The sequence below is a fragment of the Blennius ocellaris genome (genome assembly GCF_963422515.1).
Source record: "Blennius ocellaris genome assembly, chromosome: 4".
NCBI classification, from domain to species: Eukaryota; Metazoa; Chordata; class Actinopteri; order Blenniiformes; family Blenniidae; genus Blennius; species Blennius ocellaris.
This window is the reverse complement of record NC_137653.1, coordinates 19,398,871-19,520,927: the sequence shown is the minus strand read 5'-3', so window position 1 is coordinate 19,520,927 and position 122,057 is coordinate 19,398,871. Positions and strand designations below refer to the sequence as shown.

The window sequence follows — 122,057 nt, the reverse complement described above, 5'->3', positions numbered from 1 at the left end:
AATGCAACATATTTTGACATGTATATAGTCTGTGTGTATGTGTAACAGTTCAGAGGCCAGGCCTGGAGGCCCACGGGACACCTATAGAATCTGGATGTAATGCCAATATATTTTGTGATGGTAGGACACATAGGTTAGATGTAAATCAAACATGGATCATATATCTGCTTTCATCTCCCAGTTTGTATTCATAAGTTGGTTGTAGCTGTGTACAGTATAAATAAATATATGTGTATATATATATATATATATATATATATATATATATATATATATATATATAGAGAGAGAGAGAGAGAGAGAGAGAGAGAGAGAGAGAGAACATCTACCAGTATGATGAATAACTGAAACACAAACTTGGGGCTGGCTGAGGGGGTATGAGCAATTAAATATTCTTTCATCCTCTGGCCCCCTCTAATGACCCAACATATCATTTGGGACCATATAAATAATTGCTCTCAGGATAATGTTGTATTACTTGCCCAAATAACATTTATATAGGATTTTTCACTCTTGATTTAAGTCATATATTCAAGTCAAACTTGCATGTGGTAGGCTGGATAGTTTGGAAGTGTGGTCGGGAAAATACCGGTATACCTCATTAATTATAAAAAAATAATTTTGGAATTAAACATGACCCTCACTTGACCCCAAAATCTCTAACCTTGAATATTAGTTTACAATTGTGCCAAACTGTTAAGTGAGTCTTTGCAGGTTAACATTTTTATTTTTCTCATAACAATAGTAATACATCTTAAACAAACACAGTACAGTACTTTGAACCCAAGACCCACTTTGAATGTATAGTAATTCAAACTGTAAAATTTACATCCTTTTTGGAATTATTATATTCCTTTGTAATTGTATTCTTTATCATTTAAGCTTAACCAAGATCATAATAATAGTACTATGAAATCAAATATATTAACTAGATCTGGTGGTTTTTCTTTAATTGTTTGATCCATAGATCATAATTATCAGAAACAGTTTAGTTTATATGTAATGAGTTTAGAAATAATCTTAAATTCTGCAGTGATTTTGAGACCTGTACTAGATCTAAAAAAAAAAGCGTCCTTTTACAAGATCCACAATAAAACACTAATGCATTTTTAAAAAACAAAACATTGTTTTGCATAAACGATCGTCTCTGAGGTGACTCATCAGATTCAGTGTCCAGCAGCCAGGCCTGGTGTGGACACGAGGACTGAGCCTGTGGGTGTGAATTTACAATATGGTGAATTTAACAGACCATTTCATCCTGACTTATACACGTGTAAGAAAAGTCCTTTACAAGGGGGGGCGAGGTCTGGCTGGGAGGAGGTGGTCAGATGACACCGCAGCCTTCTGTGAGCTGCTTTTCATTTAAAGAATAACTTCCAGAGAGCAGCAGTCGATAGAAACAGATGGTTGGTTGATGTTCGAGGAGGTGAACCTCCCGCACCGAAACCGTGTGGGAGTGAGAGCTCGCCGCTCTGCGCCGCTCTCTGCGGTGGAACCGGATCCGTTGTGGAGCGGAGGGGCGAGACCCACGGAGGGGGGGGGGGGGGGACGAACCAGAGGCTTGTTTGCCTCCAAACGAGCCAATCAACGCGGCGTCACGTCGGACTGACAGCCGGTCTCAGCGAGCCCGGGGACGCGGCTCCCGATCGACGACGTCCAAGGGCAGCCAATGCCGATCCACGGCGGGCAGGAACGGAGGGAAACGACGAAATACGAATTTTCTTCGAGCCAGGACGTTACCTGGCGGCTGAGGTGTGACAGGTCCCAGCCAGCCATGGCGCTGTCCCAGTGTCTGGACGACTCTCCGCTCAGGTCCGCTCCCAGACGCGCCGAGGCCAACGAGCCGAACCCGCAGGAGGTGTACAACGAGGGGCACCGGCTGGCCCTGGAGGAGCTGCTCTCCGGGGGGGTGGACGACTTTCTGGGCTTCCTCGGGAGAGAGAGGATCCCCAACTTCCTGTCGGACGATGAGATCCAGCAGATGCGGAGCGCCGCCGTGCCGGCGCGCCGCGCGTCCCTGCCCGGGGACCAGGACCCGGGGCTGGAGGGGACGATCAGCGGCTCCGCGGACTGCTCCTCCGTCACTTACTTCCCCGAGGTGTCGGACGTGGAGCCGCCGCTGCTGGAGATCGGGTGGCCCGCCTTCACGGCCGGCTCGTACCGGGGAGTGACCCGGGCCGTGGCGCACTTCCAGCCCGGCTACGGGGAGTGTATCTACGGCTGCAAGGAGGCTGCCAGGCGCATGATCAAGAATGCCAAAGAGGTATACAGGAGGACGACAACTAATCTTAGATTTTATAGCATGGAATTAACCAACTGTATATATATATTTTTTTGCATCTAATTAAAACCCAGGTTCAGTTTAGGGTACGCAACTAATCATCATTGTGTGGTAGTCATGGAGCTCCTGTGACGTTTAACCCTGGGTAGGTTCGTCTCATCCCGAAGCAAAACCTTAATGAATCTTGGCCAGCAAGGCCTCTCCCACCCCTTCCACAAAAACAAATCTGTATTTTGTCACTTTTCTGAAGAGGAAGTTTCAAATGTTCACACACAGCCATCCTAAAAATACACGTCATATCGTCCCAGTGGGGGGTTTCTTTGATCAATCTGACTTTCAGAAGATCACATTTTTGAAATCATGGCTAAATAAAAAAAGAGACTGACCAAAGCTATTTTAAAGATGGAAGAAGAAAAAAAATAGATAAAAAAAGAAAACAACAACAACAAAACGAACAAACAAATCATGAATATTCATTGAGAGGTGCCTGCTGGGAGCTGTCAGTCCAGCCTCTGGTTTGTGGAAAGAGACATTCCAGGATGAGGAACATACAGCACCTCAGGCCCGCGTATAACCTGCGTACCAGATGTGCCTCTACTTGCTTTTGCTCCCCCTCCATTACAGTTTGCATTCGCTCTTTCATTAGATGTCTATCCAGAATGGATTTCCTCTCAGGTTTTCTGCAAATACTTGGTGCTGTATACGTGCAAAAAAAAAATTAAAAAATGAGCTGGCAGCCTGTTGAAACCTTAAAAATATTCTATTACAAGGCTCGCTCTAAGATCATTTGTTCTTTTGTCATGTTACACCGCTCAGTGCACACAGTCTCCATTGTACAAAGGAGCCATTGACTGTCGCGGCACACTGTGTACAGAAAACTGTCGCTGGTCAGCCTAACGGAACTGTCTGCTCCTGCATTTCTGTCAATTCTCAATTCAGGGTTTTTTTGGGTTTTTTTTACACACTCCCTTCAAAATAGGCATTCACACTTACAATCATCCCCCCCCCCCCCAAAAAAAAGGCGTGGTGAGTCTGACAAAGCCGCATGTGGATAACACCAGTTTGAAGCAATAAATCTAAGATATGTAAACATCCGTGTCTAATCCTCCACATGCAGCCTTTATGCGCAGCATGCGAAATTCCACTCCTGCCTGCGAGAAAAAAGAAATTTGCGTGCAAAACAAAGCTCAAGAAAATGGAAGCAAAACCCTTAGTGCACCTACTTGTCTCCTGTATAAAAGTCATTTGTTTGCTGACCAAGCGTTACAGACAATTGCCATGGTAACAGACCACAGTCAATAGAAAGCTCATCAGCACACACATTACAGGGAGTGCGTCTGACAGAGATTCGCCGCTCAGTTTGAATGAGGCCTTGTATTTGACAATAATGAAAACACAATCATGTGGTACATGTGGGAGAGCACGGTTTCAAGCCCCGAAAAGAAATTCTGTTATATTACCTCTGTAATTTTCCACTGCAGGTGATTGCCATAGTTACAGACTCCCTGACAGACCTGGATGTCTTTAAGGATCTTCAGGAGGCGTGCTCCCTCCGCAGAGTCCCCGTCTACATCTTGCTTGACCAATCATGCGCACCCGCTTTCCTCAAGATGTGCAGAAATGTTGGCGTTCGCCTGGACGACCTGCGGGTGTGTGGTTGGTTCTGGACGGCTGGGTGTGGCTCTGTGGGCACAACATGACAGAAATGTGTGGGGGCACGACAATAATTATGGTCCTCGATCTTTACAGCAAATGAGAGTGCGAACCATCACCGGGACAACTTATTACATGAGATCAGGAGCCAGGATTACTGGCAACGTCCATGAGAGATTCATGCTGATCGATGGCAACAGAGTCGCAACTGGTTCCTACAGGTAAGAGAGTCTGTTGAACCTTTTTTTTAATTTTTTTTTTATGAAATGACTCGCATCTGAGTTATGTGTGGATGGATTTCAGTTGATCCTCTCATGCAAATGATCAAACCACTAAATGTATTTCCTTGTTGTGGTGTCTGGGTCATTTTACCTGCTTACATTGAGCCACGTGCACTGTTGAATCTCGTTCCTCAGGTTCAACTGGAGCGACGGCAGACTGAACAGCAGCAACTTGATTGAGCTGTCGGGTCAGATAACAGAAAAATTTGACGAGGAGTTCCGCATCCTCTATGCCCAGTCGCTACCCGTGAACACCCGTGGGCCTCCAAGTGTCCGCAACAGTGGCGTCTATGAACACCTCCTCCTCAAACACTCGGCGACCTTCTCCCCTCAGGTGACCAGAGACAGGCCCCTGGAGCAGGAGTGCCTGACGAGCACTCCCAGCCGGAAAGCCCAAATAGTAGAGGGGCAGCCTCTGTGTGAACTGTCCTCCCCCGTTTGTCACAAATCCCACCCGGTGTCAGACGTGTCCACTGTGAATGAGGACTGGATGGAGCAGAAGGACATGCAGGTGGAGATCCTGGCGGGGGGCGCGGCTCGGCCTTTTCCCGCGGAGAGTCGGCCAGAGACCCGCGGCACGGTCCGCCGCCACGCCTCCACGCAGACCAGCCCATCTGTGATGGACTGCGACACCCAGACCGACTTCGAGCTCACGCCGCATCTCGTGGCTGTCGCGGTGGCAGACGCCGGACCGAACTCTCCGTCCCCGGCGTCCCCCCGGCGGCGCTCGCCCACCCGGCGGGCTCCGGACGCTGCATTGAAAGACTGCTGCCACAAGCTGACCAAAGAGCGCCAGCACCACTACCACAACATCCGCACCAAACTGGAACACATGGTGACGGCGCTGTCGGAGAGGCGGGAGCTGGTGGACATCACCAACCTGACTCGGGGGCTTAGTGCTGGCGGCGGACCGGGGACACGGGAAGTTTGTGAGCAGGAAGCAAATCCCCGGCTGCCCGTGGAAGGCGTGGGCACGTGGCCAAGAGCCAGAGGTCCACAGTAGATTATCAACAGTGTTGTTGGTAACTGAAGGTGACGGGGGGGGGGTTTACCGGTGGAGAGAGGTTGGCTGCTTTAAATAGTTCGAGCTTTGGTAGTAGAGTATGCGCTTTATTTTCTTTGTCAAATTTTGGTGAAGCACGCATTTTGTCTTTTTCATTCTGTGTCCTGTCCATGACGAAGCGATTTTTGAGCAAGCGGTAACAGAATTAAAATTGACATTAACATCTTGCAGAAATTCTTCACAAAGACACGGTGCCCTAATCATTTTTTGACCATGTCAGTACAATGAATATGATTACCTGAGGCGATTCAGACTGGATAATATCTGCCGAAAAGGAGCGAAAAATGCATTGAGGTGCTCTTTTGGCAATTTGAATCAAATTTGGCTGCCGTGCCTACGTTGGAGCATAATTTTGGAGAGCAGCTGGTTCTCACTGTGCCTTTCGAATAATTAAAAGAATATTTTACCACCTTACTGCTGTGTTTTCACATTGCCTATTTACACACCCATTGTTTTTTCTTTTTATCCCCATTGTCCTTTAAATGACAGTCAAATTCTATGAAGGAAAGCTCCGAAAATATTTGCGCAGAAGTTCCAACCCGCGCCAAAGTGACTTAACAAAGACAGTGAGCACCTGCGCCTTATGCACTGCAGCGCCTTCCCGCAATTAGTCGAGAGACGGCATCTGTGATACTGGCACCTTCGCTGATTACGCCGGGCAATCACAGTTTCTGTCCAGGGTGAATTTGACGACGGAGCTCTGTCACAGATTACAAATAGAGATTAGGATGGATGCTAAATACGAGCTTTTTACAAACACAGATGGGATTTTTTTTATTATCGCAGACTCCTCACGGTTAAATCACATTTCATTTTCTTTTACAACAGATTCCTTTTCACGAGTGTTAAAACAAAAAACAACACAAACACATTTTTAGCGCTTCAGTCAAATAGGGGGCAGGCATCCATCTACATCCAATTAAATTGAATCATGGTGCTACAGTGAGAATAAATACATTTTTACGACTGAGGTCAACGGGGTAGAACAATTATAAAAGAACAAACTAATCATGAACATTACATTTGACCATAGAAACACTTGCGTTATAAAAAAAAATGATGTTGATAATTTTGCAGCAAAATTAAATGAGAGAATGTGTGCTGCTGTGTCCTTGTGCACTAATGTGACCTCACGCATGTTTTTTGGGGGCTTTGGGAGGAAACCGGAGCACTCAGAGAAAACCCAGGAGAACACGCATGCTGTGTACTGGAAAAATAAAACCGAGGACACTCTTATGTTTAGCCTATGAGCACGTGAAATGCTTTCATACAGAAAATCCAGAGATTTCAATGGAAAAAAAAACAAAACCCCACAACTCATAAATACAAAGATGACAAATGCATTTCTGTTCCCATATCTCAAACCCAAGGACAAAGATCCGATTATCAAACCACATCAGAGTCTGGGCTGCGGACTGAAGTGTGCTCAGAATACCATTGAGTTATAAATGTATCACTCATATTTGGCTTCATCAGGCTGATGTTTAACTACACTCAGGAGATGAGGTGCAACTGTCCCTTAACTAAGTGAGATGATAGTTTTATTAATTTAAAAAAAGGGGTTTTTGTTTGATTCCAGATGAAGATTTTGTGAAAAAGTTGGAAATCTTCAATACAAATGTTTTGTTTTTTTTGTTTTGTTTTTTCCCACTGCAGGGACTGAGGTAACGATGTATGAGCAGAGTTTAACATTAAACAAAAAAAGTGCTTCCAATGACAACCTGTTCTAACGTCCTCAGCTAGACTATGTTTAACTTGGAACTCTTCTATTATTTTAGTAGCAGAGTATTTGAACACACCCACGAAGGCTGGAGCATATTCAAGTGTTTGCGACCGACTCTGATCCTAAATGATCTCCTAAAGGAGAGTCAGTCCCCCTCAAGGACCAGCCAGTAGTGTACCTGACATGTTCCACCCACCGACTTGCCGGTAACTTGGCCCTGCACCACCTGGAGGCTCGTGTCGGCCATCATAGGAGCTGCAGTGAGCAGACACACTGATCAATACTCCAGCAGTGCCCAGGAAGGAATTGGTCGGAACACCAGAGATGCAAAGGACCAGCTGCTGGCAGATAGAGCAGTCAGTCACGACTGTGAGAGCAGACAGACCAGTCTGTGCAGTGCCCGGGTTGATTAGAAGCCAACAACTCAATGCCTCACACTTGAAATGCTCAGAATTGTTGAACTTTCAACAGCACTCCAAAATGGAGATCTCAGCGGCGTTGTGAATTTTTCTCGGGGCCCAACTTAAAGCTGAGTTCATATTTTAGAACAGCATGTACCGAGGAGATATTTCCCACACGGTGTATGACATATGTGTGAAACCCCCTCGGTCAGTCATTACACAGGGTGGTTACAGACACCAGCTGTGGGATCAGTCACCTCTTTCCTCTACATGGATAACGTTAATCTGAATGCCAAGAGCAGAAGCTGACCGACCTACACCAAGATGATTTACAACAAGTGTCATTCGAACGTGACGCGATCATATGGTATCCAAGGGAGGGGAGATGGTCAGACCTGAGGGGATTAGACTATCAGATGGCAATATAGTTCTGAGAAGTTAGCTGAATGTGAAGACCATGATATATCTCACCAGCCCCCCCCATGTACACGAAGCGAAGCTGCCGAAAAGAGACGGCTGAAGGCGGCACAGACGCACTAATTGTGGCTGCATGAGACCAAAATAACTTTAAAAAAAAAGAAACTTTTACAGATCCATTCAATTCACGATCATGTTTGAAACAATTTAAATATTTTTATGAAACCTCAAGTTGACTAATGAAAGCCCTGTTCACGATCCATTTTCAGCTACTTTCAGTCCTCACAAAGGTCTCTCTTCAGAAAAGCTGCCATCTTCTTACCAAAGTTCATTTGAAATGGACTGAGGCAAAATGAAAAGCTGTTGTGTGGTCAGATGAGACAAATTTGAAATTATTTTTAGAAACCGTGGATGCCATGTCCTGCAGAGTGAAGGAGCGAGGGACCTCCGGTTATCAGCCACAATTCAAAAAGAAGCATCGCTTATAATCGCGGGTTGCATGAGTGTCAATCGCGTGGGCTGCTTATGCATCTAAGCAAGGCACATTCCGCACTGAAAAGTACACAGAGGTTGTAGAGCAACATGAGCTCCCATTCAAATGATGTGTCTTTGAGGGAAGGCCTTGCATATTTCAGCAAGACCACCGCCTGTTGCATCTTTCACAAAAGAATCGCTTTAGAGTAGAAGAGTAAATGTGCAAAACAGACGTGCCTTCAATCCTGACCTTTCGCCCAAAGAAAATATTTGGGGGTCAAAGGAGAAAACTTTGTAAAGAAAAACAAGATTAGTGAGCAGCTATAATCTTGCACCAGGCAGGAATGAGACATCGTTTCTTTCTTCAAACTCAAACAAGTCGTCTCCATGACTTCCAAATATGTACGGACTGGTAGAAGAAGAAGGCATGTTACAGAATGGTAACCTTCTTTTTTTTAAAGGGATGCCACTGTCATCCAATTTAAAATTAATGTGTCTCATTAAATTGTCCAACGTTGTCAAATGGAAGCTTGTAAAAGAAAATGTAATCACTGATTTATCATTTTAAAATGATTGATTAGCATCATTTATGTTCATGACCAGATGGAAAATGATTTAACTGAAAATGTGCACTCTGCACAACAACTATTATGTCTTATTATATCTCAATGTATGTGAAATTTAAATGGTTTAGTAAGCAACAGTAGATATAAACTAGAATCGCTTTTGATAAGATAATTTACTTTGTATCTAAAAAAAATATACTGATCAAAAAGTTTGGATTTTAAATCTAATTGCGGGTGGATGTAAAGCGACATTTTGTAAATGCAGTCAAGTAGATTGAATTGTATGAAATTTACAATGAAGGTGTCAGTAAAATTACATTAGTGGAAAAAATTTAGGAACATCAGTATCTAAAAGTACAACTCAATTGTCGTAATATGTCTTTTTTTTTATTTGTTACTTTCAAATCCTGCCAAATACCAGTTGATCAATGTTATCGACAAGTCCTCTGTCTGATTATCAGTCCGTCCCAGTTCACACACACAGAGAGACAGACATCCACACACACATACTAAGATTCTCAGTACACTTCCACAGGCCACACTGCAAGGCAGGGGGAAGAAACCAGAGGAAACCAGAGGAAAACAAGCAATCTCCACACAGGGGACCCAGGCTGAACCTGGATCCTATGTGATAACCACAAAGCACAATATTCACCCCACCAGCATCACCTTTAGGCTTCATTTAAAAAGAAAATGTCCACAAATGAGTTTGAGTTGCATGTAAACTCATGAAATATAAAAAACAAAACAGACATTATTGCTGTATAATAACTTCCATTTACAACACGCCACACTATTATCATTCAGACTCAATGCAGTCGACTCTACAGCCTATTACACGGCAATAAGGTAAGAACAGCAGGCCCTCCAGCGGCTCCTCCTGCGGAGCGCACGTCTCCTACCAGGCAAACACATCAAAGCCTCTGCATTCATTATGCAAAATGGTGCAGCTGAAGGGAATTGATCTACAAGTAAATACAATGGTGGTAATATGTGAGAGAATGGTATTTGATTTTAATTGGCTGCTCCAAAGCAACCACTGGCTGTAATCAAGGAAGCAGTGGGGGATCCACAACACAACGGTCTGCACCCTCGGTAACAGTGCTCAGCTCACTGGTAAACAGAGGAGCTCACATATCCCTCCTCACATGGGACAATTAAAAAACTATAACTATGATTTACTTTTTAATTGTTCTTTGCCCTTAATCGAAAGTGCCCATTTTAACACATTTGCCAAGATTCCCCCCCTTTGTGAGGCACATTAGCTGCAACACTGGCAGGCTGCAGCCACCAGAGAGAGCCCTGCCCTCAGCTAAAACACAATGAACTCACTGGCTCATTGTGTGTCCTGCTCTATTCTTCTCTGTGTGAAGTGTTGGGACCCTTGTAAATACCAAGTGTTTATTTCCAAGAAAACAAAATCCATAGAGCAACTGTAATCCAAATGAAAAACAAAAAAAATAATCACGAACTCGTGACGCTACATTTGCACGATTAATATCTCAGGCTTGTTTGTCGGTTGCTGCCGCAGACACCATTCTGAAGAGTAGAGTTTTCTCAACGTGAGGTGGACATGGCTCGCAACGAACAAACAACCACCGGCTGATGTCCTCTCGTCAGGTCACCTGCACTCCCTGGAGGACTGCAGTGGCAGAACCTCTCCCGCTGCATGCTGGGTAAAATCCTTGAGGATGTCAGCATGTCTGACAGAAGGCGTAACATTATATCCTACCAAATATAGTGTTAAGCACTAATCCAGTCGGTCAGCATGCGCACGCTGCAGCGCATCATCACAAAGCCAGTCCTCCAGATGTAAAGGCGAGCTCAAACTGCACAATGGTGATCGTTTTTATTGAGCTGCAATTCATGATGAACCAATTGTGAATGTCTACATAAATGAGTTCAGCGTCGTGAGTGTTTTTGGGTTGTTTTTTTTCAGACGTAGAAAAACCCTTCGATACGAAGGCCGAGGGTTGGATACGACCCTTCTCCTTATCTTTGTCGTAGGCCATGCAGACAGGACAGAATTGATCCGGATAATGTAGACAGACAAGGACTCGTCACAGCATTGATTATTGGATTGATACTCATCATTGTGTACATTCGCGTCGCCTCCCCTCAGTGTCCGTGCACAACTGCCACCGCTCCACTGCAGCGCAGGGCATCTATAATCACACGCTGTTGTTATTATATAACCTAAATAAGGACGGTCACACTCATTTTAATCCAGGGGCCACATACAGCCCAATTCATTCTTGTGTAATCTCAAGCACAACAACATTTAAAATACACTTAAATGTACAAACTGCCGAGAGGTCACGTTTAATTTAACATTTTACAAAATCTGAAGAGAAATAATTGGAATCTTAACATTGCGATGTTTCTAATAATGTTCCGAGCACAAATGAGAACAAATACCAAGTCTTTAGCGTTCTTCTCTTTCTTACATGCGTCTGCTTGTACACTCTGTGTTTTGTTATTTCTGGTGCAGCAGTTACTTCGACCGAAAACTTCCAGTCAGTTTCTCCCTTCTAATTTCTACTCCGTGCAATGGATTGGACCCTCCGGCAAGCCTGTTTTGGCCCACGGGCCGCATGTTTGACACCCCTGACCTAAATGAACAATTAAAGCGGCAGAAAGTGTGTGTTATGCTCATATTCTGGCTCCGCCGCTTGGAAGTAACTAACATCAGATCTGGCTCCTGACACTGACTGACGGTGTCAAACGGCCCTCCTGATGCTGAACATAAACCTTTTAATTACTGCAAACATGGTTGATGAGTTTGAAGCTTGATTACTTGGCCTTCATTACTCAGATTGTGAGCTATAGTGACTCCCAGAGGTGCAATTTGGCATCTCTAAACACTGCCAGCTTCGGCGTTAAGCAATTACATTGACCCTACAGTGCACCCAAACAGGTGTGTGCACTCGGATACACACAAACAACCTCATGTACGTGCACTCCCTCTCTTTTATCAGCTCAAACAGGCTGAATGCAGGAATTTCAGTCTGTTCTCTAATTCAGGGAACAGACCTGAGTTAAAAAAAAAACAAAAAAAAACCCCACTGATAAAATGTGCTTACATTGCTGAGTCCTACTTCGTTAAACACTGCCTGTCATAATGATTTCATGTTTGCTGTGCCGTCCTGGCATTGTTTGGCATGAGGGCGGCCGATGGTTGTCACTACAGCGAGGAGGGAGCGCTCTACCCTCAGGCCACGACACACTGATAACGAATGTTCAGCTCATTGGAAAATAAAGTGTTTCTGAATTTATGTGGTCAGGATCTGGCCGTTGTTTGTGTCTGTGAGTCAGATGGGGGGGGGGGGCGACACGCACGGACGCTCAGTTTTGCACAACACTCACAGTCACTTCCTGTGTTGTAACGCTGATGCGAAGCCGCACTCACTCAGACTAATGCAGGTACAAGGTATTGTGGATGAGCTCTTTGTGCCAAAACTGCGTGTTGAGTTTTCGCATGCCGTCCGGCAGCAGCGGTCCCTCTGCTATTTTTAAACGGGTACAGCTGCTCCTTCGTACCCACTCTTAAACCAGCCATTCACCGGAGATTTATGACGCAGGCCCATGAAAAACAGCTGTAGTGTCTTGCCACCAGGTCAACCGAGAACTGGCGCGGTCTATCCAAACTGTTTTTCTTTTTCCAGCTTGCTTTGTTGCCTTTTTTACCACAATAGCTGACATCGGTGTTACGCAGAGTTATCAGTGAGAGGGATGCCTCACGGTATTGGACGTTCAAACCGCAAGTCTGGAGCGTCCGGGGACTGCAGCAGTGAGTCACACTGTAGTCACTGTGCCACCTGAGTCCGACACAAGCTCCACACTTGTGGTGTTCAGCTACTCCCCCCCCCCCCCCCCCCCACGCCATGTGTCCAAGCACATTCAGCTCAGCATACCAGCGTACATCTGCAAAATAACCAGAGCTGGCTTATCAGAAGAAAATACTTCTTGTTCCGAATGACAGCGGTTTGGTGTTTGCTCATGTGTTCCCCGTACGAGGCGAGAAAGGATTCCTGGGACTTTGTGTTTTGTACAAAAGACCGTAATATGTGTGTTTGTTAGTTTCACATGCCACACTGTTCCTCTTTACACAACGTGTGGGACTGTCACACACCACTATAGGCATGTAAACTGTGACTGTGTGTGTGTGTGTGTGTGTGTGTGTGTGTGTGTGTGTGTGTGTGTGTGTGTGTGTGTGTGTGTGTGTGTGTGTGTGTGTGTGTGTGTGTGTGTGTGTGTGTGTGTGTGTGTGTGTGTGTGCGCGCGTGTGTGTGTGTGCATCCACACTGGAGCGAAGCACAAGTTTAGCTTATTGTCGTCAGTATCATTTGAAAGGATGCCTTATCAGTCCGGTATTAGCTTCCCCCACCGTGTGCTCAACACATTGTTGTTCCACGCTGCTCCACATTAACTGCGGCATCTATTTCAGCAGCTCTCTATCCGTTTATTGATGCATGTCCTCCATTGATCTCGCCATTGATTTGCCATGCAATCCATTACCCATCTGTCTCTTTCAGTGGGCTTTTAAATGATCCATCAGGTGGAGCTATTAAGGAGAGTAGTTGTGTCGTGCAAAGGGTTGGTGATACATCCAGGGAGAGAGGGGTCTTCAAAAAAGTGTGGAGATGTGCCTGTCTGTGGGGCTTGGGGGCTGGGTATTATTGTGATGACACACTTGGAGCTGTGCTCCCAAAAGAAAAGTAGACTTAACCTCATGAACACAAACTGTCATGTCAGGTTGGTTCACTTCAGTTAAACTTAGCTTCATTTCAATTCCATTAGACACCAAAATCTGTTCAGCTGAAAATGTATCCTGAATATTTTTCATCAGTCACAAACTGTCAAGAAACACAAATATTAATTAAGTTTGGATTATTTTAGAAGTTCTTTGATTAATGAGTCTGTGTGCATTTGGTTTTATAGTTTTGTGTTTTTCGATGTAAAGAAGTCATCATGAATCATGGTGTGACAACAGATATTTGCTCATATTTATGTGGCTGACAGCTCTTGTACTACTTTAGTTCCAGTAACAAGCGTCAAAGCCTTTTGGACCTTCGGCAGCTTTTGTGACATGAAAAACAATTCCTAGAAAATCATATTTGCATCTCCTTAAGGAACGGTATTGGGTACAGTCTTGACTTTGTTGAATACAATCTCTGGTGTGCGACATCTTTACAGAAAGCAATTGACTTTTTTAGAATAATAAGGCTATCACATTGTACACTGAATTTAAACGTCAATATTTTTCATGCTGAGCTAGTAAGAACATGGTTAGTACAGTTAATGTTTAGCTGGGAGCGCGTCTTACGCAGCACAAGGAACACAAGGAAACACATGGGGGCTGTTAAAAGGTCATACACCTCTGAAATTCACTATTCATCCATCCGTCCATCTATCTTCTATACCTATTTCGCAGAATCAGTATCGTGGAGTCACTGGGGGCTGGAGCTGATGCCAGCTGACCTTGGGTGAAGGTCAGGGTAGACACATCCTGGACGGGTCACTAGTTCAGCTCAAGGCGAACATAAAGAGACGATCAGCAACACGTGCATTCACACATAAGGCTGCTTGTTTAGAGTCTCAAAAATAAATAACAAGCATACTAGGCAAGGCGGGCCACGTCCAGCGTTCTCGCTCTTCAATATGCATCTTCACCAAGCACTTCATTCAATGGCGTTGATCAGACTGATTTGATCTAATACAATTGTAGCCTCACAAATACAATACTTTGAGCCTATCTGTATTAGGTGAAGTATTAAATTAGCTGCATGGTTGTTTGTTCGTTACTGAGTTTTGTGTAATTGTTCCCAGCATCATTCTCGTTCAGATACTTGCTCCCAGGAGGAGCTGAACATTACAAATGTTTTTTTTTAATGCAATATCAATTACCATTTTAGTGTAGATAACATATACGCAGGATAATTATCACCTCTCTGACGACGCTAACAACAAGTAAAAATCTGTAAGCTTTGGAAAAGTCAAATTTATGTTGCGTTGCATTGTATTACACTGTACATATGTGTTTTAATAAACAGGATGGATATGTGGGGGGAAAAAAACATAAAATCTGTGTAAACTGGCACAATGTGTCATGAATACTTTTAGTTGGTCGCCTGATATTGCCAGTCGCAGTTCCATCAGTTGAGCTTTCTAATCAAAAATCTGTTGGTAGAAATGTTTTGAGTGTTAATTACTTTGTTAGTGACCCTGTGTATGTGTGTGTGTGTGTGTGTGTGTGTGTGTGTGTGCGTGTGGATATTCTCTTGTTAATTAGTCATGTTTGTGAGTCATTTTATGATGGAGTTGTTGTGACAAGGGTCTCGACAAATGAGGATAATGAAAGTATTTTGAAAGTGATTTCAGCTTTTTAAAAGTAAACTTAAAAATGCTGGGTCATCAAGGTGTAAACAGGATGTGTTTCCATGACATTTTAGAAGTTTTTGCCTGACAACAGCAATGTTAGAAAGAAAAAAAAAAATCCCACAGCTTTCTGCTTTAAACTTTCGGAAATATATTTTATGGGGATTATTTTCCTGAACCCAGATTTTCTAGGCTTCATACATATTTGAATTATGATATGGGATTTTTTCTTTTTTTTTTCCTTTTTTTAAGAGGTAGCACTTTAATCTTCCTGTAGGAACACACTTTGAAGAAACAAAGAAAATGCCACCAGCCAAACAGACTACGGGGGCTAAGGCGGAGAAGGTGGATGTGGGGGTTCAGATTGAGATGCAAGATGGTTTCATATATATTCATGAATTCAGTCAGAAAAGTCAAACGGAAGCAGTATGATAATCTTGCAGTAATTGCATTTTTCCCTCCAACTGTTTTTGGCAGAGCTGAGAGCCACGTCTCGAGACGCGCGAGTGGGGGGGGGGGGGGGGGGACGCCGTGCCGAGGACTGTCACAGTAGTGAACAGTGGCAACGCCGTGACCTCGTATCCGAGGCCAGTCAATCCACGCCGGGGGGTCAAGTGGTGGTTATGCCAAGTCCATTGGATTCATGGGTAACGGGATGGCTATCATTAGTCCTCGGATGGTCAATTATATGTTTAATTAAGCAAGACGGGCAGCAGATAATTGAACTATTGACTGGCTTCTGTGCTTCGCGTTTGTCTTCGGATCTGGTGAGAGCACAGGAATAGTCTTATCAGATTTGCTGGGAAGCATGACATCCTGAAAAGAGTGAAAATATAATGAGCTCCTTTCATTTACTTTGACAGCTTGATTTTCGGCCCTGACCTCTGGCTGAGGTGAGCTTTTTTTTTTTTGGCTTACGTTTTGTTTTTTTCTCACGGCCACACTTTCCCTCTCTATGCTATAGGAAACACCATTATGAGCTCACAGAGAAGGGTGGGGGGAAAAAAGAAACATCGACAGAACTGGATTTCAAACTATGAAGCTTTTTTTGTCAATTTTTTTTTTTTTTTTATACATGTCAGTCTGCTGGATACATGTCAGCAGCCGTCTGAAAACTGCTGACACCGCTGCCCTCCTGTCCGGCCGCCCGCTCCCTCTGTGTGAACTTGGATTTAGCTCAAGGGTATAGCCACCCTGCTAATGTGATGTAGCTCCAAGAAGGAAACAAATTGGCCTGACGTCTCATACACTGCCTTGTCTTGATTGTGTGATGGCTTCTACTGCTAATGTGTTACGATGGGTAGACCTGCATGGGGAGGGAGACAGATGTGTGTGTGTGTGTGTGTGTGTGTGTGTGCAAGAGAGAGAGCGAGCGAGAAAGAGCGAGCGAGAGAGAGAGAGAGAGACAGAGAAAGAGAGGGACGCTGGGGGAAGGGCCTCAGTCTGCAAGATCAGCACAAGTGGAATTGCATTGATTCAGTTAACTGCAGAGTTGGAGCGTGATGTGGAATTCTGTTTATCAAGGGTGGAGTTTACACGATAGGCTCCATTTTGATCCTGTATTCTACATTGTGTTCACAATCAGCCTCCAGCCCTCTTATATTCGGTAATAAAATATCAGATCAGATCATCGGCTCCACGTGGAGCTGCATTTTATTCCCAATAAAATGAGCGGTTGTGTGTTTCTTACTGGTTTGACGTCTTGAACTAAACGACGGCACGGCATGCTGCATCTCCTCGAACTGCGAGCGGGCTTGCTTCGCACACGCCACAGACGCATCGATACTGGCAGATACACATTGCAAACATCATCATAATCTGTATTAATCTGCAAGATCAGACGCAAACAACTGACATCATGTTCCGTAAATCACCGGGAAATGTGCAGCTCATTCCAAGCAAACAGAGGCTCGTGTTTGATATTCACGCGGAAACTGCCGGCCCACCAAACGACATCTGCTGAATCTTAACAAACTGGTAAGTAAATCTCAAACACTGTATTAATTAAAGGGAGCAAAGCCCAAAGTTGTAGCTTCATATTAGGCTGATTCTTATAAATAAGGAATGTCTGTGGTGGAAAATATGAAGGAGCAAAAAAAAAAAAACCTCACACAGTTCTCTCATCATATGTGTTTTTAAATAAATAGCACTGAACTAGAATGATCTGGAAAAAGCACTGCTTGTGTTTTTTTTGTAAATAAGAGCCATTTTATGTGCAGTGTGTTTTGGTACAGAGGGAACACACGTTTTAAATGAATGAACATCAGCCTCAGCATCGCTTTAAAACGGGCACGTTAGAGATGTGCATTTTCCTTTTTCCTCTTCCCTCTTTGCCCCACACTTCCCTCATTTCTCCATCGAGCTGTGGGGAATTTGTCTCTAAGGGTTTATCATGACTGCCTCATACCCCCTCGGTTTGTCATTCTGCTGATCCAGACACTTTTCCATATTTCAGTATTCTTATCATCCGCGAGCAGTAAGATGATCCATTTCACTTATTTCTTAGAAGTGCGACTGTAGCCTAAGTCAATATCTACAGAATGAATTCAGCGAACGGAGGGATAGTTGAGGAGGGGCAGCTAGTTAGCGGCAGCGGCGGCGGCGGCGGCGGCGGCGGCGGTGGTGGTGGTGGTGGTGGTGGTGGTGGTGATACTGGTGGCGCAGGACAGTTTTTTATCCCGAGTCAGCAAGGGTAAAATGTCAAGCATTTCTTAGGGAAGCGGCTCCATAGGATTCCATTCGAAGCTTTAATCTTAATTGAGAGCATCGCACATTGATATTCCATAGGCCTCTTTGCCCTTCGCCTCTCAGCTACTTTCATTTAGAGGACAGCCGTACTGCACTACAGCATGGGGATTGCTTTGTCAGACAGCCAAGAGGCCAAAGGCAAGGTCAACTCTTCTTTGTAACAGTGGCTCACTATGGAGAGGAGGCAACACCTCTTTGATGCCGTCAGTGCTTTTGTGAAACACTTCTGAAGTAAAACCTCGTGAAATGCTTTACATTTAGGCTTTTTGTGGTTATTTAAAATTACAAGGCCACATACTGGGGGTTTATTTTTACTTCAGAAGGAAAGTTAGATGTTTTCATGGATTTTTTTATTTTTTTATTATTATTTTTGGATCTAACAAATATCTTCCCTCCCGTACGGCTGGAGGCCAAACAGAGATGATTTAATGCAGCGTGGAGTAAAAGAAGATATTTGCATATTTAGCAGTCAGAGAGGGTTCATCACAGTAGTCAAAGAGGTGACTCAATTAAGAGAATTTGTTTTATATTCCTGCCATCCCCGGCACGAGCCTGACAACATCTGAAATAATCGCTGGGCTCTAAACACAGCCTCTTGACAGAGAAACGGATCTTTGTCCGGAAATCTCCCCCAATTTACTGTTGTGAGGCTCACAACGGCCCTTAACGCTTACACACAAAAAAAAGGGGGGCAGGGTCTATTTGGTCGGGCAGATGCGGTGATAAGGCTCGTGTAATCAAGGAAAGGTGAGGACGGGTGGAAGGTGCGGGAAGGTAACGCTTCTCTTTAGACACCGCTGTGGGAAGACTCGTCATGCCACCTTTCCAGAGGTGATGAAAACAGATGGGAATAAAGACTCACAACACACACACACACACACACACACACACACACACACACACACACACACACACACACACACACACACAGAAACTGTTTACAGCTGAGTGCACAGCCCCTATCTGTGGGACTGAGGACCGAGCTCGCCTCCATTTCTCATGCTCCTGCCTCGGCCCACTGCTGACACAGATATACTGTAAAGAGATAGCAGCACAGATAGGTATGCGTATGCGTGTCAAAGTAGCCTCGGGGGGTGAGTTGGTCTGAAAACACAGGGACCGAACGGAAAAAAAATACCGCCACACTTTTACCATTAGGCTCAAACATTTTTTTTTTGGAGAGACTCTGAACACACTTTATAAGCACTTGTTGACAAAGCAGCTTCTTTACAACAAAGTCGAGTGTCTCATCTTCTGTCTTCAAGATTAAAAGGATTAGTCCTTGAAAGATTTGTTTTACTGGCAAATACTACGAATAACAGGTTCCTACGGAGAAACGGCGGCTTCTGACAGATTTATCAGGTAATCAGGCTTCGACGAAGCCTCAGAGGAGGTACTCCTATTTCAAAAGTCTTCACCCCCGTTTCTGTGGGAAACTCCTAGGCTTCAGTTTTCCACTCTTTATACAATCAAGCACAGCTATCTTTACCAAACACCTCTGCGGCCCGTGAGTCAACACCGTCAACCTCCGGATCCTCCTGGACAACAAACCTCGTGAACCTCTCATTAAGACATGACGAAACTATCTTTAAATCTTTCACTTTATCGCACGGATCAATACGGCCTGTTCTCATTAGACACACTCTTTCCAATAATACGTGACCTACTTTGTAACTCATAAGTAAGCATAAAAAAAAACAAAAAAAACATCTGAAACATGACTTAACTCCTTTTCTTAAAAATAGTATAGTTTCCCCATTGGGACGTGCCCTTCACTTCACCAGCAGCTCGTTGCAATTTCAGCAAGTGATTACACAACCAAAGTCTTAAAATAATCAATGTCATTAAGTCATGTATAAGGATGCAGCCATTTTTCCTGGCAACTTAACAGAAAAAGAAAAAAAAAACAGCAGTTTCAATTTTCATGCGGAAAAAGGATGCACAGGGTCCACAAATGAGTCAAGGCTGTTCCTCTCTTTGGGATTTAAATATAGCAACGCTCACCATTACGGCCGTCACTCACAGACTTATGGTGGCCTTTTGACCTTGGCTGTACAAGAGAGACTTGAAGCTGACATACTCATTCTGAAAGCTGTGCACTCGTGTGGCAAACACACCCACAGACCCACATCGATATTGTTATTTTGGTTTCTCTACGTTTTGACGCCATCAGTCTCAAGGATTGTTCTTGGTATCGTTTTTACTCACTTGTCTGAGGTTTCGTTTGCGCGTCAAAAGCTGCTTTGAGGTCGCAGCAGGTAGGCAGCTGAACGTTTCCTGACACCTGATGCATGAGCTTGAGGTTGTTGGGTTACAAGTCGGAGGCCCCCGGCTCTTGTTGCCGCTTGCTCGGCCACGTGTGGGCGGTGTGTTCCTGTACACAAGTCAACTTTCTATTCTCTGTCACTGGCTGCTGATTTCTGAAAATTATTAGTAATTTCATGACTGTGTGTTAGTACACATAAGTTATTCCTTTGAAAAATTAGCAACCAATCAGTTGCATTGCATTCTAAAAAAAAAAAGAGGAAATTACAATCCCAACCTTAAAGGTGTGATTTAAATTGTCGTCGTACTTATGGGTGTAAAACCTTTAGTGAGGAAGTTTTGTTTTTGCCTGTATTGAAACGAGTATTATAGTGTGGCTTTTTGCTCCATAGAGCTTGCTGTGTTGTGTAATCGTGTTTCAACAGCAGGATAAATGTACAAAACAAAGTCTTTTGCATATCTTGTGGCCACCACAAGATGTCCAATGGTATGTCCAGCCTTGTTTGACCTGATTTGGCCTGAGCCTGTTGTGATTTCTGCTTTAGTGCAGTTGTGGTGAGGGGGAACAATGCCATCCCAAGTGTTTTTAGTACCAAACAAGCGGAGCAAATACAATTCGAAGCAGCTTTTGGATAATTTAAAAACAAACTCCGGTGCAGTTTGATTGAAGTGACCATCTAAATAACATAAACACAAGACTAATGGCCTTCAGAAATGATGTTCTCCTACAGCAGATCCTAACTGATGTGCACATGGTTGCGATTCCCATTGCTGAGTTTTGAGTGTATTGAGCCCACTGAACTATACAATCCTGCTCAAGTTAGGTCATCGTCCAATGTTCAGAATAACAATGTATGACCACATTTTTGTCTTGTCTTAAACTTTTGACTGGACAAGTGAATGCGTCACAAACATAAGCGTTGCCTTACACTTGTGCAAGAGGACCATTGAGTGTGGCAGTATATCGCTGGTTACCATCTGTAAACCTATTGATAGATTCCACTAAAACATTACACAATGCACCTTTAAAACTGCCGTCGTCAATATGTTCAGCTATACTAACAGTGCAAAGTCAGCCCATGATTTTGGTTCAGGTTGGAAGGAATAATTTATGGGACATTGGATGGATTCAAATGCTTTAAAAACATTTATATTCTGCAGTTGATAAATCCCCGTGACGTTAGTGAAGCCATATTTTTTTCCTTTAATGTTGAGTATTATTTTTTGTTTTTATTTTAAAGAGAAAAAAAACAAATAAAATAAATAAACAGATTAAAAATTAAATGTCATGCACTGTCATGCATTCGTTTTTGTTTTTTTTTTTAAACCTGCAGAAACTTTTTTCTACGATCATCAGGTAATCATAATATGCTTTCTTGTAATTTATGGGTACATTTTCCAGATTTTAGAAACTAAAACTGCATTTAAACACAAGAGAAGACAAACAGGGTCAATGTGATTTGTGACAAATGCTCTCTTTGAAAAAAAATAAAATATGAAACCTTGTTGGCGTGACTTGGTTTCTCAACTCAGATATATTTGTAAAAGAAGCAACTGGGTGGATATACAAATGACAACTGTAAGAATATCCCATAGATACAATATGCTTGGTAAACACAAGAGTGTCAGTATTAGAATGGGATCAGTTTTACTCACATTCAGCTATTAATAAATTCCCTAGCAGCAATTAGTCTTTGTGCTTTGATGGAATGGTACCCGAGTGTATCCTGCCTTCCTCCATCCTCAGCTGGGATCCGCTGCAGCAGCCCCTCCACGTTGAATTTTATAAAGTGGTACAGAAGATGGATGGATGGATAGTAGCAATGATTAAAAAGGATGTCACCCAGGCGTTTTAGCTAAACTTGTTCAAGCATTTTTCACTGTTGTCACACAGCCTCATTCATATGACTTCGACTCCCACACACAACAGACAGTTAGAAATAGAGGAGGAAAAAAAGAAAAGTTAGCTCACATTGTGTCTAAGAATAACTGAAACTTTTACTCCGGACCTTAATGACCAGAGCAACAGTTAACCTGAGTACAATTTAATAATATAATGATTGTAACAAAATAAACAAATTGCTGTATATCTATATATGTTCAGTACCTTTTCTTGGACAGTCAAACAGAATTGGTCTTGCAGTTTAAGTTCACTTGGAATTCTTATTATACCCACAATAAACTTTATTTACTTGTAACCTTTAATTTATATATTTCTGAGAAGTTAGTGTTTCTCTTTTTTATTCTACCACCGAAGAACCCAGAACAAAGCACTTCCTGTATCTTGGCTTCAAAAAGAGCAAACAAGCACATGGGTTCACTGTAGGATAAAGGCCTGCAATCGCCTTAAATAGGACTCTTATAAGCTCAGAGTTAGCCAATCACAAGCTTTTCCCCTTAAAGTCTGACCACAGCACTCACTTGGTTGTTCCTCAGTTATTTTAGCGGAGGCTTAACATTGAACATGATGACAAAGATGACCAAAGAGTCAAAGAATGGGTGTGTGAAGATCCACTCTGCCAAGTCCTCCAGCTGCATTCTGGGCACGGGACGATACAGTGGTGCTAAAATCGGCTCCGAGGGAAAAAAATAATATGACTTTTGAGCTCGGGATACTGCTTCTGAGAAGCATGGAGGAAGAGTTATGACACAAGGGAGCCATTAACATGACACATTAGTGGGAGCGTGGCACACCCAATTCCAAGGAGACCTGTTAGACTTCACCAAAACGTATCGACACGGCGGCCCGACACTGGAGTCAACAACACCCGCAACAAACTCACAGAGAGGGCTGCTGAAGGGCCGCATGTGCAGCGACAGCTGGAGTTTCATTCTTTTTTTCTTTTTCTTTTTTTTTTTTAAATCACTTGCTCTTATCTACTTCCCTATTTTTGTGAGCAAACAGTATATTCTTTCATTGTGTTTCACAAATTAGACGTATTTTTAGACAAAGAATTAAATCTTATGAATTCACTGTTGGGAGCAACTTTATCTCAGCAAACACAAACGTATCTTTTTTTCGCCGGCACACACCAAGATTAAAAATCGCTAAAATGGTGGTTTCTTGTTTTTTCATTGCCTAACAGCAACCAGAAGTGTTTATTTTCCCATCAGCAGTGCTTCCACCACAAAAAAAAAAAAGAAAAACCAGAGTGTACCCCACGCCGTTACCCTTCCCGGATGTGAGTATGTTATAGACCAGAGACACAGTATTATCCCCGGGGGGCTGGACCTGCTTTCCAGGTTGTGTTAAACTCGTCAGGACCCACATGCGAGTGTCTGAGCAGGAGCTGACCCTTAATCAGTGACGCTTTGTCCACAGCAACTGACAGCAACAATTATCTTCCCTATAGATAGTTGGGTTGTATACCGGGGGTCCACTGGGCTGTGGAAAGGAAAGAGGCTGTCAGGGTTGGGGGGGGGGGGGGGGGGGGGGGGGCTGGGGGGGGTCCTGACTTAACCTCTGTGGCTCGTGTTTCTACTGTGCACTAATGGATGCCTGTCATCATTACGGACAGAAACAGGAGGGCGCCTGCCAGCTGCATGACCCCCATAAAACAGAACAGGAAATCCTCAGAGGGAATGAAAGGGAAAGATTCTCTTCTCTTCTTCTCCCTTCGATTATTGTCCCTCCGTAGTCACACTTATTTATACTTGTTAGCGTCCCCTCTTCACGTGACCAGAGTATTTGCAAGTATCCCCGCAAGAACAGAAAGTTCAGATGTCGAAACTGTCGCAAATCCGACGCACCTAAAACGATTGGTTGCTCCTCAGCTGCACAGTTCATTTACCACCGGCCTTGCCTTCAGGTGAACCCGTCCGCCGACTGTTTTTCCACCGTTGCTAACAGTGTGTATTATATTGGTCGGGTCACGCTGAGAGGAACCTGTATAATTATTACAAACGCTGGATCACCCTTTGCTCTCCAACCAAAGTCCAGGGCCTGTAATGTGACAGGACTTTGTCACACTTCTCTCGGTGGCGTCCACTGAAACGTGACAGACACTTTATCAGGGCGCCTGCCTATCAGATCCCCGGGCGATCACGCACAAACACGCTGCACACAACGTCCCCAGGAAGTGAGATTCCTCATTACAGCCAATGAGATAACAAGACTGGCTTTATTGTAGTTCTGGGGCTATACATTAATCCACTCAGCTGGATCTTGCAGGGCCTGTCATGTGATAACTTTAGTCATTACCAGTAGTGCCATCATAATTACTGTGGAGGTTTTTTCTTTTTTCTTTTTTTTTTTCTCAGGATGTGGTAACAAGAGGGAACATTGCTGTCATAACAGTTTAGGAGCAAACTAGATATACCTGACACAATCACATGATTCCAAATGAATATGTGCCTGTGTGTGTGTGTGTGTGTGTGTGTGTGTGTGTGTGTGTGTGTGTGTGTGTGTGTGTGTGTGTGTGTGTGTGTGTGTGTGTGTGTGTGTGTGTGTGTGTGTGACAGAGAGAGAGAGAGAGAGAGAGAGAGAGAGAGAGAGAGAGAGAGAGAGAGAGAAAAGGTTAATAAGCATTTAAATCTGTGTATGGATAAGCCCATCCGTGTGTGTTGTATGTGTGTGTATACCATGTCCATGGAGACATCTGTGTGCGTGTGTGATCAGTGTATGATTCAGAGTGCCACAGAAACAACTGGACATCCTGAGCGGAAACCACAGCCATCGAAGCTGCGTTTTCCTGCAAAATACAACCTAGCACTCTCACAAAGAGTCACTTGACTGGACGCTCATATAGGAAGTGAAAGAGGAAGCCCCCTCGTCCATCCTGTCCTTCATCCAACGCTTTGCTCTGCTCTTCACGTGAAGACTCACTCAGACGATCAGCCGCAGCATTAAACTTCACTGTTGCAATACGACAGCGGGGGAACCGGTTGGGGCTGGAAAACGTCGAGCATTTTGGGGGTCAAACGTCTGGCCGGGTTGACTTTTACTGATCACGAGTGAAACTTTGAATTCCCCAACCGATTTGACTTTTTGAAGCAGACGAGTGCTTTACGTCACTTCTTGAGTGTTGATTGACTGAAAAAATGTCAACTTCATGTGCAATCTTCTTCAGTTTGTGTGTCAGTTAGGCCCACGCACAGTAATCTGTTTGAACAGTTGAGCTCGTCAAGGGGAGATGGGTATGATATCACAGATGGAAGCGGTGAGTCGTGTTTGACTGTGGGGGTCTTTTGGCCGTCCCTCGTGGCTCGAGGCCTCTGGCTGTGTTCATTGGCGTTAGTGTACGTAGCCTGGCAGCCCGCATTCCTCTGCCTCTCCCTACACAATGGTGACTATCTGCAGCATTCCTCTGTCTGTGTCCGCTGTCTGAGAAGCAGCCAGGCCTTGGCGAACGCCAGCACTCAGCCAAGAGGTTGGCACAAGCACTCCACTGACTCTGATGAACACATTTAAGTGTTTTCACTGAACATCAGCCAATCCGAGGCATTGCTCAATGTGTAAACGTGAGCTATAGTTAAATTTAGAGTGGACATCTTCCCTTTAAGATATAAAGTACGAGCCCTCGACATAGCTGGGTTGCGAAATAACACAGTAGGTGATGACGCCTCGCCTTTAACCTGCTTCATCATCTTGTTCTGACTTTTTTTTTCTGCGCAATCTTTCCTTCTCCCTCTCTGTTTAAAAAAAAATGCAAGCGTGTCTATTCTGAACCGTTTTCTTTATCCTTCTCCAGCTATTTCTCTCTCTCTCTCTCTCTCTCTCTCTCCCGCTCTCCCTCTCTTGTTCTGATGCCACAGCCGTGCAGACACCTTTCCCTCCTGCTGACTCAGTAGCCAGCCTCAGGCGCTGTGGGCTCGGGGTGTTGGTGGCGGGAGGGTGAGGATGGAGGGGGTGGGGGGATGGGGGGGGGGGGAGCGGCGGAGGGGAAGTGCGAGGCTCCCACATCAGGCCCAGCAGCCTATCACGTGCAAGGGAAAAGAGCTGGCTAATCGTTTCTACAATGGCACCCAGCACACTGTCACACAGCACCACAAACCGATCTCCTCGCCAACACTTCTACTGTATTATTCCACTGTTGCTTAGAAATACACATGTGATGAAGGCGAGTGCGCAAGCAGGCAGCCGCACACAAAGACGTGTTCCCTTTGAAAACCACACCTACGAAAATACACCAGTGTGCGCAACGAAAAGTGCATGCAAGAATATGTTAATACGCAGATCCGGCATGCAATTTTCGACAGTATTGCATGCGCAAATATGCCCTTACACAACACACTGAATTAATCACGACGCTGTATAATTTTAGACATTTTCAGTTCATGCTGAAACATGTTCTCATACGTTCTCTTACTCATTGTGTCATTTGCAAATGATGCATTTGTAGAAAAGGTCAAATTAATAAAGCAAATACTGTATTTTAGAATTCAATGTGGATTGCTATATTTTGCAAAGTAGTCAAGTAAAAAGATTTACTGTGAATTAATCAGATCAAAACACGACGTATCAATCTGTCTCTGTAAATAAGTCCTGTAATTATTGATTCAATTTAATATCATTGATTTTTTTTTTCCTTCTCCCTGCACTCTTTGGACACATTAAGAGGCAGAAAAACAACACGAAGTGCAATAAAGCATGTCTACTTATTTTCTGTTGCATCCTTAATATTCAAAAATGCAGTCTATGTCACACACACACACACACACACACACACACACACACACACACACACACACACACACACACACACACACACACACACACACACACACACACGCTCCCAGCGCAGCCCCTCGACCTTCATGGACGGGGGCCTGTTTTTCAGGAAAAGTGCTTTTGCACCTGTGGTGTGACTCAAGAGCAGCTTTCCCTGAACAGGGGTGGTGAGGTCAAAACTGTCAGGGGTCAGATATGAAAAGAGAACCTGGTGTCCCGGGGTAAAGGGAGGTGCAGTTTCACCGAGCCACCTGCCCAGCTAAATTGGTGCTAAAAAGCTGAGTGGTGGCAAAGTCTCCAGTGACAAATACGCCCTGAGATCTTCTGCGCAGAGGCCGTCACAAAGGCTATAAACTCAACTTACAATGTGACTACTTATCACGCATTATCGCGCTGGCCTTGGGACTATTACAGTCATCCAAATATTATTGTAGTCTTGAACTGGGAATGATCTGTGTTCAGGAAATTTGCTTGAGAGAAAGAACAGAAAAGAAAAGAAAAAACAGATCAAGTAAAAAATCAAAAAAGTCTGTGCTGTGGTTGTTGTTTCTCTCTTCCTTTGTTAATGAATGCAGAGGTGATCTGTTTGTCTGAGGAAGAGAGTGGAGGGGAAGCATGATTTCCACTCCATTTTATCTGTGCCCTACAGCCCCTGCCAGTCAGCCTCCTGTGCTTTCACATGCCTGCGTCCCACAGGAAGCGGCGCTCCATGAAGGCCAAAGGTCGGGGAAGGGGAGAAAACCGCTCGTCCTTTCATTCATCACTAAAATCATACACACTAACACTGTGCTTGTTAGTGCCCTTATGTTTTAGTTTTAGTTTGTGGCGGTAATTAAAAAACTTTTACTGCCTCATAATGAAGTATTACCAAGTGGACAATGTGACTTTGGGTATATATATATATATATTTAGTTGTTTTTTTTAATTATATTTGTGTTATAGTCTTCATTACCGGTTTTTCTCTCATATTATTTTACTCTGGCTTCATGTAGTTTATGCAAATGGTTAAAACTCCTTGTAGATACTTGATAATCAAAACTACTGTTTTGGTGATTTTATGAGTGATGTTAAAATTGTTGAAATAACACCTACCGCTGCAAACAATTTGCACATCTGTGATTCCAAAAGCAGAAAAAAAGGTTAAGTAAACACTTTCCTGTGGAGACACAATTTTGTTGTGTTAGATAAAATACTGATTTGTGAGGAGATGAGAGACAATTGTAAAAAGTCACAATAGGTTTATTGATCCATGGTAAATGAAAAAAAAAATCAGTAAATGAAAAACAATTATCATTTGTTGCAAAATTGTATATTATGATAAAAAAAAAAAGAAAAGCAAATGACGAACATGTCTGTCCAGCAGAATCAGCTTCATAAAAATAATAGAAGTTATAATTTCTAGCATCGTATGTTTCAGAGTGTTTTCTATTTCAACAAAGCATGAAAACAAAATTTAATTTGAGCTAAAAAAAGAAAGAAAAGAAAAGAAAAACTAAGCAAAGCAAAATCACCAAAAATGAAACTGAGCAGTAACTGAGATTTAAAGTTGCGTCATAATGATAAGAAGGAAATATCCTCTGATTTTCAAGTATCTTCTTTCAGACAAAATAGCCTATAGATATGCCTGTATAAAATAAAAACACATCACACATGTCCTGCATGCATGCTTCTTTGCGATCTTTCATTCACAACTTGTTGCTACTCGTGTGGAGGACAATAATTTGAGACATGTCCCGAGATTGACTTGACGGATCCGTGGGATTGTTTGATAGAGAGCATGAAGGCAAGCTGTCAACATGAATGCCACCTTTTTTTGGGGGGGGGGGGGGGGGATCAGTTCCGCAGGATAAAAAGTGGGAAAAAAAAAAAAGAAAAATCATATTAAATACTCGGGTGAGGAGGGGTTGTCACTGGTGGACCCGGTTTCGTGGTAACAGTTGGCACCAGACAGTTTCTCGCATTTGAGTTTGTACGCGTCCCTCTCCCGGACCAGTCTGTTGAGTTCATGTTTGAGCTGCTCCACCTGTGACACCAGGCTCGTCTTTTCGTGCTCCAAAATGTGTTTCTGCTGGACGCGCTTGTAGCGGCAGGACTGTGCGTAACCTCGGTTTTTCAGGGTCCGGCGCTTCTGCTTCAGGCGCATCACCTCGTCTTTGCTGAGGCCCCTCAGGAGCCGGTTGAGCTCCCTGACGGACATGGACACCAACTGGTCGTCCGAGAAGTGCGTCTCGGCGTTGGAGCGCCGGTCGTGGCGGCTGTGCGGCTGCGGCTGGAGGTGGTGGTGGTGGTGCTGCGCCTCCGGCGACTGAGGGGACTCGCTCCCCAGGTCATCTTTGAGATAGGGGTCGTGACAGTGGGCGCTGGGGATGCCTTGCAGGTCGGAGTGACCCGGCAGGCCCGCGTAGTGCTGCACGGGCTCGCCCAGGTGACCGTAGCCCTCGTAGTCAGCCTGGAAAGGTGGCGGCTGGTGGCCGTGGGGCGCACTGGGGTGTCCCTGCTGCGCCGTGGCGCCGATGAGGGCCTCCACTGCGTCTTCGGGCGTCAGGCCGAACGCTTGGGGGTACATTTGCTGAGGGTAACCCCCGTTGTTGGGTATCCAGAACTGGTCGCCCCCCGGGTTGTTTCTCTGCTCGTTCGGGTTGAGATGAGGCGAGGAGGGCACCGAGTTGCAAGGTGTGCTGGCGGGGGTGGAGGAGACGGAGTCCGGTCTCTGCAGCTGGCTGCACGGGCCGATGAAGGAGCGGTCCAAACCCTGCATCGTCTCCTTCTTCACGCCAAACTTCATCAAGTCAAAGTCGCTGACGAAATCCATCGGTGTCTTCTGCAGTCCCAAATGTGAGTGCGCTTCAGCGGACATGCTCCTCGGCACAGGCTGGTCTCTCCTTTAAAGAGCGCCAAGTGTCCACTGATATGTCATGCAGTCAGTCAAAATCGCACTCACGTGTATTGGAATAAAATAGAAATAAAAAGTATTTCCAAACTTTGACTTTTTTTTTCTCTCAGGAAGAAAAAGAAGAAGAAGAAGAAGAAGAAAAAAACATACACGGGGAGGAAAAAAACAAAACAAAACACCAACACGCTCCAACCGAGTAAATCTCCGCAGGACACCGAGTTGTGAATCAGCTTGTTTGGCTTCAGGAGCGTCAAAAACGCTGAAGGACTGGACGCGACGCACCTCTGTCTGTTCAGGAGAAGCGCACTTTCTTCATAAAGCTGCATTGGCATGATGTCACGCCTTCCAGACTACACCTCCACCCGGCTCTCCAATGGAAACGCGCTCAAGAGGACGATTTGCATAAAAGCTGCTGCGAGTCTTTCCCCACGATCCGTTTCATGGCCATCATCTGACCACCAATAAATGTCTGCACAAGTCGGACATATTTCATATACTGTAACGTGTTTTACTATCTTATATGCCTTGTCTACTGTTCGAGATTCAGACCAAGGTATTACACAAGAACTGATAACTTTGTCATGTGTACATTGACTTGACCCGTTTCAATAATATATTAAAACATTTTTTTTAAAGAAGATACAACGTTGTTGTTATGTTTACTTACTTAGTTTAATTATAACTCTAATACCCGAACTGAATTGTCCTATATTTTTGTTAGAATAATAATAATACTAATATGGTCAGAATAGAATGGTGTTCGGTGAGTTTACATTTCTTAGTCACGGCTGCCTATTTCAGTTAAACAACAACAACAAAAAAAGCGATTACAAAAAAAAGGGAAATAACCGTTCCCTGTTCCTTGGTTAGCTCAAAGGTGAATACTGACAGCTCGTGGCCATTACTCTGTACTGCAGCAGTCCCACTCGTCTTTTGTGAAGCCCCAGGATCTTCACACGCACCAAGGGAAACAAGGGTGGAAGAATAGCAATGGTGCTTGACAGGAGCTCACAGGAGACATGAGGGAAACAAACACACGAGTGTTTATATTCATTCTTCCTGCAGTGCACAAACATGCCCTCTGTATCCACCATCACTTTGAATTTTGCTTAGATCATTTAAGCATCCTTCTGTTATCTTTTTCCTTTTGCTCTTTCTCACAGTATCAACTGTGCACATGTCTAAAGTGAACACAAGTGGCTTAAACACTATGTGGGAGATATTCACAATGCAATATAACAGATCCAAAGCACTTTGCTGATGCATTTTGGATGGTTTCACCGAAACGGAACCCAGTGACACAGAACCAGCAGCACAGTACAATAAACATGTGTCCAGAGGTCACAGTGTTTTCACAGGATATTGAGGGGTTAAGCCACGTTCTTGCCCTGGCATGACCCTCTGAGGCTGTGCTTAGTCCAGAGATAGTGAAAGCCTCACTGATGAGTTGGGAGGCTTGGAGCCAAAACCAATACAAACTGCTGTCCGAGTAGGGAGAGCCATTGTTTCAGTGGGTTTTATTTGCTGGGAAGAGAGGAAAAGAGGAGACAAAGTGACTGAGCAAGGATTTCTCAGGGACACATAACAGGATTAATGCCAGCGGGGCAATGTGACACTGTGTAGTGTGACTTGTGCTAATTGCGAGATGCTAACAGCGCAAATGCACCTCCATTACCAGCTCGAGACAACTTCAGTTTGGACTTTATCTCGGGCGATAGAAACTGAGAGCATTGCGCAAAACCCTTGAGTTTCCGCCAATCAAAAAAAGCAGCTTTGGAGGTGACAAATGCTATGCTTGCATGTAGCTCGGGGTTGAGGCGAAAAACGGGACGGTTCATATTCGGCCTCCGAGAACAGACAGAATGTGAAGAGAGCACGTATGTGTTAGTCTCCCGGGGACAGTTGTGTTTGCATTAAAGTCAACAGGAGATAAATACTGTACCTCTAACATTTTCTGGAGTCACACAGGTTATGATGACCTTTAAAATGTGACCTGATTCAGTCTGCAGTAACACCATCGTGAATAATAGCTTTCCTTGTAGGAAACATGTAGCACCAAGACCAAACCCAGATATGTATACATTTCTTCCACTGTTATGTCTCACCTTTCACATTTTATTTATTTTTATTTTATTTATTTGTTTATTTGAGCAGCACACATTCTGCTCAAAAGGAGTGGGCTTAAGCAAGAAGCTTATGAGCGCCCACCCCCAAACTCAGAGCAACAAAAAGTACATTCCACACTCGTATAGAAAGAGCAAAACATCAATAAAAAAGAACCTCCCACATTTCAAACGACCATATCAACACGGACCAAACTTACAACACACACACATGCACATATACGTTGATCCTACTTCTCCCACTAATGGCAATGCATTTCTTCTTCTCTGTATGTTTCAAAAATCTTTTGTTTGTATTTATATTTGACCAGGTTGATGTTTGGGCATTGTTTCAACTCCATCTCCAATTTGTTCCACAACTGTACAACATGAACTGTCGGGCTAAAACCTTTCAGGGTTGTGCTGTGTTTCTGAGTCCTAAAGTTTAATTCATCACGTGATTCATAACGGCCAGTACGACCTTGGAACCTTCTTTGCATTTGTCTTGGTAACAATCTGTAACCTGCTTTATATAACATCTGTACTGCTTGGAACTCAACAATGTCACTAAATTTAATGATTTTTGATTTTAAAAATAGTGAGTTTGTGTGAATTAATCGAATAGCTCTTTTTTGTAACATTACTATTGGTTTTACTGTGTTTTTACAAGTACTACCCCATACCACAGTACAACAACATAAATAGGGCAAAATCAGTGAACAGTATAAGGTGTGTAAAGCTTTGATATTTAAAATGTGCTTTGCTTTTGCTATTCATCACATAAATCAATCGCATCAAAACATATCCCAGATGATGCAACCAACTTCAACTCATCCAAAAAGTGGTTTTGGTGGGCATTCTCCCACCATAATAACAGAGATCATTTGTTTCTCCTGAAAAGAACTGCAATAGCTACACACAAATTAATAATATCAGTTGATTGGGTTTAATAGAAGAATTTTGTTAGTCGGAATAAAACCAAACAAGTTTTAACACTTGCGGTCCCCTCAGCCTGATGCTCGCCATGCCTTTGTCTCTCTTTTTGTATACACAACATCTCTCCCACATGGCAGGAGGGGGTTCTCCGCGCTTCGGCCGATATTTTGTCAACACAAAGGACCAAAACGAAAAGTTGAGCTCCACTTACGTGTAGCATGGAGATAGCAAACATGGAGCGAACAAGTAGCATTCGGAGAAGAACCGTGGCCCGGCAGCATAAGGCCGAAGTGATGATTGCAGGGGAGCAACTCAGGTAGGGTTCACAGGCGCAGGGATATTACTGCTACGCAGATCTCCGCCGTTCAGCATGTGACGGATGTGAAGTGTGACGACCGTGGCCCGATTTGAACCAGGTTGAAACTCCACGACGGAAAGCTGATCAAGGACCGACGCTACCACCTGCGCACCTATCCCAACTGCTTCGTGGCACAGGAGCTCACCGACTGGCTCGTGAGCCACAAGGAAGCTGCAGATCGAGTGACAGCCGTCTGTCTCATGCAGCACCTGATGGACCATGACATTGTCCACCATGGTAGGAGAGAAGGCGCCGGGGCTCACCTGCAGCTCAGGACATCATTTCCGACCTTGTGCATGAATTTAAAGACTGCTTTTTTTCTTTCTTTTTCCTTAGTTTGTGATAAGAGGTCTGTATTCAAGGATGCCAAACTACTGTTCCGCTTCCGCAAAGACGATGGTACATTTCCCTTCAATACGGAGGTGAAGATCTTCATGCGAGGACAGCGGCTGTATGAACAGTAAGAGCTGCAGTATCAGATAACCTTGAAGTGCCCTCTTCATCATAGAATAAATATAATTGATATCACTCATGAGAGTGACTGTATGGGCAACACAGTGACCATTTGACAGAAAGAGGGGGACATTTAGCGTGAATGGATGTTCCCTTTTGGTTTGTTTGTGACTTTATGTTTGTGCATGCTCTGGAAATCTGATCTGTAACTTTGCATCCGTTTCCTCAGTCTCATTGCGGACAAAAACTCCATCCTGCAGCTGAGAGAGGAGCATGGCGTTGCATATCAGCGCTCCTTCCCTGGCTGCCAGTTCATTGACTGGCTCCTTCAGAACGGAGAGGCAGAGAGCCGGCGTCAGGGGCTGGATCTGTGCCGCGCGTTGCAGGAGCATGGCATCATTCAGCACGGTGAGACGAGTCCTCATTTGCCCCCGTGATGTAAAGCTGTCAACGGCTGCCAGCAGAGAGTCGCCATCTGGGGGGCTTTTGCAATTCAAAGAAACCAATTCAATGGCTCGATGTATAAAAAGAACCCTGCATTATATTCCAACACATGCTCGCAAGGTCGATTCATGTTCCGTCTCTCGGTGTCTCTCAGTTGCAAAGAAGCACGAGTTCTTTGACAGCGGGTTACTCTATCAGTTTTGCATCAATTTTCGCCGCCGCCGCCGCCTGTCTGAGCTGCTGAACGACAGCGAGCGTGACAAGGACGAGGGCAAGGCGGCGCACGCTCAAGAGGACCACCACCTCGACAGCCCATTTGTAGTACGCAGAAACTCACAGCGGCACGACGGCGCCTTCCAGTCCGGTAAAATGCGAAATACCTTCTGTATTTTCAACAGGGACTTTGGTGGTGGATTTTATTCACATATTTCATGTTTCCCCTCTGATTTACTAACAGTGAAGTTGAATAAAGACCTTAAAGAAGTTGCCAGTGGACGTCGGGGCAGCTTGAATTCAGCTCAGTCTAACCCGGAAGAATTTCCACCGCTCGTTCATCCATCTTCAGTCGCGGTGGTGAGATTCAATCCTAAATCAGGCAAGTGTAGAATTCATATTGGAGCTCTCAAAAATGTGGTAACATTTGAATTACCGTCAAGCCGGCATGGTTCTGATATGCAGAGTAAAGCAGCTGGCAGGTACAGCTTGGGTAGAAATATTTTGGGGAGGTAAGACTGACAGCAATTAATTCTTCCGTGTTTTAAATGATATTCCTTGTGCCGTGTTTTCATATCTCTATCCTGACGGGAGGGATCTCATCCACGATAACAACGCTTCCATTCATCAGGAGTCACAGACGGCTGTGATGACAATGATGAAAATACCAGTCACAGCACAGACGTATCAAGGCCTCTAAATATCATAACAAAAAAAAAATTTGAAGATTTTTAGCATAAGATATATAGGCAGTGCTACCAAGTATTGAGTGCATATTGTTGTTCTATCTGAAAACATTTCATGAATTCACAAGCTTGCTAATCTAATCTTTGAATGTTTTTTTTTTTTTTTTGTCAATCACCTGATTATTAAAGCCTATCTGTGATTAACATGTGATTTTAATGGTGTTACAGTTCTTAAAAGAAATGTTACATGTGAAGAGTTGCTGGCACCTGGTGCACCCTTCATCAAGAAAGTGTTGACAGTAAGTTGGAACAACGCATTTCTATTCAAAATATAAAATAGATGTAGGTTGTGACATTTAACAGCATTGCTTTAGTATCCTGTGAACAACAGTTTCTGGAAAACCCAAATGTCAACCCTATTTTCAGTGATTTGTTGTACTCCAATGAGCCTTTGGTGCAATTTACCTCCCAGGTGATCGGGGACACTCTGGGATGGGGCTTTGTTGTCCGAGGTGTGGCTCCCTGCTATGTGCAGGCTGTTGACCCTGGAAGTCCTGCAGCAGCTGCTGGAATCAAGGTGAAATAGATGTCACCCAAACTGAGGAGCAAGCAGCAGTATTTCCTCGTGAAATGCAGAGATTGCAGCAAAAAATGAAGAGTGTAACTCTATGATTGTGTTTAGGTGCAGCAGTTTGTGTGTCAGGTGAATGGACAGTGTGTACTTCACCTGGACTACAGGACCGTCTCCAGACTGGTGATGACAGGACCTCGCACTGTTGTGCTGGAACTACTGGAACCAATCGAATAAAACCGCCGTCCGACTCGTGTCCATCTTCTGTCCCACTTGATCCAGTTTATACACCTCAGGCCGGTCGCCGGTCCAAACACAGACACACAACAGGCCTCAACAGGCACGGTGAAGTCGCCAGTTCACCTCACATGCACTTGGATTATGGGAAACACCTGTGGAAAAGCCACAAAAACAAAGGGAGAACACTCAAATTCAATGTCGAAAGCCCCCCCCCCCCCAACACAATCTGAACTTACACCCAAAACTTACCGCAATGACGCAAAAGTAACCACACAACATGGATTTATTTCAAATAATACATTAACTGAATAATATACTATATTACTTGTAATGATTAAATGCTGATATTACATACTATAGAATGCACATTAAAAACACCTCGTCATGTTATAGAACAATCGAAGGTAATACATTAAAATATAATAAGATGATAACTTAATGTTTAATGTTTATGAACTGAAAATGTAAAAGTTCTGTCTTTCAAAATGTGTACTCAATGTAATAATGAAAATAAAGGAGGATACTATGATTGATCATTTGATAGACTAATTCATGCATGCAAATAATCCCATGTAATCACAGAGAAACAGGTAGTTGCGCATCCTCCAACTGCAAGTGAGCACACATGATGCACATTGATTATATTTGTTAATTCTGCTTCCTTTCAACAAGAATTCAACATTTAAGGCAGGAGTGCCAATTTAGTTCAGGGGACCTGTTTTGAATTCAAACTTTGCAATTTTCATTTGCTGACACACACACACACACACACACACACACACACACACACACACACACACACACACACACACACACACACACACACACTTTTGGGTAATTCAGTCCCCTTTCCAGATTACAATCTGATGTTAAAAGCTTTATTAGTCTTTAGGTCATTCAGTAACTTTCTAAACTGTAATGTAATATTAACCCATATTAAACTTTAGGTCATCCAGTCCTGCCCACCAGCCCCTCGCGTCGACTTCCGTCTTTTTCCAGTCGCCATTTTGGACTGAGAGTTCATCATTTGTAGTAGGTAGCCTTTAGCTAGCAGACACTCTCGACCACCGGTGCAAGTTCAGTAGATATTCCCGGGACATAAAGTGGTCCTCTTGGCCATTCCTTCAGGGACACCCCGTTCTTATGACATACGCGCCGCTCCTTTGTGCCCTTCGTACGTTTCGGCGAGCAGATTGCAGCGTGTCAGATGTGAGGGCTAACTCGCTAGCTTAGCTTACCCAGCAGCGGAGCGCCCGCACCGGCGCTGAGGAGCGCGAGCATCTCTCCCCCCCACCACCCCCTATTCTCCGCCAGCAAAACTCGCCCTTTTCCCGGCCCTTGATGTCGTAAGGCTTCGCCTGCAAAGCTGTACTGTAGGCGCATTGCATGGTGAGTGAACCGCTGCGCTTTTATCTCCCTCAGTTGCCGAGGCTAAGTGGCTATGAGACGCTAGCTCGGCTGCTAATGCTAAGAGCGGGACACGGTGCAAATTGCGACTCGAGCTAACAATGTGGACTGTCCGCATCAGTGTGTTTTAATCGTGGATCGCAGTTTGAGAATAAACAAGTGGTGTCCAAAAACGTAGTTGAAGCATTCCGACAGAAAACGACAGCAGGAGCGCCGAAGCTTTAATCTTGGCATTATAATTCATATGTTGTGATTGTAATTTACCGAGGAGTGAGGGTGAGGGGTTCCATCTCATCTGCTGTGAGCTTTAACTATGTTGGTGATCCATTGAAGGTTTTCATCCGTACTGCGTGTTTTTGCAGCAAAGATGTATCAACTCCCAGTGAATAACCTGACAAGAATCAGGAAAGCCAGGAAGGAAGTGAAGAAGGCACTGGAAGACATTGGTTTGGACTTCTGCAAGGAAGCCGCTGAGGTGAGTGCACTGAAAGTTGCATGATAGAAACGTGATATCCTCATATCACCGGAAACGTGATCTGATAATATTATGGGATGTCATTGTTGTTGAGTTCACCTGCAAGCATGTACATGCAATGTGCAATGATGCCAGTTTTGAAATGTGCAGTAATTGCCATAATTGTGATTAATGTTCCCCTAAACATTACTGTCACTCAACTGATATCTATTGACATGAGTGTTATTATTGATATTTGTCTTGCAGGGGTTTAAAGATTTCTGCCCCGATGAGCAGGTTGTACAAGACAGTCTTTATGTTGATCTCTGTGGATGGGACCCTTCATACTCCAAAAGACAGGTATGTTTTCTGTAATGTATGGCCTTTTTTACAATATTTATGCTCACATGGACATGCTTCATTACATGTTTTTATTTGTTTGTTTCTGTGATATCTTTTAGGATTACCGATCAAAGCCATTCTGCTGCACCGAGTGCCCCTTTTCTTCCAAATACTACTCAGGCTACAAGAATCACTTCCGCAGCGTACACAGGAAAACCTTTGACAAAATCCTCATCAATTGTCCCTACTGCACATTCATTGCAAGCAAAAGAATTGTGGAGACGCATGTTAGAATTTTTCACATACCCAACTCGGCACGACAGAATTATGGCAACGCGCAGGGATCTTTGCCCGGAAGGAACTTGGTTCGACAGGGAGATGCAGTGGAGAAACCAATGTACTTTTGCAAAAAATGCACGTACCGTGACTCTTTATACAACGTTGTGAGGAGGCACATCTACAGGGAACACTTTAAGCATATCGTCGCTCCGTATCTTGGTATGGTTACCGAGTCGTCGCAGAAAAATGGCGCTAATCTGGTCAGTGGCAACAACATATTCTGCAAGCGTTGTCAGTTTTCCACTCGCAACTATGAGGTGCTAGTTCAGCACGTTATAGAGTACCACGAGCGCATTGGGGCTCAAGTAACAACCATGATCGGGCATGCCAACATTACTGTGTCCAAACCTCAAGGCCTCCCCCACAAGGCTCCTCTGATGGGTGGGCGGGGCCACGGAGTTCGAGCTGAGGCAATAACGCAACCAGTGATTGGCTATTTAAAGCCAGTGGGTTCTGCTAAAAGTCATTCATCCTTGGCAGCCAGCCAGGTGCGCGTCACAATACCAAGCAACAGCACTGTGGCCGACAACAGTGTTGCAGGTGTGAACACGTCACAGACACAAAAGTGGAAGATTTGCACAGTTTGCAATGAGTTATTTCCCGAAAACCTGTACAGTGTTCACTTTGAAAGTGCACATAAGGCAAAAAAAGTGTGGGCACTGGCCAAGTACATCATGAAAATCCACAACTTCACCAGCAAGTGTCTGCTTTGTAATCGGTACCTGCCCAGTGATACGCTGCTGAACCACATGCTGATCCACGGCCTAACCTGTCCGCAGTGCCACTTAGTGTTCCACAATGTTGAGAAGATGATGGACCACGTGGCTCAGACCCACCCCAACGATTTCTCAGGACCACCCGGTGCAGCACCTTTAACTTTTGACCTGACTATCAAACAAGATAAGTCCAGTAATGTTCAGCTTTCCGTTCTCACTTTCAACATGAAGGAGCCGGTCAATGGTCAGGATCAGTCAGTGGCTTCTCGGCCAGTGCTCCCGCCTCTTGTCAAACTGCCCACTTCCAGGATGGCCGAGAAGAAAAGCGAATCTCTTGGCAGAGGTTTCCAGTCAATTCTTCAAGCGGGTGAGGTCGGCAAGACGGTGTGTCCGCTGTGCTTCACCATCCTCAAAGGTCCCATCACTGATGCTTTAGCCATGCATCTGAGAGAGCGACATCAAGTGCTGCAGACGATGCATCCCGTTGAGAAAAAGTTGACCTACAAGTGCATCCATTGCTTGGGGGTGTACACCAGCAATATGGTTGCATCCACTATCACGCTGCATCTTGTACAGTGCAGGGCTGTGGGCAGGTCGCAGACCAGCTCCGGCTTCAAGTCTGCCCTGACTCTCAACTCGTCCGGGGCAGGTATCCTCAAGAGGCAGCTACCGACGCTTACTGCTGCTAATGCGAAGAAGATGAGGCTTGGCAAGGAGTCCAAGTTACCTGGAAATCCTGCAGAGTCTGAGGACTTTGCTTTGGATCCTCGAAGCTATGAACACAAGACGTATGAGGCCAGGAAGAACTTCCTGACAGCCTACTTCAACCGAAGACCCTACCTTTCTTCCCAAGAGGAAGAGAAGCTGTCTGCCAGTCTGTGGCTGTGGAAGTCCGACATCGCCAGTCACTTTGAAGCCAAGAGAAAGGTATGCGAGACGAGCTGCGAGACTAAGAAGCTGTCCGTACTGCTCGGCTTTGACATGCAAGCTTTAAACAAAGTTAAACACGACATGGTTTTCCCAAGGAGCAAGATTGAAGGCACTTCGGGTGCACCAGCTGTAGGCTTGAAATCTAAAGCCACAAACCAAAAAAAGAGGGACGTGACATTAAGAAGTCCCCCGAAACTCACGACGTGCACAGAGCCCATTTCACTCGACTCGGACAATGAAGCAGAAGCTGAGGTTAAACCTACCGAGAATGGCGATGTGGAAAAACAACAGCCCGAGAGCGTACCGTGTGACGAATCTGAAGAGCCCGTAAACCCCACAGGTGAGACTCAAGCATTGGAAGAAATTGATACCTTGATCAACCAGGAGAGCTCTTTGCCAGGCTCCTGTCCAGACGAGGACACGAAAGCTTGCGTGAGCCTCTCTTAGTGGCCAAGTTTTGTGCCTTGGTGAAGCGGCAGTTCAGTTTTAAAAAGGATGAATTGCATTTGAAATGGCAAAGCGGCTCAAGGCGCTTTCAAGTTTGAAATGACATGGGTCACTAAAACACTTCCAATTCCAAATGTGGAACTCACGGTAAAGAAGTGGCAGTAGTTACATTATAGCGCATCAGTACACAACTGTGGGTGACATTGTATATACTTTAGACATTGTTCTATGTTAGTTTCTCCATATAATTTGTTACTCACTCGTTGATTGTCACAAAAACATGAAGCAATTCTACCAATTGACCGACTACCATACTTTTGTTTCCTCAGCTGTGACAAATGTATAATATTTTCATTTCATATTTAGGATGTGTAGAATATGCTAATTGCTTATGTACACGTTTTAATAATTTTGTTTGTCTAATAAAAGACCAGTTTAACGGCCCTCAGTCTGTTGGTAGTCTTCCTTATTTCATGATGAAACCTTTGTTCATGTAACCTGTGACGGAGTTATATAATTTAAAGCACAGTAGAGGTTTTAATTTATTCATTTTACTGTAAACTTTGTTGTGAATCAGAGTTTGACATTGGTGTAATTAGTAGCTGAGAATGTATACACAATCTTTTAATGATCTACATTGGAATTTAAAAAGGTCTTGGAGATTGCATAGCACTGACATACTTTGACCTGACCAGCAAAATGTATTAAAATGTAATTTAAACACATTTAGAGAATGGCTACTTTTATGACTGGTAGAACAACTTTGCAGTAATGGCAGAGAGTGAAGACTGCTGAGAGGACTCCACTGCCCTCCCACCCACAGCATGGATCGTGCTCACTTGTGCCATCGGGCTGGAGGTACAGAAGTGTGAAATGCAGAGCTATAAGATAAATTTTAAAAAAAATCCTTCCCCATGGCCACCAGACTCACGGAAAGCTGATATTCACAAATCCATTGATAACACAAATGATCAAACACAGTTGTCACTTTATGTAATTTTGCACTTTTTGTTTATATATTGTAAACGGGTTTTTTGTTTTGTTTTTTAAAAAGCACTTTCTTTTGCAGGCTCTTTTTGCTATATTTAATTGTGAATGGGAACATATCTGATTTACAGATCACAAACTTGAGGATTGAAATTGCTCTGTATGGGTTTGTTAATGTTTACCAACTTAAAAGTTGCAAAAACATTTAGCTAAAAAAAACCTCTCCTTAAAGGGTTACTTACAGAAAGTCCCTTATCATAAGGATTTCAACACCTGCGCTCATCATGAATGGCAAAAGCACGCCCCGCCCTCCTCGGCCTCTGATTGGTCCGCACTGGTACTCGCGCAACCCGCAGCAGTCATGAGCCTTCATGGTTAGACTTGAACGAAACCAGCTCTCCGTCACGGATGGATCACCTGTGACTTTTCGGGGCTTTCTGACAAAACGTCCCGTGGGACAATTTCTCCCGCTGCGCGTGTCGTATCACAACTCCTAATTTCCGGGGTGTGTCTGTCGCCGATTGGTTTATCGACGGACGGGGGTGGGCTTCTGGTTGGTTCTGCAGCGCAATTGGCTGACCGCCAGCGTGCATCAAGGCGACAATCTGCAGCTGCTAATATGTACTGGTGGTGTCAGGCCAGCCCCCACTTCAGAGAACAGTCAAGCCACCCGCCGCTCTATTTCGCGTTGCGCCCATACACCATACATTACCGTAAGAGTCTACGAAACGGATTTCAAAATAAAAGTGACGTTACAGTGAATGCGATCTCCAAGTTACAAATTACACAAATTAATACTACGAAAGCTATTAAATGAGTGCATTGTTAATACTTAAATAACAAACAAAGTCACAGAAGCCAACAAAAAAAAGCATACTTATACTAATTTGTAACAGACGTCTCATTCGCTGGGGCGCCACTTTTATTTTGAAATCTATTTGAGTGGGCTCTTGCGGTAATGCACGGTGTGTGGGCGCACCGCTACACGGAGCGGCGGCTGGCTTGACTGTTCTCTGAAGTGGGGGCTGGCTTGACACCAGTAAAAATGTCTGTGTGGTGTTTGCATCCACGGCTGTATCGTTTATTAAGCTCGTAGCTGCACCCCCAGCAGGAAAACAGCTTTCCCAGTACTGTAAGTATATCGTTCAGTGATGAAACCCTCATGCCTGGGTGTAGTTCGGGGCTGTTGGCAAAGCGTTTCCTGTGCAGTTGTTTAGCAGCTAGTTAGCACATTGAAGCTAAAACTGGTGGCAGCCAGTCTGGCTGGGCGACTCTGAGCTGTCATCGAGGGTAAGTTGGCACGGAGGCGCACATATGTGCACAATGTTGCATCGTAATGTTACATCGTCACTTCGCATCGTCATGTCACTGGGCCTCGCGAGCTGCCCATCCGCTAATGCAGTTTTCCTCCGTCATCTCATATTTATCCTCAAGTCTTTCCCGGTGTGCGTCCTAACGGTTTTAATCTATTTTTTGTCTTGGTAATGCATCTTTATTTGGAACGTTTTCTTTAAATTAACCGCCTTATTGTTTGGAAACAAGGCTGCGAAAAGTGATCTCGAGCAAATCTGGGTTGAACTGCAGGGATGAGTCTGACTTTGGATGCCACATAACTTCTGCTTCAATGAGATGATGGTGGTTAAAACCTCGGTGTGTGTGTGTGTGTGTGTGTGTGTGTGTGTGTGTGTGTGTGTGTGTGTGTGTGTGTGTGTGTGTGTGTGTGTGTGTGTGTGTGTGTGTGTGTGTGTGTGTGTGTGTGTGTGTGTGTGTGTGTGTGTGTGTGTGTGTGTGTGTGTGTGTGTGTGTGTGTGTGTGTGTGTGTGTGTGTGTGTGTGCGCGCGCGCGCGTGTGTGTGCTTCTAGGCTGCTGCTTCCGTCCTCAACCTGAAGATCCAGGAGTTTTACACGACTGCCGGTGGACTGGTGTCCAATTTGGCTGGCAGTGCGTTGGAGGGTCACAGTGTGAGAGTGATGTCGTGCAGCAACCGAGAGCTGGTCGAGTTCTTTTTGGGCCGCAGGCTGTCTCAGAACGACCACCCGTCGTCCCTGCTGAGGCCGCAGGGTGAGAGGACCGATGAGAACGAGGCCAGCCCGTCCACCAGCAACGGCTCGGCGGTCGGCGGCGGCGTCGGGGTGTCGCGGCCTCTGAGCGGCGACCCTCACCCCGCGAAGATGGCCCTCGCGGACTCGGCCGACAAGTTCGAAGAGCTCTTCAAGCAAGAGTTTAACGACCTCTCCCTGCAGCTCAACGTCAGTCCCGGCATGACCTACCAGAGCTTCAAGAGCGTGATGGACGAGCTGTTCAAGAATGGCATCAACTGGGGCCGTATAATAGGCCTGTTCGTGTTTGGCGCCACATTGTGCACGCAGTGTGTGGAGAAGGACTTGAGCAGGATGGTGTCACACATCGCAGACTGGATGGCCACGTACCTGGATGAGCACATCACCCCGTGGATCGAGAGCCAAGGGGGATGGGTGAGTCAGCAGGGGATGAGATCAGCATGTGGTACAGCATTTCCGAAACACAGTTGTTTGGTTTACTGACTGTTTTCAAAAAAAGAACTCTGATGTAATCCAGACAAAACTGTTTTGTTAATAAGTCTTTTTAAAAAAACATTTTTATCGTTTCCACAAGAGCTTCCAATCATTCAGATGGACTGGGCTTCCTATTCCAAGTGTGCGACACACCTTCCCATGGCCTTGTTTGATATTATAGCACATATTTCCCGTGAGCGACGCATATTTTGAAGTGTACATATTGAGGAAAGAGGCTTTTCGTGTGTTTTACTAAAATGGAATAAGTTGTGGACTTATAAAAAAAATGAGGCGTTTGGCTGACTTTATAACGTCTCACCTGTCACATCTTCCCACCAATTAAGGAGAAAACTGGTCTGTGCAGAGCTTAACAAGCTGGCGACTATAAAGAAAAGCAGTGTTTGAGTCAGCCAGGCAGAAGAAAAGACTTAATTGTGCTGCTCCACCTTATGGACACAGACTGAAAGCTGCAGGTTGTTGACAGAGCTCAGGAAAAAAGTTGGACGTAAGGAAACAACTTGTCTATAGATGTTTTTGTTAGTGCTTCAAACAGCAAAAGTGTTTGCTTGCTGAAGGCAAATCTGACAATAGAAATACATTTAAAAAAAAAAGTGAACACAACTACTAATCTAATCTAATCCATCTCCTACTACTAGCGCCGCCATGCACCAGTGAAAATAATCCCAGCCGTCAATGTTGGGAAAATCTGAGGGTATTATTGCATTTGTCACACTTTTACAGAGTTGGATTGTTTTGAAATCAGATTTGTTTGTCACTCTGTTTTTCCCGAAAGTTTACCAGGGCAAAAGTCATAAGCACAAAAGTTCAAAAATCTCGAGGGGGGGGGGGACAAGAGTACAATCCATGCAGTGATCACACTGCTCCTCTCCTGAAACCTCAGACCTGCATGTGATCAGACACGTTGCGTTTGTTTGAAATGGGGTCAAGGAAAAGAGAGAAATGTTATTTGGAAATAGAAATACCATCTACTCCAGTGACTCTTACACACTTTTGTAATGAATAACATAACATATTATTCATAACAGCAGCGTTTAAGCCAAATACAAGAAACTTCCCTTGAATGGGAGAGTTACACATGATAACATGTGTTTTGTTTTCTGTTTTTTTTTTTGTTTTTTGTTTTTTGTGACTTCAGCAAACCTTCGCTGAGATTTATGGGAAGCGCGATGCTGCGGGCATGAAGAGAACCCGCTGGAAGATGAACAAGTGGCTGCTGGTCGGAGGGATGCTGCTAACGGGGGTGCTGTTCGGCGTGTGCATGGCGAAGAGGCGGTGAAGGCGCTGCTGCCCGGCCGCCACGAGCTCCGTCAACAGAAGCAAAACATGTTTACAAATAAAGCCCAGTTTGCTTGTGCACTGACAGGATGTGGATTCTCGGCTGATTCTTGGCGAAGGCATCCGTAACATGTAGCTTGGTGGGCTGGTATATAATGTCTCACCCCGCTGCGTCCAGTGTTTTTGTTTTGTTTTTTGTTGTTGTTTTTTTTGGAAAAAATGTTTTTTGGGTTTTTTTTAACACACAGCAGAGTATTTAAAGGGCGTTCGTCTACAAATTCGAAGTGCTTTAAATGAACCTGATAAGCTACAAAACAGGTGAACAGATTCAGCTGGTTTGATGAGCCTGCTTGTTTGTTTTATTTTGGAATTTTTTTTTTGTTTTGTTTTGTTTTTTTCCTTTTGTGCATTACCTGAGGACCAATTTTTATGACTTACAAACTGACAGAGTTATATTTCCTTTTCACTGTGTACTTCTCAGCTCCTTTTTTGGCTGTACCTGAAGCATGCTTCACAAATAAATATATTTATGTTTTTTCTCGAGTCTTGAGGCTCATTTTGTTCCGTCGGTTGTTCAGAAAACGTTCAGTATGCACTCTCGAGATCTGATGTGGTGAGAAATACCCTTGTTTTATTACACCGTTTGTCAAGTGCAAAATTAAAGGGGACTTCATGAAGTCTGTTAGTCTAGGAGCAGGAAGCGTACCTCTCAGGATCCCCTAAATGAAGTAATGCATTACTTGATCTCATTTCTGCTGCGAACGCTTTCTTTTCATGTTTCCCGCCAGATTTACATGAGTCTGTCTGGATCAGAGCTCTAAACAGCAGCTGCTTTCAACAAACTTCTCAACTGTCAACAGTCAAAAATATTGGCCTGACATCGTGGTCACTTTGTAAAATAACAGGCATTTTCACACCATTATATTTACTAAGATCCACTTCCATGTCTTTATTCTACATACTGACATTTGGACCCCTCCCAACTGCAGTGGTGAAACCTGCCATGCCCCCCAGGGACCCCAACCCCGCTGAGCAGAGAATATATAAATAAAGCTTGATTGTGTCGAATGTCAGAGGCAGATATAGATTTGAGATGTGATATATAACAAAGCACTTTTGTAGTTTTTTTGTTAATAAATGCAGAAGGTGAAAGATACTGAAATGATTTCGGTCATAAGAGAATAAATATAAGAAATGCAAATTGTAAAAAAAAGAGGTAGTAATTACAAACACGTGGTAGATTTTGGTAAACATGCACAGACAATGCAGTTAATAGACACACCGGGTTCGTTGTATCTGTTCTGTTAACATCCATGGGTGAGATCACTAAAACATTTCCAACGTTTCTATGGTTTGCAGACTACGTGTCGTCGTCTCACATTGATGCTGCTGGAATGAAGATGGAGCGAGAGTTGCCGTCCTCGTGTACCCAGTTCAGTGCCGTGATCGGGATCAGCTGTTTCGTAGACCAACAGACGAAGCGCGCTCGGATGCAAAAAGGTGTGTTATCTCTCCCGCGCAGCGTTCATTGTTCTGTGTACATCCTGTGCGTCTACTGGAGGGGGGAAATGGAGCAGCAGTGAGTTGCTTTTACCATCTGGGGGAGCTTTTATACCACACATTTCAGAGCCGACTGCACTCTTTATGGAGGGTGTGAGCCGTGCTTGCTTGTTTGTTTTTGTTTTTTTAATGATGCAGTATTTGTATTAATTGCAATCTGAGAGGTTTTTTTTTTCTTTCAGAAGATCTAACAGCAGCAAGACATTTTTATTATTATTATAATTTTTTTGTTTTTAATCTGTCTTACACTTTCTTCCAAACTCACAAGCAGTACAACTTTTGTTCAGTCACTTCAATGTTGTAGCTGCTTCTGCAGTAGTAAACCATAGTCGTAGTAGTAGTAGTAGTAGTAGTAGTGGTAGTAGTAGTAGTAGTGGTGGTGGTGGTGGAGTCCTGGAGTACATTCAAGTGTCACTGTGGGGAGCGGAGAGAGGGCCGCCAACGGATGGCCTTGTGATTGAGCTTGAGCAGGCCTGTGGTTGCTAATCTATCCCTGTCATTTGTTGCCATTTCCCCAGACCAGAGCTGACAGCTGCGGCAGATAAACAGCAGATAGAGACAGTTGAGGAAAAGAGTATAAATTATGAATGTGCTTGCAAAATCATCATCATCATCGTCATCTTTTTTTTGGGGTGTGGGGGGGGGTTCTTCAGCTCAGGATGATCACTCCTGGCAGAAATTAATAGATAATTTTTTTCCCCCTCCACTCTGGGGGTGTTTAAGGGGGGTGAAACTGTGTATGTCTGGTGAGTGGGATCCTATTGAAACACGTCCATTTTCCTCCGTAGCCGGGCACGACGTCATGAAGATCCAGTCCTATCACCGCAACAGACTACGTATGGACTGTGACGATGACATAAGGCTGCACGAAGAGGAACCGCTTCAATTTTGTTTGATGAGTAGCTTTGGCGAAATGCCCCCAATCACCATTCCTGCCTCGGAGCTAGGTTAGCACCACAACGCTCTTGCGCCGTCGTGAGCGCGTGGCGTGGGCCAGATGTTCACCGGACCATGCAACTTCTCCTCGAGGATCTGCAGCGAAGTGTCGACGCCGCCGTCCAATTCACTAATAAATACATGGATATACATGTGTGTGCGGCGGAGCGTTCTCCGTGCACTCATGGGTTAAGTCAGACGGCGGGATTCAGTTGTGACATAGTGATTTTGAAACCAAACTGTTCTGCGGCGCGGATTCGCACCGTCGCCCGTCTTCTTCTGAGAGCCCCCCCCCCCAGCCTTCACACAAGTCCTCTGATGTATGTGTTTATCTTTATTACCTTAAAGTGCAGCGCTGTGGCCCTCGCCGGCTAACTGACAGAGGGGTGTGAGGGTGGCGGTGCCAACAGCAGGTGGATTGTTTAAGGGGGGGGAGGGGGGTCTGTGGCCTCAGTGATAAGTTATCAGTCATCCCCCAGTCCTGACTGAGCAACCCCAGCCCTGCCGCGCCGCGTGAAAAATACACTAAACACTATCTCTGAGCTGTGCTGTGTTTACTGCAGGAAGCTTTAAGCCTACTGTAAAAGGAAATGTCATTCAGATGACTTTTGATTCAAAGGGTTTCCTTTATCTGAGTGTGTCCGTGATAAATTACAGCGGAGGAGTCTTGGAGAAAATGTCGTGATCTAAACGTGATCAATATGAGACAGCCCCTCTGTGGTTCATTGTGTGGGATTGCCCTGCGTCAACAATCTCAACAATCACAGAGGATTTGCCGTGAAAACAAATGTCTCCAGGTGGCTTAACGAAAACCTTCCACTCAGATGTATGTTCAGTTTCTTTGCAGTTAGAGATATTCAGGGAGAAAAACTATTTGAACAGACCATTTATGCACAATAGCTCGTGTCACATTCAAAACACTCGATACCAGGAGACCATCTTTTACAAAATATCAGCTCATCTTACTTTTTAATGTTATTTACTTGACAATACAACTAATTTGTTCTTTAATTTGTCTTTGATAAGACTTTTTTTTCTTCATTTATCTTGGCCTGTTTGTGTGGCAGCTGAAGTTCATCTTCAGACCTTACAGTCCGTTGTTTTAGGGTTGATTTTGTTCAAGATGAAGCTGCACACCAGCGATTAAAGGAGGATTATTACCAGGTAAAAACTATCGCAAAGAATATTATTGTGTTGATTGTGTTTAACTGTCACTGGATTTAAGTACATCAATAAAAATTTAATATTTTCAGGTGCTTTCACTCTGATTGTTTTTCCAGCATATTTATCTTTTTGGGTTTTTTTTTATTGCATCTGACCAACATAAAGGGATCCGATGCATCTTTAGAAAAGAATCACATTCAGTTTCAGTTCAACCACTCGTGTTGACTTACTAAAGGGAACATTTTGATAAGATTACCAAAATGATCATGCTGATCTCTCCCGACATGATCTCTGGAAATCTTGAAATAAACAATGACGATATAGAATACCGGTAAGTACATTAATTAACAAAAATAATTTTGGGGTGATTATCATCAATATTTTTTCAGCTCACACAAGATTGTCTTTTTCTTTGAGCTTGTTATTATTATTTTTTTTAGATTAATCATGTGATTTGCCAAACTCAACATTGTCCTTGCAGCAGAAATTCATACAAATATTTGATCTAAACTATGGCATCAAAATAGTTTTTGTATAGTTGTCATTGTTTTTGTCACTGTGGAACTGACAGATTGATTAACTAACAAGGACTACAATTAACTACCAGAAATGCTAATGTTGCGCAAGCGTGTGTGTGTGTGTGTGTGTGTGTGTGTGTGTGTGTGTGTGTGTGTGTGTGTGTGTGTGTGTGTGTGTGTGTGTGTGTGTGTGTGTGTGTGTGCGTGCGCGCGTGTGTGTCTTGAGGTTGGTGGGTGTGGGCGTGTATTCCACTTGGGACATGGTACTGTGTGTGGCTAAGCTGGTTTAAATATCAAACCAAACTTAAGTGTAACACTTTAGTTGGATTTTGCCCAAATTCCGTGGAGTGGACTATTTGCATACCTATTCTGTACAACAATTACACTGTCAAAGTGGAGCGCCGTCTGCACAAAGGCACCATTATACCTGAGTAGAAGAGCACAATACCGTCACACAAGAGACTTTACTTCAGTCTTGTCACTGGGCTGAATGTGTGAGCAGATAATTCCAATGATTTGAATAGCAGAGAAAATGTCACACATTTTTTTTTCTTCTTTCTGTAGAGTTTTATTGTGGCAAAAATCATTTTATGCAAATACAAAACAGAGTCATGTCACACAAAGCTAAAGTGTAGTTATACTACATGAATATAAAAAAAAAGAAAAAAAAGGAGGGGTTGTCACTTGAATGGGGAAGTCAAATCAGATTGATGTTTGTATTTACAGCTGGCAGAATTCCCTCATCAGTGTGTTTGAGTAAAGTGATTTCATCAGACTTTCAGCAAGGCTTCAATCTAGATAATAGTGTGTGTCTCCTCCAGGAGACAATAGGTTGGTGGGAATATATATGTACAAAATCCATGTCAATAGCTGCCAGACAAGCAAACAAAGCATGCTGATTCCTAAGTATTTAAATATATGTTTACAGGGACCTCTCGTGTCGGCTCACACCAGAGTCGGCACCATGCCAGTGTTGAGGTGGTGTGTGTAGGGTAAGCTTGCAGACGGGTGCAGGGGAGACGGTGTAGGGATGAGGTGTGGCGCGTGGCTGTAGGTCAGGAGAGTCCCGGGCCCGAGGGAATAGGGTCCCGCGTTGTCGTCAAGCGAAGTCGGCTGAGTCGCCTCCGAGTACGAGTCCAGCAAGGCTGCCTTCTTGCTCTTCTTGTTCTTGTTGGAGACTTTTCGGTTGCGGGTTTGAATGCCGTCTTTCTTCATGGTGAGAGGGCGGTTGATCTGGGCCAAGAGACGACATGGGGTTTCGAGTGACATTCCTTCTTGAAAAGGTGTAATTGTGACATCGGGTGACTTCACTCACATTATGCAGCTTGAAGTAGAGCCCGCAGGCGTTGCACACTGGCTCTCCACTGGCGTTGCGCCGCCACAGTGTTGTGGTGCTCGTGTGGCAGTTGGCGCACAGAGTACCGGCACGCTTGCTCACGATCTGGAATCCAAAGAAAGAGAAATGATTGCCGGCTTCCAAAGCCATTTCATACAGTTGTGTCCCGAAAGGGCCACCTCCGTGTGTCATACCAGTCTCTTCTTGGGGCGGATCAGAGGTCGGTTCTGGCCGTTCATCTTGTGGTACAGTCCACAGGCATTGCACAGGTAGTGGCCGGTACCATCCCGGCGCCACAGAGGGGTCGCTGTGGCTCCACAGTTAACACACTCTCTGGCCTCTATTCAAACAGAACAACATTGTCATTCACTGTTGAATTGCATATCTTTTGTGGAATTACAGATCTTTGCACATCTATTTAGTGAGGGAGCTCTTTTCACTCGAAGATTTCTTGTCAAATTTGCCACCTCATAGCCAATTTCAGTACTGATTAAAAAACACACGTGTTTTCACTATGAATCTTTACCTGGAGTGGATATCCTCATCTTGTTGCGGAGTTTGGGGGAATACGAGGGGCTGATCCATGCTCCGGGGCTGGAGTATAGGGCAGCAGAGCTGTAATCCTGTGGGCTGCCACTCATGTATGAGCTGTAGGGACTCAGCATGTGTGAGTGGGTGGAAGGCGTGTACATGCTCCCGGCTGCAGGAGTCAGGTTCAGGAAACTGCTACTGGCGCCCGACAACCCCAGTGGGCTCAGGCGCTCAGCCTTCAGGGCCTCCTGAAGTCGCGGGCTCTCACTGCCCTCTCTGCTCGGGGACGAGTAGCCATCCCTGGAGGAGGCAAAGGGGGAGGTGACACCCGGGGTGTAAAGTGAGGCGTGCGTCGGCGAGAGCAGCGAGGTCTTAGTGAGAGGGCTGCTGCTCCAGGAGGACGACGGGTGGTTGTAGGGGGAGGTCAGGGACTGGCTGCTCGGCCCGTCCAGGAGCTGCAGGTTGCTTAGGAGACTCGGAGAGGTGAACATCTGCCGGACTTTAGGAAAGACGGACAAGAAATAACAAAGTTTGATTTGATTTGACTTGAAGAGAAAGTCAGGTTACATGTTCAGAGGTTGGAGGATGATATCAATTTGCTGAAAGAGCCGTGGGTTTAACAACCCACCTGCACTGTGCCTGTAGACGGACGGTGCCCGGTTGTGGCTCTGGTTGGAGAAGAAGGAGGGAAGACTGGTGTAGTCGCTGTCCTGGCTGGAGAAAAAGGCCTCTCCATCTTCTCCTGGAGGCAACAGAGTACCATCGGGGGGGAAACCGGCCAGAGGGTCTGAACTGAGGAGAGCTGGAGACACCCAGTGGGAATGTTCTGACGAGTCTTCCATGTTGATCTGTGGCAGGAAAACAGTGGAACACAAAACAATCAGCATAACGTTCCTGTCAAATCCACTCTTCAAGAGCATTTTACCAGAATCTCAAACTGAAATTGCATTTTGTACTGTCACAATGAAAAAAACCACTGTCGGCATTATTGGAAGCTTTACTGTTGAATTTTAGATGTAAAGCAACTTAAATGTATTATTTCTCTATCGCAGCAGAGTTTCTGTTCACATCTCTTATTCTTCTTTACAGTGTTGCTGTAAGATACAAGTTGTGTGTGATGTATTTATGCCTTTTATATGAGGAAGCCCATGTTTTCATTCTCAGACACTTTTCTTTTGTCATCTTTCAACTGAATGTATTCACCGCCGGCCCTTCATCCAGTCGCTCTTTATTCTCAATGCCATCCTATCGTCTACCACACCACCACTTTCCGCCAAACAGCCAACATTCACGAAGCTCCTCTTTCAATACCAGAGTTTAATGATTTTTGCTGCATTGAGAGCTTGTCATTTGACACCAGCCTCACCGTGTGGCTCGCTCGAGTGCGTGGGGGAGACGACCGTATAAAAGAATACAGGACGGGTTCACATGGAAACTGAGGGTTTCACAGCAGTCTGAGACGTTCGTCTCTCTAAAGATGTTACTTAACCGTGTGATTGACGTCAGTCCTTTACATTTTTGGTCACGTTTAACATACATGAACACTGACTGTGACTTTAACAAGTGTCTCTCTGAATACAGTCCTTGAACCCGTCTTGAAGTTCACTGGAAACCGACGGCAAAAAAAAAAGGGCCAAGTTCTTCTAATATTTGATATTGCTCAAGACTGTGAATGAAGGAAGCCGTGACTCTGATTGAAGCGGCGCTATTATCACCCAGTTCTTCACCTCATAACAAGCAGTGCAACTTGAAATGATCATGGACGAGATCTCTCGACAACCAAGCGTCTTCAAACTTCCTTTTCTAGGATCCTCATTTGACTGCGGCTGAAAGCTACAACTAAAAATAAATGGCACTATAAATGCAGCGGCACAGCCAGTGACCAAACGGTTGCCGGGTGGCCTGACGACAATAGGTGTGTGCCAGTTATGGGAAAAGCAAAACTTGCCTCCCCGGGGACGCCCTTTTGGGGGTGGACACAGAGCACAACGACCAGAAAAAGAGCAAAGAGTTGCGTTGGCCCCCCATTTTTTTTTTTTTCTTCTAGTTGTAAAAGTGTGAACAGAACTCTGTGTGACACATCTCAAAGGAGTGTGTGAGTAAACAAGTAACAATTCTTCTGGGTGTTTTTTTTTTTTTAACAGTATTTGAACAATAAGTTGAAATGTTGAAAATTGCTATGTCAAAATTGTTATAGATGATTGGATTGTACTGAGTTGTCACAATATAAAAGCAAAATCCACTGCAGTGTCATCCAGTATCTTTAGAACGACGCTGATAGTGACTGATAAAGTCTGAGAAAATCTGATAGACGCCCCCATTATTGTGCCAAATATATACTCGCTCCACCGATACAATGTGACCCTAGTCTCATCTGATTAATAGACATTTGCTGGACGAGGCTGAAATGGCACGCGTTACGGCGTCTGACCTGATGACAGCGTTCAGACAAACTAGAAAAAGCAGAATGGCTGAAAAAGGAGTGAAGAAACATTTTGGTTTTCATGCAAATTAATTCAACTGTTTCACAAACACGGGAACAAATGAGCTCTGCCTCTTCAGTTAGATGCTTGGAGTGTCGGGGACATATATTTTCAGGTGAACAAGCTCAGCTTCAAAAGAAGGGTTTACTTTAATCCAATGTGAAATAAAGTACGTTACCCAGATGCATCGCCGATTTTAAAGATTGAACTCATCAGACTCCCAATTGTTGTGAAATGAATTTATTAAAACAATGTGAACAACTTAGTTATTTTCTATGAGATGAAATATTCGTCGGTTTGTTCCGCAACCAAACGGAGACAAAAGACAAACGCGTGACTTACCGGTGGTCGTCAAGAGATGAGCAAGTGGAGCCGAAGGACCTGGGGGGTCGACTTTACACCGCCGGGTGGAAGGTGATTGTCGACTTCAGTCGTCGGGTGATGGATACAAGAACAAGTTCTCCAAACAGCAAACTTTAGGGCTACGAGGCAGTTTGTGGGAGGGGTTGAGGGGAAACAACTTTTTTGAAAGACACACCTCTCTGGCCCAGAGACCTCACGCCGGGTTCCACATCTACTGAACATACGACAGTCAACTCCTGCTGAACTGTGTAAATAATTACCGAAGTACATTATCATTCAATGTTTGTGGCATCGAAAGTGAAATGAAGGTGTCCGGCTTTAAAACTGTATGTCGTTAGACTTCCTTTGTTCCTGTGGGTGCTGCTTGTGAAGCTTGGATAACGTGTGCTTTGCTGATGACATGAGGTGAAGCAGTGAATATGAAATGTTTATCAGCAGCAAACCAAAGTCACTATCAAATCGGCAGGAATCAGCAGGTTGCATCTAAATTTCTCAGATTTAAGCAAGAACACATATTTAAATGTACTTATTGTCCCACAATACAAGTATACACATACAGTAAAAAAGAAAAAAAGCTTTTTATTTTTTATTTTTTTTATTGGCTGTTGATGAAATGTGCACGCAGGCCAACATGGAAAAGAGTTTAAGAGACATTTGAACAAAGTAAAATGTAAAATGCAAAGATGCTTTTACTTTGTGGTCCGGTGAAGCTTTTAGTGGAACACAGTAATGCAAATTGGGGAAAAGTGCCGCAATCATAAGGACGAGATATGGTCGGCACATGTCCTGGTCTTTGCACAACACTGACACTGTCTCGCTCATTTGATAGTCAAAACACTTCCCAAACTTTCCTTTACTCTTTGTTCATTTACAGTTTCCAGGGAAATCAGGGGAGGAAAAACAGTTAGGAGCAAGAAATGCTTTTATTCTATCCTTTTACTTTGGAATATTTTTTTTCAGGCATTTTGGGGCCTGCTGCAGGTAAATCAACTTGTAAAATGAAAGTTAAGGTAGATGCAAACGAATGTCTTTGCTGTGCGTGAATCGCCTATTACTCCAACGTTGCGTCATGAAGTTCTCCCTCTGTGGTCACGGTGATAAACTGTTAAAAAACTCACCAAGGTCAAGAGGGTCAGCGCATTTTTAAGATGGATATCAGAGAAAACAGATCCCCAATGAAATATTCCCCCTCATCAGGGATGCTCCTCCTGAAAGGCGATCACCTTGTTATTGGGAGCACAGGAGAAATAGATACCTGTTGCTTATCTTAATTGCTTGTTGAAATAAGGTGTGAAAGAAAGATGTGTCAAACTCAGTCTTGTTTCCAGGAATCCTCTGCTCTGGTAAAAGTGTTTTTGGGTCATTCTTTGTCAGTATTTTCACCTAAAAAAAAACAAAGACACAACAAGATAGAAAGCAGAAAATTAATTTATTAATACATGTTCATTGAGGGCATTGTTTCCTCCATTAAAGAGGTGATCTGAACATCCCAGCTCGCTGAATATAGGGATCGACGGTAACGTCTGATAAGGTTTGATTCAAATGAATGTGATCTCATTTTCACAGGAAATCCACTGTTTTTGCACGTATCCCGTGCTCCTGTTGGGGCCCGAGTGACGTGACGACGGACCGGGAGCGAGGCGAACCGCTCAGGGAGCGTCGACGATGCGCGAGCGAGTGCAGCGTGAGAAGAGCCAAAGTGATAGAGTTGAGTGAGACGAGGGTGTCTGTGGACAGCTGGGCAGGGATGTGGCGGCTGCTGCTGTGCAGGCGGGCTGCGCTGCCCTGATAAGGCTTTATCAAGATGAAAGGAGGAGGCCAGGAATCACATGCCCGCCTGCTGGCTGTCATACAGTCAGACCTCCTCCGGGACCTTGCAGCCTTGGTTGTAACGTGTACAGCCAGTGTATTAACCCCCCCCCCCCCTCCTCCATACACACACACACACACACACACACACACACACACACACACACACACACACCACATGCCCACTCTGCTGACAGTATCTCAGCAGAAGCAGCTTGAGCTGACACTGGAGCATCTTGTTGGGCAGTTGGGGGGGGGGGGGGGGGGGGGGGGGGGGGCTGGGTGGATGGGTGGGGGTGGGGGGGGGGGGGGGGGGGGATTGTTGTAGGAGCCCGTTGTAACCGGGTGACAGACGGCTTTACGTTTCATCAGTGGACTTTGAGGACAACTTTCTGACTCCCAAGAAAATGGCTTCCTTGAACACAGTAGTCTTATCTCTGCTATGCAGAGCTGCGCCCAAGAGAGCTCTCTCTCTCTCTCTCTCTCTCTCTCTCTCTCTCTCTCTCTCTCTCTCTCTCTCTCTCTCTCTCTCTCTCTCTCCATATAAACACGCCCTATGTTTCCCTCCCTTATGGGGAAGTTGCAATATTACATTTATTCACTGCAGACTCAGTCAAAAGTATGGAAGCGAATATGGATCTAAATTCAATTTGAAATGTATCAATTGTCATGTCTTTTCATGTTCAGATTAAAACTGCATTTTTTTAAAACTCATAAATACAATTAATAATCATATAAACTGCATTTTAATTTTCTTCCCCCCCCCCCAAGACTGTTTAATCTGTGACTTTATTAAAATGGAAAAGTAAATTACGTTCGAGGTTTAATTTTCAGAAGACGCCCCAGCAAATAGTGACCAAAGTTCAATTTGAAGTGTCAAATTTGAAACTTAAAATGTGTGAGCAGAAATGCTTTTTCATCTCAAGATTATATTATTTCACTCATATATTAAATCAATAATAAATCATCCAAACTGTATTTTCATTGTGTTATTTAGGTTGCACATTTTATGACAGAATTCAAAAGAAACCCGAGAGAACAGTTTGTTTTTTTGTTTTCATACAAAAAAAAGGATCAAAACTGGACTTTTCATTCCCAAGCGGAGCAGAAGAGTGACATCAGTGGCCGCTCTCCTAATTCCATACAAAAGTTGGTCACGGCTATTAATTGCCAAAGCCAATCCTAATCACGGCCTATTACTTTACTTTAGTCTAACTGTGGAACATGTTTTCACCTCTTAGTTTTCAAGATCATCTTCAAATTCAGTCTAAATGTTTACACCGGCCCCTCTGAGTCAGTGTGTAAACACATAAACACATGCATGCACGCACACTCAAAAAATCCACTGAGCAATTTTTCAGTTTACAAATCAGAAATATCTTTGATTAACATGAGCATGTTGAGTTTTCTTGTTGTTAAATAGTTCATTCTAATACTTCTCATTACTCTAATTTGAGCTCAATAGACCTGACTATGGATGCAAGCAGGATGCAGCCCGGACAGGTGCATCACATGGGAGAGACAGAGAGACGGACGATGACATTCGAACCTAACCTCAAACATGAAGGGAAAGTAAAGTGCTTGGAGAAAACCTATGAATACACAGGGAAAACATGCAAACTCCTTTGCGAAATTATCGATGATAAAACAACACCATCAACAGAAAAGCAAAAAAAAAAACTACCAAGTGTTGTATAATCTTCCTATAGTGACTTTTCATTCAGTGGGAGGAATACTTCAAATGTCACGATGAATATAAATCGGAATATGGGCTTGTGTTTCTCTCTTCAGTTTACTTTTTCTGTATGTTTATTATTATAATGATCATGTAAATTTACACTGCAGATTCTGCTCAAAAACAGTGAAGTGGAGGACATAGTGTGGCTGCGTCCATAATTACTGACAGTGCTGCGAATGCATCAGGCATTTCAAAGTGTTTATTTTAAATTCAGTTCGTTGATTTTCAGTGGACACCTGAGGGCTCTACTGCCCTCAAGTGGAAGAAACGACATAGGTGACGGGATTGATCAAGGCGGCTGTGGAATGATTGACATTTTTGAACTATAATTTGATTAAATTAAATTAAAATATATTTCAGCTATTCAAATTCACGTGATGGGGTTTGTAGTTTGTTCGTTTTATCTTTCTGTCTTTCTTTCTTTCTTTCTTTTTAAATTTTGAGTTTTCGTAATACCATAAACGGTCTGGTTTTGATTATATAAAAGCAAAGCAGAGTGAGATAAATTATTTACTAAAAATAACAATTACTCTGCAAAACCTTGAAAGTTGTTGAAAGTTGTGAAACATTGTGAAACAATTTACAAGGATTTATCAATAATGACACATCTTTTTTTTATATTAGGTCATTCACACTTTGAACTCTGTCTTGTATAGTGTTTGTTTTCTTTTGAAATAAAGTTTCTTCGTTGATCCTGACGAAAAGAGGTCAAAGGTCATATGTAATCCAAGCCGACAAATGAAACCTTCCCAAACAGTGAGGACCTCCTCCTTACAGAGCTCGGAGCTGGAGGCACTATTGCTACTGTAAACAGTTACGCCTTGAATATAAAAAAAAAGAAAAAGAAAAATCAGTCGGCAAACTGCCACCAGCTCCGGTTGGGAAGCTCTCACCTCGCCCTTCAAGTCCTGCGGCGCTGCGAAGTTCAGTTTTCCGGGAGCACGTGAAGGCAACAGGCGGAGAAACACCTGATCGCACCTGATCATGAGCGACAGAGACGCGGCGGTTCCCCTGAAGATCATCCTCATTGGGAACTCTGGGTGACTTTACCGTCTGTTCTTACTCACCGAGGCGCTTTAAACTCACTGACTTCCTCAACTCTTTCACTTTCATTTACTCTGATTTACTGCGTCGCGTTATATCTGTATCTGTATCTGTATCTGTATCTGTGTGTGTGTGTGTGTGTGTGTGTGTGTGTGTGTGTGTGTGTGTGTGTGTGTGTGTGTGTGTGTGTGTGTGTGTGTGTGTGTGTGTGTGTGTGTGTGTGTGTGTGTGTGTGTGTGTGTGTGTGTGTGTGTGCGTGCGCGTGCGTGTCCGCGTGTCCGTCCAGGGTGGGGAAATCCTCCTTCATGAACAGATACGTGTACCACCGCTTCACCAACATGTACCGGGCCACGATAGGAAGCGACCTGCTGTCCAAAACGGTGCACGTGGACGGACAGGCGGTCACCCTGCAGGTGCGCGTGCGCGCGTGTCTCGCGGCACTTTTATGTCCGTCTCTTGTCGGCCCCAGAATGAAGAGACCCACAAGTTCATTTGAGAGTTCAGGTGTAGATTTAGGGCCGAAGTTACAGTTAGATTTATAATTTGTCAACAATGTAGAGTGTGATTCCCTGGGGGACGTCGGCTGAAATATTATTATTATTATTATTATTAGTTTTAAGCTGGGGGTCAGGGGGAGGCGTTTTCAAAGCATAGATTTAGATTTTTTCTTTTACAAAACATCGTGATAATCAATGGTTGGAGCATAAAACTGAACCATTGATTATTGTGTTTTATTTTTGCAGAGTGTTCTTGGTCGCTAATTGAAATGGTAAAATGAGCTTTAGTATAACAACAGCTGCAGTCGGTTTATACAGAATCTGTTTATACAGAAACAGGAATCATGAAGTCAAATGACCTCAAATGTGACTGTTCAGGTTAGGGACTTATTTGGACGGGGTTTAGCGTTATGTTCATAGAAAGGCTGCACTCAAATAGGGATGTGTGTATAGTGTCGTGTCTTTGTGGGGCCTAAAGACATTTATGCCGACCCAGCCGACTTTTGCCCAAAGTGCTGGACTTTATTACAGTTTATGTGTCTCCAGGGGTCAAGATTTGATTTTGATTGAAAGTTGTGATGGTTCAGTTTAAGAGCAAGTTCATAGTTTAGCCCCACAAAGAGAGTCTGGAGCTGATGTGAGAACCTACATCTCTTCAAACTCCCACAGCAATGGGGACAGAAGGCCTTGAGCGAATTATAAAGTAGGATGTATGGTTATAGTCAGGATATCTAAGGGTGGAGTCAATGCAAGTCAACAAGAAGTAAGGTGTGTATGTGTGTGTGTGTGTTTCAGATCTGGGACACGGCGGGCACAGAGAGGTTCCAGTCTCTGGGCATGCCGCTGTACAGAGGAGCCCACTGCTGCATGCTGGTGTTTGACGTCACCTCCAAGGCCAGTTTCTCTGCACTGGACGCCTGGAGGAAAGAGTTCCTGATCCAGGGTGAACCACGGGATCCCACCGACTTCCCCTTCATCGTCCTGGGAAACAAAACAGATTTGAGCGACCGGGAGGTAAATTTGAAGTCGTCACAGACTCACAGAGCAGACGCATCCAAACCAAAGCCCAGTGACACACGTCTTTACCAATGTGGCAATGATGTAACGAGAACATTAAAGCTTCTTTTCAGACTTTATTGCAGAGGAGTATTGCTTGTGCTATACCTGCAAATGCTTTGCAGTAGTGGGGGTGTGACTTCAGGGAGCAGTTTTACAACGCTGCCTTGCTTTTGCAGGTGTCTCGGGGTAAAGCCCTGCAGTGGTGCGAGGAAATTAACGCCGAGTACTTCGAAGGCAGCGCCAAAGAGGACCTGGACGTGGAGACGCCGTTTGCGAGAGCAGCTCAGCGCGGCTTGCAGCAGGTGACACGAAGACCAAACAAAAAAAACAAAACAAGAGCCTCCGTATGTTTAACATGTTTATTTTATTTTATTTTTTTTGTTTGATGATAAAAGATACATTACTCCCTACAGTACAAAAAACACACATTGGAAAATACAGGACATTTCCAGATAACCTGCAAACAGCCGAGAGAAACTCGCAACACCTGTGAGTGCTGAGCGGAGCACTCGTCCCAGTGTGGGAGCGGGAGGAGGAGGAGGAGGAGGAAGAGGAAGAGGAAGGAGGGGGGGAGAGTTCAGAGAGACCTCGGCACTGCTGATGATGACCTATCTAACGAGGGTGCAAAAAGAGTGACCCAGCAAAGGTACTGTGGAAGGAAAGGACACAATTGTATACCACATGGAGAGAGGAACAAACTCATTAAATGTTGTATTTTTTTTTTCCATATTTTTTTTTTTTTTTTTTTTTGAGGACCTTCAGCTTTATGGGCTAACTTAAGGCATCACTACTAAAATACACTGCTTGTTGTTGTTTTTTGCATGCATGTCTAGTTTTGTTCAACAGACACACCGACACGCACAAAATCATGAATGCATATGAAGAGAAAGTTAGTTTTTTTTGTTGGTTTTTTTTTTTTCCTAGAAAGAAATCGGGAGAAGTCACAAACAGAGGGGCCGAGGTCACGAGCCGCAGGGGAAAAAAAGGCGGCGGGCGGGGGGAGTAAAACCTCGGCTCTTGCTCTTCCTGGCCGTCACCACCACAAATGAATCTGCCCTTTACAAAGTAGATATACACTCGTGTCCAGTCAAGAGGCCTCCCTGTACAAGTTTGTACTGTAATGGACCTAGCAGTGATTCAGACTCCTACAGTGAATCCGCTTGACAAGAATGCAAATTAGGACAATCAGGGAGACTATATATATTTATATATATATTTGTTTCTTTTATAAGTAAAGACACAAAAAGGCAATCGAGAGATGAACCGACATGTAAAAACAGTTTTGTTACAGGTAATTATATAAAAGGCCAAGATGTCTGTTTTTGTTGTTTTGTTTTATTCTTGCTCTATGAAGGAACTAATTTACAAGTGAGTACACTCTGGCTATGTAAGCTTTCTTCCCCAGACACCCTCATTCAAAGACATACGGGTCAACATGTCACAGTCAGCGTGAAAAGAAAAAAAAAATTGAATTTATTAAATGGTTTCACATACATCAATAGGGGGAGGGAGGGGGGGTCTACTAATATAATTTGCCATTCTAAAAAATTAAAGAAGAGGTGAGACACCACATTCATAAGCATAAAAAAGTGTACAACTGATCGGGATGCTGAATGGTGGGGGAAGAGCTGATGTTAGGTTGGTTTGTTTTTTTTGTTGGTTTTTTTTCCTTATTACCCCGTGAAATATTCCACATTTTGGCAAATGAAGCAACACAAGCATTGAGAAGTAAACAGTAAAGTAAAAACTCTCCTCTCCCTGGGTCCACTTCAAAGTTCCCTTCAGTCCTATTAACCTCCGTGGTTCTACTTGGAACAAATACAAAAGTCTCTCTTTTCGTGAACGTCTGTTAACAACATACAACCAACTGAATGAAAGTTTTCTTTTTTTTTAAAAATATAGTGGCAACCGCAACACAGCCACCCATCTTCCCACGAACACAAACTATGGGGAGGGAGGGGGGAGAACAACAGTTAAAAAAAGTGATGCCTTTTAAAAATGCACGCAACATACACACAGGAGGAAAAAAAAAAAAAAAGAAACTGCTTAAAAAATACAAAAATAAACTACACAAAAGTTCTTCTGCATCCATTGCTTTTGCTAATTTTTTTTGGAAGCTTTTGCAAGAATTTCGTGTGTGCTGCAAGTCACAGTCCGAGCAAAGTCCGTCATTCATTCTCTACAAAACTCTCTTCCGCTGCCATTTTCTCCTCCAATTATTGGTTTTCTTCTTCCACTTCCACGTTGTCGGCCACCAGTCCTCGTCGTGGGGTAAAAAGCGTGCACAGTGATGACATTACCAGGAGACTGGAGTCCAATACGATGACTGTACAGACTTGGTTCTTGATGGGGCAAATTAGTTGGAGGGGAAAAAAAAAAAGACGGGGGGAAGGATGGGGGGAGGGGGGATGTCCTCACTTGTGGAGGACAAGTGCTTTATTTGTTTCCATACCGATTTTTCCTCTCATCTCATGCCTACACAACCTTTTTCAACACTGTACATCAATTCATGTAGTCTCTCTCTACATCGCCCCAGAAATCACATAACAGACCAAAAAAACAAAAAAAACAAAAAGGTAACGTAGCGCTCAGGCTGGTTCCCAGTTTGTGAAAGATGTAAATGCTTCTCTACACTGTTCCAACTACTGAAACAAGCCAAAAATAGATGTTAAAAGGATGGAGAGGGTATGTGGTTGAAAAAGATAATGTGCTTCTAGGTTTGTGTTGCTCTAAAAATAGTACGACCAACAGAACGAGGAGGAGGAGGAGGAGGAGGAGGGTTTATCTACAGAAACATCTCTGATCGACTTTCATCTCGGCTTCATACTGTTGTTCTGCCTCCATTGCCGTCTTGATCTGAGACGTTGGGGTAGGTGGAGGATGAGATTAGGATGAGGAGGTGGAGAAGAGGGTGAAGATCAGTCTTCCTGATAAAAGGACAGCGAGTGGAAAAAGGGATGGGGGGGGGGGGGGGGGGGGGGGCAAAAGACTGGGGAGGGGGGGTCTCTGGGCAACCTCACTGGTCCGTCCTTGCTTTCTTTGGACCAGTAGTCTTACTGCAAGTGGGAAAACCAGAGTGAGTATTGCGTGCGGCCGTTCACATGAAGCCAACGTGAACACTGAGAAGCACGAGTGCTGTACTTACGTATCAGGAGAGGTGCCCGGTCTTTTGGGGGCCGGTTTCGCGGACGCTGCGTCTTTGCCAGACTCTGCAGTGCAGAAAATCGGTTATACGATATCTACTGATCCGGGAACCTTACGTCCTTTGGCCGCTCCGCGAGCGCGCGTGCTCACCTTGTAGCCACCGGACTTGGGTGGCGGGGCCGTAGCCCTTCTCGTTGCGGGCGGCGATGCGGAAGATGATGGCGGGCTTGGTGGTGTAGTCGATGTGAGCGTTGGAGAGGCTGGTCGACTGCACCAAGCACGAGGGATTGGGCCCACAGTACACGCGCATGAAGGCGAGCTGGGCCGGGGTAGAGGCCTTGGCTTCCGCCGTCTGGTTGCTCTGGATCGCCAAGTACACGGAGTACTCGATGATCTTCCCCGACGTCACCGAGGGCGGCTCCCAGGTCAGGTGTGCGCCGTCTGGACTCTGGAAGAGGGACAGCGTGCAGACGTCAACCGAGAGTTCAAGACCGTGGCTCACGCCATCGTTTTTTTTCTTTTCTTTTTTTACACGCCTGTTAAAGGGAGAAGCATCACGAGGTGTGTGCTCACCTTGCTAATTTTGATGGCGCAAGGTGCCCCCGGGAAGCCTGGTAGGCAGGTCTTGAATGCAGAAATCTCTGAGAAAGAGCCACGCCCGCAGGCGTTGATTCCGGCCACACGGAACTTGTACGCCGTTCCAGGCTGCAACTCCATCTTCTTCATCTGGCTGTAGTCTGGCGTATTGCCAGAATCATCCTATCCAACAAAAAAAATAAATAAAAAATGGTTGATGACGTGCTGAAAGCCATGAACCTCCACCCCCCCCCCCCCCCCCCCCGCCGAGAGACACATACATCTCCTTGAGACTCGTCTCCTGGCACGAAGAAGTGGGTGACAACCATATTTGTCACTTTAACTATTCCAACATCAAACCACTGGTTCTCTTTTTTTACAACAGGCTTCACAGGAGTTGGCTGAGGAGCTCGTTTCTGTATGAAACACACACACACACACCATAGCGTCAAACTACTTTTCATTCCAAAGCAACAGAACGAGCTGTTTTCCTCGAGTGACTCACCTCTCCCTCGATGCCATTGGCAACCTCTGCTAGTGCAGCTGCTGCTTGCAGCTTGGCCGGACTGGCCACAGACACGGAGGGTGCAAAAGTACTTGATGGAGCGAGTGCTGCGTGACGGAAAGAGCAACACAGAAACCAGTCAATCTGATGCGCAATACAACAAAGTGAAAGAAACAACAACAACAAAAAACAGCAACCTAAACAAGATATAGCAAAGAGACTCACTCTCAGCAGTGGTCCGTGGCAGGAGAGACGCCACTGCGCTGGTGACGGAAGCGGCCATCTCGTTGTGTCCGTTGCTCTCGACGGAGGGGTCGTTGAGGCTGTCGGCGGGCGCGAGTCCTTCGGTGGGCAGGCTGGTGTCCACGGCGGCCTGCTGGGCTGCAGCCTGAGCCTCCTGCAGCTGCTGCTGCTGCTGGACGAGCGCGGCCAGGTCCTGCTGGGTCAGCATGATGGGGATGCTCGTGGTTTGCTGGCTCTCTCCAGCTGCATCGGCCTCATCTGTGAACAGAGCTCACTTTTAAAAAAAAAAAAAAAAGCGAAATGTGACGCAAGCTTCAAGCAACAAATTTATGCAGCGAAGAAGAAGAAGAAAAAAAAAAGACCAAGCACTTTCAATGGATGAACAAAAAGCCTTGATAAGAATGACATCAAGTCTACATAAAACCGCTCTGCACTCACTCATCACGGCTTGCTGAGCGGCCTGGAGGACGGCCTGAATAGCCAGGGCCTGGGCTTCTTCTGTGGCCGCCGCCTGAGCAGCTGCCTCCGCTGCTGCGGTCACGGCCAGCTCCTCGTCCGACAGCCCCGTCACCATTAGCGTGGCGCCCTGGCCTTCAGACATGAGCTCTGACGGCAGATTTAAGGCTGCCGCCGCTTCTCCCTGAAAAGTAGACACCGGGGCACCTCCAATGAATTAAACAAGAAAAAAAAAACCCCAAAAAACTGCATGCCATCATAAATATTCAACATTTCAGGCAGTAAATGACTGTGACATTTTATAGTCTTTACCTCTGCTTGTGTTTCCATGGCAGTAGCACCCTCCGCTGTCGGAGCAGCTTCTGCCGACGTCGCGTCATCGGTTTGCATGGGTTCTTCTGTGGAGCTGGCGGCGGTGCTCACTCCCTCTGTGATCGACGAGATCAACTGCAGGGAGACAAAAACAAGCGTCGTCACAAACTGCACCCCCTCCCTTCTCTCTCTTGCCATCAAATCCAAACATGAAGAGTAATTGAAAAAGAAGCGGCGAGGTATTCTTACAGGTACAGAGGGTCCTGGGGCCGGCGTAGACTGGGTGACGGTAGTAATGGCCCTGCCCTGGGTGGTGGTCGCGACGCCGGCGGCTGCGGTTGTCGAGGCCACTTCTGCGCTGCTGGTTCCTTCTGCTCCTTCTTCTGTCTGCTGGGCTGCTGAGGGGGACACGAGACATTACGTTTGCAACCGGTGGCATGAGCATACGAGACCCGCGTACCAGGGCGCGCTGGCCCGTGTACGTACCCGTGTCTTCCCCCGTCTCCATGCTGCAGGTGGCGGTGGTGGCGGTGTTGGTGGTCCCGGTCTCGTGCGTTTCACACGGGGGGTTGGAGCAAACCCTCTGCACCGTGCCCGTCGCTGTGCTGGTCTGATCTCCCCCCATGCTCGAGGTGGCCGTGGACGGAGTGTTGGTGGTCCCCGTCTCGTGAGTTTCACAGGGCGGGTTGGAGCACGCCCTCTGCACGGCGCCCGTCTGGCCCGCGTTCATGTTCGACGACGCCTGGGTGGCCGTGTTGGTGGTGCCCGTTACGTGGGTCTCGCACGGCGGGTTCGAGCACGCCTGCTGCGTGCCTTGCGTGTTGGACGACACGGTGGTGGTGGCGGCGGCCGTGTTCGTTGTCCCCGTCTCGCGAGTCTCGCTCGGCGGGTTGGAGCACATGCGGGGGGCCGACATGTTGGACGAGGCGGTTGTGGCCGTGTTGGTGGTTCCCGTTTCGTGAGTCTCGCACGGGGGGTTTGAACACGGTTGCTTTGCGCCCATCGCGGCGGAGGAGGTGGTGGCCGTGTTGGTGGTCCCCGTCTCGTGGGTCTCGCACGGCGGGTTGGAGCACATGCGGGGGGCGGACATGTTGGAAGATGCGGTTGTGGCCGTGTTGGTGGTTCCCGTTTCGTGGGTCTCGCACGGGGGGTTTGAACACACTGGCTTAGCGCCCATCGCCGCGGAGGAGGTGGTGGCCGTGTTGGTGGTGCCCGTCTCGTGGGTCTCGCACGGCGGGTTGGAGCAGACCTGTCCGGCCCCCATGGTGGCGGACGAGGTGGTGGCGGTGTTGGTGGTGCCCGTCTCGTGGGTCTCGCACGGCGGGTTGGAGCAGACCAGGGTCACGGTTCCCGGGCCCTCTCCCGCCGCGCCAGCCTCAGTGGAGCTGGGCTGCTCGGACGTTGGTGAAGCCAGGATGGACACGGGCAGGTCCTGCACTGGTTGAGCCTCGACGCCACTGGGAGTCGTGATCAGAGTCACTTGTGTGGGCTGGTTCTGAAGAAGGAAAACAATCTCAGATATCTTGAAGGCTTACTCAAGATTCAAAAACGGGAATTGGGCGATCTACCCTGAAATCGTTTTTTTTTTTTTTTTTTTGTCATTTCCAGCAGCAACACTTACATTTGTAGCATTTGTCTGAAGTTAGAATACAGTGAAAAAGGAGATAGCAAAATAGAAAGACACTTAAAATAGATGGTGTGGTCTCTGTAGCACCCAATTATTTTTGCAAACTCATTTTCTGAAATCCCAATATGGTTTCTTGCCGGGGTAGGTGGAAGTTACCATGATTGTGTTTACGTGTCAGTACCCAGTGCTGTGTCATCTTATTGGCTCTAAATGGACCAACTGCCAGAGAATGACATCACGTGATGGCAAAAGTCAAGTGAAAAGGTCTCGAGTTTGTAAGCTTGATATTCTGAGTGAATAATCCTGTGGCACAATGCAAAAAATCTTTGAGATATTAGTTGTTTTTAATGGCCAGGCTCACTTTTCAATGATTTCAGACTAAATCTATATTGAACTATAAAAGATTACAATTAACGACTGTGAATACTTTGTGACCTGATGAGTAATGCAGCCATTGCACCCTACCTGCACTGTGATTGTGGAGGTGGGCAGTGTGGAGGCAGAAGTCAGACTTGTCTGGGCAGCGGACACAGTTATGGCAGATGGGCTGATGACCTGGCTGGACAAGGTCGCAATGGTTCCCAGTGTGGTGATGGGAGTAACCAGCGAGGCATTGGAGCTGTCGACGGTGCCTCCGGCCAAGCTCGTGGAGACAGAACCGGTGACTGTGCCCAGAGTGGTGACACCTGGAAGGAAAGAGGCGTCAAACAATGAAAAACGGAGCACAAAGTGCAAAATCTGTTGGGGGTTTCTTTTAAAACAGTTTTGCGTAATCCAACAAACTTGTTAAATAAATCATAGTATTGGTCCTCACCAGTAGTTCCCTTGACAACCAGAGTGGTGACAGTGGGCTTGACGGCAGACACGGTCACTGGCGTGACGAGACGAACGCCGCCCACTGTGCTCATGGGCACAGTGCGCAGAATAGTGCCGGGCTGCCCAGGAGCCCCCTTCAATACCACCTGCAGACAGACGAGTCAGGTTTAGCTTCTTCGCGTGTACAACAGCTGGGCCGAAAATAGAAATACGCATGCGATGAGATCACTGTTTGGCCAGACTACCTGTGTGAGTCCCTGCTGGCCGGCTGCAGTGGCGAGTTTTGGCATTGCAGTGATAATTTTACCAGGAGTTCCAGTGGTCATTACTTTTGTGGTAAGGATTGTAATGGGCGTTTTCATGCCTGCACTGCTCGTCACACCTGCAAGTACCAAATAAGTTTGCACGCTTAGTATCAACATGCATCTCATGACGTTGACTGAAAAGCACAAATCGCATCGAACAAACATACTTAAGCTTTGTTTTCTAAAAATGTCTAAAGGTGCACAACCTGCACCCTGTCCAGATGAATGGTTCTGTAAACTTTTTAATGAGGCGAGACCTGTAGCTCCCGGTTGGGTCATGATGGCAGACATAGGGATGGTCTTAATGATGGTAGTGCCCTGCTTGGTGGTGGCCGGAGAGACGCCACTGATGTTGAGGATAGTGGGCTTGTTTCCTGCGCCTCCTGCTTGCGAGGTGGTGATGATGGTCGTGGGCTTGCCGTCGGCAGAAGTGACCAGCTTCAGGATTGTTCCGGCAGGGAGAGGACCCTTTGTCTGCGGAGAGTGATACGTGTTATGCGGACCATCTGGAGAAAAGACGCTCGTCTCAGGAGTTTTAAGCTCCCTCCTGTTTTTTTGTTTTTGTCCTGCTGACCTGTATGATCTGTGCGAGAGGGTTAGTGGAAGCCTGGCCTGTGACCGCTGATGTCTGCACTGGCTTGGTTTGTACCACAGACATCATCTTGCCAAGGTTGGAGATCTGCCGACATAGGGGACACGTTCAAGTTCAGGAGTCATCAGAAAACACCGGACAGCACAGGGGGGGGGTCAGTGAAACGACGAGCCACCGAACTTCCATTCCAGCCCCAACTGAAACAGTCCTGCAGATCACCAACATCATGCTCCCCTGTTTTCTTTAGAGTTCTCCAACAGTCACTGGAGGCCAAATTTTAAATCATCCCCTCATGACTCAAACTGACTCGTGTCGCTATACTGTGAGTAAACACAGTACGCACAAACAAAAACACACAGCGAGTGCACAGAAGAAATGTGTCATCATGGTATGACTGACAAGTGTGGAAGCGCTCTTGGCGAAGGGTTTCAGTATTACACTGTGCTACAGAATTTGTGTTTTCTTACCAGAGTTCCACTGCCGCCCATGGTGAGCGGGCTCTTGACCAGCGTTATGGTCTTGGTGACTCCACCCACCACAGTGGTAACCACCTGGGCCTGCTGAGCAACTGTGACGGCACCAGACTTGTGCACAGTGATGATGGGCCGGGTGTTGGTGGGAGAAGAGGCCGTTGCTGTGCCCACCTGAGCTGCGGCGGTCTTCAACATGCGGGTGGCCGGGTTACTGACCTACAAGCACACACGCATCTCAACGACCGACCTGTGGCTGCCAGAAATGTAACACGCTGCTGGAAACAAGGACGAATCCCGAGAGCATACCATGACTGGAGACGCCACCTTCATTGTGGTTGTTCCAGGGGAAACTGCTACTGTTTTGAGGATGGTGGCACCTGCAGGAACGTTGAGTACAGTGCCTGCAGCGGAGGGTGGGGGTGGGATTTTCTGTGTTGCTGCAGCTGCAGCAGCTAAAGCTGCCATGCCACTCATCTGAGGGCTGCTTCCAATTGGCTGCAAACAGCAGAATTACATTTTTGTTGAGCACAATTGTTGTTATTTCAGTCAAAATGAAAAGCTTTGCAGAACTGCACGTACCGATCCTTGGGTGGTTTGGGCAGGCACTACCATTCGAACACCCGGAGGAAGGGATGTCACAGTGACGGGGGATTTTCCTGGCTGGCTGGGTCGAACTGTGACAACAGATGCTCCTGTTGCCGACTGCTGGGCTGCAACCTTTAATACAGCTGTAAAAAACACAGGAAGCAAATATGAATATTTTCAGTACTAAACAAGTATTGGGCGTTAGCAATTGTTGAGCTTTCTGATTAAGAAACAGTCAATATAGAAAGTTGGAATGCTTGGTCATTGTGCGATACCTGTCTGTGGTAAGCTCTGAGCAGACAGTGCTGCAGCAGCCGGTGCGGGGCTCTTTGGAGAGTTAAGGGGCTGCGATGGGGTCGCGCTCATGGCTGGTGAGGCGGCTGCTGGAGTTGCGGGGATGTCGTACTTCTGCAGCTGCAACAAGTAGGTGTCAGCCGTGGAGACGGCACCCCAGCTGACCTCCAGAGAGTTTGTGTTGGCACGCACGAGCTGGACCCTGGCTGGCGCATGTGGTCGCTCTGAGGATAAAAGATAAAAAAAAAAAAAAACAATTACCATTTTAACAACAGTATGAACTTAAATACCCAAAACAACAATGTAGGCCATGTAAACAGCAACACCTCACCGGTTTCCAGGTACCAGAGGTCTTTACAACAGACTTGGTTGTTCCAAGCTTTACGATAACCGTCGCGACCGCTCCAAACGTAGAGTCTACAATTGATGGCCACAGCACAGTGGCCGGCGCGGGCCCTCGGGATGTTGTCTTCCAGGGTATCCATCAACACGGTTTCCCAACACATGGAGTCTACGCAAGCAACAGACAATCAGTACTGGTATTAACTAACTATTTCACCCGATTGTTTATTATGGGAAACCTTTGATAATAATGTGATGAACAAACCAAGATTCAGGCAGGCGAGAGTGTTTGTGCATTTCCACTCTTTCTCATGTGTGGCCACTTTGACATCGTCCATTACCAATGGAACCCATCCCCCAAAAACATACATCCTGCACCAAGAAAAAAAAAATATGACATCGAGGCCCTCAAACAGTTTATCTATAGAGACATGCCAGTAAAATTTAAATAAAAACTGGTTGTGTCCTCTGAGATGGGCAGAAATAGTCCTACTTGTTTGTGATGGTGGTGGCAGAGTGGAGACTTCGTGGAAGGGGTGCTGTGCCACTTACTGACGGTTTGTTCCATGTCAAGGAGTCTGGAAACAAAGAAAAGCAGCAGGGTGATTTATTGAACAAAACGACGAATTCTTGAAAGCAACCAAACAAATCAAATCAAAGTAAAGCAAAGCATCTTATGTAACACAATGACTCTGCAGTGAAACGTTCCAATTGTTCAGTTGTCTTTGTGACTGGATGTAAATATCTCTCTTTACTCAGGGAACATAAGCAGGACATTTACAATTTCATTTTGCAAACTCACCGATATCAAGTGTCCATAAATCTCCAAGGCGACAGCCACTCATTCCTCCATAGATTATCAAGCGAGATTTCCTGCTCGTCTTTTCTGTATATACCACTGCTGTGTGGCTCTCACGAGGAGGAGGCAGAACGCCATATGTTATTGGAATATCCCATCCGACCACACTGGATCCCGCACGAAGCTCCAGAGTGTAAAGATCGTTCAGGTATCTGAGAAATGTTAAAAGGAACAAAGTCAAAGTATAGTTGCACACTGTTGTTGAAGGGCATGCATTTGATCACCAGAAAGCTCGACGGGCTATTCAAGAAGAAAACTGTACCTGGGAATGTTGTTTTTTGGGTCTTCACTGTCATTGGCTAATCCACCAAACAGGTAGCATTTGTTGCCAACAAGTGAAAAGCTGTGGCCAAGACGGGGACAAGGAGGGGGGCCATTCTTCGGGTTTTTCGCTTTTAATTTCTTCCATTCCCATCTGCTTGCCTGAATCAGAAACCATAATGACGGCACCTCTCGGTTAGCCTGCGGCTGGAGCTGTGTCCAACAACTCAAATGCACATGGAGATCGTCACTGAGCCAGTCTTGTTGAAAGAAGGACGCTCCAGCTAATGAATGCAACTTGAAGAACACTTTCCAAGTTTACGATACACATATATATGAATCTATTCCCATTTCCTGTGAGTGTAAATCAATCTTTTGCTCTGCCTGACATGATTCAAAAGTTAGACGCATCTACTGCACAGTGTAGTCAGAAACAAAACACGAGTGTTAATTGGATAATGGAGACACTTGTAAACTTGTAATGCTGATTTAGTTCATTATCCAAGACTGACTTTATAACTGATTTGTAACATTACCTCTCCAGCACTTCCCTTTTTAGAACCAAACATTGTGAACTTTTAACATTTAAAAGCTACACAAGTATACATTGCTCCTTCAAACATCTCTCACTTAAGCCGCGGACCCATCACGCGGTCAGTGCTGGGGCGGGAGGGTACGGTATGGCACAGCACACCCACATCCAACTTAAAATGTAGGCGGGGCTGTGAACGATGCGGGGACGTGTAGGGTGAAGAACCGGGAAGCGGCCGGCGGGCTCTGCTGGCAGTCCCGAGTAAAAGCCTTGTTCTCTGACAGCATAAACTCTCTCGTTGTAGAATCTCCTCCTCTCCTGTTACCGAGAGAGGCGTCTGCACGCCAACATTTCAATAAACCCGAGTCAACAAAACAACCAGCGAGAGCAAACAGCATTATGTAAACAACGGGAGGGTTTACGGGCGACGGAATATTTAAATATCGCGGGCAAGTCGAGAGTGACGACTGTCACCGACCAATCGGCTGCGTTGTCGCTCCTCCTTATGAGAGCCCTTCCTCGGTGCTCGGTACCACAACGGAGGGGGGACAAAAAAAAGTTGTAGCCGGTGGTCGCTGTTTTTATCTGTACCATCCACAACTTTTTCTTCGGGGCCATATGAAAGACCTGTCCCGCCCCAGCACGAAATGTACAGTGGGAACGCAGCTCTCTACGCACACGTGGAATGAGCAGACTTGATGAAACCAGCATACTTGTTACCCTAAAATGTATTTCATTAACAGAAGGTCAGAGGACAGAGTAATCGAGTGACAATGGACTGTTCAAAGTGAAGCATTCAGCAAGCAGTTCATTCTTTCCCCCATTTCTTTGTGAACACATTAAGGATTAATTAACTTCCTTTATTCTGCATCTTCTGTCAGATGCAGCAAGAAAAGCTTCAATGTGTACACATGTAGTTCATCTTACAATGCAAAACTTTGTGTGAAACATCAATATAAAATAACCCTTTCTTTAAGAATTTAAGAGCTACAATACCAGCAATGTTTAAATGATACTGGAAAGGGTTTGTACATAATCAAAATAAAAAAAGGACCTATTGAAATTGTTAGAAGACTTATTGTCTCAGAGTGGAAACGGCATGTAAGCATTGCTGCTTTTTTCTGTCCAAAGATTACCTGTAATTCGTAGAGATCGTTGCTGTACTTTCCATACTCCACCATCCCTCCAAATACCAGCAACCGTGTGCCATCGCAGACAAAACCGTATGCGGCACAGCCAGGAGGAATATCGCCACGGACTGCTGGAATAAACCACTGGTTTGTTGCTGGAAATGAAAAGATGGACAGTGAGGTTACCTTCGGAGCAGCTCGGCTTAATCAAAACATTACGACTGTTGATGGTGATTGTGGCCCAAACGATATTGGTGATTCCTGACACAATGGCCCACTTAGAAAGACTGGTGTATGAACTAATAAATTAATTTAAAGGACAGACCCTGGACAAACAGACACACCATATTATCCTCGTCTGCTTGTGTCCTTATTGGTTTGTGTGCAGGAAAGTAGGGCAGTGGATGTGCTTAAACCAACCAGCATCATCCATTTTATTTCAGCCCGCCTTTTTTAACATGCATTATAAGCCCTTTCCCGGCAGAGGGGGCCAAATTTTATCAGACACGGGGATGTTTGGCCTACCGGGGCCTTTACTTAGTTTGTGCTCATCACCAATACATGTTGGAAGTTCACTATTTCAGGTGCAGATTTTAACACGACTGCACATCTGAGCGAAGTGGGTTCGTTGGAGGGGGAACCAACACCGGGCTCGCTGTACGCGACACACAGCAGAGGCTGGTATTGCAAAGTTCATCTTACCTGTGTTGTAGACGTGCAACTCATCAACAATGCCCTCGTTCCCGCCGCCAAATACAACCATAAGCTCCTTGATGGCCACAGCTCTGTGTCCATGTCTGGGCCGGGGGACGGGACCGGACCACCCGAGGACCCGCTTCCACCTCGGCTGCAGAACCGCCGCCGTGGTCCCAGACACCGCGGAGCCAGGAGCAGACATGACTTCTAAACCCAGACAAACGAGAAAGAAGCGTTTTGACTCAAGCGCTCATGGGGGGGTGAAATGTGACACAGAGTTGAGGGCAGCATCTTGACCGCCGAGTGCAGTTTAAAGTTCAGGCAGTTTGTCCGGCCCCGGGGGCAGTTGGACGGCTAACGCGGCTAGCTCGGCTCTGACAATCACCTCCGATCAGCGCCACAGCGAGCGCCCGACCTCCCGAACAACTCCCAGGTATTAATGTTCAGCGAACGTTCGGCGTCGTGGCGGCGAGAAAGACGCATAATGTCGTCGCACGCCTTAGTTTAGGTTGTTTGTAGCCACTGAATTCAAATCCATGGAAGCAGCCATCTTGCAGCCAAACAAACCCCCGCTAACGCCGCTGCCCGTCTGAAAAATGGCGGAAGCGAATGAAAAAGAAAAATACAAGCCCGTCGGTTCAGCGCACCGCCGCGAAAATACGCTGCGCCGAAAGCGAGTCTGTTGACGGTGCACGAGGCCAGCCGAGTAAACGCACAGAACACCACAACCCCGACTTGGTAAACGCTTTACAATCGGTAGCAAGGGTCGGCTATTTTCATGCTGCTCTGGGAGTCGCCATATTGTAGCTAGCAAGCGTAGCATTTTACTCATCCAATTTTAACGCGCAAATTACATTGAGGGAGTTTCTCGAGCGTGCTTCAACAAATGCAAGTGCAGGCAAAACAAAATACAATAACTCATCATACAGTGAACTGGAATAAGCCAATATTTAAGGCGGCGAAACTGATCCTGGCGTTAGCTGCGCTCTACCGGCTAACCGCTTAGCCTCCATTCGCTTAAGCTAACAGCGTTAGCATCACTGCTGGCATCTGTCAAAACGTCGCCAAATTTTACAATTAAATTCAGTCCGATTTTAAGCTGCGTCGGCATGCACAATATACCTGACACAAATGAAGTTGGAACACCGCCGTGAGATCGCAGCTAAAAGGAGTTAAAGAGTGTAAACACAGTGTTATTATGTTTCATGCCGTCTCTGGAAGCAGCCATCTTTTCGACAATCGGCCTACTTCTACAGCTCCCACAAGAAAAATGGCCGGGCGGTCTGCTACAACAAAACATAACAAACACGACAAGGCACGCGAGTTTTGGCAGTCCACTTACTTATTTCGATGCGGCGATTGCAAAAACACGGGTATGTGCTCTGATCGTGCGGTAATAATCCAAATTCATTCGATTTGTGAAGAAGTATTTCCTCTCATGCCTGCCTGGAAGCTGCCATCTTCTTGACAACCAGAGGCGGAGGAAAATGGCAGAGAGTTGGCGTCACCCAAAGTTAACATGGCGACCGGGACCCGCTCGCAAAACCGTGCCCCACAAAAAAAAAACCCACACAGAGGCCGGCACCTGCTGCTTTAAGTCAGCATACGATGCTCCGTGGATGGATGTGCTTCCACGGACATGACAAATCTGCGCAAAGTGAACGTTTCACGAGTTTGGGTAATTTATAACAAGTTGTGTTACAGCAATAGGGTTATTGTCCCTTACTAAAGATGGCGACATCCGTGCCCCAAACCTCGTATTTTCTTAATATTTTTGGGGGTGTTGTGCTGATTTATTTCCTCCCGCAATCTACTTCACACCACACAAGCATGGACAACAATAATATATGAGCGCCCATTTGCAGATTTAGAGCGCACACAAACTGACAGTCGGCACGCCCACGTCCATATTCAGTGCGCCCCCCATCGATTCAAACAGCATAGTACCGCAATACTTGGAAAAGACGAAGCAAATAAACAAACACAGAAATCCCAATTTACAATCTACGCATTGCAGAGTAATGTTGCTTTACAATGTCTGCTCGGCAATAGACAAGCTTCATAAAACGCAAGCTAATATATTCAATATCTAGAATAACTAAAGAATAAAAGGAAGACGTTTGAATAAACAAATATATATATATATATATATATATATATATATATATATATATATATATATATATATATATATATATATATATATATATATATATATATATATATTTAAGATTAAGTGGGAATGACAAGCCAGGGATTCTTTGGAATGTTAAAGTTCTCCACTACAAATGTTCCCAACCTTTGTCTTGAGGGACCCACATTTCCACAATTTCACATTAACAGCCACATATTACACTATATGTGACGTTTTTTTATTTTTTTTTATTATGTTCTGTAATAATGACTTCCTTTTCTCTGAGGATAAACTCACTGTCTCAGAGTGTTTGGTAGACTGGTGTCGCTTCTGTTTCAAACTTTGATTTGACAATTTTTAAATGCAACAGATGAATTCAGCTGTAATTTTTTCCCATTAATTCATTGAAGCCGATCTATGTCACTCTATTGATGCACTTTTTTCCTTTTGACCAATTCATCTATGTCTTTACCATTCTTTTTCTCCCGCTTCTGATTGTGTGTATTGTGGACACTTAAAAATAAACTTTTTTTCTTCTTAAATGAGTGACACATTTCTAATGTAAATGCATAATCAAGTATTCCTAACACATAAAACAATTTTATTTTGAGAGTATACGGGGATATTTCAGACTGTTTGAGGAGCTATTTATTACTGAAGACTCCATTTTCAAACAGGATACAGTTTTGTTAGCCAAGTGACAGATATGAATCATTCAAAAGTATCAATTAAATGTGCATATTTTTTAAGTTGTAAGCTATTTTTCCCATATATAATAGTAGTCAGTAGATCGTTACTATTCCTTTGAAGGTATTTCTGGTTGGTGTGTTAATTTTTTGTAATACACACTTTCTCCTGTAGATGACGGGCGTGAGTGGGTTGCAATACAATATACAGTCTCCGTTATAGACTCAATAGTCAAGATTCCTTCTTTTCAAATGAACCTGCTGCCTTGGTTCATGGTTGGCCCATTATGCCGAGAATCACGTAAGGTTACAGTTTTTGCTTATCTAATGATATTAACTGTACAAAACAACCTTAAACTAAAAAGTCCAACAAAACAGAAGCAAATTTAAACGCTCTGTCTTTTCACTTAAAGCAATTTTGTCTGATTACAGTGAAGAGATCTTGCCGTCTTTGAAATAAAATCAACAGAACAGCAGCTCCAGATGTTGTCCTTTTTTATGTTCCAGAGTAGACAATGAGGTGAATGGTCACAGAAATATTTAAATCAAACAGTAGTTTCATTTCACTATTTAATCAAATGTCAAAATGTTTATGCATTTCTTACACCTTCACTCTCTATATTTTACATTAAATATGCTTTTCATTTTTCACACTTTTTAAAAAAGCATTAAAAATAATCTAATATACATACGCACTTTTTACCAAAAGCAAACAATTTTCTGTGTACTTTCTCAGCCTGACATATCAGGTTTCACGAAGGATCAAATCTTACTGCGAACCTTGTAAATATTAATATATACTTACATGTTGTGTTCCATTTCAATTCCAAGAATGTTGGGATGATGTATACAAATTGTAAATGTGGTCTGAAATAAATCAAGGTTTCATTTTGTTCTTTTGATTTCACTTTTGTTCTTCTGAGTCATTGCTCTCATTGATTACTTTACTAATAAAATGACAGCAAACTAACACAAAAAAGAACAAACAAACAAACACATTGCCATAAAACACTTTAGTTTGAGTGTGTAATCAGACTCGGTGTTTTCTTTCTCACAGTCGATAGATTGATTGATTAATTGAGTGATCTGGAAATATTGTAAATCCTAATGACCTTGACCCTCTGAAAGTTGAACTTTTTCTATGTTCCAGGGAAAAGTTCTCATTTTGATATTGTTTGCTTGAAATTGTATTTTCAGAACAAAGGAGGAAAAGTAAGATGGTGGAAGCGTGTTGGCATTCTTCTTGTGCTGTAAAAGGATTATGTGAAGAAAGACTCAGTCAGACAGATTGAAGAGTCACTAAGCACATCATTACATTCATCTTGAGAGGAGAGAAGGGATAAAGGAGGATGTGTTACCACAATGACGAAACACTTCCCTGTTGTTAACCTGCTACATCGCCGACTTAACCTCAAGTAACAGGGAGAGCAAGGATAAAGATTTTAGTGAGATGTTAGTCCACCTGACATTTGCACAAATCACAACATTGTGCACTGAATAGAATAGAATAGAATAGAATAGAATAGAATAGAATAGAACAGAATAGAACAGAATAGAAATACTTTATTAATCCAAGAGGGAAATTCTTTGCAGTAATGCTTCACACAGAATTGAACAAAATAAAGAGAAACAGAATAAAAAGTTAAAAATATCAATAAGACAGAATGGAAATTAAATAAGTAGTATTAAATATTAGTATGTACAAGGCTTAATTGTGACTAATAAATTAATAGAAATAATGAAGTTGACAGAAGAATACAACTCTATTTATAAACAGGAGTTATACAGCCGTATGGTCACATCCTGTGATCATAAGACTGTGGCATTCTTTGGAACATGAGAGACAGAGACAGAACAGATGAAAGCTATCCAAGTTTAAGAAACTCCTCATGATTTACTTTTATTTTCTCTCCGGTTGATTGATTTGCCAACATAGGTTTTTATGTACCAGAAACAAGTACAAATGCCAATTGCAGACCCCATGTCCATAATGTTATTGTTGGTATTTTTACCATACATAACAATGGCTGTCCTGATCTACTCCGACTAATCTGATATTTATCAGTTTCCTGCTGGGTCTGCCAAGGAAGTCATCCACAAAATGATGCCCTACAAGAAGGATACTGATTTGGATTCTGATGCAAACACCCTGCTCTGAGTGGGTAATCCCTGCTTGATCCAGACACGATAGCAAAGGTAAAGATCATCCATCCTAATACTAACAGAAAGCAGATTGGCCAAGGACAGACTGAACGTGATAAGCAGTTTTAATAGTGTTGGTGGCTGGATTAGCTGCCATTTGCTCTATAATGGAGTCAAGTGAGCTTCTTTTGTTGTGGGAGTCTTCAAAATCAACAATGAAGTTTCCTCACAGGAGCGCAACAACATTTACGCACATCTCCATTTTATTTGAAGGCGTTTGTCTGAGGGGACAGTTCATCATCCCCTTCAACCTGAAGTCGTACCTTAGAGACGTTGACAAGCAGACTTGTAGTTGACTTTATTGGCTTAAGTTTTATTATTCCATTCTACTTGACTTCCCATTGTATTTAATCTGTTTGAGCAAACCTTGCAGTTTTTTATTAGTTAATCCATCAATTAATTAATCAATCAGTCAATTAATTAAATTCTGGGTCAGATATGCCTATACATTTACTGAAGCACGGCCGAATGACCGACATCGCAGAGGATTTCTGGATCCCCATTCCTTTGGATACAGACAACCTCACATCCCTCAGCCCTTTCCTAGTACCCCAGGACCATCTCGTATGTTTTCTTTATATTTGCCGTGGGCACTTTCATCAATGCGCTTACTGTCGCGTGCACCATCCAGTACAAGAAATGTCGGTCCCACTTAAACTACATCCTGGGGAACTTGGCTCTGGCAAACCTCCTCCCGTCTATGGTGAATCCGTTCACTGCCTAGAAACTTGTAGTTCTTCCACCCCGGCCACAGCAGACGTCCCTAACTTGCGCCGCTGTCGCAGTATTATGATGTCACTAAGTGAAAGTTCGGTCCAACTGCTGCACCAATGCGAGGCCTTTCACTAACTGCTTTAGGAAGCTTTACAACACTTTTCCTTCGATAGATAAGGAGTTAGGATCGAGGGACATTTCGGGCTTAGCCGTCTGTATTCTTGTTTTATCGTCCATATCAGTAGTTTGATAATTGAGACTCACGCCTGATCGCATCCGATGCGTCATCAGTCTATGCTGATGTCGAGTGCTCTCCATTTTCTTCATGTTTATAGCATATTGCTCTCTGCACACATGTCTGTGTGGTTTCATTAGAAAATCAAGCAACAGCGCCCTCCTGTGGCCCGGCATTCTAACTACATTGTTGTCCCTGTGTGTGCTGCTGCAGTGCAAACGCTCCTTTTTTTTTTTTACGGATTAGGTGTCGTCACGTGAAACGTTGTCGCGTAAACAGGGTCTCGGTTTGCTTATTTAGCTCTGCAGATACATCGCAGAAGGCCTGCAGTGACCGTGTGGGCCAGACTGGTGCACTACAAATGATATAAATGAGCTGATACACGCAAAAGGCATGATATTCTGTTTGGTTCTTGTTCTCAACAGGTGGCAAAGGCCCAAGCTGAATCCGCCTCCACCCAGGAGGCAGAGAGGCAGGTGACCAGGATGGTGGTGGTCATGGTGATGGGCTTCCTGGCGTGCTGGGTGCTCTAAAACTCATTCGCTCTCTGTGTCGTCAACAACCGCGGGCAGCCATTCGAACCTGAGATTTGCTTCAGTCCCGTCTGTTTTTTCCCGAGTCCCCTGCGCTCTACAACCCGGTTATCTACATTCTGCTCAATAAACATGTTAGTTACATGTCCTGACACACCGGAAGCCGAAAGCAAAATTCTAGTGTTTAACCAAACATGCCTCAGCATTTTGGAATCCTACATATTAATGTCGCTATTACAGTGATAATTACTACAACACAATATATAAGAAAACTTTTCTTTTCTTTTTTTTAATTTCTTTTTTTTTTTAAGAACAGCTCTTGTTTAATGAGGATTAACCTTTTGTCTTTCTGTTCCGGTCATGCCTGATGAAGATGCTGGATATGAGTGGTGGAGACGATGAAGAGTACAGTATCAAGTTGTACAAATTACTGATAGAGTGGATTAAACCATTCTTTGAAAGAGATTATCAGCCCTAATATCATTGCAAACTAGATTAGCAGAGAAAGACAAGCTTAGCTACTTCTTAAGAAAATGGGATTAACCTGTTTAAAGAAGCGTGATGTCAAAAACAAATGTTTGGTAGCTCCACGGGCATGAAACAGGTACACAAGCTCCTGTATGCTTGTGTGCATGTTTTGCATTTCAGACATCTGTAGGGTGAATGAAATACGCTAAGAAATGTGTAGAGAGCAACAAGCATTTACATCCATAAAACTTGGGATATTATCTTACTTGCCACCAAGAAGTTCTTGCAAAAACTCGAGGCATTTTCAGCAGCTGTTCGACAACATTGCTTGTCCTCATGTGTCTAGAAAGGGGCAGTATATTCAAGCTGCTGGCAGCCGAAACAACAAATCAGACTCCTTGGCGGCGGACTTTGAAGGACGGATGAAGGAGCCTCTAAACGTCTTACAAGTAACAATCAATGAATTAGTCATTTATTAATTCAATTGACCTCCTTACAGAGATAAGTCTCATCCCGGGCTCCTTTATAAACATCAGCACACACGCAGAGCAGAAGATCCTGTGACAGAGCTCCGGACCTCGTCATAGCTTTCGGGTTGTTCTGTTTGTTTGAACCTCATTTTGTGACATTTAGTTTTTGAGTTACTGGCTCATCGGTGAGGCATCGTCCAGCTGACACAATGAGGACCAGTCAAGCTATGGAGCTCCCAGAGGATTTCTGGCTTCCAATCCATCTGGACACTAACAATATCACAGCATTTAGTCCCTTTCTGGTCCCTCAGGACTACTTGGGAAATATAGGCCTATTCTATGCAATGGCAGGATTAATGTTTTTTTTATTTGTGGTTGGCACTGGCATTAACGTGCTCACCATTGCATGCACCATAAAGTACAAGAAGCTCCGCTCCCACCTCAACTACATCCTGGTGAACTTGGCAGTGGCAAACCTTCTTGTGTCCTCTACGGGCTCGTCCACTGCTGCCATCTCTTTTGCGTTCAAATATTTTGTCTTTGGAACCATAGGCTGCAAGATTGAGGGTTTTACGGCATCACTTGGCGGTAAGGTCACAAATGTGGACTTCCAAACCTGCTCCACCCGTATGCAGAGGTGATTCTTAATGGCTTGTTTATTGGTTTCAGGTATGGTGAGCCTGTGGTCTCTTGCTGTGATAGCTTTTGAAAGATGGCTGGTCATCTGTAAGCCCCTTGGCAACTTTGTCTTCAAGCCGGACCATGCTATAGTATGCTGCGTATTCACCTGGTTTTTTGGATTGGTTGCTTCGGTACCTCCACTGGTTGGGTGGAGCAGGTAAGCGCGGTCTAACTTATACCCCCTAAATTCAACCACAAACGCAGGATCTTCATCTTGTGCACATGTCTCGACAGGTACATCCCTGAAGGTCTGCAATGCTCCTGTGGACCAGACTGGTACACCACAAACAACAAATACAACAACGAGTCCTACGTGATGTTTCTCTTCTTCTTCTGCTTTACCATTCCCTTTTCCACCATTGTATTCTGCTACTCCCAGCTGCTCATCACCTTGAAAATGGTGAGACAACACATAAGGCGTGAATCACTCAAAGCCTCTGTGTCCTATTAGTCTGAATGTCCCCAACATGTTATTCTCTCTCGTCTGCAGGCAGCCAAGGCTCAAGCTGAGTCTGCCTCCACCCAGAAAGCGGAGCGAGAGGTGACCAGGATGGTGGTGGTCATGGTGCTTGGCTTCCTGGTGTGCTATTTGCCCTACGCATCCTTTGCTGTTTGGACTGTCAACAACCGCGACCAGCCAATCGACCTGAGACTGGCCACAATACCGTCCTGTCTGTCCAAAGCCTCGACTGTCTACAATCCAATTATCTACGTTCTCTTCAATAAACAGGTCAGTTGAAAGTTGTGGTGAAAGAATTTGTGTTTTGTGTAAATGTTTCAATTAAGCTTTTAGAGATGAAAGAAGTATTGTGATTTTTTTTGGGTTTTTTTTAACGTAAGAAGTAAATGCCTCTCTGGGAAAACATCATACTACTTCATTGAAAGATCTCAAGAGTAACTTGGAAAAACTAATTCTTTGTTTTCTTCTGCTTTTCAGTTCCGTTCATGCATGTTATCAATGCTGGGGATGGGTGGCACTGAGGAGGAGAGCTCGACACAATCATCGGTGACAGAAGTCTCCAAAGTCGGACCTGCTTAGACCCGTGACACCAACACTTGCCGTTCCCTTTGCCATGAATCACTTATGGATTGTAAATAGCACCCCAAAAAAATTTACACATGTTTTTGTGTCATATGGATAAATGAGGCAATACTTGTAATAAATTATAAATAATCTGCAAAGTAAAAAAAAAAAAAAAAAAAAAAAAAAAAAGTAATAAAAAAAGGTCCAATATATTTCCAGAGTCTGTGTGTCGTTGATTCTAGATAACACATGTATCTGATGTGAAGTACGGGGGTGGATCAATAATAAAATGAATGGCTGCTCAAGTCACTACAACTTGAGCCGTTAACCCAGCGATGGAATAGTTCTAGGGTTTGCACGATTCCCCAAAACGCTACCATTTCCGATGTTAGAGACGTATTGGACATGCATGGTTCCCTCTCAAGCATGAATTGACTCAAATCAAAATGTGAGACTTCACTCTGCATCGAAGTCGTTGGCACACGACAGATGGCGAGCTCTGTCAACTTCGCAGTGAAGGAATCCTTGCTTTGAGCATGTGCTTGGGGGATTTCTATGTGCAGTGTGCACGTTCTGTTTGTGAGCAAGTCTTGTCTTGGTACTTTCCACTCACAACCCCAAAACATGCATCCATAATAATTTAATTGCCTATTGGTGTGAAGATTTTAAGGTTTGTTTTTTTTTGTTTGTTTTTTTTTTTATCTTTGAGAGGATTTTTGACTGTGCCTCTCCGTGTTCGCCCTGTGATGTACTGGTGTACCAGAGTGGAACCTGCCTTTGCCTCAGCTGGGAGGAACTCCAGGTCAAATTAAGGTTGGATAAAGTGTTATAAAAACATGGATGGATGGACAATCGAGTTGTCTCGAGGTCATCTCAGGTGATTGGTGATGTCTCTTTCACTTCAGTCATTATTCAGTATTAAACACTGAGATAATTTTGTATTTTTTTTTTTATCTCTATGTAAGCTCCACCTGTATATGTTGTGTATCCTTGTTTTTCTTTTGAACATTTTAATCTGGAAAACACTAAAATGTGTTTTTCATAAAATGGTCTGAAGCGAAGGAACTCTTGGCTGGCGTCAGCATCGAGGACATTTCTGATCCCAATCGTCTGGGTACGTTTATTTTCTTCTCTGAAGAGCGGATACTGTCGTTTCAAACACGACGATTTGCACTTCAGGTCCGCCCCCACCTCGATAGATCAGGACGCCTCTTCGGCGAAAGGCGATCAGTTTAGGTGGTTCAGTAACATTATGTGCTTACACTGGGACTTAATGACGCAAACTTTGCCGGCTGTAGTGCAGAGATACTTATCCGTGTCTCAGCTCAGAGGTATATTGCTGTGGGAACGCAGATAAAGCTTTAGATCCTGTCTGTCATCCAATTAAGCTGAGCCTCAGTTGGAGTACCACTTCCTATAAATGCAGCCTGCTTCCTCCATTGGAGAGGAGAGGAGCACAGGAACACCATGACAGTCACCAGCACCGGATAGATTTTGAGCCTTATATTCCTTATATAGTTTGGCCCAAATTTTTATGAATAAACTGAAGGAAAGTTTGTCAGGCTTTGTTGCAAAACTCTGCAACTTTACAACTTTACAAACACAGAGAATGTAGCAAGACTGCTTTTGGTCAGTGGAGCAAACACATAAGCAACATTTATCTCCGTTGACCCACAATAGTAACTCATATCACCATCAAAATCATTCGGTAGTAACCGTCGGCGGATCTGCAAGCTGTTCTCTGACACAAAGCTTCTTTTACATCCTGTTAGGAATCATTGCTCATGGATCAAACATGCCCACTTATTATTATTCTGTTTCCAACCCCCACCAGAGTGAATTATCAAGTAAAAGTTTTCAGATTTACTGTTGCCTCTGGTTCTTGAGCACAGACTATTCACTCATGGTTACTATAATATTGTGGAATTATTAACACCATTTAAGTTTCCTTAACATTCTTAAAACAGCTGTGGAGCTTCTGTGTCCACCCATACCCTGAGACGCATTTTCGGCCCCAAATAAATCCTTTACATTTCAGTCTTGTTAGTTTATCTCAGGTGTTTCTTTGCTGCTCTGATTAGTGTAGAAATCCATCTCCTTCAATAAAATACGCAATGTATGACTGCAAAAGACTGATTCACTCAAACAACCCAAAATTACACAAGAACGCCATTTGGCTTCAAAATAAAAGTTCTAACTGAAGCTGAACTTAATGAATGAATCATTAATTAAACAGACCTAAACAGTGCTGTTGATCCAGTTCATGTTTAAGAGCAACAATATTATATCCTTATGCATATCAAGATTTAGTTGAGAGTGCTGCGAGCGTTCTAAATAACTTGTTGCATTTATTTATGGTTTCTAGTAAAGTGTCTTCACTGTTTTGTTTTTTTGCAGAAGGCGAGCACACAACAGAGAAGGTCAGCAGTCGTGCTCTTCAGCTTCTGCTTTGCTGTCCCTTACTCTACAATATTCTGCTCTGCACGGCTGCCTTTAATGCTCAATTTGGTTCAGTGTCAAAAGTTTCAAAGTCACTTTCATTGTCTTAATGTAGAACTGTCAGATGTTTGACACTCCTGATTTAGATCATCATCTAAAAACTCTCTCAACAGGCAGTGAAGCCCCAAGCTGAGTCCACCTTTACCCAGAAAGGCCGAGGAGAAGGTGATGAGGATGGTGGGGGTCATGGCGGTGTGCTTCCTGCTGCATACACTACACTTCACTCTGGGCTGTAGTTACTAGTCACGTGCAACCACTTGACTTGTAACTGGCCTTATCCCCCCCCCCCCCCCCCCCCCCCCCAAGTCCCTCCAAGGCCTCCACAGTCTACAATCATGTCATTTACATCCTCCTCAGTAACAGGCTGGCTCGCTGCCAAACACTCTGCGCGAGTCTGACGAGGGACTTATGAGGACCTAGAATGCCCCTAGTGGTGGCATGAGGGAACTACAGACGACTAAAAGAAGTGGATGCATTTGGCGTTCAGTTAATAATTACAGCTTTATTATCATAATGGCTATATTGGACTATAGAAAGAATCCCGATAATGAATAACCTACAAAAAAAGGAGAGGAAGAACACTGACAACATGACATTATTCGGAAAAACACATTTTTTTATTTTACTTTTACAAACTTAATTTAAAAAGCATGGATGGAATTTCATGGTTTATGGTAAACCAGATCTGATGTAATTTGAAATGATTTTTGATGCAGTTTGACACTCAAACCATGTAAAAATGCACCTTGGGATTTTTAACACTCCGAGTAAAACCCTTTGTAAGGCTTTTAGAAATATTATAGCTTGATGGATTTTCTTTATTTGACATATTAAATATTTAAGTGAGTGATGACGTATATCTGTAAAACTACTTTGACTTGTGTTATTCACGCAACACCTAAACACTTAATACATAACACCTATACACAATAAACAAAACAAAGCAGGCTCCAATGAAGTTCCACACAAAAGCTTTTAGGCCAAAATTTCAACACATTTTTTAACAGTACTGAAAAACTCAAAACAATATTTTAACATTTTATAATAAAGATTAAAGGTGCTGTGAAAATAACAACAATATGTTGTTGGTCAGTAACACCATGTCTTGTTTTAGTGCAAATCGAGAAAAAAGTTTCACACAAGAATATTTTGATAGAAAACTCAAAAACAATACTTCAAGTATTAGAAAAATAGATACAACTACAATAAATTAGAGGGGGAAATGGGCACACAGCCCACTAGTACTACTAATACAAACTGTACAATGGACTAGTGATCTGCCCTGAGGGGATTATAGTTGCTTTGTAAAACAATAAAATAAAGGTTACTAATTAACGCGTTACCAACATCACTGTGTATAAGTCTGTATGTAGTCTGTATATGTAGTCTATACTGTCTGTGCAGCATTCAGCCAACAGAGGGCGCACTTATGAAGGGAGCAGACGTTCAACTCACTGAACCCCACTTTGAGTCATTTCTTCTTGAACGCAGCCTTCACACTTATGAGGCCTTAATCTATAACTTAATTAACACATTCTGATCAGCATCCATTACATTTCCACTATCCCTGTTTGAATTGACACAATTCGATGTTTTTAAAGTACTTTCTAAACCCCCATACCCCTCATCCCCACACCCACAACCCTCACAGACCACAGAGCCTCTGTCTATAGAATTTGTACAATTTCCACAACTTTGTGACAATAATGAATTACAAATACAACTTCTAAACAATTGGTTTGATCCCCCTCTTTAAATCATGGAACTTAAGTTCATAGTACATTTTTGGATTATAAATATCAGAATGAAAACAGCAAACTGAGTCCAGTGTTCACAGAACAAAAGAGCTCAGCTTTGCTCCACTGAAAGATCAACCATTTCAATTTGAACAATTTGTGAAACGATAGAAAAAAGTAAAGATTTTCAGAGCATATTTTCCAGTTTCTATTTTTTCTTAGATTTTTTTTGTGCGCCACTTGATCTTTTTTTTTTTTTAGTTTATTGAAGATTCAAAAGAAAGTAATTACCAGCGTAAATATTTCTTAACGACTCACAGAAAACGCTTTAGTCAGGTGTCCTTCTACTTCACAAAATGTTCGATTTTTATCTGAAATGTGTTTTGAGTGGAGGCTTAAAGTAATGTAAACCAAGAATACTTGAATATATAAACTTGACGTAATTGGGGGAAAATTATGAACTTTGTATATTAAAAATAAACATTTATAATAAATGATCAAAGCAATCAAGGTTATATTTGGTCGCTCCCTTGTTCAGGGGTGCCATTGCAAGTTAATACCACTTCACATGGGCTCCAATCATGTCATTTACATCCTCCTCAGTAACAGGCTGGCTCGCTGCCAAACACTCTGCGCGAGTCTGACGAGGGACTTATGAGGACCTAGAATGCCCCTAGTGGTGGCATGAGGGAACTACAGACGACTAAAAGAAGTGGATGCATTTGGCGTTCAGTTAATAATTACAGCTTTATTATCATAATGGCTATATTGGACTATAGAAAGAATCCCGATAATGAATAACCTACAAAAAAAGGAGAGGAAGAACACTGACAACATGACATTATTCGGAAAAACACATTTTTTTATTTTACTTTTACAAACTTAATTTAAAAAGCATGGATGGAATTTCATGGTTTATGGTAAACCAGATCTGATGTAATTTGAAATTATTTGTGATGCAGTTTGACACTCAAACTATGTAAAAATGCACCTTGGGATTTTTAACACTGCGAGTAAAACCCTTTGTAAGGCTTTTAGAAATATTATAACTTGATGGATTTTCTTTATTCGATATATTAAATATTAAAGTGAGTGATGATGTATGTGTGTAAAACTACTTTGACTTGTGTTATTCATGCAACACCTAAACACTTAATACTTAACACCTATACACAATAAACAAAACAAAGCAGGCTACAATGAAGTTCCACGCAAAAGCTTTTAGGGCAAAATTTCAACACAAGAACATTTTTTAACAGTACTGAAAAACAATATTTTAACATTTTATAATAAAGGCTTATAATAAAGATTAAAGGTGCTGTAAAAGCTATCGAGGTTATATTTGGTCGCTTCCTTGTTCAGGGGTGCAATTGCAAGTTAATGCCACTTCACATGGGCTCCAACGATTGAATGAACAATTCCCAAAATTACTTCATTTCAGTTTTATGAAGTACACATGCTACAGAAACATCATGCAGGGCCATTAATGTGATGAATTACCAATCGGTTGCAGTTGTTATATGCGCGCCATCTCTTCAAATGCTTTAACGCAATAAGCCAAACGGGGTTACCTGAATGGGATTAGTCTTTCACTTCTGTGCGGGCAGTTTCACAAGCTTCTGTGGGAGTGAAAGGTAATCGATGCTGAAAATGAAAATGAAGCAAAAAAAAGAAAATAAAGAACAAAACAACTTCTTAGTTACTTAGTGGAATAAATGTCTTTATTAAGCTAAACCAATCATCCTTTATTTCGTTCCCTTTTTCCGCATTGACTCGTTGTGCTCCCACATCAGGGTGCCGCAGGGAGCTGATGGGGGTCAAGGGGTCATCTTCAGTGACCCACAGTGGTGACCTGTCCGCTGTGGGAATCCAACCTGCACACTCACAAAAACCAAGCCCGCTTCTCCGTCCTTTCAGCCACGACTGTCCTTTTGAGCTGCATAAATAATAAAATGAACACAACTTCTGGTTCAGAAAAAAAAAAAAAAAGTTTCAACAAGCTGTTTTCTTTATAAATGACATTCATCATGTGGTTATCGTACAGAATGACAAAAGTTAGAAAAAGATCAAACTTGTTTTCTCCCACCTGGGTAACAGGATTGTGATCTGCTGTGAGGTGAACGCAAGTTCCGTGCCAGTTGGAAAAAAAGTGGACTCGGTTCACTTCACACCAGAATACCTGATTACAAGCCATTATCTGCCCCCCCACCTGCTGTTCAGCAGCGCCCGACCCCTACACGTCCCCCTCCCCTCTCGCTCTTGCTGGCCAGAGAGGTTCCCGTCGGTAGTCGGGAGCAAATCCGAGTTCTGCTAGTAGTGAACTTCTAGCGAACATGAATAGTTCAGAACTAGCGGAATTCCAGACCTACCCTCGAAACGTCCCAGCAGTGCAGGGAAAAAGCTGTCAGAAAGGGTCAGTAGGGCAACATCCTGCATCGACCCCACCCCCTTCCCCCTGGAATGATACGTGTATTCACAACAAAACTAAAAGCACAAAACCTGGTTTATTTAGCCACCATTACATCACAAAATGTAATGAAATCCCAACGAGGCTAAGAACTAATTCAAATACAGACACATTCGAAAACAGAGAAGTGGAAAAATTAGAGGAGAAATTTACAGATTCCTTTGGTTTCCGGCTCCATCCGCGTCTTCATGCACAGTCCTTGTCCCGTATGGAGATCTTAATAAATCAGCGAGCCAATCTGCCTGTGCAAGAAATGAGGTCCGCAGAAAAAACACAGAATCACGGGATTAAATTAAACCACTGTCGCAGCGATGATTAGCCTCAGCTTTCTCCCGAAGTGAACTGTTGTTCCGGAGAGATTAAAGAGTTATGGTGTGAGCGTGCCAAAAGTAATTACTGTGTGGTAATCTGTTTTGCGGAGGAACCTGAGTTGTCCGTATAATCTGCTTTGGTCTGCTGTGACACATAAGACATCTCCGCCCGCATTTCACTTGTTCGAGGCTCAACGCTGAAAAGGTAGAAACCTCCAGGACACAGCTGTCGGCCTTCAAGGAAACATGTCACGTGTGCTCTGACTAAATGTTTCACTCGCCACATTTGCAATTCAAATATGATGCCCTCGTGTCTTATATTGTGGAGTATTTGGTCATTTAGTGTATGGTTTGTTTGTGTGTGTGTGTGTGTGTGTGGCATAAAGTGGCAGAGCACTAGCATCCAATATTAAAATTGATGCTTGCATGGATTTTTGCATTTGGTGGTTGTTGCTGTTGGTGTTGGAGTTGTGTTTGAAGCATGTGAAAACGATAGATATGGTCTTAGTGCCAAGGAACTCTTGTTTAAATTGTGTAAAATCACAACACTTTTTTTCCGCTTCACTAATGCATTGCCTTATATCGTGTTAACCTATGTGTATAACATATACTGTATGACCCTGACATGAGGGCCCATCCATTCATCCTCTATACCTCCTTTATGCAGACACAGGTTGTGTGAGAACTAAAGCATATTCAAACCAGTGTGGGGAAACAGGTGGGGACAGGTTGTCGTCCATCAAATAGAAGGTTGCTAAAGAGACGGACAATAACATATGGGCACACCCATACAGTCACTGTGGTGTCAATAAATAACCTCCCGTTAATTAAACTAAACGTTTTTTCTTTGATACAACAATTACATGGTCATGCCTTAAATGAGGTAATTTGCAAAGATTTCGTTGTAACGGAATACGTTTAAAATCATAATGCTGGTTGTCTTATGATTACTAAATATGCATATATTACATATAATCACTGAACTGCAGCGTCTGAACCGACTTGAATGAATAACTTTCACCCGAAGCATGAAACCGAAGGAACCGAAAGTGGCCGGCGTAAACTCCAAGCCGATTGACCCCTGAGGTTTGAGGTTGCACAAGATCCAGCGATAGTAAAAGTTACTCCCCCCTGTGCGACCAAGTATTATCAGTTGAACTGGTGTTATTCCACATCACCATTTAACCTGAGAACTCGAAAAGGCACACTTGAGGTAGAATCTTGTTGCCACTGCAGGACCGAATCGTCAACCTGCTCATCCACACTGCGATGCTTTGAACACTGAACTACAGATTAGATCAGAGAGCAAGCTCTTTTGCTCTCTCTCCAACTGTAAAAGGCAGTTTTTGTCTCACATAACGTGTTGCTAATATTGTGTGCAAATGCATAAATAGTATATGTATACATTTTTTTAAGTAAAAAAGTGGATGATAATAATAATAATAATAATAATAATAATAATAATAATGGGATTCCAGGGAAATATGTTAGAGAAAGCAGACAGGCATTGAATGCAGTCATACGGTGTTACATATTTGAATGTAGGCAAACAATTGTTCTATTTGGCTCTCATTCAGACAGCACTGTCTGTAAGAGACCTCACAGTGATGTAACCGTCCGGGAAAACTAGGGTGAGGCGTCTTGCCCCACAGATCCTCGACCTGAATGAATAACGGACAAGAGGCGGTGCTGATCCGCAGCATCTGTATGCCCCACATCCCTACTGTGCTGTAAGTAGGTTGTGTCACCAAATTCACCCCGAAAAACGTTAACAGCGTCTGAACGGATGCCACTGCACAAATGATTTGGAAAAAAAAAAAAGATGTAACAGTGAGACTTTTGACCCGTCTGGCTTGTTATTTCACCATGGCCCATTTGGAGGCCGTCCCGAGCATTGTACTGAAATAGCAAACCGACTACTATTGGAGATCAATAACATTAGATAAGGTTAACTGATTAACGAGATTAAAGTCTATTACGACCATGTCAAAGGTATTTATTTGAAATTTTCACACAGAACACAGGGCTGATCCAATTAAAGAGTCTGATCACAGTTACTTAAAGTTCAGTGCAGTTTTCAGAGGTTGGTCTGCTGGTGCAACAACCCACATAAAATACTACCACCAACAAAAAAACAGTGAAACTCAACAAAAACGATCGTTCTTCAGACAGCTCCAGTGACTATTCAATATTCTGTGATTGCAACAGATGAAACCATTTCATCAAATCTATTTTTGCAAATTGTTGCATTAGCAGTTTGGCAGTATGTGCGCAACAACATTTGGAACATTGTCACATGTAGTCTGAGGGCCCCGATCGAGACAAAAAAAAACATTTTCAAGCAGAATTGTTTTCGGTTTTCAAATGAATTGCCTTGAAGTGGAAGGGCTTTTGCTCTGTGTGCAACACTGTAGTGGAAGACAAGCCACGGCTATCTGTTACATTTCCATTAGATGCATCAGAAAACTGTATCATTGACCCGGCTGGGACAGAAGAAAACAAACATCACTGAACATCAACTGTGATCTGAAAAGAGATCCATATTTCATGTTCATTCTCAAACACAGCGTCTTGCCTGGAGAACAACCACCACGTGGAGACTGACCACAAACTGATATATTTTCATTGTTATTGCTATGGCAAGTCTGTTTATGTCCTGTTCTGTCCGGTCACTTTGGCTCCCCGCCACAGTGTAATGACATGTCTTTTTATTATATTGGATATGTCTTTAAGATGACACCTGAGGAAATCCAATCGCAGAGGGGAAAGTGTTTGTTTTTTATATAAATGAGTGATTTCACATTATATACTTCTCAAAATATCACATTTCTGTTATTTGTCAGTGATGTTGTCAACTGACCTGTGAGGATCATGGAAAAACAACATGATTACAAGCTAATTTTATATAACAGCTGGAAATTTGCATTTTTTGGGGGGGAAGCAAATTGTAATAAAAAGCCATTTGTAATGTGAAGCTGCCGGCCATTGAGACTGGCTGAGCAAACTGAGAGGACAGCAGTTAAGACAATAATTAATCATTCAGCCTGTCGCCAAATTCCCTAATCAGTGGCTCTCTTATCTCTTAAAGACACCCTATCTTGGTGGCAGTACATAGAAGCGAAGCGCTTTGCCCAAATACAGCTGTCACGCACAGTTTTCTGCCAAAATTATATTCATAAATTTCACAACTAAATGAAAAGCATTTAAATTGTATGTGCCCACGGAAATAGCTCAATTAAAAGCCAATGATAAACAGAAAGGCAGTTGTTGTGGCAGGATGTGGTCTCAAGCCTGTTGACTTACATGACCATTGTCATGGCCTCGTAGTCTAGGCTGTCTTTTCCATCCAGGTTGAGTCACATATATAAAAAAAAAACCCAAACAAAATCCATGTTTCAAAGTGTCCCGTGTTGCTATATATATCGACACCATTGTGAAAGGATTGCTGAGCATCTTTCTTTTCGTGAGGTTATTTAGTAGGTCAAAGACTCGTTCATGCAGCACGGTGAGATGTTGTGTGTCTCTAACCTGGTGGCCCATCCGTCCACAAGTGCAAGACCTTCTAGTTGCTCTACATTCCCACAGGATGTGTCAGGGGAACCCTACCCCTTCCATCCGCTTTGCCCTTGCCATAAGGTCTATGACGTGGGATATAGGCTCAAAGCACTGACAAAAAATCCCTTGTTCTGAGGTGAACCGACTTTCCGGAGGGATTAAAGGTGACTTGAATCACATGGCAACAAATGCAACTTTGGCTAATGCTATGGTGTGGATCTTCACTTGTCCTACAAAGCTGTTTTAAGACGGGACTGTCCTGCCAAGTAGGATCCCCCCCCAAAGACAAGAAAGTGCAAACAAAGACTTTTTTTTTTTAACCTCAGCTTGTGTTTCATGAAAAATGTTTTATTTTAGGATCAATATGTCATCGTGATCACGATTACAAACGTGATGAAGTTAATCTTGCTCTTGTCCGGCTCACTTCAATTCAAACCATTTTTTTTTTTTAGAGAGAGATCAAAATAATCAAGTAATGAGACATCAGTAAGATCTAAAACAAAGCTTGCTTATTTGTCTAGTGAAAACTTTCCCAGGGACTAAAATCAGTTGTGTATTTTACCTTTTGTTTCACCACTAATCTCCACATTCAAGGTTTTCGTAATTGCCACAACCACATTTCAGTCCTGCATGGTGTGGATGAAGAACATTGACTCGTCATAATACACGATGAAGATTTCATTGTAATCTACAAACGTAATTCACAAATGTGAAACTTTTCTCACAAGTCTGAGAGGTGTACCTTTAACTACACATTGAATCAACAACATATGGTACATAAATTGACTTTAAGCTGCCATAATCAGCTCATCGGTGTTTATTTATTGGCAGCATGTGACATGTACAATGAGTCTGAATTTGTTATTGAATACATTCAGTCTGCTGGGCATCAAGAAGCATCTGACAGTGAAGTTTTGAAATATAACTGGATGAACATGCCTTGTTTAATTATTTCAACCTTTCTGCGCTTGAACAAATTTGAGGGATAACCCAAACATGGATCAAAAATGTAAAAGAAAATAATTTGGGAGGGGGGGTTTACATACATCTGTGAGTGTGAAAATTCTCACTCCTAATCCACATCCTATGCGAGTGGATGCAAATCCGCTTTCAAACAAGATTATTGTGGAATTTTGTGTCTTAACCTCATTAGTTTAAATTACAGTTCAAAATAAGGTTATTGCCCCTCCGCTGAGTGTCGGTGCCAAACGGCACACCGTCGCTGTAATTTGATTGTGTCCTAATCCCATCAGAGGTCTCGGGAGCACAGGTATAAAAGCTAAAGTCAGATGTGCAGCATCAGTCGCTCAAGGAGGGTGCAAGTGACAAGACGGACAAGACACACAGTTCAGGACTTCCTTCCAATCTCACGATGGCAGAGGAATGGGGGAAACAGGTGTTTTCTGCAAGGCGGTACCACGAAGATACGACAAGGGGCTCAGCCTTCGCTTACACAAACACCAATAACACCAGAGGTACAGTACCATCACGTTTTCTTTTTCCATAACTTGATAGGCGTGTTGACTTTAGCCTGGCTTGTGAGAGTAGTGTCAAAGCACAGATGGACAGCAGCAGTGTTGAATATAAGAAGGTGATCGTCTTGTGGCTTTTTGTTGAATAATTACACCTTGGTTCCAAAACAGAGACTGAAATTGATCCATTTAAGCTGACTTTATCAGTAGAGTGTTCCGTTTGTCGGATGAGGTTCTGAACCCCATGAATTGTACGACTTGTACGGCGTTACATCAAAGCTTTAGAGTTTCACTGTTAACCAGACAGAGATGTATTAATTTACATTCAACAGAGGCTATTCTACCCTTTGTATAGCAACCGTGGATAACATCACTCCCACTTGAAAAGGGATTTGTATTTATTTATTTATTTATTTATTTATTTATTTATTTATTTATTTATTTATTTATTTATTTATTTATTTATTTATTTATTTATTTATTTATTTATTTATTTATTTAACAGCCTTAAAGCTTTGTCTGCTGTCTCTGGTACTTAAAGCAACTTCAACCACAATCTAAAGCAGTGACGCTTTGCACATTTGGGAAATAGATTCAGGAGTGTTAACATAAGCCTTTAGATAATTCAACTCGTTGGTTTGATTTCTAAAAGTCTTATGTATATTTCATAATTAAATTCAATATAAAATTAAGACTAATAGATATTGTTTTCCCCTTTTTCTTTTTCAGATCCCTTCGAGGGTCCCAACTACCACATTGCCCCCCGATGGGTTTACAATCTTGCCACATTCTGGATGTTTATTGTGGTCATCTTATCTGTCTTTACCAACGGTCTTGTCTTGGTGGCCACTGCCAAGTTCAAGAAACTCCGCCACCCACTCAACTGGATCTTGGTCAATCTTGCCATTGCTGATCTTGGAGAGACAGTTTTTGCCAGCACCATCAGTGTGTGCAACCAGTTTTTCGGGTATTTTATTCTGGGACATCCCATGTGCAAGTTCGAGGGTTACGTTGTGTCGATGTGTGGTAAGTTGTCGCAGTCTTACGTGTTTCAACTGTGTAAAAGCATGAAAAAGAGAAGATTCTCTGACATTTAAAGTTGCACCGTGAGTCAAATTAATCTGGGGAATATAATCTTTTGTTGCACAGGTATTACTGCTCTTTGGTCCTTGACGATCATCTCCTGGGAGAGGTGGATAGTTGTGTGCAAACCTTTTGGAAATGTCAAGTTTGATGCCAAATGGGCCACAGCTGGAATTGTGTTCTCATGGGTGTGGTCAGCTGTGTGGTGTGCGCCTCCCCTCTTTGGATGGAGCAGGTGACTTGCTTTGCTTTGTTTTTGCTTTCCCCTCGTCTCACATGGGCTGGATTCGCAAACCAAACCTCTTCTTGTGTCAGATACTGGCCTCATGGACTGAAGACCTCCTGTGGACCTGATGTATTCAGCGGCACTGAAGACCCTGGAGTCCAGTCCTACATGATTGTGCTCATGGTCACATGCTGCTTCCTTCCCCTGGCTGTCATCATCCTGTGCTACCTTGCAGTGTGGCTGGCCATCCGTGCAGTAGGTTATCACACTCACATTTAAATACTCAATTCAAAGCGACATTCTGGCAAAATCTCACACCCTTGACTTGTTTCCCACAGGTCGCCATGCAGCAGAAGGAGTCCGAGTCAACCCAAAAGGCTGAGAGGGAGGTGTCCAGGATGGTGGTGGTCATGATTTTTGCGTTCTGCTTCTGCTGGGGACCTTACACCATCTTTGCCTGCTTTGCTGCGGCCAACCCTGGATATGCCTTCCATCCTCTGGCTGCTGCCGTACCTGCATACTTTGCCAAGAGCGCCACCATCTACAACCCAATCATCTATGTCTTCATGAACCGACAGGTGGGCCCAGCAGTCTCAGTCAATTATCAATGTCTTTAACAAGTGAAATATATATATATATTTTTTTTTTTTAACACAACTGTACTTCTTCCTCCCCCCCCCCCCCCCCATCAGTTCCGCACATGCATCATGCAGCTCTTTGGCAAGCAGGTGGATGATGGCTCAGAAGTATCCACATCAAAGACAGAAGTCTCCTCTGTGGCTCCAGCATAAACCTCCACGGCCCTGTCTTTGGAAAAAAGAAACCTATGTTGATTTGTACAGTTAATATTTATTGTTTAATTTCTATCTCTCTCTCTCTTTTTTTTTTTAGTAAATATAGCTTTCTGGCAAATGGAGAAAAAAAAATCTCTATATATATGCATACATGAAGGAATGAATCATTACATCACTTGTGTGTTTTTTTTCAAATCAATATAAAAACATCAAGCATATTTCACAGTTTCAGTGTTTTCTTGCACTCGACACTAATGGGGAACCTGGCAAGCATTTCAATATCTATAAAAATCAATAGGACGGGGACTTTGTAGAGTATCAAACCTGGAGGTCAACATTTCATTGTGTTGATGAATTATTCTGGATACATTAATCCATCCATCTGATGGCTTGTGGGGGGCTGAAGCCAGTCGGCCATGTGTGAAGGCAGAGCACATTTATACACTTATATTCACTCCCATGGACAATATGGAGTTACCAATTATCCTTAAATGCATTATTTGATGGGGATTGTGTGGGGAAAAGGGAATACATCTAGAAAAATGGTAACAACAATTGCACTAATATTGTTTGTTGGACTTTTCTTCAGACACCCTCCATTAAGTTACCTCGAAAAATAGTAACAGCCTGAAGCAAAACCTGTTGAGTTCCCATGGTGTAAGAACTTTACTGGCTGGATGCTAAACACAGTATCGGTTGCTGTCAGAGTAATTTTATATATAGTTGCCATATTCGTGCTTAATTATATTCATATTCAAGTTCTATCTTATTTCTGTGTATTCTCTCTTAGCAGCGCCTCTCAGGCGCTGCTCACTAATCACATGTTCTGAGCAGGTCAACCTGACCGAGGTTGATAAACAAGATGAGCCGCGTCTTCCACACAGCTGCCATCTCGACGTCCTATGCGCGGGATGTCCTTTGATTGTATTCATAGTTGATAAACTGTTAAAACTCACAGAATGTTTTGTTACTATGATGTGTATCCTGTAAACCCTCCCCTTTGATAATGAAATAAAAACGCAGGAGAATGGTCTGAAGCTCAGAGTGGGTAGGAGGTGTAATCTGAACACGCTCCTAGGCCATTCTCCTCGCGAGTAACCAAAGCTCATTCGTGTTGTCTTCTTCTTTCTTGCAGATTTAATAAATGTCTGTAGCCTAAACCTGACATTTAACTTGGTCCTTCGAGCCGGATGCCAACAACGCCTGGTGGTTCCGGCACACGCAGTCGTCGCCAGCAAGCCCACGGCCGTGGCGGGCCTCACTAGGTGAGACCCAGCACCTTTTCCAGGAACTGACACTGCTTCGTGTGCTGGGACCCGCAGGTTGAAGACATCCAACGGCGAGAGGAAAAAGACTCCGACGGGTGAGCATTGTTTTGGGTTAAAAAGAAAATGTGCGACTGAGGGTTGCAGAATAGTAAAACCCTGTGAATTCTAGACTCTAACAGGTAAAACTAAAAACGCTGAGGTAGTGGACGCCTGAAAATAGTTCACATTAAAAACGGACGGCGGAGTCCACGGTTGCGGCGTTACCGAAAATTCCGTAAATAAAAAGGCGCTGAGGTAGTGGACGCCTGAGAATAGTTCACATTAAAAACGGACAGCGGAGTCCACGGTTACAGCGTCACCGAAAATTCCGTAAGAAAGAAACTAAAAGTGTGCATGTTGAATGAGTGGGTGGACTGTGAACCACTAGGTTACAGCCACCATTTAAAACAACAGGAAAGTAAGTAGTGGGCTGACGTGGATGCACAGGCAAGAATTCTCCACCTGAAAGGGTTGAAGTGAGAATTACCACGATCAGTAAAAAATTAACCACTACCCTGTTGACAGGTTGACCAACGGAACCATAGACTACCCCACGTAGTACGGTCCGTCCAAATTTTAAAAACAAAATGGGACAAGGGAACACCAAAAAACCTAAGCCGCGCGATAAATTAACTTGTAAAGATTGGAAATATGTAGAACGCTGCAGCGAAGAAAATGTAAAACATTTGGATAATTGGATCGCAAAATACGACTTCGACGGGAGTCTCAATACACAAAAATAAATAAATAATAATAAATAAATAACAGCTTTACAAAATGCGATAAAAAAAAAAAAAAACTAAAAAGGATCCTAAAAAGATGCAAAAAGGTTATGACAGCACATAGAAATGGTATGCATTATATAAATAAAAACAAAAAGTACTCGAGTGACTGTGTGACTGACCAAAGGACTGTGTGTATGAAGAGAAATTATTTTCGAAACCCAGACGATCAGTAAAACCTCACGGTGTCAACTGAGCTCTATCTGGGGAGTAAAAATAGTTTCTTATTGCTGACTCATCAGGTGAAATTGTGGGAAAATCTAAAATGACTCACTCCTGTGATCGAACACCTATTGAAAGACCGGAGCGAACAACAGGTTTGCCCTAGAAGCTCGTCTTTCAAGGAGGAATTAGTGGGTCCATGAGATCGCACTGGCAACATAAATTAAAAATGGGAAGCTGTTGTACAAAAACTAATTAGTGATGAAGTTGGTGACGCAAAATTTATGAGTAAAAGTCACCCTCGCTTGACTCAATATCTAAAACAGTAAAGCAAAAGAAATATGGATTTAAACGAAAACTGCAATCAGAAGAGTGTGTAAAATTAGTTATACAACTTAAAGTACAAGTGTGTGTGTTTTTGTGTGTGTGTGTGTGTTTGTGTTTTTGGGTGTTTGCGTGTTTGTGTGTGTGTGTTCAGTGTGTGTGCAGGAGACACGTCTCCACACTGAACGGCTTTAGACGAGATAACACAAAAACAAAACAAAACTGCTCTAAGTAATGTGTCGGGACTACTTTAGTGTGTTTAGTGAAGAAATAAACTTATCTAAAGTAAACTTAAGTTATTTGGAATTTAAACTTAAAAAAAATCTATAAATAAAATTGCTAAATTAACTGAATAAAATAAATGGATGAAATAAATGAATCAATAAAGGAATCCTTGAACAAATACTTTGGGTGTATATGCATGAATCAGAGCTCCTCCTTATCAAACAGCTGTTATAGAGACCGAGGACATTGAATGAAAACACAGATCCACAGCTCCGATCTCTATTCTGCTTCTACCAGACGTTGCTGGTGGAGGAATGAGAGGCTGTGGAGGCGGTAGATTGGACTACAAACATGGAAACTCTCAACGTAATGACGAATATGCCGTGTCGCGACGTAAAATACACTTCAGCGTGCCAAGGTCGTACCATGAGAACGCACACACACACACATAGTGGGAGAATGAAGGGATTCAAATGCACAGTGTTGAACATTTCAAGTAGATACAAGTTTAAACTTGGGAGTTTGAGGATCAAAATTAGAATTTGATGTGTGCAATGAAATTTAAGACCTTTTACAGAGGTCCAGGAATTAAATGGTTTATAAAATCAACAATAGATTAGTTAAACTAAACTAAACTAACATGGTGACTAAAACTAGGCTAAACATTTAGATTAAGTTTGGAAAGAGTCAGTTTACAAAAAAACAAAACCTCAAACAAGAAATTAAAAAATAAGAAACTGATCAAATTATTCCCAATTTTTTAAGATAATAGATTGTTACCTTTGCAGAAACAAAATAATCTGGCTAGTATTTGTCTGTGATATTACGTCAAAACAAACTATCTTATCATGCGAGACATGACAGTTTGACTGTCTACCAAAAACGTACATCCTTGACCAGATTTAAAAGGTGCATCTAACAAAATCAGATTTAACAATATTGGATGAGAAAATAGAATGAAAAATAAATAAATAAATAAAAAATGTAGCACAGCAGAAAGAGATTTTCTATTTCTGACCAAAAGGAAAACCTACTCTACCAAAATCACTATATAAATAGGAGCAATAATGAGCCATGGGCTTCGCCATGCCTCAACAGGAGGGATGGTACACTAATAATATCATCAATTCTTACTAAATAAAAAAAAACTAATTAAAAAAAAAACAATTTTGGAGCAGTATGTATAATCTGTATAAAACAGGAAACAAAAAAGGAGGTACATTTCCAAAACCAGAATAGTGATAATAGATGCATTTTCTAAATGGATAGAACTATTTCCAACATAACATCCAGATACTGTAACATTAGCAAAAGCACTTTGCAAAAATTATAATCCCAACATACGGAATAGCAAAAACAATTTACAGCGATAATGGAAGCCATTCGGTAAACAAATTCACATAGAAGGTATCAGAAAATTTTGGAACAAAATAAAATAAAATAAAAAATCATTGTGCTTTTTGTCCAGAAAGAGCTGGTTTAGTGGAAACATATTCAAAATAGCAGAAAGGCAAACTTAGATACATTTATCACATTGTAAAAAAGTCATCACTGCTGAGTCTCCGACCCCACCTAGCGAGCAAAAGACTGATAATAGGGTGGATTCAGACGTTTAGAGCCTGGGTAGACCTGAAAGTCAGCAGAAGAACCATTACAAGCCGTGAAGTGACTTAGCGGAAGCCGAACTGAGCAGTAATGACAAAGTCAAACGGTTGTGTGGTCCTCGGGACCCTAACCGTCGTAGCAATCGCAATAATGCTTTTTGCCTTAGTGTGGTTCCTGTGGGAACCGCCTCAACACAGCGAAAGAAACCAAACGGATCAAACACATGACCAGCCATTATTCTAAAATAATGTTTTTTAACTGATGTAGATTTAATCTAACAAGTAAAATAAATGAAAAGAAACATGGTTAATATAAATTGATTAAATTAAATTAAATTAAAGTTATCACTTCCAACCAGCAGGTTTAGTTAAAAGAACTAACAGAACAGGTTCTAGTTAATACCGTCTACCTGGCAGACTCTGTCGTCTTGTTTAAAAAATGATTTGAAAACATGTTTATTTAGGAGCTTTTGGTTGATGGGTATTTTTTCACTAGTGTCACTTAAATTTTACACATGTATATACATTTTATATTGTTGTTTTTACCTTTTCTCCTGTACAGCATGTTGTGATTTTTATCTGTGAAAAGCGCTTTATAAATAAATTTTGCTTAATTACTTACTTACCAGGAGTAAAAGTTTCAGAAAGAGATCTTGTGGGTCTCATAACAATTAATATCAAAAGAACTGAACAAAAAGTCCAAATAACAAACCATCAGATGCAATTTAAACAGACCACCACCAGAGCAATACTTTCAAACTCCAAATTCAGTGATTCAACTTTCTACAGGAAAAAGTGTATGAACAAAGTTAATAAACCAATAAATGAACCAACCAGGAGATAAATGGAAAATACTTTAAATTAAAAGTAATGTTGAATTAAAAGGTAAAATATTATTTAATGTTTTCTATTTCTGTTATAAAGGGGGGAATGGCAATAAATATATATAAAAGCAATAAAAAACATAATGAGAGTTAAAAGATAATCTTCAAAAGACACATTTTATAATAAAGAGCACCTAGAATACATTTTTAATAACAGTATTTCATTTCATTTCATTTCATTTTATTGAGAGCCCCATTAGCTTCTGACTTATTGCAGGAGCTATTCTGCCTGGGGTCTCCTTCAATTTCATTACAAATTAATACATAAAAAGCAACATAAACACACATACACACACACACACACACACACACAACAAACCAAACAGTGGAAGTTCAATGTGAAACAAAAAACATATCACATAATGATAGCAACATTATCATTTTGCTATCACCTACTGACAAGTTTAAATTAACAATCAGAATTCATTATTGTGTAAACAGAAACACTTTCAACTTCTTTTGAAAACATATTTTGTTGTTCTCTGACAACAAAAATCCAGGTAAAGCATTCCAGGCAACCATGGCTCTGTAACAAACAGCTCGCTGCATTTGGTTAGTTTTACAACCGGGTAAAGCACACCTTGTGTCAATGGCCTGACGTGTTTCATAATTATGGTTATCTGAGAAAAATGACAATTTATTATATATGATTTGGGGTGTTTTTGTAACAATTACATTCCTCGTAAATGTTGTTAGGAAGTAATTTAATCTACATTTAACTGTTAACCACGCCAAACTTTCATGCATTGTCCTCACATTAGATCTATATGGACAACCTAAAATAATTCTTGCCGCTTTATTTTGAGCTATTTGCAACTTCTGTAGGTTCTTTTCATTTGTGTTTGACCAAACAACTGATGCATAGTCTAAGTACGAAAGTACAAGTGATTGAACTATTCGCTTGGTCAACCACTTGGGAATACATTTTCTAGAATATTTAATCATGCCCATACTCCTCCCCATTTTCTTCAATACATTATTAATTTGACTGGTCCACGACAGTTTAGAATCCACTATTACTCCCAACAATTTTACATGATCTACTTGTTCAATTGTCATATTTCCTGAGGTCAGATGTAACATCGGTGTTGTTTTTAATAGGTGGTTTGAGCCAACTACCATGCATTTAGTTTTTTCAACATTAATTACTAATTTGTTTGCTCTAATCCAGTGGATTACTAAGGCTAGTTCCTCATTTAGAATATTATTAAGTTGGATATCTGTTTGTGCAGATACAAACATGGCAGTGTCATCTGCATATGTAGCCATGGTTGCATTTTCCAATACCAGGGGAAAATCATTAGTAAAAATTGAAAACAAAAGGGGTCCCAAACAACTTCCCTGAGGCACTCCACAATCCATCTTCACAACATCAGAATAATTTCCATTAAAATAAACTTTAGACTCCCGATTACTAAGATAACTTTCTAACCACTTTAAGGCAGGCAATTGAAATCCATAACATTTTAACTTATTTAATAAAATTGTATGATCCAAAAGATCAAAAGCTGCACTTAAATCTAAAAATCTTGTACCAATAATTTTTTTATTATCAATTTCCTCTAACCAATGATCAGTAATCTGAGTAAGTGCAGTAGTTGTGGAGTGACCCGTTTTATATGCATGCTGATAAATTGTGTTTAATCCATGAGCTGCAAAATATTTCTGTATTTGGTCACATGCTACTTTTTCCATAATTTTGCTTAGTGCAGGTAACAAACTTATTGGTCTACTATTTTGACCGGACAGTGGTTCTTTATTGTTTTTAATTAAAGGGATGATTTTAGCCATCTTCCATAGAGATGGAAATATGTTTTCTCTTAAACTTAAATTAATTATATAAGAAACAGGAAATGCAATGAAATCTACCACCATCTTTAATAGTCTGATCTCAATATTGTCAGTACCAGAGGGTTTGTCTTTACTCTCTTTCAACAACTTTTTTACGTCATCCTCTGTCACTTCAACAAATTTGAAAGCACAATTTTTGGTCTGCATTATGTGTCTACGTATCAGTTGATATGTTATATTTTCTTCTTGTCTCACCTCCATGGAATTTCTCAATTTTTTGATTTTGTTGGTGAAAAACTGGCTCAGGTAATTGGCAATTTCCCTTGGTTTAGTGAGATATACTCCATCCCCCTCCAAAAAAGTAGGAGCGACCCTTGTTTTCTTTCCCATAAGTTCATTTAATGTACTCCATACTTTTGCACTATCCAATTTAGCCTCATTAATCTTTTTTTGATAGTACAGGCGTTTTTTGTTTTTGTTTAATTTAGTTACAAAATTTCGCAATTTACGGTATTCATTCCATTTTGTCAAATGATTTGTTTTTATTGCCTCTGTCTTGACTTTATCCCTTTGCTTCATGTATTGTTTCAGATCTTTGTCCAGCCATGGAGCAGAGACATTTCTCACTGCTTGTTTCCTCATTGGAGCATGTTTATCAATCACCTTTGTTATCAAACTATTAAAAACGTCCACAGCTTTATTTGGATCTTTTTGTATTACCTCTGACCAATCTATTTTCCTTATTTCCGCTACAAAATCGCTCTCTTTGAATTTTTTGAAAGTCCTTTTACAAATAAATGTTTGTCCTCGTTTGGGTACCTTTGTTTTCCTCACAACTGCAATTAAATTGTGGTCAGTACAGCCAACTGGGATAGATACTGCCTGAGAGCATAACTCTGCCACATTGGTAAAAATTAAATCAATAATAGTCGCAGAACATGCACCATTAGTTTTTAAATGTACTCTTGTGAACTCTTTTACAAGTTGTTTCAAATTACAAGTATTAGTACAAGAAATTAATTTGCTCCTTAATGCACAACTTTCCGATTTCCAATCTATATTTAAATCTCCTAAAAAATACATCTCGTTTCCTGTGTCACATACATTGTCCAACATTTCACATATTTGCTCAAGGTACATTATAGCTGCATTTGGTGGTCTGTAACAACATCCAATGAGAACAGGCCTCAGATGTGGTAGCTGTAGCTGTAACCAGAGTACTTCGACTCCTGTGGTGGTTAGATCTGGTCTTACTTTGACTGGGATGTGATTTTGGACATAACAAGCTACACCTCCACCATATTGATTTCTGTCTAGCCTATAAATATTATAGCCATCTATATGTAATACAGGGCTGTTTATTGTTGCATTGAGATGTGTTTCTGATATTGCCAATACCTGTAAATTATAGTTTTGTAAAATATCCTGAATATCATTTATTTTATTCCTTAAGCTACACACATTCAAATGAGCTATTTTAAACCCCCCTTTTTTCAACAAAATATTGTCTTTAATCATCTGATATTTTTCTAAATGTATTCCTTTATTTCATAACATAATGGTTTGAATCCAACAATATGTTGATTAAAATACCCATTGAAATGATCAGCGGACACATTCACTCAGTGTCCTGTTTATTTCCTTGAGGTCTTGGGGTACTGGTCCTGGGATGAATGATTAGTTTGTCATAACGTAAAAATGCAATGTCTCCTCTTTGTCGCGCCTCTCTCAATTTTGGCATCAGCTCCCTCCTCTTTGTCTTAACAGCCTCGGTATAGTCCTCATTGATGTAAATATTTGTGCCTCTGAGGGCTTTTGTTCTCTGTAGTATGTCCGATTTATCCTTAAATCTTTGCAATCTGACAACAATGGGTCGTGGTTTATCTCCTTTAGGTTTTCCTGCACGGTGAGCCCTTTCCATCTCAATCTCCGTTTTTATGTTCAGCTTCTCACTCAGAACTCTTTTCACTTTTAACTCAGTGTCCATCCAGGTTTCACCAGGTGACTCAAACACGCCCTCTATCACCAGGTTATTTCTCCTGGATTGAGACTCCAAATATTCCATCTTATCAGTGACAGCAAGCATACTATCACATACCTTAAACAAATCTGTCTGTATTGAGCTGCAGTCTTCCCTTTGTTTCAGTATTGAGGTTTAAAGTCAGTATTTCTTTGGTGGTTGATCATTAATAAAATTATCGAACTGTCTAATCTGATGTGAGATGTTGCAGGTGGATCCTGAACTGATGTTGCTGCACCGCCAACAAGATCAACTTCAATTGTTTAATATTAATAAATTCAGTTTAAATAACTGTTTAAGGAAAAACAAATACTTAGTTTGCGTTAAAATTTTTGGGGAAAAATTGTTTTCGAGACAGGAACAGATGCCTTAGATAGGAGGTACTTTTGATTTTTTTCTTTTCTTTTCTTTTTAGACATTGTCTCATTGTCAACATATGAAAATATGCTGTACTGTTATTCCAAACAGACTTACTGACTACTTAACTAATGACATAAAAGATACACCGTAGCACCTCAGAACTTCACCTGCATAAACATCACGAGCACAAACCCTAAACATTTCCTTGGAAGCCTAAACAACTTCTGGTGCCTTGAAACAGTTCAAGCTCCAGCCAAATTCACACCATTAGCACGAGCAGATGTGTGGTGGTGGTGTGGCCCAAACAAAATCTATGATGGCCTTCCTAAGCGAGCTCAAGGATTGTGTGCACTCATAATTTTAATCATTCCAGTAAAACGTCCTTCTCCTGCATGTAACTTAAATCTCTGAGAAATTGTTGCAGACTGATATTTACATGATTTTTCCTATAACTCCTAATAAAAATGTTGACAGAATAAACTACATTCGCTATAATGTTCAGCGTTTGGGGAATTGGACAGAAGTGGGTTTTTCAGCAGTTCATGAGCAGCTCTCAGCAACATCGACGACGGCTTTCCAGACACGTATAGCGGTTGATATGATGTTGGCAGAGAAGGGGGGTGTGTGTTCGATGTTTGGTGACAAATGTTGTACCTTTATTCCGAACAACACAGCAGCAGATGGAACGCTCACACGCGCCGTGGAGGGTCTTCGTACTTTGAATAAAAAGATGAAAGATCACTCTGGCGTTGACACATCTATGTGGGATGGTTGGGTTGATATGTTTGGGAGATACAAAGCTCTAGTAATGTCTGTTTTGGTCTCCTCGGCTATATTCATCGCCATCCTCACCCTGTGTGGCTGCTGCTGTATTCCATGTATCCGCGCCCTTCTCACCCGCCTAATCAACACTGCTATCTCTCCCATGAAACAGGACCTGGCGCAGGCTTATCCGTTGTTGGGGAATGCTGATCATGACTCTGAAATTAGCGAGGATGATGATTTTCCATCCTTGCCCGACCTTTTTTTTTTTTTTTTTTTCAGACCCTGAAGACTACGAGTAATAGTAAAACATTAGAAACCTGAGTGTAAATGTTTGTGTTCTTGCAAAAATGATCTTGCAGCTGAAAATCAATATTGAAGTGGCTGGTTACAAGTGATGTGAGAATGTAAGCACAGATATGACAAACAGGGGGAATATGTCAGAGTAATTTTATATATAGTTGCCATATTCGTGCTTAATTATATTCATATTCAAGTTCTATCTTATTTCTGTGTATTCTCTCTTAGCAGCGCCTCTCAGGCGCTGCTCACTAATCACATGTTCTGAGCAGGTCAACCTGACCGAGGCTGATAAACAAGATGAGCCGCGTCTTCCACACAGCTGCCATCTCGACGTCCCATGCGCGGGATGTCCTTTGATTGTATTCATAGCTGATAAACTGTTAAAACTCACAGAATGTTTTGTTACTATGATGTGTATCCTGTAAACCCTCCCCTTTGATAATGAAATAAAAACGCAGGAGAATGGTCTGAAGCTCAGAGTGGGTAGGAGGTGTAATCTGAACACGCTCCTAGGCCATTCTCCTCGCGAGTAACCAAAGCTCATTCGTGTTGTCTTCTTCTTTCTTGCAGATTTAATAAATGTCTGTAGCCTAAACCTGACAGTTGCGTTCAACACCATGTCAAATGGTCAATGTCAAAATATCACAGGTTGGCCCAGCAAACTTAAAAACAAAATGTTCAATCATGTAAATCCGTAGTTTACAAATTAGTGCTGCATTCCCAACAACAGCAGCAGCGTTTCACTGACAAAAATTCTGACACAAAGTTGACAACAAGGGAAATGTAGATTTCCTGAGAGCAGAAAAAAACCCCCAAAACAATGCAAAGTCATGCTCCTGTTGGTGTACTGTAAACCGCATTGAACATTGCAGGGTAACTAAATTTCGTATCTATGGTTACTGGAATCTATAAATCACCACGCTACACTTCAATCTCAAGAAAGAGATGGATCTGTCTATATGTCCATCTGCAGTTCCTCTAACTCAGGGTCACAGGGGGACTGGAGCAGATCCCAGCTGACTATATGTAAAGGGGCTAGGGTTAGAGGGCACACTGGACATGTCACAAACCCTCACAGGACCCAGACAACAATTTAAGGAGTCCAATCCAGCTAACATGAATGTCTTTGGGTTGTGGGGAGAAATCAAGAGTCGGGAGACAAAATCTATGCAAGACATACAACTTCTCTGAGTGACTAAAGGGTACTGAATTTGAGTCCAAAGTGAAGAAAATTGAAAGTCCGACTTGCATATTGTAGACAAATGAAAATTTTCAAATGTTAACAAGAATCCAAAGGATGATTAAAAATATATTTTACAGTATTATTTCAATAATACAGTATTGTTTCAAAATTCCATTTTACCATCATTGAAGTGAAAATGCAAAGAGTTCTTTTTTTTAGAAAACATATGGAGACAAAAACAACAGACAATAGACCAGCGATTGAAAAGTCTTGGGTAAATAACACAATAAAATCAGTCATCATCTAGTTTATCATGCATGTCTTTCATGTTTAATGCCGTCCAGCTCAAAGAGTGCTAAACCCTTTACATACACCTTACATACAAATGTGCTTTTGAAGGTTGAGCTTTAAAATATCATTTCTGAATATGATGATGATGATAAATATGTGAACAAGAGACAAGCAAAGAAACAAAAAACAAGATAATAATGATGCCTGAAATACATTTCTGTGTGTTTGCTTGTTTACATCTTATACACCGTACTTATTTACCAGAATGTGTTGGGATGTCATTACATAAAGGAGACATTTTTTTCAATTCGCTGTTTTTTGAAATTCATTATTTTATCACAAAGTATCTCATGGCTAAAAGTCATCATACTTTTCTTAAACGGTGAACATTTGGTTTACTTAAAGAAAAGAAAATCACTATGTTCAACTGTATGAAAAAAACCTCAAAAAAATTGTTTATTACTGTGTAAACTCTTTATTAGCAGTAGTCTATTCATATGTAAGACCTGACTCAACAACAAAATCCATCATCCAGGCAATAATTTGTAAGCAATAAAGCAGCTTCACTGAAGGGAAATGCAATGAAGAGTGCCCTCTTTCATTTATTTTTTAAATTTTTTATTTTTTTTTAGCACACACTTCCAATATTATTTATAGTTTGTTTTTTGTGAACGCACTTTTATTGCACTTTCATTGCTATCATTTTGTTTCTTTTTTTATTCACCAAAAAAATCCGTGTACTTTCATTATTATTTCTTTGGGAGTGCGCGGTTTTAATCCCTTTTTTTTTTTTTTGGTTTATTTTTTGAGCATGCGCTTTCATTGTGACAATCCGGATATGGGTGATGACGTCATCTAATGGCCGCCTCCTCCGCTGACACGTGAGATCCATGAAGACTGGCAAAGATGTCCAAAGCTAGTACGTATTAACTGCTTCTTGCCAAACGCATTGGTTACATTAGTAATCGATGTGCATGATTGATTATAAAACAACCTTTTTGTTGTCTTTTTACAGAGCAGAAACGCGCCAAACGCCTTGGCTTGTTAGGAAAGTTTAAGGTGAGAACGACACGGCTGTTGTTATGCGTCGCTTCATGTCGAAGCTGGAGGTGTTGTTAAACATTCACAGTACTACAGTATCACTTCAGCAATACCACATGCAGAGCTTGGAAAGTGTACATGTCGATATGGCAAAGAAAAAACCCACAGTGCTAATCATTAGCCTAATGCTGGAAGCTCCTGGAGAAAACTATTTATAAAGTAAAGTAACCTCTCCATCCGGGTCATACGCAGGTTTCTTCCCCGATGTTATGCCGAGATTTGCTTGATGGCTGAGAATTGCATCGCGTTCGCGTTTAACGCAAGGCAGCTTCATTTAAGATGTATGAAGCGGTCAGGACACCAGCAGGGATCCCTTATCTGCACAATTAGACGTCTGGATGATCACCTAGAATTATGATCTGCTCCCCGATGACTCTGTTTGTACAATCCACTTTTAGGGTAGTTTGATGAGAGCAAGCTTCTGGTGCTTGAAATGGCAAAAATAGCAGCGCAATTTCACAACTTTCAATTCACGGAAATGAAAAGTGAAATATTATAAACTGCTGTACAAAATACAATGAACTATCTTGCACATTCTGCAGAGTAAAGATGGACAGAAGGGAGATGCGAATGGAAGCGCCAAGGCTTCCGCTGTGCAACATGTCAAGAACCAGAGGAAACCAGAAGACATTCGCAGGCAAAGGGTAAATGTTGTCTGTTTCACGTCTTGAAGTGGGGGGGGGGGACGACGACTGTGTTGGTGTCTGCGTTTGAATCCAGTCTCTCAATTTGCAACTTTCTTGATTAGCTTCAGGATCTCCAGGAAAAGCAGAAGTTGTCCAGAGAACGAGAACTGATGAAGCGGAGGAATTTGCAAAGCTTTCAGAACGACATCCTCCAGCGACAACGACAGTTTGAGCAGAGGGTAAAGTATGAGTCCACATAGGCCTCAGATGAACTCGTCCTTCATTGAGTTGCAACTCTTTTCCTCTTTGCGCTCACAGGAGACAGAGATGCAAAGTTTGGAGAGACACGTGAACTTCGAAAATGAGAATTCGAGGAAGGCTTATTACAGAGAATTTAAAAAGGTGCATGGCTGCTCCGTCACACGTTGACTCTCGTCTTTTCTCAAACAACGACCAACTCCTTCCTGACTCACTACTTTGATTATGTCTTAAGGTGGTGGAGGCCTCGGATGTCATTTTGGAAGTTTTGGACGCTCGCGACCCTCTGGGCTGCAGGTGTCCTCAGGTAGAGCAGGCAGTCATCCAAAGCGGAACAAATAAGAAGATTGTTTTAGTTCTTAATAAAATTGGTACGGAACCCAAAAAAGTCCCATTTTGAATGTCCATTTCTATTGAATTATTATTTTTGCCATTTTATCAAACGTTACCATGTTTTTTTTTCTATTGTTTATAGATTTGGTTGCAAAGGAAATTGTTGAAAAGTGGATAAAGTATCTCAGAAATGAGTTTCCCACTGTGGCTTTCAAAGCGTCGACTCAGCAGCAGAATAAGAACTTGGTGAGTAAATCTATGATACCAGTTTAATGACGTGAATGAAAAACGCACCTTAGCGTTAGTTTGCTGTGCACTTCAACTGAACTTCTGTCTTCTCTCATCCAACGGACAGAAACGCAGTAACGTACCGGTGACCCAAGCCACCGCCGAGCTGCTCGGGACCAGCGCGTGCATCGGAGCAGACTGTTTAATGAAGCTGCTGGGAAACTACTGCCGCAATCTGGATATCAAGACGGCCATCACTGTGGGGGTTGTAGGCGAGTGTCTTCAGCCTGGTTCAGACGTCACATTTAAGTCCCGTTGGGGCACATGCAGACCACAATAACTAGACTTGAAAGCTGAAAGCAGAAGTTTGTTTGTTTTGGGGTTTTTTTTGTCAGTGATTATAATTCTTATAATTTCCCTGTTTCCTTTAGGTTTTCCTAACGTGGGAAAGAGCAGTTTGATCAACAGCTTGAAACGGGCACGTGCGTGTAACATCGGGGCCACTCCCGGCGTGACCAAGTAAGCGACATCAGGAGGCTGATCCCGATCTCCTCATACTTGAGCTTTTTGTCCTCGGTGCCTCTCTGAAAGCTGGATTACCCCCTGGTCAAGTCAGGCAACTTCCCAGGGGGCTCCCAAACACTTGAGTTCAGACTTCCTCTCCGCGTCTACATAAATGCTGCATCTTTGACCTGGAAGTAAATCTAGAAATTGGTAGTTTGATTTTAATAGAAAACATCCATCCATCCCCAGAGAGAAATTAAATGGTCACATATACAAATATAATACAATAAAAGCACATTAGAATATTTTACAAAGTTAAAACCAAACATTGCAGGTGTAGATATAAGAATGGACACATCACATATAATCAGACATATAAAAATGGTTGGTGCAGATTTTGCGGTGTATGGGGCAGAGATTATTGTGCTTCAGTGAGGATCTGGGCAGAAGAACATAGATTATAGAGTCTGATGGCACCAGGAAGGAACGACTTCCTGCACCCTTCTTTGAGACAGTGAGGCTGGAGGAGTCCGACCTGAAGCTGCTCTTCAGGTTGTCCAGCGTTTCATGCAGCGGTTGGGAGACATTGTCCATGATTGTCAAGCAGTCATGCCAACATTCTCTGCTCAGCCACCTCCTGCAGGGAGACCAGCTTCAAGCTACCAACTGATCTGGCCTTTTTGATCAGTCTATTGAGTGTTTCATATTACTGTTATTTTATATTCCTCCTTTGTCTATTACTTTGTTGTCAAATTCAGATTGAATCTAAATACTTACAAATGTATCAAATAATATATAATAATTAATTTATGTAATGTATTTATATGACAAATGTATATGTGCCTGCACAAGTAGAGCAGCAACAATCAAATGATCTAAACACTGCCTAAATTATATGGAATCAATCATTAACTTTCAATTCATCTTGACTATTGGCATAATTCACACAATGGCAACGTCGACCCAAAGTCAAAACTCCCCCAATTTGGAATTAATTTCCCCAGAAATTAACAAGTATTCACAGAAACTTCGCTGAAATATACACAGGTGAATAATCTCCATTATATAAACAGAAACTTTTCCTATTTCAGTTTTAATCATGATCTCAGTTGGAGTAAATAGTTTAGTCAGCCTCATGTGGAGGTTGACCTGGTTGATGGCTGATCTGTTTATATTCCTCTAGGTGTCTTCAGGAAGTGCACTTGGACAAACACATCAAGCTGCTGGATTGTCCCGGTATCGTCATGGCAACATCTACGACGGACGCGGCCATGATCCTGCGCAACTGTGTGAAAATTGAACAGCTTGTAGATCCACTTCCACCCGTGGAGGCCATCCTCCGCCGGTGCAACAAGGCACAGGTTGGTTCTGCAACTTCTTCTACTGTAAAGATTGATCCTGAACCTGTGGTATGAAAGCGCCCCCCAGTGGTTATGATTGGATATGACGGTAATTTGAAAATATAAACGGTAGACGACACGAGAATAGAAATATAGAGAACATCAAATGTATTTAGATAACTACATCTGTGAATGGATGAAAAGCAGTCGTTGGTCTTCATGTTGCTGTTTTTATGAAAGAAAGAGGTGCTTCACCGTTGAGTTTTCTGTGCCTGTTATAATGCTGCTTTGTACTTTGTGGCTGTGATGGGCAAAATCATTGTATGTTCAGTTTGTACTTCACATGTAGCTTGATGTTTTCTCAGGTGGTGCACTGTAAAAGGTCTCAAGAGCCACTGTATTGATGTTTCTGTGACTCACAACACGTATGCCTCATTTGTGTTCCATGCTCAGATCATGGAGCACTACGGCGTCTCAGACTTTCACACAGCTCCAGAGTTCTTGGCCCTGCTCGCCCGAAGACAAGGCAAACTGCGAAAGGGAGGACTGCCCGACACCGACAAAGCAGCGAAGGGCGTGTTAATGGACTGGACAGGGTCGGTTGGCCGTCGTTGAAGCCTTTAGAAATGACCATCAAGCTGTAATCCCAGCATTGTGTTCACCACGCCATGTGTTGTTGTTGTTGTTGTTGTTCAGGGGAAGGATCAGCTACTTCACGCACCCCCCCGAGACGCACACCCTCCCCACGCACGTCAGTGCTGAGATTGTGACAGAAATGGGGAAAGCCTTTGACTGGGACGAGCTGGAAAAAGGAAATCAGGAGGTCATCGCAGGTAAATCACTTGCTGACCTTTGCAATGTGATTTAGAGGGGGGGGCATCCTCCCACACTGTTTGAATGTCTATTCTAAAAACCTTGTGTCTGCCGTGTTGCAGAGTCGTCGTGTCCTGATGTCCAGATGGGATTCTGCATGGAAATCACAGGCATGACACAAGGTGGTCTGGATGACCTCCACTGTGACCTGGACATGGAAGGAGGCTCAGTGGAAGAGTCGGCATTCAAAGAAGAAACCGAATCTATGGAGGACGGTCAGGATCCAGAGGTGAGAAACGCAGCGTCAACTGAATGTCAGCAGATTACATTCAGCACTGACTGATGTCATTCCGACGTGTCTGATATTTTGTCTCTATTCAAACAGTTTGGACCAATGACAGTTGAAATAAAATCCCAGAAAAAGAATGATTTGCCAGCAAATGATGTTGCACCGAAGGCCCCAAATCTGAAGGATATCCTCTATGTGGATCCTCTACAGCAGGGTCAGGCGCTCCTGGCCGCCGGCAAGAAAAGGAAGAAGCAACAGAAAAGAGCTGGTTTGTATATCTTATTTTTTAATCATTCTAATACAGCCGTAATCTTTCAGTGTTCAGGGAAGAAGTTATTCATGAAGCAAAACGCCAGCCTGGTGCCAAAAGGACATGTGGACTTGGTGTTGTGCTCAGTATTTGTGATCATATTTGTTCACAAAAGTGGGTAACTGCATTCTCCCTTGTTTTTCGTTTTTCTACAGACAAAATCGCCACCAAACTGTCAGACACGCTTACTGCTGCAATGGACTTCTCATTTACATAGTTAACATCTGGTTGTAATAAACATTGAAAACAATAAGGTGCCTGGGTTTTGTTTTTGTTTACATGAAATGAAGATTCTAGTTGATGAAAACACAAAGCACATTCTATCTGTACATCTGTAGTTCTATACGTCAGCCTCGTTTCCACTGCACAGAACAGGATTACCAGCAGCTTTTCAAAATGTACCCGGAGCCAACTCTTTCGCACGGTCCCATCAACAGAGTGCGGTTAAAATGTTGGCAGGGTGTGTGATGTCAATATGCAACAGTAGTCACAGCTGTTCCAGGACCAAGGCAGGGGAAAAAAGACCAGTGTACGCAAAGTAGAGTATGTAAACAATGGGAATTATACAGCTGAAGAGATATTTAAATATTGCAGGCTAGTTGAGAGTGACATAAATCACTGGCCAATCAGCAGAGCTGCGCTTTGCGCCTTATTGGACCCACTCTGTAGTGCTGGGTACCCAATAGAAGGGCGATGAGAAATGCTAAAAGTTAGATATGGTCCCTTCAGTACAATCCACACTTTTTGTCAGCGAAAACCTGTCCTGTAAAGTACCATAGCATAACATACCGGCACAGTGGAAACACGGCTATTTATTTTTTTTGGTCATCAACAGCAAGGTGGTTGTGGTGATGCCAAAGCAAATGTAATATATTCTGTTTTATTTTGGTTGGGTGCTGCAGAGTTATGACTGGTTTTATTTTGTCAACGGTGGGCTTGGGATATGAAAATCCCACAACAGATAAGTTATCACTTTGGGTTCCCAGACAAATTAATGACAGTCTACAGCTCTTCGTAATAAAATAGGTCAAATGTGTCGAATGTTTGATTTTCTGTTGGCTCTCAGTTTGACTCGAGTAAGAAACGTCCGTTTTGCCCGGTCCAATATGGCGGGCGCCTTGTGACGCGTCAATTCAACAGAGCTGTCAATTTCCGGGTAGCGTACCTCTGATGACCTCATCCCGTCGGCTCGAGGTAAATAACAGTGTGAAGTGGAGAAGCTAGGGGCCGTCGAGTCTATATTCACCCACCTCAAGAAATGGCAAAGAAAGCGGAGGACTCCGGGGATTCTTGACTATGATTATGTGAAACACACCACCCTGCGCTGTAGGTATTCTTCTCTGAAATTAAGCTGTGTGGCTACGTAGCAATTAGCTCGTTGGGTAACTGGCGGTGATGGCTCGCGAGTTAGCTCAGCTGCAACTTCCTATTTCGTCTTGTCGTGGCTGAGTCGTTCTGTCCTACTGGAGAGGGAAAAAAAGCGGCCTGAAACAAAACCAGCGCTATGGGTGGCTATCGTAAAGCCACTTTCGATGTCACGCCAGGTGTTCGCCGTGTGTCCACAGCGGGTTGGTTTGTTGATGTGGGCCCATTAGCAACGCCGAGCTGTCAGCTGAACTCTGATCGCTAACGCATGACGCTCGCTCAAAATAGAGATCGCGACAAGTGAGCTCGCAACTCGACAAACAAAAAAGTGTCAGTATAAGTGAGCAAAGACTGGAACATCGACGAGAACCGCAAATATCAACGCAGTGTTGGTGTAATCTGGTGAAACGAACACTTCAGCAGCGGGGCTTTCGGTTTGTTTTTGTTTTTTTTACGTAACTGTCCCGTAAGGTGTAACGACGAGACACGCGCTCAGCCTGTTACAACGTGTTTACAGCCGTGGAGCTGTGTGATCGTTGCGAGTGGAGACAGCGCACCCATTGATTTCACTCAGAATGTGGTGTGCAAAGTCTGGAATGTGTGTGTGCACCGCAGACACAGCGACGTCCCACTGTGTTATGTAAGGAAACTACAAGCAGGGAGGCAACACGTAGTGACCCAGTGCTGCAACCCCCTGAGGGTGGAGGGCAACATCCCAGGTCCCTGCACAGGTGGGGTGGGATGGATGGGTTGTGATTGGAGGAAATCAAAGCATGTGGGAATGGTAAAAGTGTTTCGGGAAGATGATGAAAAAAATCTGAATACATGTTGATTGTGCTTTCTGACCACCGTGCCGTCACAACTAAAACTAAAAGCAAGCGGACAATCAATAACAGTGAATAGATTCTCGCCAGTTCTACCAGCGTTATCGCCTATGCAGCGCTTCACCTATAGGAAATCTGTCATTTTCTTCAGGTTGGGTGCACTGATGTTGATGGCGTTTATTAAGATGGAAGTCATCATTGTTTTTTTTTTGTTTTTTTTAACATATGCCTCTAGGTCATTGTAATGGCGTGGTCTTAATTTCGCCCTCTTAAGGATGTTTTTAAGATTTCTGCTGCATGTGCATTTCTTTTACTTATTTTTTTATTTTTTTAGAAGCACAGCAAAGGGACACAGGTAAGTGTTGGCTGTGTATTATTATTACATATTGAATGATCATACAAATAAAAACTTTTAGGTTTTGAAGATGCACTTAATACTTTGTTCACTCAAAGTTTGTGAACTGAGTGTCATATCTCCTCAATATTATATTCTGATTGTTTATAAACAGGTACCGAGGTCTGTCTGTCCATGTTCTTTACTGGTTTCCGCCCACGATCCAAAAACAAGTGTGAGTGTGCGTATGTGGTTTGTCTGTCTCTCTGTGCTGGACTGGCGAAACCGTCCAGGGTGTGGCTTGCTCTCGCCCATAGTAAGCTGTGATTGGCTAACCCTAACCCTCGACCCGTCACAGAGTTAAACAGTACAGAAGATGAAGGACTGTATATTCTATACCACTTCGTTCAGCTGAGGGTTGCAGAGTTCTGGTACTGATCTCAGTTCACTATGGGAGAAGGCAGGATGCACCCAGCAATGACGGGACAAACACAGAGAGACAGACTATGACACATAATCACATTCACATCTAGTGGCAATTTAGAGTCATTAAATAGCTTTAACTACCTGTTAATGGGACTAATCCCGACACACCACATTGCCACTTGTATAAATTGGAATGTTGTGGACTGTTTATACAGAGAGTTTTTGAGATGGTACCAAGACTACATGAAAACATGAGCAGGTTAAACTGTGACTTCTCAAGCTGAGCAATGTTAATTAAATTTTTTTGTTATCATTGACTTTGTTGTCAAGCACTTGTGTGCTATTTGAGCTCATCAAATGTTGTGATTTTTCATTTGCACAGTTGCATGTGATAGAACAACTTCCACACTTTATGATTCATTTACTTTATGGGTTTAAGTGAGATTTCTTCGGACGGTTCTGATGGTCGCGGTGCTTCTTGACTGCGTTTTCTCAGCTCCAGCCCCACACATTCGGATCATCCTCAGCCATGTCGTCCCGCGTGCTGCTGCGGCAGCAGCTGATGCGAGAACAAGCCCAGGAGCAGGAGCGGCGCGAGGCCCAGCAGCAGGCCTCCGCCTCGCAGCTCCGGGCCTCCGACTCCACTCCGGCCATCTCGGTCACTCTGCCCCCAAATGCTGCCCGCCCACCGCCGGCACAGGTGCCGGTTGAGGTACTGAAGGTAAGACTTGGCCGTCCGAGCGCCCGTCGCACCCCGCCGTTTCATTTGTTGGGATTGATGCCAAAGTCCCTCAATGGACGTTTAACCGACCAGGTGCAGACCCACTTGGAGAACCCCACCGAGTACCACATTCGGCAGGCCCAGAGGCAGCAGGTGAAGCAGTACCTGTCCACCACGTTGGGGAACAAGGCGGTCACTCAGACCTTGGGCGTGTCCCCGGTGCCGCAGTCCAGTTCAGCTCCTGAAGTGGCCCCCACTGCCAGCAGCGCTCCCAACAGCCCCATGGCTCTGCTGAACATTGGCTCCAACAAGGAAGAAGTATGTGGAAATTCCTGCTTTGATACTTGTGGTTTATTGTCTTGTTGCATGGGTTTTTTTGCCTTTTGCTGATACAGCAGATTACACAACCTGATTAACAGTTGCTCTTCAACGTACGGGGCCTTTTTTTTGAGGAAGTTAAAGTCTAGACTTCTGCTCACTTCTTGTTTAATTACCCGGTGCCGGTTCAGTAATGATGGTCCCGGAGCTCCCACTCTGACGACGCATGCCTTTTTTCATTGTATGCTCACTGGCCTGTTGTCACAATAGGACGTTAAATACTGCACTTGCCGTTTAAGCATGCCTGCAGTGCACTTGTCCGGTCCCTCTTTGAAATCAGGCCTCCTTCAGAGCTCCCGCACTGAGTTAAATGTTTGGTGTTAGTATGTGGATGGCTTTAAGCTACAGAGCACAGTGTATACACACAGTACTCATCCCTTTTGACAATACCTACTCTTGAGTATTCTGTCCAAACTGCTCTCTCTAGATCGACGACGTGATCGATGACATCATAAGCCTCGAATCCAGCTTCAACGATGACATTATTACACTGATCGACTCAGGTCTACAGCTGCCGAGCACGGTATGAAGAGGAGTGTGACTATTTAACTGTAACGCCATCACACACTTGCTTATTGTGCTCAGAGTGGTTTTTTTTGTGTTTTTTTTCTTTTTCTGTGAATGGACGGTCTCTTTTTTTACGTGTGGAATTCTGAAGTTGCTTGTAGTAAATATACACTTCTGGCACTCGGTTACTATTCGTCACGAACGTGCTGCCTGGGCGGGGTGAAGCCATGAGAGGACACGAGGCAAGGAGAAGTGAAACAAAGCGGATTGCACTCATTAAAAGAACAGAACAGCATATTTGTGCTTGACAGATAAGAGCGTTCCAAAAATTGGGGCTTCAGAGCAGAAAATGAGGATTATGGTGATGCTTTTGGAGGAAAAGAAAAAGAAAGAGAGCGAGGTAAATGTATATTCCTATATTCTGGAGAAGGTAATAGATCTTATCCAGATTGGGTCTTTTTCTTGATCGGTATGAAGCAGTTTTTCTAATATTTGTCTCCAGGCATAGTTGGTACTATCAGTGTTTCTCTGACACGTCCCCCCCCAAAAAAACACCCAGCCGCACGAGAGTAGTAATGAGAGAGTGTTTTACTGACAGTTTGGGGGCAATTTATAACTCTACTGTTGTTACTTAGCTCCCAGGAAATCTGCTGGATGTCTACCACAGCCCTGGAATGGCAGCACCTACTCTCACTGTCAGCAACTCCTGTCCTGCTGATCTTCCAAAAATCAAAAGGGAAATTACTGGTACAGTCACTTGCTTCTTCTAATCGACTCATTTTTTTTTTTTTTTTTGTATTAAGTTCATAACATTCCACGCTATAAAATTCTCTCGACTGGATTTCAGATGGAGATACCAAAGCACTATTAAAAGAAAGGCAGAAGAAAGACAACCACAACCTCAGTAAGTCCAGACTCCCACAACACTATTGACTGCAAATGTAACAAAACCCTTCATTCTTGCAGCTCATCTGTAAAGAAAGAAGTACTTTTTTGTTTTTGTCCTCACTTATCAACTAAACGTTTAATTTCAAAGACGGTCGGTATTGTGGAGTAATGCACGTGTCTTGGCTTTGCTGTCTGCAGTTGAGAGGAGGCGAAGATTCAACATCAACGATCGTATCAAAGAGTTGGGAACTCTGATACCCAAGTCCAGTGATCCGTAAGTGAAACCAGCCGTTATTTCTTCTCCCCGCTAGCAAGTGAACTCCATGTATGCTGTAGGTAATTCAGAACGATTTTAAAGTTGTTAAACAGTTGCTTTAATTTTTTTTGTTGTTGTTTGTTTTCCAATGTCACGTCGACGACAGAGAGATGCGTTGGAATAAAGGCACCATTCTCAAAGCTTCTGTGGACTACATCAGGAAGTTACAGAAGGAGCAGCAGCGAGCCAAGGACGTCGACATGCGGCAGAAAAAGCTGGAACAGGCAAACCACAGTTTGATGTTACGCATTCAGGTCAGCGCTCATTTCCTCTTGGGGCCGTCTGTACAAACAGGCGCCACACATTCATTTCCACTGCAGCTTCAGCTCGTCTCACTGAAGCCACTTCTGAATGTATTCTCTCCGTGCTTCTTTTTTATTTTTATTAAATTTTTTTTCAGGAATTGGAGATGCAGGCGCGACTCCATGGCCTCGCAAACCCCAACAGCCTCCCAGCAGGCCTGGGCTCTGACGCCGCTCTGCTCCAGCAGCAGGCGGCTCCACAGTCCACGGTCACCCAGAGCCTCCTGGCGCTGGCGGCCGTCGGGCAGCCCCTGCCGGCCTCCTTCCTGTCCCCGCCCTCCTCAGACTCTCCTGCAGGGGTCACCCTCAGCAGTCCGCTGGACCTGGGCAGCCTGAGCTTCGCCGAGCTCGACGAAACCTCCGCCTCGGCGCTTTACCCCGACGTGGGACTGGGAGACATTCTCATGGACGAGGGCTGCACCCTGTCCCCGGGCCGGGCGGGCGAGCCGCTGTTCTCCCCTCTGTCACCAGGTGCCTCTAAAACCAGCAGCCGCAGGAGCAGCCTCGAGATGGACGAGGACTTGTGATGAAGTGTGTGTGTGTGGCGTGCGTGTGTGTGTGTGTGTGTGTGTGTGTGTGTGTGGTCAGAGACTTTCTGTGTGTGGACACAAACGTCAGGAGGCCGCAGTCGCTCTTTAAACAACACAAGTACACTCACAAGTGTACCCGTAGAGTAATAAGATTACCGTGAGGAACAAAACTAATGCCGCGATAGAAGATGGCATATTCTCCTGGAAATGTTTGCCATACAAACCTAATTGTTCTCGTTCCTACTTGGAGCTGCTCAGATGGTCTTATCTGAGGGAATAGATGCAATCTTATTCAAATGGAATATTCTCTCTTAGGGGCATG

At 43.3% G+C, this 122,057-nt stretch overlaps 11 protein-coding genes across 13 annotated transcripts; 8 read left to right on the top strand and 3 right to left on the bottom strand.

Moving 5' to 3' along the window:
* Positions 1–1,686: 1,686 nt before the first annotated feature.
* Positions 1,687–5,652, top strand: fam83d (family with sequence similarity 83 member D). The gene is made up of 4 exons (XM_080494721.1): positions 1,687–2,263; positions 3,763–3,930; positions 4,031–4,155; positions 4,351–5,652. Exons 1-4 carry the CDS (start codon positions 1,775–1,777, stop codon positions 5,216–5,218), a joined length of 1,650 nt encoding a protein of 549 aa, XP_080350847.1. The 5' UTR covers positions 1,687–1,774; the 3' UTR covers positions 5,219–5,652.
* Positions 5,653–28,184: 22,532 nt separating this feature from the next.
* On the bottom strand, positions 28,185–29,932 carry mafbb (v-maf avian musculoaponeurotic fibrosarcoma oncogene homolog Bb). Its single transcript, XM_080494766.1, has one exon. It carries the CDS (start codon positions 29,775–29,777, stop codon positions 28,797–28,799), a length of 981 nt encoding a protein of 326 aa, XP_080350892.1. The 5' UTR covers positions 29,778–29,932; the 3' UTR covers positions 28,185–28,796.
* Positions 29,933–33,084: 3,152 nt separating this feature from the next.
* LOC308128735 (DEP domain-containing mTOR-interacting protein) lies at positions 33,085–35,813 on the top strand (the record flags this gene model as incomplete). The annotated part of the gene is made up of 8 exons (XM_080494401.1): positions 33,085–33,167; positions 33,268–33,446; positions 33,546–33,669; positions 33,892–34,070; positions 34,261–34,470; positions 35,234–35,304; positions 35,478–35,582; positions 35,688–35,813. 8 exons carry the CDS (start codon positions 33,085–33,087, stop codon positions 35,811–35,813), a joined length of 1,077 nt encoding a protein of 358 aa, XP_080350527.1.
* A 1,096-nt stretch (positions 35,814–36,909) lies between these two features.
* Positions 36,910–40,885, top strand: LOC308129017 (activity-dependent neuroprotective protein a-like). The gene is made up of 4 exons (XM_080494763.1): positions 36,910–37,205; positions 37,586–37,698; positions 37,945–38,037; positions 38,139–40,885. The coding sequence occupies exons 2-4, from the start codon at positions 37,591–37,593 to the stop codon at positions 40,449–40,451; spliced, it is 2,514 nt and encodes an 837-aa protein (XP_080350889.1). The 5' UTR covers positions 36,910–37,205; positions 37,586–37,590; the 3' UTR covers positions 40,452–40,885.
* A 1,549-nt stretch (positions 40,886–42,434) lies between these two features.
* LOC308129024 (bcl-2-like protein 1) lies at positions 42,435–45,729 on the top strand. 2 transcript variants are annotated; one of them, XM_080494770.1, is made up of 3 exons: positions 42,435–42,570; positions 43,301–43,912; positions 45,129–45,729. In XM_080494770.1, exons 2-3 carry the CDS (start codon positions 43,409–43,411, stop codon positions 45,267–45,269), a joined length of 645 nt encoding a protein of 214 aa, XP_080350896.1. In that variant the 5' UTR covers positions 42,435–42,570; positions 43,301–43,408; the 3' UTR covers positions 45,270–45,729. The 2 variants fall into 2 exon arrangements, with proteins under 2 accessions (XP_080350896.1, XP_080350897.1); XM_080494771.1 differs by having other exon boundaries at positions 42,524–42,728.
* Positions 45,730–50,053: 4,324 nt separating this feature from the next.
* Positions 50,054–54,225, bottom strand: gata1a (GATA binding protein 1a). The gene is made up of 6 exons (XM_080494765.1): positions 54,139–54,225; positions 51,942–52,161; positions 51,309–51,812; positions 50,977–51,122; positions 50,762–50,887; positions 50,054–50,679 (listed from the first exon to the last, which is right to left on the bottom strand). Exons 2-6 carry the CDS (start codon positions 52,153–52,155, stop codon positions 50,392–50,394), a joined length of 1,278 nt encoding a protein of 425 aa, XP_080350891.1. The 5' UTR covers positions 52,156–52,161; positions 54,139–54,225; the 3' UTR covers positions 50,054–50,391.
* A 4,392-nt stretch (positions 54,226–58,617) lies between these two features.
* Positions 58,618–60,868, top strand: LOC308129025 (ras-related protein rab7). The gene is made up of 5 exons (XM_080494772.1): positions 58,618–58,746; positions 59,037–59,163; positions 60,043–60,261; positions 60,483–60,608; positions 60,720–60,868. The coding sequence occupies exons 1-5, from the start codon at positions 58,691–58,693 to the stop codon at positions 60,804–60,806; spliced, it is 615 nt and encodes a 204-aa protein (XP_080350898.1). The 5' UTR covers positions 58,618–58,690; the 3' UTR covers positions 60,807–60,868.
* Positions 60,869–61,015: 147 nt separating this feature from the next.
* hcfc1a (host cell factor C1a) lies at positions 61,016–75,519 on the bottom strand. Of its 2 annotated transcripts, none has more exons than XM_080494774.1 (28): positions 75,397–75,519; positions 74,061–74,261; positions 73,365–73,513; positions 71,698–71,858; positions 71,379–71,587; positions 71,070–71,154; positions 70,842–70,948; positions 70,566–70,745; positions 70,216–70,458; positions 69,935–70,083; positions 69,662–69,850; positions 69,350–69,571; positions 68,865–68,969; positions 68,458–68,764; positions 68,231–68,367; positions 67,984–68,131; positions 67,635–67,855; positions 66,029–67,037; positions 65,792–65,940; positions 65,543–65,677; positions 65,213–65,414; positions 64,757–65,032; positions 64,532–64,638; positions 64,308–64,442; positions 64,024–64,209; positions 63,601–63,898; positions 63,452–63,515; positions 61,016–63,362 (listed from the first exon to the last, which is right to left on the bottom strand). In XM_080494774.1, the coding sequence occupies exons 2-28, from the start codon at positions 74,254–74,256 to the stop codon at positions 63,323–63,325; spliced, it is 5,409 nt and encodes a 1,802-aa protein (XP_080350900.1). In that variant the 5' UTR covers positions 74,257–74,261; positions 75,397–75,519; the 3' UTR covers positions 61,016–63,322. The 2 variants fall into 2 exon arrangements, with proteins under 2 accessions (XP_080350900.1, XP_080350899.1); XM_080494773.1 differs by having other exon boundaries at positions 65,792–65,937.
* A 6,186-nt stretch (positions 75,520–81,705) lies between these two features.
* Positions 81,706–83,216, top strand: opn1sw2 (opsin 1 (cone pigments), short-wave-sensitive 2; the record flags this gene model as incomplete). The annotated part of the gene is made up of 5 exons (XM_080494767.1): positions 81,706–82,084; positions 82,166–82,334; positions 82,412–82,577; positions 82,668–82,907; positions 83,115–83,216. 5 exons carry the CDS (start codon positions 81,706–81,708, stop codon positions 83,214–83,216), a joined length of 1,056 nt encoding a protein of 351 aa, XP_080350893.1.
* Positions 83,217–95,141: 11,925 nt separating this feature from the next.
* LOC308129022 (red-sensitive opsin) lies at positions 95,142–97,341 on the top strand (the record flags this gene model as incomplete). The annotated part of the gene is made up of 6 exons (XM_080494768.1): positions 95,142–95,244; positions 95,971–96,267; positions 96,391–96,559; positions 96,640–96,805; positions 96,889–97,128; positions 97,243–97,341. The coding sequence occupies 6 exons, from the start codon at positions 95,142–95,144 to the stop codon at positions 97,339–97,341; spliced, it is 1,074 nt and encodes a 357-aa protein (XP_080350894.1).
* Positions 97,342–110,182: 12,841 nt separating this feature from the next.
* Positions 110,183–121,853, top strand: gnl3l (G protein nucleolar 3 like). Its single transcript, XM_080494400.1, has 24 exons — positions 110,183–110,261; positions 110,358–110,401; positions 110,986–111,087; positions 111,192–111,308; positions 111,388–111,471; positions 111,563–111,698; positions 111,803–111,906; positions 112,016–112,160; positions 112,320–112,407; positions 113,576–113,753; positions 114,186–114,328; positions 114,429–114,565; positions 114,668–114,834; positions 114,931–115,102; positions 115,300–115,360; positions 116,211–116,220; positions 118,590–118,814; positions 118,908–119,132; positions 119,620–119,715; positions 120,335–120,446; positions 120,547–120,603; positions 120,786–120,861; positions 121,010–121,157; positions 121,304–121,853. Exons 1-24 carry the CDS (start codon positions 110,249–110,251, stop codon positions 121,730–121,732), a joined length of 3,069 nt encoding a protein of 1,022 aa, XP_080350526.1. The 5' UTR covers positions 110,183–110,248; the 3' UTR covers positions 121,733–121,853.
* Positions 121,854–122,057: the final 204 nt, after the last annotated feature.

What these genes read in the sequence shown, in the direction of transcription:
- LOC308129017 (XM_080494763.1), top strand. Translation starts at nt 37,591, where the DNA reads ATGTATCAACTCCCAGTGAATAACCTGACAAGAATCAGGAAAGCCAGG. An exon ending in TCTGCAAGGAAGCCGCTGAG is followed by an intron (nt 37,699 to 37,944) that starts GTGAGTGCACTG and finishes TTTGTCTTGCAG; the next exon opens with GGGTTTAAAGATTTCTGCCC. An exon ending in CTTCATACTCCAAAAGACAG is followed by an intron (nt 38,038 to 38,138) that starts GTATGTTTTCTG and finishes GATATCTTTTAG; the next exon opens with GATTACCGATCAAAGCCATT.
- mafbb (XM_080494766.1), bottom strand. Translation starts at nt 29,777, where the DNA reads ATGTCCGCTGAAGCGCACTCACATTTGGGACTGCAGAAGACACCGATG.
- hcfc1a (XM_080494774.1), bottom strand. Translation starts at nt 74,256, where the DNA reads ATGTCTGCTCCTGGCTCCGCGGTGTCTGGGACCACGGCGGCGGTTCTG. An exon ending in TCTCGCCTGCCTGAATCTTG is followed by an intron (nt 70,746 to 70,841) that starts GTTTGTTCATCA and finishes TTGCTTGCGTAG; the next exon opens with ACTCCATGTGTTGGGAAACC. An exon ending in CCGGGCACCTCTCCTGATAC is followed by an intron (nt 63,363 to 63,451) that starts GTAAGTACAGCA and finishes TCCCACTTGCAG; the next exon opens with TAAGACTACTGGTCCAAAGA.
- fam83d (XM_080494721.1), top strand. Translation starts at nt 1,775, where the DNA reads ATGGCGCTGTCCCAGTGTCTGGACGACTCTCCGCTCAGGTCCGCTCCC. An exon ending in TTCGCCTGGACGACCTGCGG is followed by an intron (nt 3,931 to 4,030) that starts GTGTGTGGTTGG and finishes CGATCTTTACAG; the next exon opens with CAAATGAGAGTGCGAACCAT. An exon ending in GTCGCAACTGGTTCCTACAG is followed by an intron (nt 4,156 to 4,350) that starts GTAAGAGAGTCT and finishes CTCGTTCCTCAG; the next exon opens with GTTCAACTGGAGCGACGGCA.
- gnl3l (XM_080494400.1), top strand. An exon ending in AAGACATTCGCAGGCAAAGG is followed by an intron (nt 111,088 to 111,191) that starts GTAAATGTTGTC and finishes TTTCTTGATTAG; the next exon opens with CTTCAGGATCTCCAGGAAAA. An exon ending in AAATCAGGAGGTCATCGCAG is followed by an intron (nt 114,566 to 114,667) that starts GTAAATCACTTG and finishes GCCGTGTTGCAG; the next exon opens with AGTCGTCGTGTCCTGATGTC.
- LOC308129025 (XM_080494772.1), top strand. Translation starts at nt 58,691, where the DNA reads ATGAGCGACAGAGACGCGGCGGTTCCCCTGAAGATCATCCTCATTGGG. An exon ending in GACAGGCGGTCACCCTGCAG is followed by an intron (nt 59,164 to 60,042) that starts GTGCGCGTGCGC and finishes TGTGTGTTTCAG; the next exon opens with ATCTGGGACACGGCGGGCAC. An exon ending in CTCAGCGCGGCTTGCAGCAG is followed by an intron (nt 60,609 to 60,719) that starts GTGACACGAAGA and finishes TACTCCCTACAG; the next exon opens with TACAAAAAACACACATTGGA.
- gata1a (XM_080494765.1), bottom strand. Translation starts at nt 52,155, where the DNA reads ATGGAAGACTCGTCAGAACATTCCCACTGGGTGTCTCCAGCTCTCCTC. An exon ending in TCCGCCCCAAGAAGAGACTG is followed by an intron (nt 50,888 to 50,976) that starts GTATGACACACG and finishes TTTGGATTCCAG; the next exon opens with ATCGTGAGCAAGCGTGCCGG. An exon ending in TCTACTTCAAGCTGCATAAT is followed by an intron (nt 50,680 to 50,761) that starts GTGAGTGAAGTC and finishes CTCTTGGCCCAG; the next exon opens with ATCAACCGCCCTCTCACCAT.
- LOC308129024 (XM_080494770.1), top strand. Translation starts at nt 43,409, where the DNA reads ATGTCGTGCAGCAACCGAGAGCTGGTCGAGTTCTTTTTGGGCCGCAGG. An exon ending in TCGAGAGCCAAGGGGGATGG is followed by an intron (nt 43,913 to 45,128) that starts GTGAGTCAGCAG and finishes TTGTGACTTCAG; the next exon opens with CAAACCTTCGCTGAGATTTA.